This window comes from Haliotis cracherodii, unplaced genomic scaffold (genome assembly GCF_022045235.1).
Source record: "Haliotis cracherodii isolate W230 unplaced genomic scaffold, xgHalCrac1.p SCAF_1, whole genome shotgun sequence".
Taxonomy (NCBI): domain Eukaryota; kingdom Metazoa; phylum Mollusca; class Gastropoda; order Lepetellida; family Haliotidae; genus Haliotis; species Haliotis cracherodii.
The window spans coordinates 83,233,689-83,377,867 of NW_027266264.1; the positions used below are offsets into that span (position 1 = coordinate 83,233,689).

General features: G+C 41.3%; 4 protein-coding genes across 7 annotated transcripts; 1 reads left to right on the forward strand and 3 right to left on the reverse strand.

The window, feature by feature from the left end:
• Positions 1-10,546: 10,546 nt before the first annotated feature.
• Positions 10,547-12,547, reverse strand: LOC139469864 (E3 ubiquitin-protein ligase TRIM71-like). Its single transcript, XM_071252179.1, has one exon. The coding sequence runs from the start codon at positions 12,545-12,547 to the stop codon at positions 10,631-10,633; it is 1,917 nt and encodes a 638-aa protein (XP_071108280.1). The 3' UTR covers positions 10,547-10,630.
• A 1,934-nt stretch (positions 12,548-14,481) lies between these two features.
• Positions 14,482-33,706, reverse strand: LOC139448247 (galactose-1-phosphate uridylyltransferase-like). Its single transcript, XM_071229812.1, has 10 exons — positions 33,593-33,706; positions 32,104-32,273; positions 29,985-30,060; positions 27,312-27,490; positions 25,534-25,590; positions 24,327-24,449; positions 18,626-18,758; positions 17,733-17,816; positions 16,505-16,659; positions 14,482-15,853 (listed from the first exon to the last, which is right to left on the reverse strand). The coding sequence occupies exons 1-10, from the start codon at positions 33,612-33,614 to the stop codon at positions 15,794-15,796; spliced, it is 1,059 nt and encodes a 352-aa protein (XP_071085913.1). The 5' UTR covers positions 33,615-33,706; the 3' UTR covers positions 14,482-15,793.
• Positions 33,707-33,798: 92 nt separating this feature from the next.
• On the forward strand, positions 33,799-100,513 carry LOC139448021 (leucine-rich repeat-containing protein 49-like). 3 transcript variants are annotated; one of them, XM_071229628.1, is made up of 19 exons: positions 33,799-33,911; positions 42,031-42,108; positions 42,574-42,697; positions 43,749-43,790; positions 56,338-56,514; positions 58,387-58,492; positions 59,580-59,783; positions 61,485-61,551; positions 62,839-62,982; positions 64,272-64,333; positions 89,762-89,909; positions 90,299-90,382; positions 91,129-91,316; positions 91,793-91,939; positions 94,151-94,367; positions 95,057-95,242; positions 95,843-95,937; positions 96,455-96,584; positions 96,729-100,513. In XM_071229628.1, exons 1-19 carry the CDS (start codon positions 33,900-33,902, stop codon positions 96,924-96,926), a joined length of 2,409 nt encoding a protein of 802 aa, XP_071085729.1. In that variant the 5' UTR covers positions 33,799-33,899; the 3' UTR covers positions 96,927-100,513. The 3 variants fall into 3 exon arrangements, with proteins under 3 accessions (XP_071085729.1, XP_071085656.1, XP_071085803.1); XM_071229555.1 differs by lacking the exon at positions 33,799-33,911 and adding an exon at positions 33,957-34,173; XM_071229702.1 differs by lacking the exons at positions 33,799-33,911; positions 43,749-43,790 and adding an exon at positions 33,957-34,173.
• A 666-nt stretch (positions 100,514-101,179) lies between these two features.
• Positions 101,180-119,021, reverse strand: LOC139448338 (receptor expression-enhancing protein 5-like). 2 transcript variants are annotated; one of them, XM_071229915.1, is made up of 6 exons: positions 118,838-119,021; positions 111,448-111,541; positions 108,850-108,988; positions 108,360-108,504; positions 106,038-106,070; positions 101,180-103,313 (listed from the first exon to the last, which is right to left on the reverse strand). In XM_071229915.1, exons 1-6 carry the CDS (start codon positions 118,971-118,973, stop codon positions 103,240-103,242), a joined length of 621 nt encoding a protein of 206 aa, XP_071086016.1. In that variant the 5' UTR covers positions 118,974-119,021; the 3' UTR covers positions 101,180-103,239. The 2 variants fall into 2 exon arrangements, with proteins under 2 accessions (XP_071086016.1, XP_071086085.1); XM_071229984.1 differs by lacking the exon at positions 106,038-106,070 and having other exon boundaries at positions 118,838-119,020.
• Between the last annotated feature and the right edge of the window lie 25,158 nt (positions 119,022-144,179).

A 144,179-nucleotide genomic window follows, 5' to 3' on the forward strand; every position in this document is an offset into this window, starting at 1 on the left:
TTCCATTTGTCCATTGCTATTTCCCATCTATTACCTATCAGCGCTAATACCCCTGGCCTCCCGTTTGCCCATTGCCCATTGCCCATTACCAATCAGTGGTAATTTAAGTCCTGGCTTCCAGTTGTCAATCGCTAACAACTATCAGCGCACATTCACTGTTAAGTGTTGGCTTCCATGTGTACATTCCTTATCTCCTGTCAGCGTCAATTATCTGTTGGCTTCCCTTTTTAAGTTTCCAACTGTTATCTTTGTACTTTTTTTGTTTTGACATATTTTTTCTCTCTGTCTCATAGCATTTATGTACCTGATGAAGGAGTTAGTAAGAAACGTTGTGTTCCTCATAATAAAGAAGTTGACATCCATGGATGCTCTTCCTTATTTCTTTAGAGACCGATATACGTTGGCTGACTCGCGTCCATATTTTTTGTTGTGTATCTCCAACATTCATCGATCACAAAAAGGTACATTTTCTCAAACCGTCAATGATGTATTTTAGGCAAGTTATTTGAATATATTTCCTGGGGATGTATGACAAGAGGAAGGATTTCAACTTTCCCTTTATGTCGAGAGCCCCATCCTAAGGTTTCTAAATTTTAAAACTTTTGAGATACAATTGGGCGTGTCCGTTCTTGGAAAATTTCAATGATCTTCATACGACTCTTGCTTAAAAGTTGTTTGATCAGGGTTACAGCATCTTCGAGGGCTTAGTAACTTCCTTTCATGTCCAGCAATCTTGTAGGAGTTTCAGTCGTTGGTGTCTACGTTTCACAGATATTATTTGTTTGTTTGCAAGCATCAGTTCTTGGACAAAATAAATTCATGGCTAGAATCCAATATATGCATCAGCAGGATTGGCATGCTCTGCTATCTTAAGCTTAGAAACGTATTCTCCATTTAAACCGATATGTGTACCTATGTGTTGAAACATATATTTGTTGCATCACTGTAAATAAGATGGTTTGGCACAGTGTCGTCGTAGGTCGCATCGTCTAAATGCAGAAGCAGGTAGATTTGCAACTGTGCCAGGAAACCATCGATTTTTATGAAATGTGATCCTGCGAATAGGATGGATATGAATATACGTTCTTATTAATATGATCATCTGCCTAAAACAGTCCTGCTATGTCTTCCGAATAGTCCTGATGAATATTATAAACACCCTACTCTGTATAAGTTAAATAGTATAATATTTGGGAACAATTCTGAAACACTGGTATTGTAAGTGTTTCATGAAAGCAATGTAGGGAAAGAAATATTGTGAACTTTATATGTCTGTACTAAGGGACTATGGCTTCCATTCCATGAATAAAGAGCTTGATTTTTATATCTATATGTTAACATTGAAGCCCTCTAAAACATTATGACAAGTTTGGAATCACAACAAAATAAGGTGAATAGAAGCTGGTGTTGTAGTTGGTCGGGCACACATTTGTTTTTTTAAAAACATCAGAGTCAATGAATGAAAGAATTGGGAATCAGGCTGATTCTCATTTTGGCCCGTTCACAAAGACTCAATTATGTTTAGTTATCAGCAACTGACGGAGCCTTAACTCTATACATGTGCTCATCAGAAAGTCCACTACAAATCCCCAAGACATTTTTGGATTTGATTTTGTGCATTATCCGCGATTTTACGAGCTTTTTGTTTCCGGTGGCCATTCTGGCAAATATAAGAGTATTGCACTTCTGAGGGAAATATTACAGAAAGGTGATTGGTTTAAACATATTTTTATTCATCGAAATGAGTTGGGATTGGTGAACAAGCTTTAAAGCTTATGTTAACACCGCTCCCATACAACATATATCACATATTGAAATGAAGGATGTGACGTCATCGATATAGACATTATTTAAATAATATGTTTGTACATATTACATCAAATACAAATACAAAGTGAACATAAATAGAAAGTTACAGCTTGTATGTGTCTAACAAGTCGTTTGTAACAAAAGTAATAGTCAATCATGAGGTTATTGTCCGGTTCATTTAATTATCAATTTGTGAAGAGCTGAAACGTTTTGTCTTGATGATGAAATCGTGGACGGATTCAACTAATTTCTGGTTTTCAGAGTGAGCAAGTTCATTGTTTCCGTTCATAATAGTATCCAGGTTATAACCGGTAGTGTTAAAGTGCATATTAAGTCTTATCTGAGTAAAGTTACAGCAAGTAAAAAAATACGGTAGGGCGTTTTCACTCTGATATCCACAGGAGCAACACGGTCTGTCAATTAAATGTCTGTCATAATACTTATCGGCAATTAGGTCGCTACAACCGATTCAGACAATGGGTGTGTATGTGTGTGTGTGTGGGGGGGGGGGGGGGGGGGGTGCATGTTGTGCCAGACTCCTGACTACATATACATATATAGGATGCCCATCATGTCAGTGTCTGATGTACTTGTGAAGATTCGGGTTACAATAGGTCTTCAGCAACCCATGCTTGGCGTAAAAGCCGACTATGTTTGTCGTAAGTGGCGGCTAACGGGATCGGGTGGTCAGGCTCGCTGGCTTGGTTGATGCATGTCATCGTATCCTATAGCGTAGATCGATGTTCATGATGTCAATCACAGGACTGTCTGGTCCAGACACGATTATTTACAGACCTCCATCATATAGCTGGAATATTGCCGAGTACGGCGTTAAACAGCAAACAAATAGTGTCTGATGTCACGTAGTGGGCGTGGTATATGCGTAAGCGTGGCTGGGACACAGGGCCGAGAGCCGGGGTGGATTAGGCAAGATGTATCAAAAGCATCGCTGACGGTGCAGTTGCCGATGCTTGTTTGTTTGTTTTAAGTTACTCACGCCAAGGATTTAAAATTGGCGTGTCTTCAGCGGTTTCTTGGCACGGGTGAAATGTTTACATGGATTGCAATTAAAAATGGACTCCTGAAATGACTGACGGCTTTCTAGAAGAATGTTGATTGTGTATCATGTTCATATGTACGTATATGAAGGTATTGATGATTCATGCGTATTTTGGGGAGAGAGTATTTTTATATTACATCCATGTAAGCATATTCAAGATAACGAAAGATAGAGGTGAGTCAGTGTCAATGTTTCAAAATGTTGAATGCGGTCGTGATAAATATGGGAATTTTTTTGTTGGTTTGTTGTTTAACGCCGCACTCAGCAATATTCCAACTTCATTACGGCAGTCCGTAAATAAGCAAGTCTGGACCAGGAAATCCAGTGATTGACATCATGATGATCATCGATCTTCGTCATTGGTCGATTGGTCACTGGTCATCTAATCCCGTTAGTCGCCTCTTTCGACAAGTATTATCACCTCTTACGACAAGCATGGGTTTCTGAAGACCTATTCTAACCCAGATCTCCACGGGTCAAATATGGGAAATTATTGCATAGGTTGCTGGGGATGAACTCTAATCCGAAATCCCATAAGAGGTCAAGTCATTTTCGCCAAAAAACTCCCGTTAGAAACATATGACTGCTAGTAATATTCTGCTTCTCCGAACACCCAAACCCCCATTCTACATAACATACGTTTCAAATTTGAGGCCCAGTTAACCAGGTGGCCACAGTACATTAATCTGTGTTGTCATGGTTGTCATGACTATAAATTAAAATTGCAAAAGCAAAGTGTTTCCCAAATAAATTATTTGCATTCATTTAGCATATTGTATTTGTTTTATTTGTTTTAAGTGCACATACTTTTCAAAAAGCTGTTTTGTCACGGTACTCGAACTTGTTTAGTCACGGTCCTCTAGTCTGTATTGTCACTGTCCTCTAACCTGTTTAGTCACGGTATTCTAGTCTGTTTTGTCACGGTCCTCTAACCTGTTTAGTCACGGTATTCTAGTCTGTTTAGTCACGGTATTCTAGTCTGTGTTATCACATTCCTCGAGTCTGTTTAGTCACGGTCCTCTAGTCTGTTTAGTCACGGTCCTCTAACCTGTGTTATCACATTCCTCGAGTCTGTTTAGTCACGGTCCTCTAGTCTGTTTAGTCACGGTCCTCTAACCTGTGTTATCACATTCCTCGAGTCTGTTTAGTCACGGTCCTCTAGTCTGTTTAGTCACGGTCCTCTAACCTGTGTTATCACAGTACTCGAGTCTGTTTAGTCACGGTCCTCTAGTCTGTTTAGTCACGGTCCTCTAACCTGTGTTATCACAGTACTCGAGTCTGTTTTGTCACATTACACCATTCTTTCGCAAAGACTGAATGAGACAATGGTAACGTAAGCCTGCTGGGGTGCTGTAAATTACAAAACATATCCTGCTCTCTGTACCGCAAAATACGACTTATAACACCACTAAAATATGACGTAGATGTACTTTAGTGTCCTGTGTTTGAAACAGACAGCCATGCTGAGTCCTCCACACAACACACCTGGGTCCGACCGGACTCATCCCTGACAACAAACACTCAACCCTGTGGGTTACTGAATGTCAAGCATGCGGAGTGACCACCAAGCAAACGTCCAGTGGTGGCTTGTGACCACTACAGACGCGAGGAGTGGAGGAGTTTCACACTTGACCACAGCTGGGCCACATTGCCGCACAACAATTGACAATGGTCGCCATCTTTAGTCCTTGTTGACGTCAATATTGAATTATCAAATTCTACAAAGCGTCCATCTTGTTTCACATTGACACAACCTTGATACAAACACGTTTGCTTGTTAAAGCTCATGTCAGAATAAAGATGTGCTTGTCTTATTCCACATTCAGAATGGCTCATAGCCATTTCTAGATCGCCATATATTCTGTAATTCAAATTTTCTAGATTTTCAAATATTGATACAACAATGAAAAACTGCACCTGACCATATCCCCCTTTGGTTGTGTTGATGACACGGAAATGACGATATTATGTCGCTCATATTTCAATGTTGAACATTACATGTGTCGTCTACAGATTCTACAAGTCTTTAATGTAGGGTATGTCGGACCTCTATAAAGTAAACCTTATAATTTGGGAAAGTATTCGACATATTTCACTGAATCATCAACCACTTCACAATAATGAAGAAATTGATATTTCCATAATCTGTTTATTCAGTTATTTATTTAAAATTTACATTCATCGCAGTTTTATTTGTCAACTCTCTCAATCATAGATCTGTTACCTTAAGGCGACATTATATTCTTTGAACAGTATTCCAGTTACATCACGGCGTGTCAGCTTCATGTGGGAGGCAAGCCCGAAGTGAATGGTGTCTCAGATCTTTACCACTTCGGTGAAACCCACGAGCACGGGTATGGTGCTGACAAACCTACAAACAGTATCAGAGTATACGGGATTCGAACCCATGATCATCGGATTCGGGACTGTCCAAAGAACTGCAACGTGAATTGAGAGGCCTGAGATGACTGGGCCAACTTGTGACCCTATCAACAATAAAATTATGTTTTATGACATCAACAGACCAAAACGTCCACAGTGTTTGTTTTGCATGTGAGATGTCATGTAATCACACAATTAACAACACTGAATCAGAGGCCGTATACTCTCCTAATCAACTAAATAAACAAATTTCTTAAAAGTTATATAAACAGGATATAGATGATATAATCGAATGAAACGACCAACAGTCGCGGTGCTGTTTTTGTTTATATTCTATATTTATATGTATATGTATTATGTTGTTGGAATAATGTTGTACCTCTGATGTCGCTGATAGCGGCCTGAGCGTAAATAAAGTTCAGATCAGGTAATAGGAATGAAAGAGAGGCAATTGATATAGGGTGGTACACGTGATGAGAAAGTATGGCATCCTGGAGAAAGGTTATCATATGGTTCAAGATAGCAAGTTAATTAAGTTCATACGAAGCACTCGCGCTATAACGAATGTAGTCATGTTCAGTCAGTGACCGTGCACACGCGTTTACCAGATACGTCCGGGCCCCGTTCCACAAAGTGATCTTAGCGCTAAGTTGATGGTAACTCCCATTCTTTAACACTGACTTACGACAATCGTAGCGCTAAGATCGCTTTGTGAAACGGGGCCCAGGGCGCATGGGTGGCCCAGTCGTCTAAGGCGCCGCAGCTTGTTCGTGTCTGATCCTGTGGAATGGGTTCGAATCTCAGAACCGCCTGATGACGTATCTAGGTTCGTCGGCACCATACCTATGCCTGTTGATGTCAGGTGATAAACGGCTAAGATCTCCATCACTTTTGGCATTCCTCCCACACCAGCTGAAACACCGTTGAAAGCGGCGTTAAAACGCGCCCATAAAGGATCTGAAACTTTTATGGCAGTGTCTATCCTATAGGAATGACAGATATATATCATAATATATGTGCACGTGTGTTCTAATTCTAATCTTATATCATTTCACATCACCAATAATAGATAATGTGTGTAAACAGGAGGTATGTTTCCCAGCAACCTTCACTCCAGCATGCATCGATGGAGGGCAAATGTCAGCAACAAAGGCGGTGAAGGTTGGTGCAGCGGATGTGCAGGGAATGTGCATACACTATTGATACAATTTTTACACAACTCCCAAATGGTATTTGATTCGGAATGTTAATTTTGATCCTTTTTTAAATATTGTGTTGTGCTTCCTCCGAATGTGGATTTCTAAATCTATTTGTAAGTTGTGTATACAATGTAAACGATTCTTCTCGTATGAGCAATTACATTTGTGTTTGCACAATTTCTCACCCTACTATCCGAGCATTCAAACAATTCTAAAAAAGGTTTAATCCAAAGGATTAGCAATAGGACATACGATTTTCCCATGTCAAGAATTCTTCAAAGATTGCTAAATATTATCATAACATTCCGTGCCGAAAATAATTAAACTTGATTCAACACGGAGTCACACACAACGACCACTCCTACGGTAATATCATTTAAGTGAACGGGTATATGGGGTAGCGACAGTTTCGCTGTTACCAACAACAATAAACAACAACAAAAAACATTTATTTCGCTTCAATGTCACAGCTATGACATATTGAAAGTACAAGTGTAGATATATGATGTGGCAGGAGACAGGCGTGCGTCAGCTTTAAGTTTAACTGCAACACTTTCATAATTTAATTAAAGATCTTAAAGATTTTTTACAAGATGTGCTGATTTCCTTTGTTCTAATAATCTTTAAGTATTTAGTATTAAGTTATATCGCACTAGGTCTTGTAAAATACTCCTTTTGAATATATAACTTATGCAAGTTATGCAAAAGACATATAAGTAGATCGTGATATTCGTCAGATAAGTAATTTTTATTACAGTGACTACAAATTCTGTCTCCCCGTGGAATATATCCCCATCGCCCCTATTCTATTGGTAATCCATGATTTCTGGACCTTATTTTAGTAATCGGGGTACTGTGTCTTAAGCCTGCCGTAGTGTCACTCTGCTTTTGTCTATTGCCTTTAATCCAAATCAATCAACAAAATTGGTTATTTGTCAAACAACAGGTATAAACTAAGCCCTCCTAACTGCTAGCCCTCATCTAATTTATGTATGGCCCAGACGCAAACATAATATTTGTGTGTGAGCAACGGCGATGCAATGTTTGTTTACAAACCTACACATTCCTGAGCCTCAACTAATAACGTATTCCTGAAAGATTTAAGACAAATGACATGTGTTTGTGTAGTTTTGTTCAAAATGACAACATTAAATAATTATCATACATAATATTTGATTGTATGATATTCAAAATTAGAATATTGGCTGTGAGCAATGTCTGATGATCAGACTGAATGGTGACACAAATGAGAGAGATTAACGCCGCGTTATCTGTATGCCTGCTTCACCATCACGCGGACATCGGCATGGGCTTCATGCATTGTGGCAATGTGGAGAATTATACTATCATAATTTTTTGGTGGGCGTGTGCGTGTGCGCGTTGACCCCTCTGTGTGTCTCTCTCTGTGTGTGTCTCTCTCTGTGTCTCTCTTCATGTCTCTGTATCTCTCTCTGTCTCCCTCTCCCCCCCCCCCCCCCCCCCCCTCTCTCTCTCTCTCTCTCTCTCTTAAAATAAAAACAAAATGCTAAATGAATGCAAATAATTCATTCGGGAAAAAATTGTGTTTGGAAGCTAATTGCTGTTTGTTAAAAACCGATGAATTCAGTTTCAGATTCAGGGTTGGGTACCCCTGTCTTAATCTGTGTGTCCAAGAGTACTTTGACAACACAGAAAAGGGCTATCAGAAGTATGTAATGTAGAATGGTTTGGGCGTGTTTCGGAGGAAAAGTATATGGAAGCATTCATTTGTTTCTAAATAGAATTTATGGCGCAAATGATTTGACATCCTATGGAGGGACTGACATATGTTACAATCCCTTGGGGATTCCGGGGGGTATGGATTGCTTCCCAGCAGACTGTGCTGGTCGTAAGATGAGACTTGTGGGCTCACTGACCTGATTGATTGCGTGACAATGGATTCCGACGGCGTGGATCTTTGCTCGCAATATCAATCACAGGTTTGTCTTGTCCAGACTGTAGTGATTGCAGGTCGCCGTCATATATCTGGAATATTGCTGAGTGCGGTGTTAAACAACACGCACGCACGCACGCACGCACGCACGCACGCAGGCAGAAGTTTCTAAACCGGAAACTTATAACCATGATATATTTTACATAAGTGTAGTCACAAGTAATACAATATATACTGAATCGCAAAATAAACATCACCATGGATAGATACATGTATATGAGAAACCTTATTTGTCCAAACACTGTAGACATATTTAAAAGATGAAACTTGGCAAAACTGATCCTCAATGTTGAAATTAAAGTGCCAAGTGTTCTTAAAGTGAAACACAATACTCTGAGAAAATGGCATCACAAGTCAGTGTCCCGTGTGTCCGCCATATGCACTAATGACTTCCAAGTACAACGTCGATACATGGAATGGATGAGGCGGTTGATGAAGGCCATAGGCACTTGAGCCCACTCTCTGTGGAACGCCTGACGCAGTTCAGCTGCAGTTGTCGGCCTTGGTCGGACGTCATTCAGTCGTCTTTGAATCTCGTCCCACAGGTGGTCAATGGGATTTAAATCGGGAGGGCAGGCCACTGTATGGTTCTGATGCCATTCTGCTGGAGGAAGTCTCTTGTTGTTCTCGCAGTGTCGGCAGGGGCGTTATCATGCTGAAAATCGTGGTTGCGGCGACGTGCCAAATGAGGTATGGCGTGTGGTCTCAAGACTTGATCAATGTACCGAGCTGCTGTGACACCATTCTCTCCCCCTGGAACGATGTTCTGGAAGACCACAGGGCCCTCTGTGCAAGACCAATTCCACCCCACGCCATTATGCTCGGACCACCCCACGAGTCTCTTTCAACAACACATGCATCCGAACAACGTCCACCACGGCGTCGACAGACTGTCGAGCAGTTTCCGCAGCAGTAACAAACCGATCTTGAAGATGCTGTCGCACAGTCTGACGATCCTTATGTCGGGTAGTGACCCTTGGTCTTCCACTACGTGGTTTGCAATCGTCCAAGGGCTTGGTGTCGCTGATTTCTTGTTAATCTTAGCATGTGATAGCAATTCAATAACGAATGAATGTCGTGTATGTATGTGTAGGAGCACACGTTGCTGTAACAAAATGTCGTGCATGTAGGTGTAGGCACGCACAATGCCGTCACAGAATGTCGTGCATGTAGTTGTAGTCACACACAATGCCGTCACAGAATGTCGTGCATGTAGGAGTAGGCACGCACAACGCCGTCACAGAATGTCGTGCATGTAGATGTTGTCACACACAACGCCGTCACAGAATGTCGTGCATGTAGGTGTAGTCAGGCACAATGCCGTCACAGAATGTCGTGCATGTAGGTGTAGGCACCGATATTGCCGTCACAGAATGTCATGTATGTAGCTGTAGTCACACACAATGCCGTCACAGAATGTCGTGCATGTAGGTGTAGTCACGCACAATGCCGTCACAGAATGTCGTGCATGTAGGTGTAGGCACCGATATTGCCGTCACCGAATGTCGTGTATGTAGCTGTAGTCACACACAATGCCGTCACAGAATGTCGTGCATGTAACTGTAGTCACACACACTGCCTTCACAGAATGTCGTGCATGTAGGTGTAGTCACACACATTGCCGTCACAGAATGTCGTGCATGTAACCGTAGGCACAAATTGTGCATATAGCTGTAGTCACGCACAATGCCGTCACAGAATGTCATGCATGTAGGTGAAGTCACACACAACGGCGTCACAGAATGTCGTGCATGTAGCTGTAGTCACACACAATGCCGTCACAGAATGTCGTGCATGTAGGTGTAGTCAGGCACAATGCCGTCACAGAATGTCGTGCATGTAGGTGTAGGCACCGATATTGCCGTCACAGAATGTCGTGCATGTAGGTGTAGTCAGGCACAATGCCGTCACAGAATGTCGTGCATGTAGGTGTAGGCACACACATTGCCGTCACAGAATGTCGTGCATGTAGGTGAAGTCACACACAATGCCGTCACAGAATGTCGTGCATGTAGCTGTAGTCACACACAATGCCGTCACAGAATGTCGTGCATGTAGGTGTAGTCAGGCACAATGCCGTCACAGAATGTCGTGCATGTAGGTGTAGGCACCGATATTGCCATCACAGAATGTCGTGCATGTAGCTGTAGTCACACACAATGCCGTCACAGAATGTCGTGCATGTAGATGTAGTCACACACAATGCCGTCACAGAATGTCGTGCATGTAGGTGTAGGCACAGACATTGCCATTCCCGGTTCCAATCCACAGCCTCCCCCGATTATCGACGGTCACGGCAGTTGGTGACCCGATGTCTTGAAAATCCTCCTTGTTTAGCAGGTAGGACAAAAACCGCCCATCCTTACTGACAAGCTGAACATTACATCTCTTGCTGTCGGCAACGATGAGATGGCCCAGTTTGTCGTAACAGATGCTCCTGGGGTACAAGACGCCATCGGGTCCGTGGTAGTCACTCTTGTACTGGAACGACGGCGTCAGGATAACGACCATGTCACGTTTACCGATGCACATAGCGACCTCGCCGTCAGGTCCTACACTGAAGCTTGGGATGTCAAAGTCGCTGGCAAGCTGTGGGGGGAGGTCGACGTCCACGATGTCCTTGCCTTGATTACAAATGACCAGCAATCGGGGCGCTCCGTGGCACATCTGAGGCACCAGAATTCTTTGTCCATCTATGCTACTAGCTATCGAAGGCATGGGTCCTGGTACGGGGGCAAAGTTGGACCAATTGTCCTGATACAAAATCTTGTTGGTATTACCTTGTATGAACGCCACAAGGAGCCTCCCGTCTGGTCCTCCGGTAATGCTTGCTATGTCGGTTGTAAGATGGACACTGTTCTTACGTTCGCCGTTGACTCCAATGGTGAGAAGGGAACGAGGGGTCGCGACCCATACAACCCCATTGGGACCCTCAACAATCCCTCTGACCGACGGTTTAGTGCAATGCATCTCCCAAATATGAAACGCTACTTCTCTTTTAAGCCTGATTTCTCGTATGAATGCCCGTCTCTCTGGGGTATTGGTTACAGGGGGCCACATTAAAGAGAAGGCCACCCGACCCAGAATATTGTCGGCGGTATTGCAGGTGAACCGTGGGTTTTTCGCCAAGAAGAATTCGGCATGTCCCTTCTGGAAGTCGGCATGTTGACAGACAGGCGTTACAGATTGTTTCATCATGTCTAGCTTCAACATGACGTCAATTCCATCCTGGCTCGTCAGCACGTGGTCAGCCACAGCGGTGAAGTCAGACGCAGACAGCAACCGTTGTTGTAGGAACTCTTCAATCTGCTCCAGACGCTTTACTTCGTCCTCCTTGGTCGCTGCTATCATCTGCGTGAGTTCCTGGTAGGACCTCTCCACCCTCTGGAGCACCGCTGTATGGAGCTTGTCAATCACGTCGGACACCTTCCGGACTTTGTCCAGGAATTCAGCATGGTAGGTCCTCAGATCCCCCATTTCCCGCTCTGACCGAAGGACGCTGTTCTGAACCCTCATTAAAAGTCGCTCTGCTTCTTTTTTAGCATTGTCCACTTCATCTGTCAGGTCAACGGCCTGGTGGTCCTTGTGAGCTGTTAGGATACAGTCTCTACACACTGCTTGCTTACAAGTCTGGCAGTAAAACTTGAGTGGTTCGTTGTGCTTATGACAGTCCGTATTGGACCTGGTAGGGACCACAATCTCACTGGTGGCCCCCGGCTCGAACAGGAGGATATTATGAAGAGCCGTGACTCGGAGTCTTTCGTGATATTTAATACAGTTAGTACAGAGGTCTTCACAACAATTCATGCACCTGCCTTCCGCGTGGTGACCTTCCTCACACAACCCACAATACCTTGCCCGAACCACGCCCTCCTCGCCCGGGTGTCCCCCTTCTCCTTCCGCTCTCTGGTTCCCTTCATCCTCAACCTCATGAACGTGGTCAACATTGACACCACTCTCTCCACCATCATCTGCACCCGGCCGATCTCCGTCTTGACTATTCCGCTGACTTCGAGGAGTGTGTGCGTCACTTTGTCCGCCATCTTGACCTGCTAGTCCTATATCATCCTGCGCATCAACGCCACTGGTAATGTTTTGCACTGTTTCTGAAGAGGTGTCTGCCATTACGATTCTGGTGCAATAAAACGATGCCTTTCAGCTGGTGTAACATACAATTATGAAGAAACAATCACTTGTTGACTGTCTGTGGTAACCGCCGTGTATCATAGATCCTGACTTCATATAGATAACGACGGTGAAGGATGCACACCTTGATAACGTAAAGATAAAGATACGCCCAAGTCATGGTATCTATTTGTCGACATTGGGTGACATGTCCGTATCATCGAGTGCACACTTACGCATCGTCATTGTTATATTAACGTGATAAGTATTTCCTGATCTTGTTTGTTGTTTAACGCCACAATATTCTAGCTATACGACGCCATCTGTAAATAATTGTCTGGACCAGACAATCCGATGACTGATCGAACATCGATGTACGCAATTGGAATCGACGACCTGCTTCCGCCAAGTGTTTTAACAAACTTATCAACCGTCTAAATGCAAGAAATGAAGGAAATCATAAGAATCATCAGGATACCTTATAATGAAACAATACATTACTCGCGGTATAAAACGAATTTGATGACAGTGGGCGAGAGGAAACCACGTGCAGCAAGCAGATAACTGAAGTCATGACATGTAAGATTGAGCCTGCCCCGGTTTCACAGTGGGAAATCAGTGGGTTGCAAAACAAAACATGGTATGTGTGGTTACAGGCTCGATTCATGTCATGGAATTTTCATATGAAAAATATTTTAACTTTAACCCGTCAAAAATCACCATAGATGCATCTTTAAATGCTGTCTAATTTGAAAGCAACACCTCTAACAAGGTTGCTATGAGACAGCAAGATACCCACAACACATAGGTAAAATTGGCTGTAGGTTTGTAATTCGAAATAAGACCTTTACTGCTTCTATTATAACACATTGTCCAGTTTTGTTTTGTTGAAATTCAAAACATCAAATTTCATCACTAGAAATTATAATTTCGATATAGGTTTTCTTCAAACAACTTTTACTTCATCTGCTTTAAAATGTCTAATGTCCATAATTTTAGATCTGGATGCTTATAGGAACCCAAATACCACATGTAAACTCTGGCATCTTGTCCCCTTGCATTGCTGCAAGTCTTTGTTTTCCTGCAAGTCTAGAGAATAACGACCCGAGTTATCCCCTGCTTGTGTGTATCCGTGTCCTATTTCTGTTCGTCCTAACCTTGCAACCTCATGACCCAGTTAAACAGCGAATATCAGTACTGTCGTTGTTATCAGTGATATCATATTGCCTGTCTGGATATGACCAGACGTCAATCACATACTTCATATGTGGGCACATTGAACAGGTGGGCACAAGTCGCTTTGTAAGAGTTGCATCCCTTGTCTGCCTGATCCACTGATTCTAGGTTTGAATCCCAGATTGATGCTAGTTATGATCCCTTTGTCTGCCTGTTGTAGGTGTGTGGGGTAGCCTAGTGGTTAAAGTGTTCGCTCGTCACACCTAAGACACGGGTCTAATTCCCATCATGGCTACAATGTGTGAAGCCCTTTTCTGGTGTCCCCGGGAATATTGCTAAAAGCGGGGTAAAACCATACTCTGCCTGTTGTACTCTTCTTGTCCTTGAAAAATCCAGCAGACTAATCTGTTCGTATGGTGGGATGCCATACCATACCAATGCTTGCTTTCATAAAAAAAATTATAGCAGTATTCATTCCACATCTTGGTGGTCTATAAATAAACACATTTTGATTTTGGGCCTGGCAAACCAGTGGTGTCCGCAGGGGTCAAAGAAGGAAGGCACACAATCAGTCAGGTTACACATTAAGTTAGGCTAAGATAATTGGATGTATTGTTACACATTGTAACCATCCAATCCACATCTGAGTCTACTTCCCCCACAAGTGTATTGGCATCTAGTCCTACCATGAACCACCAAACAGTCCCTTACATAAAAGTATGTAGTGAACAACAAACCAACATATGCTAATATAGGCTTTATTAGGTGTAAAATACATAAATCTGTCTTAATAATTATTTGGCAATGTAGAATTCCCTGACTGAGGACACGTATGTTGTGGAGAACACTTTCATAAAACACATCGCCATTGTTCTGGTATTGCTCTGTGAGATTACATGGTCAAGTCGTCTTCAAGGAGATTCAAACCTCAGATTATGAACAAAACACATCTCAAGTATACAGCAGGCTGAACATAATAACAGCTACAAATAAGGAATATTCAGCTGTGAAAATTACGCTCCATTAACTCAGTAAGACCATGTCACAATGTGAGTCCACAAAATTGGTGAGTTTGGTTAAATGCTGATTAGAACAGTATTTCAGTTGTATGCAGGTACTAAATGTTTACCACTTTGTGAAACCAACAAGCTGGTATGTTGCTCACAAACCTAGACACATGATCAGATAAATTCTGGGATTCAAACCTGTGATCATAGGTTTCTGGCAGGCATAACTCTACTTGAGCACATCCTTCAGTAATATCTCCAATCTCAGTAAAATCAGACGATAGCGCTGCGCCCGCAACAGCTACACATAGATCTGAGGACTTCCTATTACAGAAGACATCCCACCCTGTCAGAACCACTTTCTTCCAACCAATCTGAGTGTAGAATGTGAAAGTGTGAGTGTATTATACAATCATGCAACACTAAGCATTCCGAACAACAGTTAACGGATACGACTGAATCCGTCAAAAAGGGATAAACATTTGAAATGGAAGACACTCTCCATGGCCTGTTGGAAGTATTGCCATATAATCTTTCCCATTTATTGACAATCAGAATTTTCTCTTGTTCAGTATTTAAATTTTAAAGTGAGAACTTCTTAAAACATGTTTAAAACAGTAGTACGGAATGGAAGTCGCCAGTTTGAAATTGTGTCATAAAGCTCGAGAAAGCTTCTTTCTGATTGGATAATGTTGACTTCCTGTTTGTCATTTCATGGATCAAAGTTCAAAAAAGATAGTTTTGTGTGACCTGTAAAAGCTTCTCCTCAGATCATTGTGGATTTGTGAAAGCCAGTATTATATTGTATGACGTTTGATTGGTGCCCGATTCCTGCCTTGCCAATAACCACACAGAATAAGTAGATTCACTTTCATCAAACACAACAACATTTCACACCAGTCAAGACAAAACATCTATGATTAGTTTGGCCAATATTAAACATCCCGTGGCAGTGCTTTCATGACTTAGGTACAAGCGATGAGTTCACACCACTAGAACACATCTGCACAAGGCACAGCACTTCCCTCCACCCACTGTCAACAATATCCTATACACTGTGTTGTCACGATTCTTCTGTCAGCTTATAGTGAACTTCAGATAAACCTCGTAGTTTTTCTGCAGCCTGTGAAAAAATATTTATTACACAATGAAGCTTGTACATCCTATATTGAGCTTTGAGGCATGATAATGTTCCATAGCTCACCTACATTTTACAATTTAGATCAAAACATTAAAAATATTAAATCTAAATTTTACAGGTCACAAAGGGCCTGAAGTTTACAAGAAACATGCTCACTGGATGTCACATTAAACAATGGCTAATGTATGAATGGAGGAAAAAACATCTGACAAAAGACTGCTGAGCAGCAATATCTAAAGTCACGATGAAATTTTGTAACCAATTTGGAATGAAAAGCTGGGATCATCATCAGGCTGTTGTGCAACTATGAAGGTCATACGTAACACCAACACACAACACACAACAGTCGGACCCACCCGTTCTGCCCAGAGATCCCCCTACTACATTCAAACTCACCTCTTCTGCCGTAACATCCCCTTCTACAGTCAGACCCACCTGTTCTGCCCAGAGATCCCCCTACTACTGTCAAACTCACCTCTTCTGCCGTAACATCCCCTTCTACAGTCAGACCCACCTGTTCTGCTGTGAGATCCGCCTACTACAGTCAAACCCACCTCTTCTGCCGTAACATCCCTTACTAAAGTCAGACCCACCCGTTCTGCCATAATATTCCCCTACTACAATCGAACCCACCTGTTCTGCCGTGAGATCTCTCTGAGACTGGGCCAGCATCTCATACCCAACCATGAACTTCTTCACTGTTGCTGACCTCAGCAAGGGCGGGTAATACAGCGCATGGAGCTGCCAGTGCTGGTTGTCTCCCTTTAGACGCTCTCCAGTGGGTGCCCCTAACATGGGACATGAGATATTAATCATTATCAAGCAATCAGTAGTCACAGCATCAGACTAGGTTCTGTCTACTCTTCCTGTCTAGATTGAAACAGATTTCCTGCTCATAGCATTGAAATATCCTTAACTTTTATTCCATTCAATATTTAGTATTTAAACATTATAATGACGTCATGCTATTGTTGTTGCATTTGATTCAAAGCCCGGAATTCACTGGCCAAACTGACGCAACTATATGTAATAATGCAAAATATTAGCGAAATTACATGTGGACGATAACCATGATAACATGGTCCTCAATGATTCTTTTCAAGAATCAACATAGTTGAGTGATTTCTCCATTACTGAATCCTCTGGATGTGCCATTATCCAATGATCTTGTTCAAATCACAGATGATATTTCAGCAGATGGCTGTACAAGTACTGGTAAATGACTAATATAAGATAGCTATGCAATATGTCACAAAGAACAATGACGAACGAAGCGTGGTTTCTTCACGATAAAACTTTGTTCTATCATGACATCATTTCTGGAGATTTAAACATGTGCTCGCAACTTGATGATGCTGAAATTGGACGATGTTATTTTTTAGAGGGAAGTGTCTGGTGAGTTGTTCGCTATAGATGTAGCCAGGCTATGCACATAAACTCAGTGGCCGAATGATCGCATCCAAAAGTGGGCGAGATGCGACAATTCGGATTTGAAGAAAAGGTGCAGATAATTAACATGAAACTTGTGAGAACACCAAACTTAAACCCCAAATACATTAAATGGACTTGTCCGACATTGCCGACGTCGGATGGTATTCAGGGAGTCATCAATATTTTCATGCAGGTTTTAAAGCTTCTACATTTTATCAACACCCTTAAAAAGGTTGTACAATATGTTGATATCTCATATAACAAATAAACAACTTGTTACCGTTTATCAAACAATAAAACACTGCAGGAAGAATAATTTCCCTGTTTTATTGTGCGACAAACAGCTCCCACTCGTCATTTATTTCTCAAGTAAAAACACTACTGAACTAATACCACAATATAATGGCCGACTATGTCCAGTACTACTCACCGTGCCAGCCCATGGAGTAGGGAAACGACACCTCGAACATGTTGTCATACTTAGACAGCAGTTTCTTCATGATCTCGGCTAGCGCTGTAAACCAAGACATAAGGGATGAGTGGGTTAACTGCTGTGGTTTTACACTGCAGTCAGCAATATTCCAGCTGTATCATGGCAGCCAAGAAATAATCGATTCCGGAACAGGGAAACCAGTGGTCGATAGCATGAACACAATATAGCTTATGATGAAACACAATGAACTATGTCACACATGGTGATAAGATGCTCTATAGTGGAGTAATCACTGGCAGTCGTGCAGTCCTAGGGACCAATTCTGCCATGGATTCCACACAGGAAACATGACACAGACAGTTCCATAGTGAGGTCTCGCAGGACATGCCATAAGAAGCTACAGGCCTACTTGAGCCATACTTTAGCTATACTCAAGAAAATACAGCAACAAAGAAAGAGTTTGACCTCAGTACCTCATTCAGGCATTAGAAGATTGAAGCCATGTTGTCTGAGGCAATGTTATCCACAGTATCAATGGCTGAAAGATTTACACCTGTTCAGAAGAGCCTGTTATAGAAATAGATTTGTTTTGTTTCATTGTTTAATGCCTGTCTCAGCAATATTCCAACTATATGATGGACCAAACAGTAATATTATGACTATATTGTAAGTCATTAAGTCTGCTCACTCAATCCATATTGTCACCTCTTACAACAAGCATAGGTTGCCGTTGAGCTACTGCCCCCCCGCCCCCCCCAAATCCCCATGGGGCTTGAAACATGTATCTGTGGCTACTGTACAGCAACAGGCTGCTTGATGTGATGTGGATTAGACAATATCATAAGTGCTTCACGTTACTGTCACACCAACGTTGTTCAGCCACAACTCACAGTCTCTCTCCGCATCTGTGAGGTCTTCAATTCGAAGGACGTGACGTTTGGGCAGCAGCATCGTCTCATACGGCCAGACAGCCCAGTAGGGGACCAGCCACACCCAGTAGTCATTCTCCAGCACCACACGCTCCTGAAACCACACAGACACTAGAAACAACATTCTATACCACAACACACTCTGAAACAACACAACCACTAGAAACAATGTTCTCCAGCACAACACACTCTTGAAGCAACACAACCACTAGAAACAACATTCTATACCACAACATGCTCCTGAAACAACACCAACACTGGAAACAACATTGTTCAGCACAACATGCTCCTGAAACAACACCAACACTGGAAACAACATTGTTCAGCACAACATGCTCCTGAAACAACAGGAACACTTGAAACAACATTCTCCAGTACAACATGTGGCGATATGACAAAGATGTCTTCGTTTGTTAAGTGTATTTATTCACTGGAAGTGTAGCTGTGTACAGGAGTGTGGCTGAAGCCATGTGCTTCCAGCCAGCAGCATACTCGTGAGAGTTATCTCCCCTCATGTCTTTGGTTGGGGCCCATTTAAGGATGGGGCCCACTTAGGGTTTAGCTAATACCACATCTCCCTTTGTTAAGCACAAAAGCAAGTTGAGAGTTCTCTAACATTAAAACTAGTAATAAAAGAATAACTGTTGATGCTGAACTATACATCACAAATAATAATGTCCTTTCCATTTTTTTTGGAGTAAACATACATTTGAACCTCAGTGTCTTTTACTGAAATCAAACACAATGTAGATTTAAATCTACTGAACTGTTAACGACTAACATGAAACAATAATGTTTCTTAACTGACTACTATTAATTTTTCTACAAATCAAGTCTGTCAGGTTTAACTGAAACCCTTCCGGATCTGGTCAGAGTCACATCAGGTGGAATGTCACGCTGCACACTTGATGGTACACCAGACGAGACATTCAAGGGCTGTGACCTGGCGTCTGTGTTTGTTGGCTGCTTTCCTGGTACAGGAGTGAGGTGTCTACGATTCCTGCGCAGAATGCTATCACCTGCCTTGATGTAGAATGATCTTGGAGTTTCAGCCTCCTTGTGGATTTGACCTTCTCTGATGAATCCACTGTCATTAACAAGCACTGTATCTCCCTCCTTCACCTGGGGAAGAATGCGTGATCTGTGACGAGAGTCATAGTTCGATTTTTGACGCTGTTGGATTTTGGTAAACGACGACTTCACTTCCTGTGAAGATGGTTGATTAGCCTGAAGTTGAGATGTATGAACTGGGAGAGTTGTCCGCAAGTTGCGTCCCATCAAGAGCTGAGAAGGGCTGAATCCATTTTGTAACGGTGTACTCCTATAGGTGAGGAGTGCCATGTAAGGATCAGATGATTTCTTCAAAAGTTGCTTCACAGTTTGAACTGCTCTCTCTGCCTCACCATTACTTTGTGGGTACCTCGGGCTACTTGTGATATGAGTGAAGCAATAGGTCTCAGAAAATTTCTGAAAAACATAGGACGAGTACTGTGGACCGTTGTCCGAAATCACAATGTCCGGAATACCGTGTCTTGTGAAAATAGATTTCAGATGGTTTATCACACTTGCAGAGGTAGTACTGTCAAGTTTTGCAATCTCAATATACTTTGAGTAGTAGTCCACTACAAGTAAGTATGGTATGGAATCCAGTTCAAATAGGTCTGTCCCCACTTTACTCCATGGGCGAGATGGAATTTCTGAAGATCTCAGAGGTTCAGGTGGGTTTGGTCGGAATCGCGCACATGTATGACAACCCCTAACTACATGTTCTATCTGTGTGCTGATGCCTGGCCACCAAACTGACTCATTTGCTCGCGCCCTGCACTTAGTAATACCTTGGTGAGAAGAATGCAAAATGTCAAGAATTTCAATTCTCATGCAAGCTGGAATTACCAGTCTTACTCCCATCATGAGTAGCCCATCTACTACAGTGAGATCCCCTTGATATGGCCAGTAGTTTCGTGCACAGTCCGGCAGAGATGTGTATTTTGGCCATCCATCAGTACAGTATTTCATTATGAGTTCACATAACGGGTCTTCACGTAGTTTGAGACGTATCTCATCCAGTCGTTGATCTGTTGCAGGTAATGTAGCAAGAACAGAATCAACATAGATATTTGTGTCCCTCAGAAGACAAGACTCTTGGCTTGAGAGTGGAATATCCGTCGGCGCTCTAGAGAGTGCATCCGCTGAACAAAGCTGTTTCCCTGGTACATGTGATATGGTATAGGAATAGGCCATGAGGCGCATCTTGAATCGCTGTATGCGAGGTGGCAATTGGTCCAAGCTCTTGTTTCCCAACAGAGAAAGAAGTGGTTTGTGGTCAGTGTTTATGTGAAACTGTTTACCTGGCAGGTAGTCACGAAAACGTTCACAAGCCCAGGTAATTGCCAACGCCTCTTTTTCCACTTGTGCGTAGCGCCTTTCTGTGTCCGTCATTGATCTAGAGCAGTAGGCTACTGCTTTATATACTCCACTGCAGTCTTTCTGACAGATCACTGCCCCCAATCCAAATGAGGAAGCATCGGCTGAAACACAAGTCTCCGCATTTGGATCATAATGTCCGAGTACTGGAGCAGATGTCAGTTGGTCCTTGATAGACTGAAACGCAGAACGCTGTGGTTCCTCCCAGACCCAAGCTCTGTCCTTGACAAGGAGTTCGCGAAGAGGTTGTGTTTTAGATGCAAGATTGGGTACAAACTTTGCCAGCTGATTAACCATACCGAGAAATGTCCTGATATCAGAGACTTTCTGTGGCTCGCTCATCCTGGTAATAGCATGAATTTTGTCTGGGTCTGCATAAATGCCAGTGCTGTCAATTATGTGTCCAAGTAACTTCACTTTATTCTTTGAAAACTGACACTTCTCCAGATTAAGTGTTATGCCTGCATCACGCAATCTGCTCAAGGCTGCCGCTACATGCTGATCATGTTCGCTTTCATCATGACCATGAATCAGGATATCGTCCATCTGGCACACAACTCCATCTAGACCTTCCAGAACCTGTTGCATTCTTTTCTGAAAATGTTCTGGTGCTGACGAGATGCCAAAAGGTAGGCGGTTAAAACAATACCGGCCAAAGGGTGTGATGAAACAGGTAAGTAGTGAGGAATCTGTGGATAATGGAATCTGGTGGAATCCAGAGTTTGCGTCTAGTTTTGTGAACACTTTAGCTCCACTCAACTGACTTAGTGTGTGATCCACAGCAGGAAGAGGGTGATATTCTCTCCTCACAGACTCGTTCAATTTAGTCAGATCAACACATATTCTGACCTTCTCTGAAGATTTTGGGACGACCACCATACCAGCACACCAGTCGGTAGGATAGTCCACTTTAGATATGACACCACTGCTTTCCATTGATTGGAGCTCCTGTTTCACTTTCTTCATGAGAGGTAGAGGCACACGTCTGGGTGTTGAGATAGAGAAAGGCTTAGCATCCTCTTTGAGCTTGATAGTATATTCACCTTCCATCTTTCCTAGCCCAGTGAACAGTTTGGGAAACATGTCTTTCCATTTGTCCCCAACAACGCTATCAATGCGGCTGACAAGGTTGAGAGCTTGAATTGCGGGTCTACCCAGCAGAGAACGAGTAAGACCTCTGGCGACATATATGTCCTGCTCAGTCACTACATCACCGTACACAGTTTTAAGTTTTGCTCTGAATTTTCCAACAACATACAAACTAGAGTTAGCTGGACCATACAGTCTCTTGCCACTTTGCTGAAGTTTTGGAAAAGGCTTAGACACATAAAGGTCATAGGGAATTACGGTGACGTCAGCACCCGTGTCAATCTTAAAGTCACGAACTAGTCGTGAGTTAACCTCAAGATTTACAAGCCAAGGCCGTGATAGATCGGAGCTTTCACTATCAGCACTAATGGAACCAAGGAACGCATATTCCTGCTCGTTGGTACACTCATTGTTAGACCCTTGTTCGAGACGAATCTCAGATAGACCCCACCGTTGACTCCTGCATACTACATCCCAGTGTCCAACTTTACGACATTTCCGACAGGTTGACCTGGTTGCAGGACATTCTGCTCTTGGGTGTGAATCTCTACCACAGTATGAACATGTGGGTTTAGGCTTTGCATTGTTAAAAAATGGACGAGGTGAAGTCTTGGGCTTAGTTTTGCCACGAGGTTTCTTGCCTTTGCCTTTAGGAGTGACAAGTTCTTCAACTCTTGAATTTCCACTTGCTGTATTCAAAGACACATTGCCTCGAATCACAGGTTGCTGCTTGTGGATAATTTCAGATTGTCTGGCACTTGTGACAGCTTTCTGTAATGTTAATTCAGAGTCGTGCTGAAGTTTTTCTGATAATTTGAGGTCACGGATTCCAACGACAATTCTGTCTCGAATCATCTCATCATGAAGTGCACCATAATTACAGTTTTCTGCAAGAGAATAGAGATCTGTGATGAAACTATCAACTGGTTCACCATCTCTCTGTACACGCTGGTTAAATTTAGCTCGCTCAAATATGACATTTCGACGAACAGAAAAGTACTGATCAAACTTAGCTTTGACAATAGTATAGCTCGTCTGTTCCTCTTCAGAGAGAGTGAAAGTCGGCAAAATGTCATCAGCTTCTGCTCCCATCAGGTATATGAGCTGATTTACTTGGGTTTCTTGGTCTTTTGTAGCAAGCTTGGAGGTGATGCGATACCGCTCGAATCGACGGATCCATCTTGTCCATCCCTCTGTGTTAGAGAAATCAAATTGCTCAGGAGGAGTTATTTGAAAGCTTGCCATGACAAAATCCTTCTTCTGACACCATGTGGCGATATGACAAAGATGTCTTCGTTTGTTAAGTGTATTTATTCACTGGAAGTGTAGCTGTGTACAGGAGTGTGGCTGAAGCCATGTGCTTCCAGCCAGCAGCATACTCGTGAGAGTTATCTCCCCTCATGTCTTTGGTTGGGGCCCATTTAAGGATGGGGCCCACTTAGGGTTTAGCTAATACCACACAACACACTCCTGAAAAAAACACAACCACTAGAAACAAAACACATCAAGCACAACTTCCTTCTGAAACAACAGAAGCACTGGAAACAACCTACTTCTGAAACTACAGAAAAACAACAAACAATATTCTCCAGAACACTCGACTTCTGAACAATAGAAGCATTAGAAACAAGTATCAAGCACAACCACTTCTGAAGCAACAGAAACAACATACTTTAGCTTATTATGCCAATGAATTAACAGAACAGAATATTCTCCATATGTACACACTCCTGAAACAACAGAGTCAACAATAGTCTCATCTGTAAGATTCAGCCAGCAGTGAATTGAGGGGAACAGCATACATAGGCGGATCCAGAGGGGGTCCAGGGGGTCCAGGTCCCCAGCCCACCTTTTGAAAACCTAATGTTGTAGGCAGTAACATTCTCTGAGACAGGATCTTGATATTTTTGACCCCTCCCTTCTAAAGATGCTGGTTCTGCCCTTGGCATAAACACAAGCACTGAGTCCACATTAAGGTCAGGTCAACCAGATCCAATGCAAACCACTCACAACTCATTGATGTATACAATTTTTATGCAACTGAATTCTGTCAAGTCTAAGTTTGCTGAGGCAAATTGGCTGCTTACAACATGAAAGTGGACCATCTACCATCTGGCAGCATGTTGGCCAGAGGTGACCATGACCTTACCTTCTTTTTGAGTTCCTTTTCTGTATAATCCACCAGCATGGGCTTGTTGTACTTGTCGTAGTATTCCTTCTGTGTCTTGTCCTTCACAAACAGCTCATTGGGCAGGAAGGAGCTGCACCACACCTGCATATACAACACCTGCATATACAACACCTGCATACTCAACACCTGCAACACACCTGCATACTCAACACCTGCATACTCAACACCTGCAACACACCTGCATACTCAACACCTGCAACACACCTGCATACTAAACACCTGCAACACACCTGCATACTAAACACCTGCAACACACCTGCATACTAAACACCTGCAACACACCTGTATTCTGAACATGCTTGTTTTGAAAGGTGTTTAATGCCACACCCAATATCAAAAAGAATGAAATAGTCATATCCCCCACCAATATGACAGCTCTGGTAGTGTGCAAGGCAAACAATAGTGTACGGTTTTCAAGTTCTGCTCTGGAAATGAGCACTACCACCATTTTCAGTCTAAGTCAAAGTCATTGCTATGGAACAACATAACAATAATTTTTAAAAAAATCCCAATCAATCAAAAGTCCCCAGTTTACCACTAGACCTATCTGCGCGACAAATATTGTACGGTTTTCAAGATCTGCTCCGGAAAGGAGTGAGTGCGTGAGTATGGGGTTCAGCAATATCCCAGCAGTATCACAGCACAGAACACTAGAAATGTGCTTCACACATTGTACCCATCTGTGGAATAGAACTCTGGTCTTCGGTATGACAAGCGAACGCTTTAACCAGTAGGCTACCTCAATTCCCCCGGAGTCATTGAACAGTAACACCTAGACTACACAGATCATGAACTACCAACCACATCAAAGTGAAAGAGCATTTGCTTTATTATATTTTTTAAGTCAGAAAGTGATGTTCTGAATTAGTTCATGATAGACATTGATTTTAGTCTCTACCAAAATAGCATTGTAAAATTATATGGATTAGGCAGCTATGTTACAAATAGGCTTTAGGATCTGGCTTAATAATAATATTGCCATAAATCTATAAACAACTGTTTCGAGATATCCCTTTCATATACATGTATGAGACAAATTCATCATTTCATCACACAATGACTAAATGAGCACAGATATCGCTCATGGTTTTTGAGTCCTGCTCCAGAAACAAAACATGATAACGTATATAATTATGGACTTCTAGTGTTAGTGTCATCTCTTCACCTGACAGTGAGGGTGGGGGTTCGAACAGCCCATCATTGCTCCCTTGTTCTCGAACAGCTGAAAGACAAATAAGATAAGTTTAGAGTTTTAGAAACTCCTTTCCCACTTAGTGAATGAATGTTGTTTGCTGGCACTCATCACTATGCATCCTACATTACAGCATTCTAGAATCATGGCCGATAGTTAATTCTAGGCAAGGCAGACCAGTGGTTGATAGCATGAGCAGCGGTCTATGATGTCAGGGAACAAGGAACAGGGAAAACATTGTAACCATCCACCTTGAATGTCAGTCTGCTCCCACTATTAACATGGGATGCTGGGATCTGCCCGAACTCCATGCTACCACTAACACCTTCATCACTCTCAAGTTGTCATCGTTGCTGTTGTCATCGAATAGAGAACATCTTTCCTACTGATTTACTTTCTTTTTTTATGTTCCAGATGTATTAAGACCAATGACTAGGGCTGGGACGATACACCAACTGTGCGATCCAATACCTTCCACAATGCCTTGCTCATGATCCGATAAGTACCACGATACCTGCTTTAGCTCTTTTCCATGGTGCATAAGCCATATTTATTACTTGCCCGTGAAGAGATCACCCGTTTAATAAACATACAGCTGTATTACACATTGTGTAATACCAAACGTGTGCTGATGTACTCTCCGAACACGTTTCTGGAACAAATATTGAAAGCTCTCAACATCCGTTGGCTTATTCAACGACATTGCATGTGGAGATGATAGATCACTGAGAGGAGCTTATGCACACTCGATGACCCCAGCAACCTTGTTGCTAGGCTGACGTCATATGGCATTGTTTCGCCGAAGGATCTTGCAACAAAATTCCACAAATTACGTCATCGGGTATTGTGACTTTATTGTAAACTTTGAGCTGCAAGGCCCCGTTCCACAAGGCGATCGTACTGCAGCATGACAGTCGTTAGTCTAAGTTAAAGTATGTGAGTTACGATAACCTTAACGCTACTATATTTTTGTGGAACGGACGCCTGAATTCTAAAGGTGGGCCGTTGTATAGTATTAAATTCAAACGTTTCAACTTTTGACGCGTTTGAAGTATTATTGTGTTAAACTCAATTGGATTATGCCGTGGATTGAGTAGGTGTCAGCCTATTCACACTCAACAGTATAATTCTAAAAACGTTATAAATGGCAAGTAAATAAATAAAATACTAAACTCGCTTCCGTGTAAAACCAATTTTATGAAACTCGTGAATAGTTGTGGTATCTGACTCGCTTTCGCTCGTCACATACCACAACTATTCACTCGTTTCATAAAATTGGTATTACACGGGAGCTCGTTTAGTATTCTATATTTCTCATACACAGGAGTATGGTGCAATTGATGAAAATATTTACGTTTTCACTACTAGTTTTCACTACTTATTAGTGTTTGGTGAAAAAGTTATTAAAGCTAACATTTAAGGTAGAATCTATACTTTTTACTTAGTGTGCGACTGTGATCGATACTTGTATCGAGAAGTAAAAAATCACAAATGCATCGGTGTATCATCCCACACCTAGCAGAAGTGTATTTTCGGTGTCATGACAGTAATTAGAACGGTCAAAGTTCAACTCCATGCATGGTTGTCTAGCACCAAGCACAGTGGGGAGCTGTGACTGGTGGCAGCAGTGGTACAGAGGCTTCTGTGTATGGACTTTCACAGTGAGGAGCTTGCTATTCAGCCCTGGAGGCAACATATAAGACAGATGTCCCTACAGCTACTTTAGTACAAACAAATATAGATGATGTCACCTGCACCCACAGGAACTTCTTTCCCAGGTCCACATTCAGCTCCGCCCACGCGTCAACGACCTTGCGCACCTCCTTGTGCGACATGATGGGGAGGGTGAGGTCGGACCATGGGTGGAAACACATCACCTTACATGTTCCATACGCTGGTGCTGCTTGGAACAGCGGGTCGTCGCTCGGTGCTGTGGAGAGAACACAGAGCAGAGTTCTCAAGAGATGACTTTTGAAAAACTGGTAAGGGGAGATGGTGTAAGTGTTACCATAGTTACCACTTGAATGAGTAGAAACAAAATGTTGTCATGCCTCGTCAACACCTTACTGATGCTGTCAATACAGGACAATAGGTAATGTATTCAAACCAATACACACAATGTCTGACTTGTGAAAATGCATCATGTATATTACATTATTAATTCTGATAAATATGAAACATATCTCCTATCTCCAGAAGGATAACAAAATACTGAATATGTATATGACATATACTTCATAGCACATGAGAAATATGTGACCAGCATAAAAACTCCATGGAGTGATGCAAGGGAGACAATCCATATTAGCATTTGAAAGAGAAGTTTGGAGCAAATAGGCCTTCTGTCGGCCCACGTCTCCTTGAACACCACAACCACCATCAAAGTGAAAACATCTTCTGTTGTCAGTTCAAGGTGTCATTGCAGTTCGAGGTGTCATCGGTTCGTAAAGATCCAGGGTAGAATAGGTCTTCAGCAAACCATGCTTGCTGTAAAAGGTGACTACTCTTGTCGTAAGAGGCGACTAATGGATCAGGTGGCCAGGCTCGCTGACTAGGTTGATGCATGTCATTGATCCCAAATGCGTGGATCGATGCTCATGATATCAATCACTGGATTTTCTGGTCCAGACTAGAGTATTTACAGACCGACGTCATAAAACTGGAATATTGCTGAGTGTGGCGTTAAACAACAAACAACAACAATCAAGGTGTCATCATGGCTTCACATTGCTCAACATATATGATAAGTATGTACTCTGAAACGTTGTGCACAGTTCCTCATAATAAAGCTGTTGACATCCATAAATTCTCTTCCTTCTGTGAATAACTTCTTAATGCCTTTCACAGACATGTTTGAACAAATTTTAAACATTTCTAAGTACTTATTCTCAGTACCAACACAGCTGCTTATAGTTTGTGTAATGTTTACAATAATAGAGAAAGTAATGACAAGTTCTCCCTTCAGCTGACATGGAGTGGCGGTCAGGTAGCCCAGTGGTTAAACCGTTCGCTCGTCACGCCGGCAGGGTGTGTCCTAAATAATATGACTGAATGGTACTACTGATACATGGGTAAACTGGTACAAACCTTCAGCATTATGCGTTGCGATACAATCTAAACATGCTAAATGGACTTGTGTATTGAGATCTTCTTGGGGTTTTAAAAATGATGAAATAAATTAAAATCTTCCTGGTACAGCTGATCTAAGACAAATAATATTTCTAGTACTCACTGCTATTTGTCACTGTGTTACTCCCCTTGATTGTGTTACTCCCCTTGAAGGGTTACTATGGTTACAAATTGTTTCCAAGTCTCAACTATGAGATTGTTCCCATCAAAGTGGGACAGGCCAATGTATGCCCTTAAAACAACAAAGGGCAGATTGAAAGTGGAAGAAGACGTAGCAGAATGTTAACAGCAATATATTGCAATATGTATCACCTAAGTATTGCAACATAGTGAGTGAGTGAGTATGGTTTTACGCCTCTTTTAGCAATATTCCAGCAATATCACTGCGGGGGACACCACAAATGGGCTTCACACATTGTACCCATGTCGGGAATCGAACCTGGGTCTTTGGCGTGACGAGCGAACGCTTTAACCACTAGGCTACCTGACCGCCCCTATTGCAACATAGGTGTGTGTTTGGTAATGTGGTGGATGGAGAAGAAAATCTAATAATTAATTTATTACAGACTTGGTCCAAGATAACCAGACAATGAACTGATGAAGATGTTCCTCACTGTTATCAAACACAATCTACATGACGTACAAGGGGTCTTCTGACATGAGAGTTACCTTCCCTTCATTATCCATAATTGTTATGAACTTTGACCTGTTATATGTTTTGAACAAGATAATTAACAAGACTAGTTTATTTTCTCCCGGTGAAAATGTAAAATGCGTTCCAGAAAATGATGCTAATTCATTAGCAAAGATGAAACGTAAGTATGTTTGCGTGACACATGCATCCTCACCTGTGTGGTTCCTGACTATTAAACACACAAATCCCATACATTTTATGACAGTTATTACTCCAATGATCAGCTACAGGTAGACGTGTCAAGACTCAACAATGTTTGATAGGATTTGTAGCAACTTCAAGAACTACCTTGACAATGCATTACTCCCACTACTGATTAGTGACATCCAGGTAGAACTAGGCAGCACAGCAGGGAGTATGTCTGTACAGTTTGAAATATAGGAGGGATCCTTGAGGCTGACTCCAACAGCATTTGAATCTAGGGACCACCTAAATACTCTGACAAGCAAATTCGGAGCTTTAGACGACTGTGCCACCTACGCCCCAAGATCTTGAAGAATCATCAGCTGTGAACCTGGCTTCTGTTAATTAATAATTAATAAGTTGATACGGATAAATCAGAACTTGTGCAGTGACACCAATATGGAGTCGGTCAACTTACGAGGCGGAGGACCCTCTTCAAGCATGGCAGGGAAGTCATTCTTGAACACGTAGGTACTTTCATAATCTTCATTCACCTACAATGAAGAGTGGGGGTGGGTATGGGTTAAATTATCAATATGAACAATATGCAGATGTATCATGATACCGATCACTGTTTCTCAGTGTGAAAACTGATGAACTCCATGTGAAGTAATGTTTATCCCTTTGGTGAAACATACAGAACAAACAGGGATTAAAACTCAAGACCAAGATATCCTGGAATGGCTAAGGGAGACAATACAGGAAGCTGTGGCATGCTAGAGTTAGTCTGCTGTGCCACCCATGCTGAAAATAGCAAAAGGTGAGGTGAGGTGAAATAGGTTTTAACGTCGCATCCAAGATTATTGCACTTATATAGCGACATGCATGCACGTGTGTGTGTCTGCTTGTACTAGTCTGGACTGATGCTAATTTATAGTGCTAGTCCACAAAGATACCATGGCACAGTTTAAGATGAATAACCGACTCAGACACAGTATACTGACTCCGGGCCGACCAAGTCCTTGTGCTAGCCCCTTACTGCCGAGCGCCAGACAGGGTAACAACCAGTACCATCCTTTAACGTCTTTTGGTATGACGTGGTCGGGGATCAAACCCCGGACCTTCCACTCTCCGGGTGGACGCTCTACCACTAGACCACGGATGCGGTTTACTCGATAAATTACAAAAGTGTTCACTGTACATGTACCATGTTTAGTCGTCATACATAACATAAGTAAACACAGACACACAGACACAAGAGTCACTTGCCTTCATTCAGGAAATCTGTGTTTACTTCGAACATTCGTTGAAAGACGGATTTGTTTGCGTGTTGTCACAATGTCATCACTCTAGTTATCACATTTTATACACAGAAGATATCCCCTTCAAAGGCTATAGCCTAATCACTGTGTTACTATGGTTAATTGAGGGTGTAATTTGAGACCACGGTTTCACTACTCATTGCCTTCTATTGTTGATTGCCGCCTGCATGTGCATGCCTCAGATGTTTTGATTGGCAGATTGGTGACCCGTAAGCAGCTCAGGTCAGGGATTAACAGTTTATCATAAACTTAAACATTATCGTTGACAGAGTACACACGGGACCACAAAGTGCGTTCGCTGTATCCATTATTTTGTTATAAGCATGTTCGTTATATTCCTCAATTTTATATGATAAAATATGCGGCAAATGGCGGGGATCAAACAAACAGTTTGTTGTATCCATCAATTCGTCATAAACGTGTTTGTTATAAACAGTTTCCTGTACCATCTTTTAACATCTTTTGGTATGACGTGGCTGGGGATCAAACCCGGGACCGTCTGCTCACCAGTCGGATACACTACCGCTAAACCAAGAAGTGAGTGAGTTGGGCTTAACGCCACTTTTAACAGTATTCCAGTCATATCTTGGCGTCTCAGCTTAATGTGGGAGGAAAGCCCAAAGTGATGCAGGTCGTAAAAGTTTACCACTTCGATGAAACCCACGAGCACAGGTATGGTGCTGACAAACCTAGAAACATAATCAGGACGAACTGGGATACCAACCCACTATCATAGGTTTCTGGCGTACCCAAGGGACGCAACTCTGCATAGCGAATTGCGGCCCCTTAGATGACTGGGCCATCACAATCACGAAAATTATACCAAACAGGGATACAAGGCACTTAGCAACTATCCTTGAAAACAGTGAAGTTAATAACCACTAGATACTAAAGAAATGCATGAAACAAACTGGCACTTATGAATTCTACATATCGTATTCGACATAATAAGCGCCCCGCTCTAATAAAACGCCCACAGCGCTATTTGCTGATATATTGGCAAGTGAACAATCCCAATTAGCACCCCTTCTGATTAATCAATGTGCACAAGACCTATTTATTCGTGTATAATACGCACTCGTGTGGGCAATTAAATTCTGGAAAAATATATCTGTCATATATAAACAGTCAGGCCATCAGCATAAACCACAAAATTTATCTTTCAACTCTGTTTTTTTTCCACCAAAATAATTTTATAATAAGAGACCCCTATTTCTAATTTTGAGAGCGCCCTGGGCGCTTATTACGTCGAATACGGTAATCTAATTAACCTACCTCTCCATTAGACCGAGTAGCTCCTGGGCACAGGGGATTCTTGGGGTCATGTCTTGGTACCTTCTCTGCTTCTAGTTTTTCAACCTGGCCTTTCCATGGTCTCTTCGCACGATGTGGGGACACCAGTACCCAGTCACCACGAAGAGGGTTGAACCGTATATGCTGATGTTCTAAAAGTTGACTTTTATGTTAGTTATTAGGACTCAAAGGTAATATAATATCAGCGATGACAAAACATGTTAATGTATATTAGAGACACTATTTAAGATTAAACCCTCACATATTCACTAATGTGGATAAATAATACTCTTGACAGACCCTCAAGAAGGATGCTACTCCATAGTTTATTATTCTTTTCCAGTCTAGGTCTATAGGTGTGCAAAACAAGGGCCAACACATCTTCCTGAGGCAAGGGAGTTAACTGACTGTAAAAGTCCAGTTTTCATTCTTGCCGAAATAGGCTGGAATTTCTGGGCTCGATTGTAGTGCCACCTGGGGCTATTACGACTTTTGTTCCTTCTATGTCACTCCCATTAACCAATCAGATTCCACCTCTCACATCGCATTTGCTTCAAACAAAATGGTAGCACCCAGTCACGATGATCTGATTGATCATCAAAATCTATATTGTAATAAGTGAGTCTTACTTTACAAAGTGCATCATATCATGTAAGCACCTTGATTCAAAACATGAAAAGATTTGGAAAGGAACTGTTCATGAAAAATTGACGGTAAAGATGCTTTGCAAATCCTCCAATCAACCGAAATCTGCACGACAGCTTACGAATGGAGTGTCGATTTCGTTATGCGATTTTGATTGGACTATGCATATAACTCTGGAATTCCAGCCTAGTTTGTCAAGGGTAAAAACTGACTTTTATGGTCAGTTAACTCCCTTGCCTCGTGAAAATGGTGCCATCAGTGAACCCCAGACATCATCTCTGTGTAATTGAGGTAATTATAATGTTGTCAATAACTGAATCCAATATATAAACTATACTTTTGGTAAATGCAACTTGATCACTGTCATACTAACTGCAAAATGCATCAGAATGTTGCATATCATTCCAAAATATGATGAAACTATGGCAGAGTCACCAATTCCCTGTGTCATGGAAAATAAACAGTATTTCATAACACTCACTACAAGAACTACATTAATGCTGACCAAAAGACACATCGGCGTACTTCAACTGTTAGCAATGCACTGCGGGTATCAAATTAATATCATTTGGACTTGAGTGAAGCCGATTACTATGTACACGTATGTTAATGATGCGATGACGTTTCGCTTATTTCTGTTACGTTTCTGTTTGTTGTCCCGCACTCAGCAATATTCCAGCTTTAGGACGGGGTCAGTAAAAAAACGAGTCTTATTTCTAGTCTATTTGGCCCTAGACCCCATATGTTTTAACACCTAGCAATATTAATAAAAGTACAAAGATACTATGTTTCATTCATTAGGCAGTTTTGTAAAGGTTAAACGAACCTATTGGATCAAATGTAGACATTGTCCACCAATATATATTCAGAATACACAGAAATTCTTCACTTGTCGTGTATATATTACATTTGCAAACGTGACAGCGGTGAGGGTGAGACCTCAAGGTCGGGTCAAAGTTAAATGTCAAGCACCTGTTCCGCTTCCGTTGCGCATGCCCAGTTAGAAAGCTTCCTAAGTTTCAAGATGGCGGCAATGTTTGTGGAATGTGTTTGATGGCATGGGTTTCTAACGCGTCGGTTCGCATCCATGGGATGAGACAACACAGCAAAACGTTTCTTCAGGTTTCCTTGAAATGAACAGAAAGGCATGTTTTGAAAAATGAAAATCACTACCAGTGCATGCTGTTTGATTACACACACGAGCGTTGAACTGCAAACAAGTTTGAGTCTGACAGATCAGTTGCTCTGATTGACAGGAGATTATCCAAGATAATGAAAACATGCATATCACGTCGAGTGACATTAGGCAGCCTTTTACTTGTAGTGTCAGCTTTCGTAGCGTAGTGCATTCATTGAAGTATGTACAACTACGGTAAACCCAGAAGCAGATTTACAGTTGCAAAAGAGGTATGCCATTAATAAATGTCATGTTATTTATTTGTTATGTTTCCATTCTGGGTCTGTCTGTATTGTTTTTATTTTCTTGAAGTTTTTTATTGAATGATCAATATTGATGTTATTCTATTTCTAAAGGTGAGAGAATGGCATTAATTAATAATAATCAATTATCAATCTGTCAAGTAATTGTCCTTTCAAAAATAACATTAATAAATTGGTAAATAATTGAAAGCTAAACCTACATACTTCAATTTTTTTTAGCACATTACTGAAGCTGTAGGCTATCATGCTAGCAGATGCTTGTGAGATGTAAATCATTTCTATTTCAGGCATCCAATGTAGTTTCATTTTCTTTGTAAATGTATCTATTTTATGAGACATGCATGTCTATTGCTTCATTTGTTGAAATTATCAAAAAACATGATCATCTGATAATGGTTGTGAAACCTGTGTAATTATCAATGATTATCATTTTTTAAAGATTTATGTGATTCTCATTAACACATGATACATCTTAAACATGGTAATCATTGATATTTACACAGATTTCATAACCATTATCAGCTGATCATGTTCACAAATCCACTTTAAGTTTGAAGTGATAATTTCCAGCTTTTGCACACAAATACTGTTATTGTGAAATATTATTGACAATATGTGAGAGCAACATGACAAATGAGCTAATTGACAGAATTTTAACTAATGTCACGTTAACTATTGACAGTTAAAGCTAGTCAACATGGGTACCTGTATTTGACAAATATCAAGTAATATCGCCATAATCACAATATTGCTGTTATATTTACTTATAATCAGGGTTCATTGGAGGCAGTAAAAATTTGTAAAGCATGTAAATAACTCTGGATGTGTCTTAGAATGTCATGGTTTTTTTTTAATCTACGCAATTGAATCAAGTCACTTTCATTCTCATAGTAAACAGTTTCTACCAATCGTGAATACAGCTTGGAGAATTAATCTAGCTGAACTGTGCAACAAATAAAAATATGAAGCATTTGTTAGGACATTCTAAATAAACGTTACTAGTCAATAAGGATAAGCATCAATAGTTTTGAAATCGCCCTGAATAATGTTTAGCTGTTTAAGACGACCTGACTAACATGAATCTCTGGGGCTGTGTTATGGAATGAAGGTGTATCATTTAAGACTTTATGAAAAAAAATATCCAGCAATATGAAATCCCTGATACAGTTGCATTGTCTTTGATGAGATCACATCACACAAAGCACTGTGAAAGTATATCATTTTCCCTTACTTTCATGTTCACCATGTGGAGGCGTATCAGGTAACCTGCTGTGTCCATGTCTGTTGTGATAGCATCACAGTTGATGGCAGATAATGTAACGTGAAATCTTTGTCATGTTTGTATTGGTGCTTTGATATGGATCTATATCTTGTACAACTGATATATATTCATCATAGGCATAAAACAATACAATAAGGTCACGATACGATATGTATCATGATACATAGGTCACGATACAGCTATACCCATATAATTACGTCAAGTCAAGTGGAAACGTCTTGACTCTTTATATATTACAGAGCAGGCTCTAAAGGAAAAGCTAGTTGCAGACACATGGCCGTTGCAGCTACCGTATTTTACAAAATAAGCGCCCACAGCAGTATTTGCTAATATATTGGCTAGTGAACAATCCCAATTAGCACGCCTTACGATTGATCAATGTTCACAAGACTTATTTATTCGCGTATAATACACACTCGTGTGTCATATGCACCCTTAATTATGGGCAATTAAATTCTAGAAAAGTATACCTGTCATTTCAGGCTGTCAGCATAAACCACAAAATCTATCTTTCAACTCTGTTTTTTTCCACCAAAATAATATTCAAATATGAGCCCTCTATTTTTAATTTTGAGAGCGCCCAGGGCGCTTATTACGTCGGATACAGTATTTGTAAAAGTAAACAAGAAACACTAAGTTCAACTCGTTTTGCAATATTTGACTGACAAGAGCGCTGGGAAGGTAGGGGGCATTAATCAATTTAATTAGTAAGTAATATATTTCAGCAAGTGTATTGTCTTGTATCGATACAGAAAAATACATATTGTGAAAACTCACGATGCACCGGTGTATCAATGAATCGTTTAGCCCTTAATTCATTATGGAGGGATGTCAGCATATACTGCAATATTGATGTATCGGTACATTTTTTATACCATTGCTGTATCGATACAGATTTATTAATATTGATACTGAATTAATAATTCACTGCCACCAAAGCTTGACATGTATTCAAAATACATAGATAAGATGGACAAAGAGAAGGCAGAATATTCAATTTGAAGCATTTTCATGGCTCTTCCTATTTAGCATTAAATCAATTAATTGCAGGTGTACTGGTACTTAGAAATTTGTATTTGTATCTATACACATACCTTGGTACATAATAATTAATTTTAGTATTAATCAATGTCTCAATATATATCATGATACTTAGTCGATATATCAATACTAAATATGTGGTAGAAACGGCGAAGGCATGATTTAATTGCCTTGTACATGTTATAAAAAAATATTGGTTTGATTTCAAACCTTTTCGAGGTTGTACTAAACATCAGTTTTATCATACATTTGAGTGTCCTCACTAGGTCAGGCTAGTACAATGTTCAGATCAATTTCTATCATGCTTTGAACATGTAAGTCAAGTAAGAATCTGTACTTAACAAAGAAAGTGTTTTCCCAAATATAATATTTTGTTATATCAATTATTTATTTCACATGTTTCAGGTAAATAATGACATTATTGTAACATGATTAATGTTATCTAATTTCCATGGAAACAGGTGATTTTGTCATGTTAAGACTTACATAGTCCATCACATCCTTCTGTAAGTCAAAGAAAGATATCAACAGGGGGTTTATGTTTTTATCGCACCGTATTAACAGTTTATGATTTTCAACTGCAGTCAATAGAACTGAGTTGTTGGGATTAAGTTCTGCATGAAATGACAGAATCCACCTCTTTGACAGGGTAATACACAATGTGAGCACCTGCTAGACGTGGCTGTTGTAAGCTGATATGTGAGTTACACTGTCACAAGTACACAGTAACATATAGCTTCACACCTCCCACTGGGACACACCGGGTAATCAAGTCAGGGTCTGCTGACCCCAGATTACCTACAGTAGGATTAGGATGTCACCTCGGTGCTGGGAGTTGGTTATCTACGGAACAGTTTCACAATCCTAGAATGTCAGGAATATGTTAATACACAGATATGTACAGTATCAATGTAAATTCTATATGAATGAAAGTTTCTACAATTTTCAAAATAATTTTCTTGTGGCCAAGGAATATATAGTATATATTCCTTGGACACAAGAAAATTATTTTGAAAATTTTGTCAATTTCTAACACTGGTCGGTGTCATCAAAATAATCAAAATAATTTTCTTATGGCATTTTCTTGATACAAGTAAATTATTTTGATTATTTTGATGACACCGACCAGTGTTAGAAATTGGCACTTGTCCCGTAGCCCTTGCCAAACTGTCCTATAGTTAAGGTATCCTAAGGTCAAAGTTTGTCCTTTTCACATGTTTTACTATATGTTATCATTATAAGGACTAGTGGACTAAAACTGTTAGTTTCTACCCCTGCCGACCATGTCAAGTGAGGTGATAAGTTGATACAGATGATAAGTTGATACAGATGTTACTCATTGTCAGTCATAGATGGCTGTGTACTTGGTGTACTGTGTACTTCAAATCACTCTGTAGAGTTACATGCCTTAGCACTACAAGGATCTCCTGAATGTAGGATGAGATCCAAGATGTCCCTCTATTATTATCCTTGGCTTGTCAGCTACCATATCAATGCTTGTGATAAATGTGTAAGATTACCACTTGAAGTTTCCTTAAAGCTGACCTGCAATTCTCAATATCAAGCCTAAACAGCGTAAGCCCAGCTTGTCGCTCAGTCCTTGTATCATGCCATCATCTGTACAAGTTCTGAATAAAATAGAAAACTCAGTCACCCTAATTCCTAAGTTTATTTAAACACTTCAACAAAATATAACAATTTGTCCAATATTCCACCTATGTCCACTACCTTGTTTCCACAAATAAAGGGTTAACTAAGTTGCCGCCATTAGTGTATAAATTAGTTTCCAAAGTTCCAATGTTGCCAGCCCTCATCATACTTAACTGTCCCAAAACATGTCCGATAAACTACAAAATGTAAACAAAACGAGAACAGACTTTGACATTAACTGAAGCCTTTACTGACTTGATGATAAGTCGATGTTAAGGGGGGGGGGGGCATTAGGGAGCCCTGCTTACTTTTTGTCTTGTTATTATTATTTTGTTATTAATTATTGTTATTGTCATACTATATCAGGTGTGTACTTGATTTGTACTTGTTTGTGTTTCAGTGGTAACGTCTGTGAAAGCCTCAGGTTAATGTTAATTTCTACTTTGTTCTATACCTAGTTATACACTTCAAGACTTGTATTATGCATGCATTCATTATGCTTGTTACGTTACATCCTTGTACGCCATATTCACACCCTAGACTGCTACTGCTCTCTTCTCTGATACAGCTGAATACACATGGCTACTCATTCACTCTGTGCCTTCAATCTGCTGGACGAAAATGTCATTCAAGCTGTAACTGACACTTTAGGGGCTCCCCAATGCCCAGTCTTTTAAGGTTCTGCAAGCTGCTGTGCAGAGTTGCATCCCTTTACAGGGATTTACCTTGACCTACAAAACTAAGGGTCAAGCGGACCCCAATTACTAATTTCAAGGGTCCTTACAGGAAATATGAGGTTCCTGTAAAGTAATGAAATCGTGGTGTTCTGTTCTGTACAATTTAATAATTACTTTAATTACAGAAGCTTTTTATTTCTTTGGCATTTGGCCGTCTCTCGGGACGCAATATATATTTTTTTCTGCATCCATTCTATACATTTCTGCATACTTGACATACATTTCTGCGTGGTGTTAAACCCTGTCTTAATGATGCCAGGCTACTATAGAAATTGGTTCCAGTCTCAGATTGTCCCAAACATGATAGTTGTGTATTCAGGACTGTGCCCTGTTTGTTGGTGTCACAAAAGTGGTAGACATTTATCATCTGCACCAGTTTGGATTTTCCTCCCTCAGTAGTATAATTAAGTTGACACGTGGTGTTAGAGCTGAAATGCTTCTGACAGCAACAATAATCCAGTTTCATTAAATACAACGCATGACCCACTCACTGACAAGTAAATACTGGAGCTGTCACTAGCAGGAGACCAATGATTATCAAAATGTTTTTATCGTCTATATTATTATAAATGTCTCATATATTTTAGTATGCCATCATGCCATTGATCAAACTGTGTCAAGTTAGCTGTATCTGTTAGATGTAAACTTGTGATAGCCTCCATGTCAAATAATGATCGCTTTGGTATGTAACCTTAGTGATTATCATTTTATTTGATAATGATTGAAAACCTATCAATATTCAACATTTTGTAGCTCTACAGAAAAAATTGAATTTAATCTGAGTCAGGTGTCAATAGTGATGAGATAATGAAAATGACAGTGACATTGTGATTAATTGGTGCTCAGTAATCACGGCTTTGTTTTGTGTCTATATGTAGTCTATACACTCAGTCTAGACCGACACTGGACCGCCTCCGTGGTCTTGTGGTAGAGGGTCCGCTCGGAGAGCGGAAGGTCTGGGGTTCGATCCCCAGCCGTGTCATACCAAAAGACGTTAAAAGATGGTACTTGTTGTTACCCTGTCTGGCGCACGGCATTTAGGGGCTAAAACAAGGACTGATCGACTCGAAAGTATACTGTGTCTGAGTGGGTTATTCATGTTAAAACTGCGGCATGGTATCTCAGTGTGCTAGCACTATAAATCGGCATCAGTCCGGACTAGTTTAAGCAGCCACACACACACACACACATACACGTGCATGCACGTCACTATATAAGTGCAATAATCTTGGACGCGACGTTAAACCCCATTTCACCTCACCTAGACCGACATTGCTTGTACTTATGAATAGGTAGTGACATTGAGATGAGATGATCAATAGTTGACCGTATTACATGGCTGTGGTATATGCTATATGTGTATCTGTAGGATAATTTATTAAATAAAATAATGTGATGTAAGGTATGCGATGGGAGCCGTAACTCATTGATCAACATTAATAGACAGCAGGTGCTATTTGTAACAATATGAAAAGTATGAAGTTTTTATGAAGTTAAAAGATTAGTATTGTCTCTGTTAGTATTGTCTAAGTTTTCCTCTGTTTTCTAAATGTTTCAATGAATTAGAGTTTAAAAAAAGACCAGTTTATGTTTTGCACGAGCCTCTCTTCAAATTAGAACTAAATACAGTGTGATAGAAAATTGGCATTGTGTTAAACATAATGTTAAACATCTGTTTTAGGAAATTAATCTCATATGATTTTGGCAACATTATTAATTTTGCCTGCTGCATGTCCTTGGACACTAGCATCTATGCAGAAATGAAATTGTTCATGCATTATTTATAAAAGTGATGCCAAGACCAATTTTAGATTTTGTTTTAATATTTTTTTAGACTAATATACATGCATTATGAAGAAAGTCAAACAAGTATTGTATGTTTGAAACTTAACTAAAAAAGTCAAAACTAAGCTTGCTTTGAACATGTTGAATAAAACACATTGTTATGAGTATTGTTTTCTTTTTCTTTAAAAGTTGACCTATCTAGACCCATGCAGACCCTACAGTGGACCCATGCAGATCCTACAGTAGACCAATGTAGACCCCACAGCAGACCCATGCAGACCCTACAGTAGACCCATGGAGACCCTACAGTAGACCCATGTAGAGCTTACGGTAGACTCATGCAGACCCTACAGTGGACCAATGCAGACCCTGCAGTAGACCCATGTAGACCTTACAGTAGACCCATGTAGACCCTTCAGTGAACCCATGCAGACCCTACACTAGACCCATGCAGACCCTTCAGTAGACCCATGTACACCCTACAGTAGACCCATGTGGACCCTACAATAGACCCATGTAGACCCTTCAGTGAACCCATGCAGACCCTACACTAGACACATGTACACCCTACAGTAGACCCATGTACACCCTACAGTAGACCCATGTGGACCCTACAGTAGACCCATGTATACCCTACAGTAGACTCATGTGGACCCTACAGTAGACCCATGTAGACACTACAGTAGACTCATGTGGACCCTACAGTAGACCCATGTAGACACTACAGTAGACCCATGTAGACAAATGTAGACCCTTTAGAAGACACATGTTTCAATCAACATTGTTGAATTTCAAATATGACATAAAGTGTCAGTATTTCTATTCCTCTTACTATTTCTGCATTGTATATATATATCAAAGGCAGACTGAATCATTGATTATGTTTTGTACTCTTGAAAGGCTGCTGTTTCAGAACTCTTGTCATCAACAACTGTCTCTCTGTCTTCATCCTACACCCGATCCTCTGTTAACCCTCTCCCTGCTCACTGTGCAGTACTAACTGTGTATAACATGCATGTGTTACAGATCCAGGAGATATCCTCTGTTAACCCTCTCCCTGCTCACTGTGCAGTACTAACTGTGTATAACATGCATGTGTTACAGATCCAGGAGATATCCTCTGTTAACCCTCTCCCTGCTCACTGTGCAGTACTATGTATAGTGAGTGAGTGAGTATGGTTTTACGCTGCTTTTAGCAATATTCCAGCAATATCACGGCGAAGTACTATGTATAACATGCATGTGTTATAGACCCAAGAGATATCCTCTGTTAACCCTCTCCCTGCTCACTGTGCAGTACTAACTATGTATAACATGCATGTGTTACAGACCCAGGTAATATCCTCTACTCTGTCTCTCCAAGTACTCCCTACTAGCACATCTTTCACCAGAGAACCCCGTCTCCAGGTGAGTCACACACCTGTCTTAATTACCTCACTCACCTGCACTTAGACTGGGAGAAGTCTTTCTTTCAAATTACTGTGATATAAATCCAAGATTACGTAATTATGCAGGGATCATGGTAGAATTAACCTGTTCTATTCTCCTTAGTATTAAGTCTAGATTAGTGGATTTGTAGACTGTTGATTTTGATGCAGTGATAATGTCTAAAGATGAGAAATAGGAATGGTGAGAATTTTTCAACAGTGGAGTATGTAGTGATTGATATTAGACTCAGACATGTAGCTATAACAGGAAAATAACATCCTCTGTCAATAGTTATTGTAGCAATACTTTCCTGATCATATTATTTTGAGTTAGTTATTTCCCTGAATGTCATAGTGGTCACTACTACAGTGCTTTAGGGTGATGTATAAGGGATGTGTTTCTGGGAGGTGCTGGTGCAGTAATCTGGTGTTGTGCTTGTTTCAGCACATCGCTGGACCAGTGGGTCACAGCGACCCCACCACCGTTGTGTTTCGCCAGACCCACTCCAACGACATCGCGATGAGACGCTACAACCAGCCTGCCGACTTCACCCTCAATAACTTTGCAGGTGAGACATACTGTCAGCTCCATAAGGAATTGAGAGATTGGTCTGGAATTCTGTCTTGTCAGCTGTTTGAAATATAAACAATAAAAGATGCTGAACAAGATTCTTGTTTCTTTTTAAAGAAGATGTTAAACAATGTATTTTTGGTGAAGTGGTTGTTGTATAGAGAATATTTTCCTGCCACAAGAAGTTGTGATTTCTTTACTCATCTGGGGAATGGTCGAGCTTAAATGGATAAAGTTTTTGCAGGCTTTTCTCCCAGGAAACCATTTATCTCCACCATCAGATCTGCCTGTTTTTTAACATTGCATCTGGGCCAGATATCATGTATAGAGGTAATCTAACTAGAATAACTTCGAGGATTGGATATAGAAATGTGATAGGCACTTGGGATTGAAATGTGTCATTAGGGCGTGAAATATATTAATTATTAGGTTCTCATCCATTTTGTTTTTTGAATGTGCGGTGGGAAGTATTTTCTTTTAACATTTTATTTTTAAACAAACTGATCAACCTGTTCTCATAACATATGTGCAAGTTTACTGTCAACAGATGTGATTCACATGAAACATAAATGTTTGTGTATATCAAGTAACCATGGTAATGAAAGAAGACAACACACAAGAGATTCTAACTGTCTGTTGGTATTGGGGGATAAATGAGTGAGTGAGTGAGTTTAGTTTAACGGTATTTCGGTTGTACAAGGTGTGTCAGCTTGATCTTAGAGGAGTCATACAGGTCTTCAGCTTGACCGTTTCCCCAAACATGGGTATGGAGCTGATAAGCCTTAAAATATAATTAGGGTGAATCTAGCAGTCAGGTAGGTCGAGACTAAAATAGTTAATTAGATACTATATCATCATGCACTGTGATGGAACACAGCTGTCAGTGATGTCTTCTGTGTACATGATGAATGTGAATTCTTCTGACACAAGAGTTATCTTCTCTTTATTATCCTTTATTGTTATGAACTTTGACCTGTTGTATGTTTTGAACAAGTTTATAAGGCAGACTTGTTTATTTTCTCCCTGTGAAAATGTAAAATGTGTTCCAGAAAATCAGAGAAATGATGCTAATTCATTAGCAAAGATGAAACGTAAGTATGTTTGAGTGACACATGCATCTTCACTTGTGTGGTTCCTGACTATTAAACACAAAAATCCCAATACATCTTATGACAGTTATTACTCCAATGATCAGCTACAGGTAGACGTGTCAAGACTCAACAATGTTTGATAGGATTTGTAGCAACTTCAAGAACTACCTTGACATTGCATTTCTCAACAAATGATGGCCGAGCTAACAGTGAAACAGGCAGAGTGTGTCTGCAAAGTGTTTGAAATTAAGGGAGCCCTGGGGTCCTTGAGATTTTCTGAAGCATGTGAACCTATAGGGATCACCCCAGTATTGCACTATTAACATTAGGGTTATGACCAGGTGAGGTGAGGTGAAATGGGGTTTAACGTCGCGTCCAAGATTATTGCACTTATATAGCAACGTGCGTGTGCATGTGCGTGTGCGTGCTCGTGTGCGTGCTCGTGTGCGTGCTCTTGTACTAGACCGGACTGATGTCGTTTTATAGTGCTAGCCCACTGAGATACCATGCCGCATTTTCAACATGAATACCCCACTCAGACACATTATACTGACTCCGAGCCGACCAGTCCTTGTTTTAGCCCCCTTAATGCCGAGTGCAGACAGGGTAACAACAAGTACCATCTTTTAACTTCTTTTGGTATGACGCGGTTTGGGATCGAACCCCGGATCTTCCTCTCTCTGGGAGGACGCTCTACCACTAGACCATGGAGGCGGTCCGGTTATGACAGGACCCTTTGACTTTCATGCTTGTTTCAAACATTGTCTGTACATGAGGCTGCATCACCAAGGGCAGATTCAACTTTTGTTGTCTATTGTTGCTTATTGAGTATTATGTATGCAATAATATTTTCAGTCAAAATACTGGCTGCTGATAGCTACAGTGTTTGCTAATAATGAACAATTCACTCGCTCACCCTGCTGGCGTGGTCCCTGGCTGGTGAATATTCTTCTCATTGGGTGAGTCCTGGACCATGCAGCATGTGTACTAATTGACTTCACAAATCAGGGTACCAGCAGGAATCTAGTAAACCCTCATATGTGAGGTGTTAGCTGATGGCTTGATATGGTGATATTAGCTAATGGCCAATGCTTTTGATAATAAAACACATGCGGTGCATGGTCATCAGATTCTGCTTTAGTCATATGCCTGCCTATTCTAGTGGATTTTCAAAACTTTTCGATTATATACACCAATACCATAACTACTTTACATTAAACATTAGCTGATATATATTTTTATCCTGTTCTTATTGCATTTATATTCTCTTTCGTTCAATATTCACTTTTCTTATACTAATATTTGACATATGTAATAACATCAACAGAAATGTATGCCAGCAGCCAAATATAGGGAGGTGATCAGCACCTGTCTGTGTTGGTGTCATGTTTCCAACTCCGTAAATAAATACCCAGAGCTATTGTATGTGTGACTACATGTGACAGCATAAGTAATGAGTGTTTTGAGGATGGGCTACCACCATGTAGACAGTATTCCCTCCTTCCCTTAGTTCCCTTTCACAGTAAACCTGGTACCAGTAGGTTGACCCGGTTTGCTGCATATTGTCATTGTGTGTTTTGGTTATTTGTCTGAATCTCAAACTTATCATGAAATTTACTGAGTATATTTGTACACGTGTAACTGTTTGAGTGCACCCATATGCATGTGTTCTGTCCAGGTTGAGCATGTCAAACGACCTAACACACCCAGACCTACCCCTAACACGCCCAAACCTACCCCTAATACACCAAACATACACCTAACACACCCAAACCTACCCTAACACACCCAAACCTGCCCTAACACACCCAAACCTGCCCTTAATACACCCAAACACACCTCTAACACCCTAACACACCCAAAAATACCCCTAACACACCCAAACATACCCATAATACACCAAACCTGCCCTAAATATACCCAAACATACCCCTAACACACCCAAACATACCCCTAACACGCCCAAACCTACCCCTAATACACCCAAACATACTCCTAATACACCTTAACATACACCTAACACACTCAAACCTACCCCTAATACATCCAAACCTACCCCTAATACACCCAAACCCTATCCTTAACACACCCAAACCCTACCCTTAACACATCCAAACCCTACCCTTAACATACCCAAACATACCCTTAATAATCCCAAATGTACCCATAACACACCAAAACATACCCATAATACACCAAACATACCCTTAATAAGCCCAAATGTACCCATAATACACCCAAACATACCCATGATACACCAAACCTGCCCTTAATAAACCCAAACATACCCCTAATACACCCAAACATTTCCCTAACACACCCAAACATACCCCTAACACACCCAAACCTTTCCTTAACTCTTTCAACACCAGTCAACCAGAAGCGTTTACTGCTGTGACACTGAGTTCTCAGAGGCTCTTGTATGATAGATGAAGCCAACATTCATCACAGAAAATATCTGCTTGTAAAACATCTTTGCTACTATATGTTACACACCATTTGAAAGGTCTAATCCTATTGTTTATACATATGAAAGTTATGTTTATAACATTACTTAAATAATGCATTTACAACTTTTCTTGTAAATATAAACATGTAAGCTAACACATTCGTAAGGTCCAGATTAAGGACCGAGGAAGCGAAAATTTGACGATTTTCGGCACATATAAGATCCACTTACCTATTTCCTTTTTATTTTCATTGTTTACGTAATTGGAACATTATTTTAAAAAGAATTATTAATAGTATCTGTCATCACCCATTTCCCGATAACAGCAGCTGTCCGCTCAGTAACATGAAGACATACCTCCATTTTCGAGGCTTTGTACGAATAACACGTTGGTCTAAGACTGACATATGACACATCACTAGAAAGCTTGTGTTTTGTCATCTACATGGGTAAACATCGCCTGGAGTCTTTGCATAGCTATAATGTGCGATTTTATTGGATAAAAATTGTTTTCTAATGACGCTTTCTTGTCAAAATCTGCTTCAAGATTCATAATTGGTCAAATTTGAGCACGTGACCTAAGGCAGCCAATCAAATTACAGTTATGGTACTGTCCTCGTATATGATGAATTTCATATTTTGACGAAAGATTTTTGTTAAATCGTGTTATTTTGAACATTTTAAGCAGGAAATCAAGACCTATATTATAAATATGGAGCTATATCTCCCTATATGTCATGTTTATCATGCTTGTGAGGAAACCATAATGCATGTTTATGTGAGGCCAAACAATTTCTTTCTTTTTGCTTTACGGATCTTGATAGAGAAAAATATGGTCAGTAGTCGCCATGTACAGAATTTTTTAATCATATTAAAGATTGATTTGGATCAGTAGGTGAAAAAAATATAATGATCATTTTTTGTGAGGAAAAAGTTTTTTGTCAAAGCGATTTTTACTCTTGTCATTCTGATTATTTTTTCATCTTGATTTACAATTTTTAAGTTTCGTGGATGTGTAAACCAAGCTAAATACTGTAAGGCCTGCAGCTGCCCACAATTCCAAGTGCATATTCTATTCTCATGTGAAATCTCTGGTAATCTCATAATCTGGACTTCCACACAACGTCCAACGTAGGTTCTATAAATATTTCACTTCCCATGTTTCAATTATGCTGAAGAAAGTGTTATTCTGAGCACTTCCTGTAACACTGATTAATGGTACCATGATGAAAGACAGGTTTACTTTAATTGTGATAGTGCTATAGACACTTATTTCTTCTATAATAAAGGAAATCCGAATCAGTTTGCAACAAGATGATAGTGCTTCATCCTCAAACTATCTGTATTACATCTCCATTCTGAAATAATACATACCTTGGATCCATTTATTCAATCTGCATTCGAAGGACATGCTGCTACATATAGCCTTCCTATCAGATCCAGATCCTGAGTGAGAGAAATTCCTCGTATCTTAGTGAGATGGGAATGGTCACATGACTTCCATCTTCCCGAGGCAAGAGAGTTAACTGACTTTAAAAGTCCAGATTCCACCCTGGTATTATTGGCTGGACTAACAAGTCTATGCATAGTCCAATCAAAATCATGCAACGAAATCGAAATCCGGTTCGTAAACTGTCATGCAGATTTCGGTCGATTGCAGGATTTGCAAAGCATGTGCACTGCTAACTCGTTGTCAACAGATATTTTCCAAACGTTTTCATGTATTTAATCAAAGTGCTCGCGTGATTTGATGCACTTAGCAATGTAAGACCCGTTTTATCACAATGTAGATAGATCTAGATGATCTTGACGGGGCCCCACCATTTTGTTTGAAACAAATGCAGGTGATGGAATCGGATTGGTCCAAAGGAGAGGCTTAGAAGGGACAAAACTCATAATAACCACTGGTGGCGCTACCATTGAGCCCAGGAATTCCAGTCTAGTTTGGCAAGGGTGGAAACTGGACTTTTATAGTCAAGTTAACTCTTTTGCCTCGGGAAGATGCATGGCTTCTGAAGTGAATCCATGTTGGTGAATGGGTCCAGGTGTTTATCCAAATAAATGGAGATATTATATACTGGGTAATTGAGGATGGTACTGCCTTATTTTATCCAGTAACCTTGGTAACCTTGGCTTTGACATGTCAGGCCACTGACTGCTGATTGATTGAATTCTTTGCTGAAATCTTTGTGCTACCATTTACCGTAAAACTGATTACAACAATTACAGGATTACCTTAATAAAATGACATCGACACTCAATTCTTGTCAAAGGAATTCTTAAACAAACTGCCATAAGATGGGAATGCCTTGTACACAGTAAGGGACTGGTCATTAATTATTTGGGAGAAAAGAATTGGTCTGAGAACTGTACCATATTTGGCTGATCCCCCCACCCTTTATGTAATATATTTTCATGGCCCCCTGCAAATACATGTAATATTTTATCATTTTTGGGTGCCCCCACCCCACCTCTTTCGCTGTCATTTAGCCCCACTCAACCCTCTCCTCTCCCCCCCCCCCCACCCCACCCCCCCAAACCCCTCCACACCCACACCCACACCCATACACACTCATACACTCCCTCCTCTCCTCCCCTTTAATAAATGACCAGTCCCTAACCTCTGTTTTTATATATGAAATCACTGACCTCAGGCTGATGCCAGTCCATCGACACATGCTGGGTAGAGCAACTTACTTGACATATAATTCAAGTGTTGATCAGTCGTAAAAATTACAGTTTATTGGCTCTAATATGGTTGTAATATTTTGTCTGCACTATGTACACAGGCAGGTTTCTATTTGCTGTAGTTACAAGCTGACCATACAGGCAGACTGGGTGTGTTGACTTTAGTAATGAGCATGGACAATTCAAGGTGTAGATCTTCCACTCATCCACACCTTGCACTGAGTGCATGCATGTCGCAGGGGATATATATTGCATGTCAGGGGTACTGACTGGCAACAAGTGGGGCGGTGGTGATATGGCATGTCGGGGGTACAGACTTGCAACAAGTGGGGCTGTGGTGATCATGCATCCTACCAACTGTTCCTACTATGAAGGAGTATTTAGAATGAAGCGGACGAAGCCTCCAAATGTTAAGAGAGCCAAGATAGTTGCCAAGCTGGTCCAACTGTTAGATGCTCAGGGTGAGTTGATACACCAATGTCGCAGTTGGTGCTGGACAGTTTTGAGTATTGGCTCTTGGCTCCATTTTCGGGAGATTTTAGGGTCATTAATTTGAGTTTTGTTACTGGAACTTATTAGACTGAACTGAATTTTACTAGACTCGGGCTTCAGACTAGACTGAACTGAATTTTACTAGACTAGGGCTTCAGACTAGACTGAACTGAATTTTACTAGACTCGGGCTTCGGACTAGTGGCCAAAGTTGTGTAGTGATCTAGTGGGTGAATACTTTCAGCAATGTTCAAAATATAGTCCATGTGTATCACAGTTAAAGGGGACAATGGGTGGTCTAGTGGTTCATGAGGTTGCTAGTCATGATCAGCACCTGGGTTTTAATCCAAAGAGGGGATAAAATGTATATGTCCTATAGTGGTGTGCTGATGATTGATTATAATGAATGACTGATTGGTTACCCAACACCGAAGCAATGCGTGTGAGTGTTGGTTATAAAAATAATCAAATTTGGAGAGGAAATGGGGTTTTTTCAAATCAATTTTGTTTTCAAATTTTCAAACATTCTTCTGTAAATTTATACTCATGAACACATTTTATCATCTGTAGACAATCAACAACCAGTGTTTTCATTCTTGGAATAACAACCTCAAAATCAAGTAAAATTTTTGACATGTAATGTCTTGAAACTACACACAGAAAAGGATATTTGACTATAATCTATGATTGATCTGATGGAACTAACTGATAATAACCACAATGATGAATGATAAAACCCCAATGGATTCCCAACACTGCTATACCATTCCTTATAATACATACAAGATGTTATTATCCATCAGACCTATTTATAGGAGGGGTATATTTTTACATGTGGGCTGACGTGCTGAGAGTTAGGCCCCTTAGTTGCAAGGAACCCCAGTCCTGGGTTTGAATCCCATGCTCATGGGTGATATTTCTAAAATACTTTCAGCATAAATCCCAATTCACTCATTTGTGTAGAAAGTAAGTAGCTGTTCTAACAACATGATCAGGCACCTGCATTGACATGAATGCTGAAATCTTTCATTTGTTTGAAGTATTCATGAACACACAATGTGACCCTTGAAGATCTGGCGTAGAATAGGTCTTCAGCAACCCATGCTTGCCGTAAAAGGTGACTATGCTTGTTAATATAAGAAGCGACTAACGGGATTGGGTGGTCAGGATCGCTGACTTGGTTGATGGAAGTCATTGATCCCAATTGAGTGGATGGATGTTCATGATGTCAATCACTGGATTGTCTGGTCCAGACTTGATTATTTATAGACAACCGTCATATAGCTGGAATATTGCTGAGTGCAGCGTTAAACAACAAACAAACAAACACACAAACAAACAATATTGATACTTTTCTTTGATCTCATCTGCTTTATGAAAATGATTTGATACAAAAGAATCTTTTCCATTTATCATTATTCCCCATAACTATTATCTTGAATCATTTCATTCTCGATTCGACATGTTTAAACCTGATTGACTCTTGTTGATATAACAGACTGTGGTCTCAATAACACTGATCACTGAGTAGTCATTATCACATCTGTAAAACAGATCAACACACATCTGTTGTAATCCTGACACTACAACATGACATGTAATACAGAGGCTGTGATGTGTGACGTCTCTGTGACACAGATTGTGTGTCACTTGTCCTCTTACCTCCATTGTCTATGTGCATCCCGCCGGCTGTGGCTGGTGAGTTGTAGCGAGATATTAATCACTCACACCACACTGGGGCCACCTGGAGACAGGTGCCCCTGAAATGGTACAGACCACATGTTGAGAAGTGAACGTCAGCTATGGATAAGAAGAAACTGTGTAAAGAATGCTATGTGCATGGAAAGTTGCACACGTTTTTGCAAGCTGTACTCAGTGTTAAAGAACACCAGGAACACGGTAAGTAAATTACATGTTTCTACATCTATGATCTGTGTTAAAGAACACCAGGAACACGGTAAGTAAATTACATGTTTCTACATCTATGATCTGTGTTAAAGAACACCAGGAACACGGTAAGTGAATTACATGTTTCTACATCTATGTTCAGTGTTAAAGAACACCAGGAACACGGTAAGTGAATTACATGTTTCTACATCTATGTTCTGTGTTAAAGAACACCAGGAACACGGTAAGTGAATTACATGTTTCTACATCTATGTTCAGTGTTAAAGAACACCAGGAACACGGTAAGTGAATTACATGTTTCTACATCTATGTTCTGTGTTAAAGAACACCAGGAACACGGTAAGTGAATTACATGTTTCTACATCTATGTTCAGTGTTAAAGAACAAGATAGAACATGGGGCATGAGGATTGGGAACTACCAAGGGTGTTACCTGTGAAGATCTGGACCAGATATGGTCTTCAGCAACCCGTGCTGTCATAAGAGGTGACTGATGGGATAGGGTGGTCAGGTTTGCTGACTCTCAATCACTAGGTGGTCTGGTCCGCCATCATAGAGCTGGAATATTTGCTGGGTTTAGCATTAAACAACAAACAAACTAAACCCTAGGACATGGGGATTGGGAACTACCGATCATATTACATGTTAGAACCACCTCGGACGTGAGGATTTAGATCTACCAATGAAGTTACATGTCAGAGCCACCTCGGACTTGGGGATTGGGAACTACCAATGATGTTACATGTCAGAGCCACCTCGGACTTGGGGATTGGGAACTACCAATGATGTTACATGTCAGAGCCACCTCGGACTTGGGGATTGGGAACTACCAATGATGTTACATGTCAGAGCCACCTCGGACTTGGGGATTGGGAACTACCAATGATGTTACATGTCAGAGCCACCTCGGACTTGGGGATTGGGAACTACCAGTGATGTTACATGTCAGAGCCACCTCGGACTTGGGGATTGGAAACTACCAATGATGTTACATGTCAGAGCCACCTCGGACTTGGGGATTGGGAACTACCAATGATGTTACATGTCAGAGCCACCTCGGACTTGGGGATTGGGAACTACCAATGATGTTACATGTCAGAGCCACCTCGGACTTGGGGATTGGGAACTACCAATGATGTTACATGTCAGAGCCACCTCGGACTTGGGGATTGGGAACTACCAATGATGTTACATGTCAGAGCCACCTCGGACTTCGGGATTGGGAACTACCAATGATGTTACATGTAAGAGCCACCTCGGACTTGGGGATTGGGAACTACCAATGATGTTACATGTCAGAGCCACCTCGGACATGGGGATCTGAAACTACCAATGATGTTACATGTCAGAACCACCTCAGACATGGGGATTGGGAACTACAATGATGTTACATGTCAGAACCACCTTGGACTTTGGGATTGGGAACTACCAATGATGTTACATGTCAGAGCCACCTCGGACTTGGGGATTGGGAACTACCAGTGATGTTACATGTCAGAACCACCTTAGACATGGGGATTGGGAACTACCAATGATGTTACATGTCAGAGCCACCTCGGACTTGGGGATTGGGAACTACCAATGATGTTACATGTCAGAGCCACCTCGGACTTGGGGATTGGGAACTACCAATGATGTTACATGTCAGAACCACCTCAGACATGGGGATTGGGAACTACCAATGATGTTACATGTCAGAACCACCTCAGACATGGGGATTGGGAACTACCAATGATGTTACATGTCAGAACCACCTTGGACATGGGGATTGGGAACTACTAAGGGTGTTGCATTTAAGAACCACCTTGGACGTGGTGATTGCAAATTACCAAGGTATTCAGGAGCCACTGTTAAAAGGACTTAAAATTTGATAAAATACCTTGAAAAAGAATTGAATTTTGCAACTATTGTTAACTCTGCAGTTCACTTTTTATTCTGTACATGAGGCCAGTGGCCCTTATACAAGAATGATATAATAGCAATGAGAGCTCAGGTTGGTAATCCTTAAAAATCATCAAAATGCTTTATGAAAGAATTGAATTTGGCAACCATTGTTAACTCTGCTGTTAAGTACCCCAAAATAAGTCCACAACCTATGACCAGTGAAAGTGTTGAATCACTTGTGTGGCCTGGAGTAGTGTAATGAGTATCTGGATATACATATGGAAACGTTCTGACAATGAAATAATGTGGGATTGTCCACATAAATATGTTTATAAGCACACATTTGTGTTAATTGTAGTTTTGAAGAATATGATCCCTAACTTGAAATGGCTCTTTGACCTACATGTATAAGAAAGAAGAGGCTTATGATTTGGTGGCCAAAGTACTGTGTGCACCATGGTTCTGTTGTAGCTTCAGAAATGCAGGGTATCTTTGACATTATTTTTGAAAAAAACTTACTTTTTAGGGAGGTGTCACAGCGCTCTGAGTTGTTTCAAGTCTCAGTACAGAGTGAAGTCCCATTGTATGCAGAATTTCTTGTTCTCCCAGATTTCACGTAGTTAGTATTGTTGGTTTCTCAGCAACATACCTGTGTTCTTGGATGCTGCCAAAGTGGTAAACATCTACCACATGCATCCCGTAGGTTTTAAAACAAAGAACAGACCAACACCACAGAACTAAGTCACATTCAAACGTGACTCACCTAAGTCACTCAGTCATTCATTGAACGGTAGCATCTGTAGTTGAGGTAGTCATCCGGACCAGGGTGCCGTTGTACAAAGCAATCTTAGCCCTAACATGATCGTAACTCCCATACCTAAACATAAACCTACGATAGTCGTAGCGCTATGGTTGTTTTGTACAACGGCACCCAGATGAAGGGTCAAGATCGATGAAAATCTGGGATTCAAACCCATTCCCTACTGATCCTTGGCCTAGAGACATTATACCACATGGCTAACTGAAGCATCTTGGTCCACAGGGTGGAGGGAGCAGGTTGTGCAGACACGCACCAGTGTACCTGCCGCAATGAAAGAAAGTCTACTTATCCAGCAGACATTTCTGTGATTTGGTTTTGAAATAAATCAACATGATCAAATGGCTGATTGCTATTAGATTGATATTGTTTCTTTCATTTCAACAGCCATGCATATCTAGTATCATGTTCATGAATTCCTTTCTTTGTACAGGATTTATGGAGATAAGTTTTGAATTGTACAAATTTGGTGTTGATCCAAGTTGTCAGGGATCTGATTACTTCCAGTATTAATGACCACCCCGGTGGAACACTATCAGCCTGGAATTCTCCCTGTCAATGACATCTTATCCCAAACCGGTTGAATGCTTACATTATCAGGCAGGTATCAGAGCTCTAGGAGACTTGATCTGTCGGTTGTTATTACAGCCCTACAAGATTAGGGAGCAGCATGGCTGAGGACCAGCTAGAGACTGTGCGCAGGACTTGAGACACACATTATCACGTGTAGTATACAGAACTAGACATTCCTGGGGGGAGTGGATCTTTATGTGGATATGAAGCTAATGGGAAGCCTGAATTGCGCGGATGTGTCGTTTGTGATCCTTCCTGATGGAAGTTCTGTGTTTGATACATGAGGTTGTGGGAGTACCATGTACCCAGTGGAAGTGGACATGGAACTAGTTTTGTTCCTAACATGATCAAGGATTGTCGTTGGAAATGTGTATCACCAGGCATTTACTAAACACAACTTAAAGGGAAGATAGGCTTGGACAAATTGGCAGGCCTGGGCTGTATCTTCTGGTACACTGAGGTTGTGAGAGTGGACCATGGAACTAGTGTTGTCCATCAGGGTTACTGGACGTGTGTATCCTCTGGTACACTGAGGTTGTGAGAGTGGACCATGGAACTAGTGTTGTCCATCAGGGTTACTGGACATGTGTATCCTCTGGTACACTGAGGTTGTGAGAGTGGACCATGGAACTAGTGTTGTCCATCAGGGTTACTGGACATGTGTATCCTCCCCATTTGTTGGCAAAGGTTTTACTGTACACAACTTGGCAGTTTGATAAAACTGTTTAGACACAGCTTTGCTTGTCTGCCAACTCAAATGTCGTAATGTATATCAGTATTACATTTCATGATAACTGTTTACACAGAGACACTGCCTAGTATCACAAAAGGCAGTAATTGGGGATTCCTAGACCTGGACAGCATACAGGCGCCAGACCGTGAAGACACATCTCAATTCTTGTAACATAAGTGTGATCAAACTGTTAGCGCACAGTGACGTTTATGGGCTTGACAACCTGGTGTATATATCAATCTCATTCGGCACGGTGATCTGAAGCATGAAAATCTCAGACATATTTCTGCTGAAGGGGGTGTCGCCTTCAACCCTGAGTGGGGGTAAGACTTTGGGTGGGAGCACTACCTCAAGTGTGGGGATGTTAGTTACAACACTGTGCATGCTGTGTATATCATGGAATTGTGGTTATGAAAGTTTGCTGTGGAATTCATTTCAAAGCACATGTGTGATTACTTTATATTGAAAATAATAGGTTATCATTTTCCCTCAAAATATTCCTGTCAAATACGTGTTTGATGGGTTCACAAGTACATAAAATCACCCAATATCAGCATGATCTGCATGCTATATGTTTTTAATATGCAGTATTTGAAATTAAACGTTATTCTCTAGGCATGCTAGGGGTGCAAGCTACAGGGATCCAGGACCCTTTATCTGAATGCATGGACGATGTATGTCAGCAGGAACAACATCATCAACAGGACTACACATGGCAAGAGCACTGACTAGTCAGTTAATCCAAGTGCATCTGAAGCCTAGATGGACTCTCCCCAAATCTAGTTATTTTGCATAAACCACTAGTCTGAAATAAGCTGTGGACTAGTTGGAAGTGACGAATCGTGTCTACTCATGATGGACATGTGGAGGATCATGTTGTTGTCAGTGATGTTGTCGTCAGTGATGTTGTCGTCGGTGCTGCTGTAGGTGCTGTATCAGTGGTTGTCAGTGATGCTGTTGTAGGTGCTGCTGTAGTTGCTGTTACAGTAGTTGTTGCTATTTCAGAGAAGATCCCGATACACTACCGTGGTGGCAAGAGACCAATAGTTCCAGCTGCAGCATGTGCACATGACCTGAGTCGGCCGGATGTGGTCAGCCCGGACGATGATGAAAGTGTGGGCTCCCACCCACACAGTGCTCAGTTTGCACCTAAAGCTCAGAAAGCAGCAGCATTCTTACCAGGTAACCTGCACTGGTGATCACATGATGTGGACAATTCTTAACAAATGTCTCTACTTGCAGTGATTTTATGTAATATTTGTTGTTTTGAAAGAAGTTTATTTATGATTAATGGTATTTTTGATGTGATAAACCAGACTAAAATACTAAGTATTAAATTGGATAAATAAGCAAATGGTTCACCTTGTAGGAACTGTTTTCAATAAGCTCCCTACATCAGTACTTGATCTATGAACTCCTGCGTTAAGTTCCAAACAAGTTAAGATTAGGGTCCTCATGTGTGGGCGTTTCTGTAAATAATACAAACTTCAAAAATTAGCATTGGTGATTTTTCTAGAATACAAAATCGTGAAGTCATATTCACTGCAGTTATTGATTTGGAAAGGAGAGATCATTCTTGTTACATAAAGGTGATATATGTCTTTGTGTTGGGGAAAAAACAATCAAACCCTTCAACCCTGTGTATAAGACGACCCCCTTTGAAAGCCCCCTAATTCTAGGTACGCAAAACTCGTCTTGTACACAGTGATATACGGTAGTAGACCACAAAATATGATTTACTGGCAAAAGTTCTCAATCTCACTGAAGTTCCAACAGCCACAGGACTTCGTAGAATACTAAGTTTTCAAGATCCAATGGAAATTGGTATGAATAAAACCGTAATCACTCGCTCAGGGACATCCTTCATGCTGAGAGAACAAAAGGATGTCTTCTATGTGATTTACACTTGTGTGTGGAAGATATTCAGGTTTAAGGCATAAAATTGAATTACTGGATAATAAACAAATCATACTTGATTCCATGGCATTTGATTGGCTAACAAAGAAATGTTTTGTGTTTATGCTTGCATGAAGCAAAGAATATGATTCCATGCCCCCCCAGCGGACTGCTGTTTCCTGATTGGCTGATTATAGATTCGAAAAGGTTGTATTTGTTGTATTATTGCGCTGAATGATGTCACAGATTTTGTGTTTTTGTCCACGGGTTTGTGTGTTAATGATTTAATGAGCAGTCAGACTGTTTGTCTTACATATATTTTAAAGAATTGACTTCAACATGTTTTTGCATTTATGGAGGTATAAACTTAGAAATTGGTGTGCACACTGTGTAAATCTCGTAGCTGTGAGGATTTACACAGTGTGCTCAGTGGTATTTACGTTTATACCTCCATAAATGCAAATATTTGAGTACAGTAAACTACTGTTATAACGAACTCAAAGGGACCTCTAATTTTAATTGTAATAGGCATATGTACAGCATATATACAGCAAATGGCCGTAACCAAAAAATGCAATTTGTTATATATCCTTTAGTTTGTTATAAGCATAAGAGGCGACTAACAGGATCATGTGGTCAGGCTCGCTGACTTGGCTTATGCATGTCATCATATCCCAATTGATCGGTGCTCATGATGTCAATCACTGGATTGTCTGGTCCATACTCAATTATTTACAGCCCGCCATCCTAAGCTGGAATATTGCCGAGTGCGGCGTTAAACAACGAACAAACAAACAAACAAATGTAATAAGCGAATTGTTATAAAAATAGTTTACTGTATTTCTCTTTGTTGTACACATCCCCTGACCGGCACACGTCTCTAGTTCCCCCGACAGTGGTGAGTGACTCTCAGGAGAGAACAGGTCCCCAGTAACATATGTTTATTGTATGAGAGGACTTAATGAAACGGGTGGTAAGGCTTGGTACCTGGGTTGATTGCATATCATCATACCCGACAACAGTGGACATTGCTCATAATATCAATCACTGGTTTGTCAGGTCCAGAATCTAGAATCTTGCTGAGTGCATCATTACAGCACACAGAACCTTCCTCCTTGTGCTCCTCTCTGAATCATTATGTCGCTCTATCACTGACAGGTGACCGGGTCATATTTGCTGAGAGTCCATCAGCGCCCGGCATCCCTGTGGTTTACAGGGCCCCGGAGGAACGGGCATCAAACCCAGACAGACTCAACTTGGACAGGTGAGTTAGGACATGAACCTGACATGAACACATGATGCTCAGGTTACAGGAGATTGTTGGTATAAGGTTGTACCAGTTGAGGAATTAGGTGTACCAGTTGAGGAATTGGGTGTAACAGTTGAGGAATTGGGTGTAACAGTTGAGGAATTAGGTGTACCAGTTGAGGAATTAGGTGTTACAGTTGAGGAATTAGGTGTACCAGTTGAGGAATTAGGTGTTACAGTTGAGGAATTGGTTGTAACAGTTGAGGAATTAGGTGTACCAGTTGAGGAATTGGGTGTTACAGTTGAGGAATTGGGTGTAACAGTTGAGGAATTGGGTGTAACAGTTGAGGAATTAGGTGTAACAGTTGAGGAATCGGTTGTAACAGTTGAGGAATCAGGTGTAACAGTTGAAGAATTGGGTGTACAGTTGAGGAATTGGGTGTAACAGTTGAGGAATCGGTTGTAACAGTTGAGGAATCAGGTGTAACAGTTGAGGAATCGGTTGTAACAGTCGAGGAATCGGTTGTAGCAGTTGAGGAATCGGTTGTAACAGTTGAGGAATCGGTTGTAACAGTTGAGGAAACGGTTGTAACAGTTGAGGAATCGGTTGTAACAGTTGAGGAAACGGTTGTAACAGTTGAGGAATCGGTTGTAACAGTTGAGGAATCGGTTGTAACAGTTGAGGAATCGGTTGTAACAGTTGAGGAAACGGTTGTAACAGTTGAGGAATCGGTTGTAACAGTTGAGGAAACGGTTGTAACAGTTGAGGAATCGGTTGTAACAGTTGAGGAATCGGTTGTAACAGTTGATGGACACTGTAAACATGAGTCTTGGTAGCAGTGGCAAGTATTGTGGCACTTCTACTGTGTAATTAAGTATATATATGTACTAGTATATAAGTATGTATGTATGTGAAATATAGCATTAAGATTGCTTTGGAGTACCGAGGCCCATGCCTGGAGTACATAAGTTAAGAGTGCAAGACTTATCTCCCTTTAACAATGTATGTGTGTCTTGGTTGTATATCTTACCTTCTAAGTTCTATTGTGGAGAATGTATTGGAAGTACAGGAAGGTGATGTATGTTTTCATGCCTACTTCCAGACGGAAACTCACGGTATGTCCGATCCTGGAGGGCGAGGAACAGCTCCGGCTACTCAACTACCAACACAACTTCATCACCAAGATTCAACACCTCAGCTCGCTCAAACGCCTCATTTTTCTAGATCTCTATGACAACCAGATAGAAGAGATAAACGGCCTCGGTGCACTCAAGTCCCTCAGGGTGCTCATGCTGGGGAAGAACAAGTAAGTCCTGTTCACTGAGTCCTTGTAGTTACGTTTTGGATTATGGTAGCATAGAGTGAAATCTTGGTGTTACAACTATTCTTAGCCTACTTTAACGTACAGGAGTTACAATCACATCGCTCTGTGGGACAGGCTCCTGGAGTTATGATCATATTAACTCTTAGATCACTCTGTGGAACAGGGCCCTGGAGTTACGATCATATTAGCACTTAGATCACTCTGTGGAACAGGGCCCTGGAGATACGATCATATTAGCACTACGATCACTCTGTGGAACAGGGCCCTGGAGTTACGATCATATTAGCGCTTAGATCACTCATCTGGAACAGGGCCCTGGAGATACGATCATATTAGCACTTAAATCACTCTGTGGAACAGGGCCCTGGAGTTACGATCATATTAGCGCTTAGATCACTCATCTGGAACAGGGCCCTGGAGATACGATCATATTAGCACTTAAATCACTCTGTGGAACAGGGCCCTGGAGTTATGATCATATTAGCGCTTAGATCACTCATCTGGAACAGGGCCCTGGAGATACGATCATATTAGCACTTAGATCACTCTGTGGAACAGGGCCCTGGAGTTACGATCATATTAGCGCTTAGATCACTCATCTGGAACAGGGCCCTGGAGATACGATCATATTAGCACTTAAATCACTCTGTGGAACAGGGCCCTGGAGTTACGATCATATTAGCACTTAGATCACTCTGTGGAACAGCCTCATGGAGTTATGATCATATTAACACTTAGGTCACACTGTGGAACAGGGCCCTGGAGTTACGATCATTTTAACACTTAGATCACTCTGTGGAACAGGCTCATGGAGTTATGATCATATCAACACTTAGGTCTCACTGTGGAACAGGGCCCTGGAGTTACGATCATATTAGCGCTTAGATCACTCTGTGGAACAGGGCCCTGGAGTTACGATCATATTAGCGCTTAGATCACTCTGAGGAACAGGCTCATGGAGTTATGATCATATTAACACTTAGGTCACACTGTCGAACAGGGCCCTGGAGTTACGATCATATTAGCACTTAGATCACTCTGTGGAACAGCCTCATGGAGTTATGATCATATTAACACTTAGGTCACACTGTGGAACAGGGCGCTGGAGTTACGATCATATTAGCGCTTAGATCGCTCTGTGGAATGGGGCCCTGGAGTGACAATCATATAAGCGCTTAGATCCCTCTGTGGAACAGGCTCCTGACGTTACGATGATATTAGCGCTTAGATCACTCTGTGGAACGGGGCCCTGGAGATACGGTCATATTAGCACTTAGATCACTCTATGGAACGGGGCCCTGGAGATACGGTCATATTAGCGCTTAGATCGCTCTGTGGAACGGGGCCCTGGAGTTACGATCATATTAGCGCTTAGATCGCTCTGTGGAACGGGGCCCTGGAGATACGGTCATATTAGCGCTTAGGTCACACTGTGGAACAGGCTCCTGGCGTTACTATCATATTAGCGCTTAGATCGTTCTGTGGAATGGGGCCCTGGACTAAAACGTTTGGTAATTATAACATGTATGCTAAGTCATCACCATGCCGTCTCATGAGGTGTTACTCAAGCAATGTGTTAATCCTTTATGATGGCTGTGGTATTTGTCTGGGTCAGTGGAATGTGATGTATGTGGAGGACTTGTAGACTGAGATCATGTGATTGATTATCACTTTCATTTGCAGGATTAAGAAAATAGAAAATCTGGATAATTTGGTCAAACTCGATGTCTTGGACTTACATGGCAATCAGGTATGTCCGTCTGTATTGTGTTAATTATGGCTGACTAAGATTGTAGTCTGATGTCAAGTGATGTCCTCTACACAGGCCAAGATAATTCCCTTGTGAGGATGGACTGGCTCTGTGACTTGGTCTGACTCCATGACTTAGTCTGGCTCCGTGACTTGGTCTGACTCTGTGACTTGGTCTGGCTCCGTGACTTGGTCTGGCTCTGTGACTTGGTCTGACTCCGTGACTTGGTCTGACTCTGTGACTTGGTATGGCTCCGTGACTTGGTCTGGCTCTGTGACTTGGTCTGACTCCGTGACTTGGTCTGACTCCGTGACTTGGTCTGGCTCTGTGACTTAGTCTGGCTCTGTGACTTGGTCTGACTCCGTGACTTGGTCTGGCTCCGTGACTTGGTCTGACTCCGTGATTTGGTCTGACTCTGTGACTTGGTCTGGCTCTGTGTCTTGGTCTGGCTCCGTGACTAGGTCTGACTCTGTGACTTGGTCTGGCTCTGTGACTTGGTCTGGCTCTGTGACTTGGTCTGACTCCGTGACTTGGTCTGACTCCGTGACTTAGTCTGACTCCGTGACTTGGTCTGACTCCGTGACTTAGTCTGGCTCCGTGACTTGGTCTGACTCTGTGATTTGGTCTGGCTCCGTGACTTGGTCTGGCTCTGTGACTTGGTCTGGCTCTGTGACTTAGTTTGACTCTGTGACTTGGTCCTTACCATAACACATAGGTAAACCCTTTAAAAGGGAAAATTTCTACAAGTCCTTATGGCACCTTAGCTATTGGGCAGTTTGGCAAGGACTATAGGACAAGTGCTAATTTCTAACGCTGACTAGCTTATCTGGTCCAGAACTTTATTAGTTACAGCCTGCCATGATATTGCTGAATATTTCTCATTGTGGTGTACAGACCCTGATACAAATATATATCAAATACAGCCCATGCAAGTCTATAATGTTTGGCAAGTCTAGATCACTGCAGTACCAGGAATGAAGAGAGTCATTGGGCTCCTTTTTATTATATTTTTATTAAGATAACTGAACAACTGTTTTTTGTTATGTAAGATGTGTTCATTTCAGAGACTAGATGTTAGTCTAATTCAGAATATATTAGATCATATATTGGAGTCAAATAGACCCCATCACTTTCATGTTGTTTGTGCCAGTTTTACTACTTTGCTATTCAAATGATAATATACCTACTAAGTTAAAATAACTAAATTTTCAAAACCGAGTTGATATGCATAACAGGAATGAAATGGTTACATGATCCATACAACATGATATCAATGCCCACCACCAGATCAAGGTCATAGAGAATCTCACCCACCTGGCAGAGTTACGGGTCCTTAACCTGGCCGGCAACCAGATCCGCCATGTTGACAACTTGATGGGGATGGATGCGTTAGCGGAACTCAACTTACGAAGAAACAGGATACTAACTATTGTGAGTTGGAAAATATTTTTACCCTGTTCCACTGTCTGTAGTCCCAGAGATTGTAAACCATGTGCCCTGTTCCACTGTCTGTAGTCCCAGTGATTGTAAACCATGTGCCCTGTTCCACTGTCTGTAGTCCCAGTGATTGTAAACCATGTGCCCTGTTCCACTGTCTGTAGTCCCAGAGATTGTAGACCATGTGTCCTGTTCCACTGTCTGTAGTCCCAGAGATTGTAAACCATGTGCCCTGTTCCACTGTCTGTAGCCCCATTGATTGTAGACCATGTGCCCTGTTCCACTGTCTGTAGTCCCAGTGATTGTAAACCATGTGCCCTGTTCCACTGTCTGTAGTCCCAGAGATTGTAGACCATGTGTCCTGTTCCACTGTCTGTAGTCCCAGAGATTGTAAACCACCTGTCCTGTTCCACTGTCTGTAGTCCCAGAGATTGTAAACCATGTGTCCTGTTCCACTGTCTGTAGTCCCAGAGATTGTAAACCATGTGTCCTGTTCCACTGTCTGTAGTCCCAGAGATTGTAGACCATGTGCCCTGTTCCACTGTCTGTAGTCCCAGAGATTGTAGACCATGTGTCCTGTTCCACTGTCTGTAGTCCCAGAGATTGTAAACCACCTGTCCTGTTCCACTGTCTGTAGTCCCAGAGATTATAAATCATGTGTCCTGTTCCACTGTCTGTAGTCCCAGAGATTGTAAACCATGTGTCCTGTTTCACTGTCTGTAGTCCCAGAGATTGTAAACCATGTGCCCTGTTTCACTGTCTGTAGTCCCAGAGATTGTAAACCATGTGTCCTGTTCCACTGTCTGTAGTCCCAGAGATTGTAAACCATGTGCCCTGTTCCACTGTCTGTAGTCCCAGAGATTGTAGACCATGTGTCCTGTTCCACTATCTGTAGTCCCAGAAATTGTAGACCATGTGTCCTATTGCACTCTCTGTAGTCCCAGAGATTGTAAACCATGTGTCCTGTTCCACTGTCTGTAGTCCCAGAGATTGTAAACCATGTGTCCTGTTCCACTGTCTGTAGTCCCAGAGATTGTAAACCATGTGTCCTGTTCCACTATCTGTAGTCCCAGAGATTGTAAACCATGTGTCCTATTGCACTGTCTGTAGTCCCAGAGATTGTAAACCATGTGTCCTGTTCCACTGTCTGTAGTCCCAGAGATTGTAAACCATGTGTCCTATTGCACTGTCCAATGGCAGGACAGAGCACACAGACTACATTCTCAGGTTGTGACAGAAAGTCAAAGGGTCACTATAACACTCATTGTTTCTCCTCTCCCCAGGTGGATGTAGACACTCTCCCCAACCTGCAAAGACTCTTCCTCAGCTTCAATGATATATGCAGGTAAGGAGCTAGCATTGTAGTGGAAGTGTACAGTGTTACTTTGTGTAGACATTGCCCAGTCAACTCTGGGCACTGCCAACGTCCCACCTATGTCCCAACTCCCAGGAACTGTTGCTGGGTTTGTTAATGGCAAAAATTGTGTGTGAGAGTTTTTATTGAGAATGATTCAGTTTGAAAACAAGCCCAGTTCCCCATATGCTGTGATTCTATCAATGTATTAGACAACCCAGATAGCTTCAGTAGTCTTGTCAAGGCTTCTGCCGATGTTAGTTATATCCAAACTAGTGTTCAACAGCATTGTCAATACTTAAATGAAATAAATTTTGGAATCTCTAGATACAAATATTTTACAACTAGTCTCAAGGACCATCCTTAATTTTGAACACTCAACACTGACCAGGCCTTACCCTGATTGACTGATACCCAGGAATGGTCCAATTACAGTTTTACAAGTAATAATTTTTAGGATGTCATTAATTGCACTGATATTGGAGTGGTGACATGTGGTCCTGTGCACAGCACACAGCACACAGGTCGCAAAACAAGTGGAATTAAGCAATGTCATTCCGTCAGTAGTTGCATGGGAGAGCACATTCAGCTTGACTCCTGAGAGTTTTTAGGGCTTCGGTCCTGCCCCACACTGAAGAACAAGAAGCACATGTGGTGTCTCCTTAGGCAGACTTTGTTTGAAATATACCTCTGTTCACCCAGCAGTAAATATGGGTATCCAGTAGGATGAGATGGTAATGTGACTGTTAACCTTCTAGCACCTGACAAGGCAGCTGGGGTTGTATACTCCCCAGGGAGCTAAGAATGAAAATCGAGTTCACACTAATCCATTGACCAGGGTAAAAATGTTACCACTTTGAGCATGTACTGAGTGTGTGGAGGCTAGTGCTGCTTAAGTTCACACATTATTATTGTGATTATATTATTATTTTAATCACTTGCTATACATGTTTTTAGAAATAGATTTGACTGTGTATCCGTCAAGTATTCAAATGCAGATTTTGTTTGTCAAATACTGTCCAGGGTGAGTGTCAGAACAATGTTTTTGTCACTGTGGCCAGGTCAGGTATGAGTGATCCCACACAACACACACATCCACACTGAGAAGCAGACCTAAAATATAAACATGGTTGCATTCCTCATTTTCTACATACTGCACAATACTCACAAGCAGATTGAGCCTGTAAGCTACAACTATAGTCAAATCTGGACCAGACGATCCAGTGACTGATATTTTGAGGAATGATCCACATCTTCAGTGTACGATGACACACAACCGAGCCTGACGACCCAATGGAGAAGGGGTGAAATTTTGACTAGCCAAACAGTCTATCTACTTTACATTTCAGCAAGCCCTTTGTAATTTTAACTGGCCACAGGCCAATGGGCCAGCAGTTAAATCGATCCCTGGTTGTTGAGGACCAGTTCTTCTAAACCAGAATCCCAACGTGAGCATGCAGGCTAAGACGTCCACACATGTCCACCCATGTTGTCCATGCACTCCTCACAATCACTTTTTTCAGGGGTTGATTTTTTTTGAAACTGTTGCTTGACCAAGGGCAAATTTAACCCCTGATTTATGGAACTTTTCTTTCCAGATTTTCAAATGTATGTGTTTTAATATTGTATTACTGGGGCTTAAAAACATAAAAGAATTGGTTCTCAGGCAGTGGCTTTTGGAAAAATAGTGCATTTTTTTTCTTTCTTCAAACAAACCCGATAGTATGTAACCAAATAAACAGTTGTGTACAATCAACCTGGGAAAGGGCCTTCCTACATAAATGTATTCCTTGATGAGTAAATACTGGAATACAGTATTTGACCATCATATGACTACCAGTGTGTGCATAATACACCACACAATAAGCTTCAATTTTATTTCACAACACAAAGATGTTATGATGAGCACACGACACCAGACGAAGCATATCTGTACTGAGGTACAGAAGTAAGTCCTGTTATTACACTATCTGGTTATGAAAGTGTTCATTGTGTATCGGGACTTACGTTGTAATCCATCATATTCCTTTTATCCGAGATCTCTTTCAATTTTGTTTACATTTTTTTCAGCATAATCATGTATAAACTGGTCGACAAATCACTTCAGCTCACCATGAACTCGCCTTGAAGCAAACATTAGTTGATAGAGATGCAAAGTCTTTGGTTTTCCTGTCACTGTATTGAAATTTCTTTTCAGTTATGATACTTGCCATGACATTAAGTATTTCTAAAACTAAATTACTTCAGGCTCTCCTCCCAAATCAAACTGACAGACAATAACATAACTGAACTACTGTTCAAATCTTTCGGCCATGGGAGCCGTGCCAATTAACACTTGTCAGAGGGTTCACAAAGTATGTGATCTAGACTACCAGTTGTCAGAAGATCTGGGGTAGAATTGGTCTTCAGCAACCCATGCTTGCCGTAAAAGGCGACCATGCTTTGTCGTAAGAGGCAACTAACGGGATAGGGTGGTCAGGCTCGCTGACTTGGTTGATGCATGTCATTGATCCCAATTGCGTGGATCGATGCTCATTGTGTCAATCACTGGATTGTCTGGTCCAGACTTGATTATTTACAGACCGCCGTCATATAGCTGGAATATTGCTGAGTGCGGCGTAAAACAACAAACAAACAAACAAACTTTGTGTGCTGACAATTAGGTGCCTCCCTAAATGGGGTTTAACGTCGCGTCCAAGATTATTGCACTTATATAGCGACGTGCATGCATGTGTATGTGTGAGGCTGCTTGTACTTGTCCGGACTGATGCCGATTTATAGTGCAAGCACACTGAGATACCATGCCGCAGTTAAACATGAATACCCCACTCAGACACAGTATACTGACTCCGAGCCGACCAGTCCTTGTTTTAGCCCCTTAATGCCGAGCGCCAGACAGGGTAACAACAAGTACCATCTTTTAACGTCTTTTGGTATGACGCGGCTGGGGATCGAACCCCGGACCTTCCGCTCTCTGGGTGGACGCTCTACCATTAGACCATGGAGTCGGTCGAATTATGAGGAACAGAATGTTTCGGAGTGTATACTTACTTCTTCATCAGGTGAATGAAGACTAAATATCGCAGACTAAATATCACATTGACAAATATATGACGTTTGTCAAACAAAAGATTTTTTCTTCGCAGTGGTGTTCTCTTGTCAATTGAACAGTTTGATGAAATAATAAAGATTTCATTTTAGAAATAATTAAACGCTCTTGCCACAGATATCCTTCAGTAATTTTTATTCCAAGCTGAAAATGAGGCATGGGTGGCCCAGTGGACTGAGGCACTGCAAGTTGATATGTGAAGTTTAAACCCTGACCCATGCAGGATTGGCTGGTCATGGGTTCGAGTCCCTGATTTGTCTGGTGATGGACCTCAGTCTGCCAGCACTATACCCAACCTGTGGATGCTTGTAAGCTTTAAGTGTCACTACATTCAGTGACTTCCTCAACGTTTAGCTGACATGCTGTGGTATGACTGACATTGTGACCCACACACTCTGTGCAGGGGAATAAGTCTTCAATTGACACAGAGCTCCAGATAACCTTTTGAGCAGTTGAGTTTTTACTCTAAGGTTTCTATTTTAATTGGGCTATTACATTTCTCATTTGGTAACCAATATTTTTTCACTCATCTATTCTTCCCCTCTATTTTTTCCCAAAATCAGTGAACATTTTAAGATTTAGAAAAAATGAAATAATGTTTTAGATGTATATAACTGTTCTTAATAGGCTTGACTCGGAAAGTAAATTAGCTCGTAATTGTGTTTCGGAAATTAGCTCCTTTGTACGGACAAAGCTTCATTGGGTAATTACGCAAGCAGTTTTTATACATTTGAGTTTTTCATTTAGTGTATGTGTTTTGGTACGCAAGTTAATTGAAAGTAATTGGGTTTTGAATAATTTTGGGGGGTATTTCATGCAAATGCTCTGCTTATCTGTAGCTCTGATTGACACATTATTTTGTACAAGTGAGCAGACAGACACCTCAGTGAATGGACAGATTTACAGTAGGACATGTTTGATAAAGGAAGCTTACTGACCCATGAGGCCATTTATTGAACAAAGAGATATCCCTTTCACCACTAGAAGTGCAACACCGCATTGTCAGGTCATGCTGCTTTGTAGTGGGTTAATATTGAACTCATTCCTCAATGTGTCGGAATCCAAGCCCTCCATAAGCCCACACAATGAGACCCCCACAGTTACTGTCTGGTGCAGACAGCTTGTCTTGCTTGTTGGAAGGAGTCGTCTGTGAACTTACTGCAGGAACAGGATTGTTATGATGGAGACATCTCTGACCCATTAGGTGAGTGTTTTAGTGCTCAAACTGTAAGAAAATAAGTGATGTTGGCATTTGTGTGGGCTTTGCCATAAAGGTGTTTCCTTATCCATGAATATCTCATCACATGAAACTGAAATGGTAAAACACTTGAGAAGACTGGATGTTGGTTGGTTGGTTTGTTGTTTAACGCCGCACTCAGCAATGTTCCAGCTATATGACGGCGGTCTGTAAATAATAGAGTCTGGACCAGACGATCCAGTGATTGACACCATGAGCATCGATCCACGCAATTGGGATCGATGACATGTATCAACCAAGTCAGCGAGCTTGACCACCCAATCCCGTTGGTCGCCTTTTACGACTAGCATAGTCGCCTTTTATGGCAAGTATGGGTTGCTGAAGACCTATTCTACCCTGGAATCTTCACGGGTCTGAGAAGACTGGATGTTACCCCTGATTCCAGGTTAGAAATGGGCCTCAGCTGGAACAGTGTTGGTCATTGTGGAGACAGTCACATGGAGAGTGATCAAGAACAAGGCACAGCTATTGCTGGACAGACAAGGGGGGAGATGGTTGTCAGTACTGTGATCTTTGACAACTTCCTCATTATCACAATATAGTAAACTACGGTTATAACGAACTATATAAAACATATATAACAATATAAAATTAGTGGTCCCTTTGAGTTTGTTATATCCTTAGTACGTTATAAGCATTTCGACTGGCAGACATCTTGGAACAAGTCATGTGACCTCACCATGTGACTCGATAAATAACAAACGTGTTCACTGTACATGTACCATGTTTAGTCGTCATACATAACATAAGTAACAGGTTTCATTGACACACAGACACAAGAGTCACATGCCTTCATTCAGGAGAGGGGGCACGGGTGGCCCAGTCGTCTAAGGCGCCGCAATTCGCTGTGCAGAGTTGCGTACCTTGGGCACGCCAGAAAACTATGATTGTGGGTTCGAATCCAAGTTCACCCTGATTATGTTTCTAGGTTTGTCAGCACCGTACCCGTGCTCGTGGGTTTCACCGAAGTGGTAAACGTCTGACACCTGCATCACTTGGGGCTTTCCTCCCACATAGAGCTGACATGCTGTGATATAACTGGAGTACTGTTAAAAGCGGCGTTAAACCCATCTCACTCACTCACTCATTCAGGAGATGTGTGAGTTTGGTTTGAACATTCATTGAAAGATAGAGATGTTTGAGTGTTGTCATCAATGGCATCAAATACTCTTGATGATATACCAGGGTGACTCTGAAAGAACCGACAAATGGCTTCTTGTTGCGTAGCTGTTTCAGATGGTGTGAGAGGTTCAGATTCCCTTGCTGTTCAGTCTCGAGTTCATCATCAGAGTCGAGAAGGCTGTGTTTTCAGTGTGTTTCACATTGTTGATGATGTCGTCTTCTGTGGGTTACTGTACGTAAACACCTGACTTTGAGACAGGGAGATTAATGAGCAGAGCTGACTCTGTGGTGGGTGGACCACAATGGCTTCACTGTTTCAGGAATTACCCTAATACTGAAACTGTTACTGCTCCTGGACATGCTGGTCACTTTGTTCTTTGAAACTGATAGAAGAGTTATAAAATATACCTTTCGTTGGTGCAAAATGTTTACAGCCTGTACCTACTTGGGGCCTTTGACAAATACAAATGTGAGACCTTTCTTCAAAAATGTGTATGTCTATTGTGTAGGACTGGTGTGGGTTAGCTTCATTCAAAATATACAACATGTTTATTTGTTAAACTTCATGAAAAGCTGTTTGGGTGGCATCATTTAAGAAATATTATGTTTTTGGTTTTTCTGCTGTAGCCTTGATCCTATTTTTGTCAATATTTAAGAGTCACCTTACCAATTATTCTGGGATTGTTCTGAAAAAAAAATTGTTGCAGAAAATACAGGAAAAAACACCTTGGGTGTCCTGAAACAAAGGTGTTTGTATTGGTAGCAGTGACAGAGAACTGGACCCAGGCCTCTGTGTGACAATGCTTAATCCACTAGCTATCCCACCACCCCTTAGTATCAAGACTACAAGAAGGGTCTAACATATATTTTGTATTATGGATATGAAACATGTTGAGGCCATGTTGTTGCATGGTATGATAAATCAAAGCTATCTACTGTAGCTAGGACAGAGACCCTGTCAGTATTACTGAACTTGAAGTCAATGGGTATTTCCTCATGAAGGGTTGATTTGGCATGTTCATGATTTAAATCCATTCACTGATCCCTAAGTTGACATTGTACTGTGTGATTAATGACCCACACCTATTGGCAGTGTAAATGTATTGACTGTTTGATATCATTTCCTCAGGGCATGTTATGCATGTACAGATAGTATTTATTACTAATATAACAGGTATCAATAATACATGCAAGGAGGCCGGTGGGGTAGCCTAGTGGTTAAAGCATTTACTCGTCACGATGAAGACCAGGGTTGGATTCCCCACATGGGCACAATGTGTGAAGCCAATTTCTGGTGCCCCCCACTGTAATATCACTCACTCACTCACTCACTACATGCAAGGAAGGTTTGTTCTGTTGTTACTTTTTCTTTAACTTAGCAGACTAACTCATAACCTGATAACAGAACATTAAAGGGGCTGTGTAGAACTGCATTGTAGGTAGGTGGCCCAAGGGAGCTGTGTAGAGCTGCATTGTAAGTAGGTGGCCCCAGGGAGCAGTGTAGAGCTGCATTGTAAGTAGGTGGCCCCAGGGAGCAGTGTAGAGCTACATTGTAAGTAGGTGGCCCCAGGGAGCAGTGTAGAGCTGCATTGAAAGTAGGTGGCTCCAGGGAGCAGTGTAGAGCTGCATTGTAAGTAGGTGGCCCCAGGGAGCAGTGTAGAGCTGCATTGTAAGTAGGTGGCCCTTGGGAGCAGTGTAGAGCTGCATTGTAAGTAGGTGGCCCCAGGGAGCAGTGTAGAGCTACATTGTAAGTAGGTGGCCCCAGGGAGCAGTGTAGAGCTGCATTGAAAGTAGGTGGCTCCAGGGAGCAGTGTAGACCTGCATTGTAAGTAGGTGGCCCCAGGGAGCAGTGTAGAGCTGCATTGTAGGTAGGTGGCTCCAGGGAGCAGTGTAGACCTGCATTGTAAGTAGGTGCCTCCAGGGAGCTGTGTAGAGCTGTATTGTAAGAAGGTGGCCCCAGGGAGCAGCGTAGAGCTGCATTGTAAGTAGGTGGCCCCAGGGAGCAGTGTAGAGCTGCATTGTAAGTAGGTGGCCCCAGGGAGCAGTGTAGAGCTGTATTGTAAGTAGGTGGCCCCATGGAGCAGTGTAGAGCTGCATTGTAAGTAGGTGGTCCAAGGGAGCAGTGTAGAGCTGTATTGTAAGTAGGTGGCCCCATGGAGCAGTGTAGAGCTGCATTGTAAGTAGGTGGCTCCTGCGGCTGTGTAGAGCTGCATTGTAAGTAGGTGGTCCCAGGGAGCAGTGTAGAGCTGCATTGTAAGTAGGTGGCTCCAGGGAGCAGTGTAGAGCTGCATTGTAAGTAGGTGGCCCCAGGGAGCAGTGTAGAGCTGTATTGTAAGTAGGTGGCCCCATGGAGCTGTGTAGAGCTGCATTGTAAGTAGGTGGTCCCAGGGAGCAGTGTAGAGCTGCATTGTAAGAAGGTGGCCCTTGGGAGCAGTGTAGACCTGCATTGTAAGTAGGTGGCCCCAGGGAGCAGTGTAGACCTGCATTGTAAGTAGGTGGCCCTTGGGAGCAGTGTAGACCTGCATTGTAAGTAGGTGGCCCCAGGGAGCAGTGTAGAGCTGCATTGTAAGTAGGTGGTCCAAGGGAGCAGTGTAGACCTGCATTGTAAGTAGGTGGCCCTTGGGAGCAGTGTAGACCTGCATTGTAAGTAGGTGGCCCCAGGGAGCAGTGTAGACCTGCATTGTAAGTAGGTGGCCCTTGGGAGCAGTGTAGACCTGCATTGTAAGTAGGTGGCCCCATGGAGCTGTGTAGAGCTGCATTGTAAGTAGGTGGTCCAAGGGAGCAGTGTAGAGCTACATTGTAAGTAGGTGGCCCCAGGGAGCAGTGTAGAGCTGCATTGAAAGTAGGTGGCTCCAGGGAGCAGTGTAGACCTGCATTGTAAGTAGGTGGCCCCAGGGAGCAGTGTAGAGCTGCATTGTAGGTAGGTGGCTCCAGGGAGCAGTGTAGACCTGCATTGTAAGTAGGTGCCTCCAGGGAGCTGTGTAGAGCTGTATTGTAAGAAGGTGGCCCCAGGGAGCAGCGTAGAGCTGCATTGTAAGTAGGTGGCCCCAGGGAGCAGTGTAGAGCTGCATTGTAAGTAGGTGGCCCCAGGGAGCAGTGTAGAGCTGTATTGTAAGTAGGTGGCCCCATGGAGCAGTGTAGAGCTGCATTGTAAGTAGGTGGTCCAAGGGAGCAGTGTAGAGCTGTATTGTAAGTAGGTGGCCCCATGGAGCAGTGTAGAGCTGCATTGTAAGTAGGTGGCTCCTGTGGCTGTGTAGAGCTGCATTGTAAGTAGGTGGTCCCAGGGAGCAGTGTAGAGCTGCATTGTAAGTAGGTGGCTCCAGGGAGCAGTGTAGAGCTGCATTGTAAGTAGGTGGCCCCAGGGAGCAGTGTAGAGCTGTATTGTAAGTAGGTGGCCCCATGGAGCTGTGTAGAGCTGCATTGTAAGTAGGTGGTCCCAGGGAGCAGTGTAGAGCTGCATTGTAAGTAGGTGGCCCTTGGGAGCAGTGTAGAGCTGCATTGTAAGTAGGTGGCCCCAGGGAGCAGTGTAGAGCTGCATTGTAAGTAGGTGGCCCTTGGGAGCAGTGTAGACCTGCATTGTAAGTAGGTGGCCCCAGGGAGCAGTGTAGAGCTGCATTGTAAGTAGGTGGTCCAAGGGAGCAGTGTAGACCTGCATTGTAAGTAGGTGGCCCTTGGGAGCAGTGTAGACCTGCATTGTAAGTAGGTGGCCCCAGGGAGCAGTGTAGACCTGCATTGTAAGTAGGTGGCCCTTGGGAGCAGTGTAGACCTGCATTGTAAGTAGGTGGCCCCATGGAGCTGTGTAGAGCTGCATTGTAAGTAGGTGGTCCAAGGGAGCAGTGTAGAGCTGCATTGTAAGTAGGTGGCTCCTGGGGCTGTGTAGAGCTGCATTGTAAGTAGGTGGCCCTAGGAGCTGTGTAGAGCTGCATTGTAGGTAGGTGGCCCCAGGGAGCAGTGTAGACCTGCATTGTAAGTAGGTGGTCCCAGGGAGCAGTGTAGAGCTGCATTGTAAGAAGGTGGCCCCAGGGAGCAGTGTAGAGCTGCATTGTAAGTAGGTGGCTCCAGGAGCAGTGTAGACCTGCATTGTAGGTAGGTGGCCCCAGGGAGCAGTGTAGAGCTGCATTGTAAGTAGGTGGTCCCAGGGAACACTGTAGAGCTGCATTATAAGTAGGTGGCTCCAGGGAGCAGTGTAGAGCTGCATTGTAAGTAGGTGGCTCCAGGAGCTGTGTAGAGCTGCATTGTAAGTAGATGGCTCAAGGGAGCAGTGTAGACCTGCATTGTAAGTTTTTGGTTCAGGTTGGAGAGTTCTTGCGCAATCTTGTGTATATGTTTAAATTATAGTGCATTTGTACCCTCACAGAAAGAGATAACAGTAAAACCTCATAATTGCTCTAAACCTATTCGCTTGTGACAACTTGATTGCCACTGATTTCTCTACCTCGGAGCTGCAAGCAACACAATGTATCAGTAGATGAATGACAGATATGTCTTCCTGTTAAGGCTGGGACGGGTAACTCGGGTACTCGGGTACTCAGGTCGGGTGGGTCCTGAGTAGGACCCGGGTGCCCACAGGACTACCCGGACCCATGGTTAGTCATGCAATATATTGTTTAATGACAAAAATTATCTAAAACTCTATGGTTACACTATAAGTCACTAATGTTCCCATTTCTTTCTGACAATGCTCCCATTCCTTCTGGCTTTTATATGTTTGAATAAAGATAAAACTTCATGCAGTAAATTTCAGTGTATGCATGACCAGATCGTTTTACAAGTGTGTCTTAACACAATTTGCCTGAGCTAAAGTCAAACTTTTCCAAATCGGACAGTTTGTATCTATCTCTAAATATCTACAGCGGGTACCCGGGTTGGGTCGGGTAATAGGGTGGTGGGTACCCAGGTATTACGTTTTGACTCGTCCCAGCCCTACTTCCTGTGTTATGCTTTTTACAGGGTCTCTTGCAGACAAAGCTTCAGACAGCTTATTACTGTCTTCACTCCTAAGCGGCGTCAAAAATATCAAAATCCTCTCTCAGTCAATTTTACTGCATACATCATATTACATTTGGTTTTCAAAAGCGGTTTTCGGAAAGAAGGTCCGGACCACCTGGACCCCACCCTCTGGACCCCACCCTCTGGATCCACCCATGAACAGTGGGCTTCAAACATTTCACCCTTACTGGGAACCAAACCTTTCAGTGCAATCAGTTGTAAACTCAATATGGAGGGACTTGTGAGGCAATCCAGTCATAGCTCAGACTGCAGATATATCAACCACGCACACAGTGAGCAGGGCATGACACAGACACAGGTAAACATGTTATGGTGATATGGCAGTTGAAGAGTGTGGCACTTGACTTCTGACTCTGATTTAGTCAGAAACAAGAGCATTCTGAATGAGCAAGCACAAGCAAATGGATTTGAAGTGACTGGTCCAAATGGATTTTGAAGTACCTTCCACACCTGGCAATACTGCACAATACTGTGCTGATTGCTGACTTAGTGTGGGAACATTGACATACAGGACTGCTTCAGGAGGAAGACTAGTCTGGCTCCCGGGCCCTGGAGGAAACAATTCAAAAGTAGTCCAACTCAAGTCTAGAATGATTTGGCATTAGTCGAGATTGCCTCAGTTCTGAAATTAAGGATTGTTCTGGGCTCCATTTGGATTCTATTCTTTTTATTTTGTAGATATACATTTTTAAATAAGATGACTTTTTTTCTGGGACTAAATGTCAGTCTTGAGAAGACTGCTGACATTGACTGACAATTTTAAGTGCACTTGCGTTCACTACTGCTGGATCTCGGACATGAAATTTTACTCATTGTGCATAGTTTTATTATGGCAAATATGGTAACTGAACTACCGTGAACCCCCTGGCTGCTGCAGGCACATATATGTTCTTGTTCTTCTTCATCCCACTCTTTGCAGTGGAATAAACTCAAACTACACACAAGTAAATACACCTCACATTTTGGGATCCAGTAGAGAATTCTGTTCTGTAATATAATCCACAGACACAGTAGACAAAGCAAAACAACAGGATATGACGTCTGTAAATTAAGTACACCCCCAGTATTACTTTTTATGAAATCCTCATTCACAAGGTTATGTTTTGAAATCGAAATATCAGATATTTACTCAGTCACTAAACTATCACAGAGGTGATCATGTCTGTCTGTTATTTATCAAATCACTAATGATAATTTTTAAACGTTGCCAATAACCCTAGATTCGGTTAGTATGTTTACACAAATGCAAATTGTCAAGGCGTAATAAAGTAAAAATATCAAGGTGTGAAAATGAACTCTGTGTTCTGAAAAAAGTACTTTTTTTGCAAATATTAACAAAGCATACATCAGAATTTACATCGTGTAGCATTTTCTCCTGTTTTGGGAGATCCATTCATCTGTTTATTGCATACATGGGCTAACATTAATGACAAAGTGCATGGGAGGATTATCATAGCAAGAATTAATGAATTATGGAATTCAAAGTTACAGTTCCGTGTGATGCAACGCGTGATGCCAACTCACACACACGGTTAACTGTATCTCCATTTTCATTCCAGTCTCTTGGTTAAAATGGAAACCATAACAAGAAATAGAAATACACAGATTATCAGATTGTTTCCGATTACTTCCATGACTTAATTATGAATTTAGGAAATTCCTCTTCTTAACATCCCCAATACGGATGTCAGTAAACAGGAGATTTTGTGAAAGGACATCTCCAGTAGTGATGTCTTACGTAAATGTTGTACATATTTGGTATTTTCTTTGAGGTGAAGGTCAGGTGAATCCTACTCACAGTTTCAATCATGATGTAGAATTTGTGTATCTTTTAAATAGTTTTTCACACAATGATTTGCACTATGGATTTATGGTCAATATCATATCATACATAGAGCTAGGCCACAAAATATATGAGACCCTGATAACCTACTATTGCTGATATGTACCCTCTGTTGGGCGAGTCTATCGCAATTTATCCAGATCATTTTAAACGAAAGATGACACAAATGTGTTATTCTGAGACAAGATGAACGGAAACAACCCCATTATAATGACACATGCATGTCCAATATTACAAATACCTTTGTTTTCAAACATCTTTTTAAGTATAAGATTTTTGAAAAATTGCCCAACAGGCGTGCATCTTTCAAATGAAGATAAACAAACAACATAACTCATTTAATGAAATTGACAACAATCCATTTTATGTTTCGTTATGTCGCTCTGGTTTTTGTTCCCTTAAAGTTTACATAAAGCTGTCAAATATAAAGTTTTATCACAAGATACTTTACTACTTTTATCAGTGTATGAAATAAAATTTGCTTTTTTTTCTTACACAATGTTCACTTTTCACAAGCTTGATAACAGTGTCAGAACCTACACCGAAACATTGCTCCTAATAATGATTGTGATAAAGAAGTTGTCATCTGTATATCTTATCCTTACTTAGTACTCCAACTTCTAAATGCCTCACAAGGAGGTCATGCTCGCTCACTCACTCACTCACTCACCTACACACCCACTCACTCACTCACTCACTCCAACCATCATGAAGCTGGAATATTGCTGAGTGCAGTGATAAACAACAAAACACTCACTCACTCACTCACTCACTCACTCACTCACTCACTCACTCACTCATAACAATTCAGTTAAAGCATTACAGACACATGGGGTAATATAAATCTGATCATGTTTGGGTCACTGAAGTTCCAGGCAGTGTTCTGGATGATTTGATTTGATGACTGGGGAGTTTATTTCTCATTTAAACTTTGTGTCCGTTTTAGACCGGTTACAGATTTATGTATTTATTATACATAGATCTGAAACAGTGCTGACAGTCCGCCTGTCTCCATCGGATCCTGGTGTACCTTGCATGGGTTCCGCTTGGCGCCTTTGATCTGATAAAGGTTGTATTGACAAGCTGTTATTGATACTCTGTACCAGTAGGACTAGTGGATCTCAGGACGTCCCATCATTGTTGTTGTAGGAATGTAATGTAATCAAAATTGTGTTCTGTTAAGATTTGCAGTGTTGTTTAAGAACACTCAGTTATGTGGTGCGAATTGTTTGTAAAGTTAGTTGTGTCTGAGAACACACAGAAAATATTATAAATTTTGGTTCTGTTATGGTGTTTTTTAAGAATATGACATAATGTAGAAAAAAGCATTCTAAAGAACAGTAATAATGTTATCAGAGAACAACACATGTGATCAAAATAGTTTATAACTAGCTACACTGTAAGCAGGTTGCTAAGGTAGTTATTCCAATATTGTGAAAGAAGACCTCTAAATGGAGGGTTTACAGAAGTGGATTAAGGCACATGTTGCTGACATGATTGTGGTTACTGATTGTGATACAACAGCCTAGTATATATATTTTGAATGCAGACCTCTAAATGGAGGGTTTACGGTAGTAAAGTTCAGTACATGTTTCTCACATGATTAAGTTGCTCACACCTCACTGATTGTGATTAAGACAGCCTGCTAAATGTCTCCCACACAGACAATCAACACTGGACTCCGTGAGGAGCCTCGGAGTTAATACAATTACATTGTGCCTCAGGTAGAGCGGCCATGTACCTGGGAGAATTGACTACTGTCAGAGTGGGGGTTTGTTTGGTAGTGTATCACACAAGCATGTGTTAAAACTTCCAATCTTGATATATGCTGGGATTACAGTGGTGGATTAGGAGTTCTATACCATCAAGGTTCTACGGCTTTTATAGACTTCTTGTAGTCATCTCAATGGCTCGATGTCCTGTTTACATTTCTATTGTACAAACAGAGATTTTATTTATAAGTTCATTTATCAACTGATCTGATTTTCACTCCTAGCTAAATTTCTTTGATGTTTTGTCGATTATTTTTTATAATGCCCTTTGCTTGAATTTTAAAAACGCATGGATAAGAAGCTATCTGCTAAACAGGTGTCCCTGGGTATTGATTTCAAAATTCTTTTTCGACAGGATTGCATTATCTGTTTCTGTAACCTTTGACAAGTTGTGCAAGCACATTTCAATTTTTTATTTTTGCATCTGGTTCTAATTGATTCTCTGATTGTATCCTGCAAGGAAACTATCTGACTCAGTATGTGATCTAGATCAAAGGGATTAACAGACCTACGCAGTTGCTCACTGTTGATGTCATGTTAATATTGCACAATATTCTTAAATAGCAACTGGGAACAAAAATGGATTTTAATTCATATTAACTTATACACTAAGTTTAAACATCTGTAAGTCTTTGAAATTAGTTTCTGTCCTCCCTTTTCTTGAACTTACAGAGATACGAAGGTATTTAACATTACAGTCAAATGTATAATTATTATTGTGATATTTATTGAGGTTGAGAATGAGATTTGCTTGATTGTGACCAAAGTATTTTGTCAAGCTGGAGGAGTCACTACCCTCACCATTGCCTTGTTACAAGTAATCTTGTGTTTTATCTTCCATATACATGTCACATGTGTTTGTTGTGGACACTAGTGTGAAGGAGGAACACTTATCACTGCATGGTTGACGGGTGCAGGTAGAGCGGTAGTAGCAGGTGGAGTGTGGAGTTGCCACCACCGTTGTCACCACGTGTCTTATCTCCACAAGGCGACGTGCCACCGCCGGCACCGTTACAACTACAACTAGTAGACTGGGTGTAGCGTGTGCTGGTCTGGCTGTGCTGAGGAACATAGCGTTGAACTGAGAGGACTGGGTAGGGGCTGTCAGTTATTGTGTTAGCCTGTGTGTTGGGGGAAGGCTTGTTCATGACAAGTTGGGTGGAAGCCGTGTCCTGTTCCTGAGTGGATGAATGGCAGACCCTGTTGCAGGTGTATGGAGAGTAATGAAGAGGCTATTACCTCTATGGCTTGGAACTCTGTCTTGTTGATTGTCAGTGTTTGCTGTTGAATATGAACAGGTGGTTGTGTGTATAACCTGGTATCATGTGGTGCTTGCATGGCTTGGAAGAATCATACAGTGTGTTGCTGTCAGATGGGTGGTGTTCAATAGCTGTTGGACTCAACTGTCACAGAATTCGTGTCACCTGAGCGAGTGGTCACACCTGTAATTAATGTCATGTGATATGGCCATGTTCATTCAGACCATTTTACCGGTTTTGGACAGGGACTGTTTCTGTATTGTGTGCATTGTGTGTAGGCTGTTATATAGAACACAGAAGTAACATGGGAGGCTTCGTCTTGAACTTACCTGGGGATCTGTCAGGTAGAGAACTGAGGATCTGTCAGGTAGACAACTGGGAATCCATCAGGTTGTTAACTTGGGATGTGTCAGGCTGTTAACTTGGGTTCTGTCAAGAAAGCACCCGGGGATCTATCAGGTATTTAACTTTAGATGTACCAGATAGCCAACTTTGGATCTGTCAGGCAGGCAACTAGGGATCTGTCAGGAGGGCAACTGAGAATCTGTCAGGTAGGTAACTGAGAATCTGTCAGGTAGGCAACAGGAGATCTGTCAGGTAGGTAACTGAGAATCTGTCAGGTAGGCAACAGGAGATCTGTCAGGTAGGTAACTGAGAATCTGTCAGGTAGGCACCTGGGATCTGTCAGATAGGCAACTGAGAACCAGTCAGTTAGGCAACAGGAGATCTGTGAGGTAGGTAACTGGGATCTGTCAGGTAGAGAACTGCGGGTCTGTCAGGTGGTTAACTTGGGATATATCAGATAGGCAAATCGGGATCTGTCAGGTAGGCAACTGGGTATCTGTCAGGTAGGTAAATGAGGATCTGTGAGGTAGGCACCTGGGGATCTGTCAGGTAGTTAACTTGGGATCTGTCAGGTAGGTAACTGGGTATCTGTCAGGTAGGTAACTGGGATCTTTCAGGTAGGTAAATGAAGATCTGTGAGGTAGGCACCTGGGGATCTGTCAGGTAGGCAAGCTGTCTTATGTCTCTGGCCTTGTAAGATATACTGAATCCTCCACATTGATGATTGATACTTGGTATCAGAGGATGGCTATCTGAAGGCAGTCCATGTGGATCTGCAGTCGGTATAATGGAGATTGTCTCATATCAGTTTGGGTGATTTGTGAATGAAGGATTTAGGGACAAGCCAGGTGTAAGTAGATGACTCAGTTGTTGGGCTACCCAGTGAGAGAGTTTACGGTGCGTATCGGGGAATGATTTCTGTGTACAGCTGTCTGTGTCGTAACACAAGGACCTTTAGAAGCTGTGGTGTATGTTGTGATGTGCTGTACTAGGAGGATGTTTTCTTCTGCTCTGGGAACAACCCTCTGATAAATCATGTTGGCTGTCAAAAGTAGGAAAATTTGTTTTACATCAAATATGCAACTTGCTTAAAATGTGATTTGTTATAAAACTCATTTGAAGTCATTTTAGCATATCAAATGTCTGCTATTTAATACAGAAGTTATTACATGTAAGAAGTGGCTGCTTCTTTGAAGGCAGTTCATTTGAATTATTCGAAAGGGAATTTTGACATCAGGACTCATTCTGATGGCTGTAATTAAGCAAGGGGCTATACTGCCACAGTGGGGGGTTAGAACCTCTAGATCATCGCTGATTCTTATTGAACAGTGATCTTTATCTGAAATATATTAAATTTGGTTTACTGTCACTTGAGGCTGAGAAGTTTTATTAAACAGAATTGTTGACATTAAGCAGGCATATAGTTACACTCACAAGATTTGGCTCCCTGGTGTTTACAGTAGACTTGATAGGGGACATGTCACCAAGCGGTTGTATTGATTGTAGGAATCTTGGGTATTGATTAACTCTTTATAGGATTAGTATGGTCTTGGAATTTCAATCAAATGTTGTTCATTTTGGCCTCTTTATGGTGTTGCGAGAGTAGCAGGAATCTACAGGATATGATTGATTGGGCTGACAGTGTTTCTGTGGGGAAGATGTGACATTAGCTCTGGTGTATTGATGTTACTGGGGCTAATGGCTTAATCATTATTTCAGATTGAAATCAGGAATTATATGGATAGGAAAACTGAAAAAGAACTGAATGTTTAGTTCCACTGTGGGAAGACTTGAGTGGAGAGTGGGTGATGTCATGCTCACGTCAACTAGCATATTGGATTTGACTCAACGAGATTTGACGTTTCTGAATGTAGTCCTCAACATACGTACAGTTGCTGTAAGTTTTGTTTACTGATGCGGTCAGTGATGTGACCTGGGATGGAATTTATACTGCATTCTGCCGAGAGCATCTTTAGTATTAAAGGACCTTTAGTGACAGACAGTGTGAATGTCTGGTAGCACTGGGAGGAGTGTCTTCAGTGGACTGTGCCAGAGTATAAACAGTGTGTGTGCCTGGAGGTGGTCCTGTAGCTGAGAGAGTGTCTGGTGGATAGCACCTGCATGTGGGGTGACAATTACTGTGTATGTGTCCTGTGATCGGTCCTGTAGCTCTGGGAGAGTGTATAGTGGACAGTGGACAGGATTACTGTGTATGTGTCCTGGGGTCGGTCCTGTAGCTCTGGGAGAGTGTATAGTGGACAGTGGACAGGATTACTGTGCGTGTGTCCTGAGGTCGGTCCTCTAGCACTGGGAGAGAGGAAAGTGCATAGTTCCTGCATGTGGGGTGAGGATTACTGTGCATGTGTCCCGGGCTCGCGATGACAATCATGTGGAGGTACAAGGAGCAGAGAGTGTGGAAGCGTGTGACCAGCCTCCCGTCCATGAAGCCAACGGCATCCAGACAGTAAGTTAGCCAGGGACCAACCCTGTCCCATTTGCCACACTATCTGTTAGTGAGTATCAGAGTTTGACCTTGGCTTACAAAACCAGGGGTCCAGAGGAACCCCTATCATGTATTTAAAGGGTCCTGTATAATAATGAAATGATGAAGTGTACTGTACTGGAAAATTTGATAATGACATTATTTACAGGACCTTTATGTTTCATGTCAAGAATTTGGCACAATGAATATCATTGTGCATCGCTTGGGAAGCAATATGTTTTTTCTCTGCGTCCATTCTTTACATTTGTGCATACTGGATGCCCATTTCTGTGTTGAGTGAAACCCAGGAGTACATTAGTTAGGTAAACTGTGTTCAAAATTATGAAGGGGCTGTAGGGTAGCCTAGTGGTTAAAGCATTGGCTCGTAACGTCGAAGACCCTGGTTTGATTCCCCACATAGGTACAATGTGTGAAGCCTATTTTCCACTGTCCCCCGTAAAAGCAGCGTAAAACCATACTCACTCACTCACTCACTCAAAATTATGAGCGAAGATGAAGGGCAGTCAGTTTGTCTAGTGTAAAGGTAGCGTGAGGCCAAGTAGAACTTCAGACTTTTGAGGGAGGGAGGGAGGTGATGCCATGACCACAGTTTTGGCCATCATTGTCCTCGTGTATAAAAAAGTAGGTTTAATAGGTTGCTAGATTCAAATACTGCAGAAGAAAATTCTACCATGACATTTTTGAGTCCTTCATTCTGATTGGTCCATCAGAGGTATCAAATCTATGTGAGCCCATGATTTTGCTGATGACCGCATTACCTTTAATGAAAATGCATAGACCTATAGACCTTCATGACATCATAATAATGCTGTTTAATCTGGAACCAAACATTGCAAGGGTTGCTTCATGTTCTGTAGGGATGTCAGTTTGAATACTGCTTATAGGATATCTGCCTACTTGATGTTGTTGTGTCTCAATGTAGTGGTTCACATAACATGGGGAATGCAGATTAACACCGATCTTCACTGATACCTGAATTTGCCCTTTCAACCTACTGAAAATATTAAGCTCAACCGATGCCATGTTACTGATTATTGCTGCTGTAACCAAAGTGTTCACATTTGTTTTGTCGTTGTGTCATGGTAGAATGGAGATAAGCGTAGTATCTAGGGCTGGGACGAGTCCTTATTTACTACACGAGTACCCACACCCCATTTACCCAACCCTACCCGGGTACCTGCTGTTGATGTCAAGAGATAGGTACAAAATGTCTGATTGGGAATAGTTTGACAGTAGCCGTGGCAGAATGTTTTTAGATACACGTATAATGTGGTCATGCATACACTGAAGTTGACTGAAGTTTTAGCTATGTTCAAATATTTTTAAGTCAGAAGGAACGTGTTCATAGTCATGAAGAAATGCAAACATTAGAGACTTAATTGTTGTGTAACCATGTAGTCATATGGTGAATTTTTGTCATGAAACAATATATCAGGTGACTAACCACGGGTCGGGGTAGTCCTGCGGGTACCCTGGTCCTACTCAGTTCCCACCCGACCCGGGTACCCGAGTTACACGTCCCAGCCCTACTAGTATCTTTACAATGTAGAGGGGCGGTCGGGTAGCCTAGAGGTTCCCTCGTCGTGCCAAAGACCTGGCTTCGATTCCCGACATGGGTACAATGTGTGAAGCCCATTTCTGGTGTCCCCCGCCGTGATATTGCTGGACTATTGCTAAAAGAGGCGTAAAACCACACTCACTAACTGCAATGTAGAGATTTCCCACTTCCGCTGCAGAAATGTGACCATAAAGAAGCCCTTAGTCAGCATAATACATCCATGTCACAATGAGAGATGAACTGTTGTCATATGAAAAAAATTAGGATCATCTTTAACTTCTTTTGAGTGGTATATGTTATGCCTGCATTCAATCAGTTATGAAGGAACAATACAGAAATACAAGTCAGGGTTAGAAATCGACACTAGTCCTGTAGTCCTTGCAAAACTATCCAGCCATTTATAATGTTTTTTCTATATGTTATCATTATAGGGACTAGTGGACAAAAATGTTTAGTTTCTACGCAACCTAAGAAAGCAACATTGGGTAATTATGCACGGTTATATGGCATTGGGTTTTTGAAAGTTTTCATGCATATTTTTATGTCAAAATTAATTGGATAATGGTGATTGTATTTGAAAGTTTTAATCAGATTCACAGCATATCTGTGTCCCTGGTGTCACGCTCTGTATATGACAGCAACTTGTACATGCCAGGCCCCGACCTACTCAACAGGAGGAAGACCATCTCGGGAACATCTTCATTACCTGTTCTGAAATATTAAAGGGTGTGTCTAAAGTAATAAGCCACAGACCTTGCATATTTCAGGACAGGTAATTAATCAATGTCCTAATTTCCCAGTCCACTTAATGTGTTGTCATGCTGGTAAACTAGAATATAGATGTGTGAAACATTAATGAGTGATTAGATGCGAGGCAAGTTGGATGTAAAACCAACTTAGGTTGTCTTCTCCTGTTTCATTATGGACACGATACAGTAAACTATGTTTATAACGAACACGCTTATAATGAACTGACCGATATAACAAACTTATTTTTTAGTCCTGGCCATTTGTTGTATGTGTGCTTACAAGGAATTATGGTTATTACAAACTAAAATTAGTGGTCCCATAGAGTTTGTTATAACCGTAGTTGACTGTATTTCAAAAGCTGGTGATAACACTAAACAAGTTAAACAAAGACAATTTCGCACTAATCATGGGACCAAGATTGGATTAGGCACCAGACCATGGAACATCATCTTCCCGAGGCAAGAGAGTTAAAGGGGCACTGATCTAACGCAATTCCCCGGGACTGGTTGTTGCCTTTGTTATTGTTTTTTCCCAGTGAGTACCCGGATGTAGAGCAGAAATCTAGACCAGCTCGCGACCTCTGTTGCGCCATTCGTAAGCGCATTAGTCACTTTTATGGATACCGGTAGTAATAAGAGCGTATGGTCACATTGATCAACAAAATGAAATACAGTTTTCGAGATAATAAGGAAATGTAGGCATCTTTGTGGGTAGCATCGGTAATGGTGACGAAGTTTTGATAAGTCACTTGCTTGGTAATTTTGCGATTTTCATTTACGCTATTTTGACTTGCAACACAAAGTAAATATTTCACCTGAGCATTGCTTTTTTTATAGTGTATATATTATTTTACTGTCAAAATGTGTAACATATTTATTAAACGTCTAAATATTAAGTTATTTTACAAAGTGACTGAAAAACATTTCCATCTGTATTATTATGATAACGAATTCCAAACATTTTGATGTTTAATGTCATCACCAAGAGACTGAAAATGTTACGTTGAAAAGTACATGTCTATGTTGTTTGGCTTCTAATCCTACATAATAATCTGTTGTGATGTTTGTAGGCCCCTTTGATCGTCTTAATCAATCTGGACAGATTTTTAGTCAAAATGACTGAAATATTTACACATTTTAAAAATTGCCTGAGAGAATCACATTTTACAAATTGACGGTAATCTATACACGCTTACAAAGGAAATGACCTGTGAAAACAACGTCTATCGCGCATTGAAGAATTTCCCAACCAAGACGTAGAAAAACAAGAACGAATCGGTTCAAATGAAGGAAAACAAAATGCAAATACCATAATTACAACTTACCAAATGTATGTGTATAAATAGGCAGCTTCCTTATTCGAGGAATGTATCCGTGAATATCCACACAAAGGAATAATATCCCACTCGTCTGCAGCTATACAAAATAACTTATTCGATGTCACGTGTCTCTGTAACTATCAAATATTCTAAAAGATATATATCGTTTCGGGTGTCAAGTCTCAAGGGTCGGCTGAGAAAGGCCACGTGACAACTATTTTCATTAAGTCGACGGTTCCTAAAAAATCCATTGAGTTTGATAACAATGAGCAACCAATCAACGTATTATCAGTTAACCCTTTGAACAAATTGTATGTTGTTTTTACATCGGCACTTCACGCCATGATATGAGTGTATTCCCTTTGTTTTAGTAAACCTAGACATGTAAACACTCACTTTTGACATATCCACTGTGCAAGATAACAGTGATTAATCAATCAACGTATTTTCTGTTAATCCTTTGATGACTAGGAACGATCCGTTGATTTACCAAAAAAAGTAAATCAACTGATCATTCATCTCTTGCTGGGCTGCCACGTGCATATTACATAACCTCACTTCAAACCTGGATTTAGATTGAATAATTACCCCCGACACAATAAATGCCAAATGAGAACCTTTGTCAGGTAATCTAAGTGGTGCTACCACTAATTGTACCTGTAATAAATTCATTAACTGAGCATCAAGTGAATGACGACAAATACACAAGTGTAGGGTTATACGAGAAAACGTGTATGACATCAAGGGAGTAGTAATCGCCTTTGTCTGTTTGTTTAGGCTGAAGAAATTATTTAACATGCGCCCTTTGTCGAATCTTTATAGATCACAGTTAACCAATCAGTGTTTATGCAAAAATGCGTAAAACAAATATTGCCTCCAGCCGCCAAGTTTATTTAGCTGTCCTTGCAGACGGTAGCCCAGTCTCTGGTCACGCTCAGTTGCGTTGCGTATCATCCGGGTACTCACGGTGGAAAAAACAATAACAAAGGCAACAACCAGTCCCGGGAATGGCGTTAGATCAGTGCCCCTTTAACTGACTATAAAAGTTCAATTTCCACCCTTGCCGAACTAGGCTGGTATTATGGAGTTTCATTTTGCCTGGACTAACGAGTCTATGCATAGTCCAATCAAAATCTTGGAATGAAATTGAAATCCTGTTCATAAACTTTGATGCAGATTTTGGTCGATTGTAGGATTTGCAAAGCATGTGCACTTGTCGCCAAGTTGTTGTCAACACATATTTTTCAAATCTTTTTCATGTTTTTAATGAAGGTGCTCACGTGATTTGATGAACGATGTAAGTCCCGTTTTATCACAATATAGATATTGATTATCGATCAGATCATCTTGACTGGGTGCCGCCATTTTCTGTGGAGCAAATGCAAGTGATAAGGAAGGAATCTGATTGGTCCATAGGAGAGGCATAGAAAGGGACATAACTCATGGCGCTATGATCGAGCCCAGGAATTCCAGCATAGTTTGACAAGGGTGGAGACTGGACTTTTAAAGTTAGTTAACTCCCTTGCCTCGGGAAGATGATGGAACATGTACCAGTAGTCCTTCTCAATATCTGCATAGTTTGATGTTGAACCACTGGTTAATTGATGAGGATTTACAGGTTTCATTGTCCATCTTGGACCTGACATCATATGACAGTGGGCTTGTACATTTAGTAAGAAAGAGAAAACCTGCTCCAGATGGGTCCTACATTTCATAGGGACTTTTTGTAAAACACCAAACTTCTCTACAAACTCTCTAACCTTAGAGCATTTTTGAAGGGAGAACTGTCTCTTTCTCCCTATTGCAATGGGCCTCCAAGTCACAGAACACTACAGATATTATGCAGCTCTACATATCCTACTGTATTGCAGTGAATCATCTATCACACAAGAGCTGTGTTCCCTCTGTGTGAATAATTCATGGAGTTCCAGTGTTGACTACTGAGACCGGGTAATGTGGTACTGTCAGGCACACACAGGGAGAATGCTAGCCACAGTCATAGGGATTTAAACTGATTGGAGGGGACTAGATGTTTTGATGTGTGAAGTGAAGTAATTACTAGTTAGCACGAAAACATGGAGTAACCTCTTTGGGCTTGAAGTAAGTTTGTCTCAGCCTCTATCTCCAGTGAAATTGAACATAGATTTTGACGACCATACTATATGACCAGAGGGCCCCAACTTACTAGTTTAAAGGGTTCTTACAGGAAATATGAGAGTCCTGTAAAGTAATGAAATGGTGTTGTGTACTGTACTCTCAAATGTAAACATTATTTGAATTACAGAAACGTTAATATATTCTTGTTAAGAATTTGGTAAAATGAATATTATTGTGCACCCTCGGTACGCAATATATTATTTTTTGCAGCATCTATATATTTTTGCATACTGGAGGCACATTCTGCATCGTATAAAACCCTGTGTCATTGTCACACATGTGACTACAAGATCACACATCTACATATCCTCTGTCTGACACGATTGATTATCACACATCTCCCAATGTCACACAACTAACATCAGTCTCAATGGTCCCCACGTCACCTCTTTGCATTTTATCTGAGCAGTTTTCCTGTAGACTTCTACTGTTCCATTTCCAGACAACATGTCTTGTCTGCCTTACCTGTGGTTTATGTATGGCAGGGTTAAGGGTTTCCAAACTGAAAGCTAGGGCTCTGCTGAAGACAGTAGCGTGTTTGTTTGTGTCATTAATCACATCCCTGTACTGACCTGCAGGCCCACAGTGACAGTTGCGCAGTGTCGTAGGATAATATTCCGAATATATCCTAGGGCACTGTCCTTTACTGCTAGCATTGTCTGTTTCTGTATTCATAGTTGGAGATACATACATGCTTTTGCTGTACTACAGAAATGTATAGAGCTATAATAATAATAATAATAATAATAATAATAATAATAATAATTTATTAATGAATTATTATTATTATTAATAATAATAATAATAATAATAATAATAATAATAATAATTAATGATAATAAGTGCATTTATTTGAGGCCATATTTCCACATTTAACACATGTTATATTTGGGATATCACTTTCTCAGTAAATGGCATTGTGTTTTCTTATATTTCCACACCTCACAGGGACATGCTCAAAGCAGTACAATATTACCCTGGTCAATGGATCGAGTGACGTAAATTTCATTCTCAGCTCCATGGGGAGTATACAATCCAAGCTGTCAGTGGGGTGCTAGAAGGTTAACATTCACATTTCCATCTGGTCCTACTGGGCATCAAAACACTGCCAGGTGAACAGAGGCATTCTTCGACCAGAGTCATGTCACTTGCCGACGGAGACACCACATGTGATACACATGGTTCAGTGTGGGGCAGTACCAAACCCACAGAAACTCAGGAGTCAAGCAGCCGAACATGGTAAACCCATCTGCCTACTCTCCGTGACCAGCGTTGCGACACTTGGCTGTGGCATCCCGGGATGAATGTATTGCAGTAAAGAAGCAAATATTTCTTGAGTTTTGTTGTTATCTATTGCACTGGTTCGTCAGACAGGAGGCAAAGTACAGTACTGTACAGGAAGTGGTGTGTTTCAGCTTTGAGGACATATCATGTCTGGGAGAGTCCACCAGTCTGTCGGAGATCTCCCTGGATGGGAACCCCATTGCCCAGGATCAGTACTACAAACAGGTCGTCCTCCGACACATGCAGCAGATCAAACAGCTAGACATGAAGAGAGTCAGTGTAAGTATAGAGTCAGTGACTTCACAGTTGAAGTCACATCGGCAATATGTCAGCCATATTGTTACAGTAAGTATGGACTGGTTGGTTTTACAACACACATAGCACCTTGGACATGTACTTCCCAGTATTGCATATATCCCAGTATTGCATATGTCCCAGTATTGCATATGTCCCAGTATTGCATATATCCCAGTATTGCATATGTCCCAGTATTGCATATGTCCCAGTATTGCATATATCCCAGTATTGCATATGTCCCAGTATTGCATATATCCCAGTATTGCATATATCCCAGTATTGCATACGTCCCAGTATTGTATATGGCCCAGTATTGCATATGGCCCAGTATTGCATACGTCCCAGTATTGTATATGTGTCTGTATCCCCAGGAGGAGGAGCGGCGGATCGCCCTGGTGATGGCAAGGAAGGAGGAGGATAAGAAGAGGGAGAACAACAAGATATCAGTCATGAAGGTCAGTTGGTGGTCAGGGGAGACCGTATCATGCTAGAATCCCCACAGGGAGACTAGCATGAGTTGTTGGGGACAAGATATCAGTCATGAAGGTCAGTAGGTGGTCAGGGGAGACAGTATCATGCTAGAATCCCCACAGGGAGACTAGCATGGGTTGTTGGGGACAAGATATCAGTCATGAGGGTCAGTAGGTGGTCAGGGGAGACAGTATCATGCTCGCATCCCCACAGCGAGACTAGCATGGGTTGTTGGGGACAAGATATCAGTCATGAAGGTCAGTAGGTGGTCAGGGGAGACAGTATCATGCTAGAATCCCCACAGGGAGACTAGCATGGGTTGTTGGGGACAAGATATCAGTCATGAGGGTCAGTAGGTGGTCAGGGGAGACAGTATCATGCTCGCATCCCCACAGCGAGACTAGCATGGGTTGTTGGGGACAAGATATCAGTCATGAAGGTCAGTAGGTGGTCAGGGGAGACAGTATCATGCTAGAATCCCCACAGGGAGACTAGCATGGGTTGTTGGGGACCAACTGTAACTAATACTAAACTAAAACATCAACCGTCAGCCATGACCGGGGTAGTAATATGGTGTCATCATATTCCAATGACATAGATTATTTCTGACCATTTGTCCTGGTAGAGGTTCAATTATTTTAAGCACAGATGTTCTACATCTGTAGTATTCCTGGCTATGACATTAAAGTCTTCAGTCTGAACCCAGTTCCCTTACTGCTATGTTGAGCAGGAGAAGCGGCGGATCGCCATCAACAACGCCAAGCGCCAATGGGAGACCATGCAGGGGTCGTTACTGTCGCGGACGGGGAGGCTGGTGTCGGGGCAGCGAGAACTCTACGCCAACCACATCGGCACCATCAACAACTCCGACTTCATGTCTCACAGTCCTGATGGAGACGATAATGACTCCATCACGAGGTGAGCAGTGCAGACAATAGGAACAGACATTCTTCTTGGGTATTAAAACTGTGGAGAGTTATATCGATGGTATGTGGGTGGAGGTTTTCCTTCGACATCTCAAATAGGCTCTGCTTCAAAGCTGACTACCATGAAACAAACATATGTATGGCAGTTTAACACTAGAAGTGTGTTTTTAGACTTTATATACCGTAAATCACGAAGTTAATGAGTCAAGAAATGATGGAAATGCAGATCTGGAGTCTATGCATGCAGTCAATTGATTGAATAGCATTTACTTTTCTCACAAATTAAACTTCCCCGTTTGACATGATCTCTCCATAGCAATGTTGGAATGTTCAAGTAGGTCCACAGAGAATGACTGTTCCACAAATGTAAATGGTCAATCTTACATATTCATCGATGTTGTGGCTGGACATTTTCACAAGGAGCATGAGATAACTTGACAAGTCATCACGTCATCTCATTGTTGTCAGTGACAAGAGGATGACCAGTCGGCCTGGCAGTGCAAGAAGTAACATGACCACGGAGATCTCCGGTGACGGGCCGCGTGAACGCCCTCGCACTAGCAGCAGAAGGGGAGACAAGACACAGGCAGTCCACAAGGAAACTATGCTCTTTGGGTGAGTGGAGTATTCCTCAAAGTTGACCCAATAGATCCAATGGTCGATGACGCCACAATTTACTGAGTTGCGTCATTTAGCCATAACAAGATTTGGTCATGTATCCTTGAATCGTCCTGGTCTGTTAGCTGTATAGTTTTAAATATATATATCACATTGAGACATGGATAGACTGAGATACTGTTCGAAGCATTGTTAAACCCAAATCACTTGCTCACATTCCCAATCACTACTTTTTGCCCCGTGTCATTCAGCTTACAGACCACCCTGATAGTGGTGTAGAGCTGTAGCTGTGACAGCTCATCCCGCACTGACATCCCACACTGACATCCCGCACTGACATCGCGCACTGACATCCCGCACTGACATCCCGCACTGACATCATCCCGCACTGACATCCCTCACTGACATCCCTCACTGACATCCCGCACTGACTTCCCGCACTGACATCCCACACTGACATCCCACACTGTCATCCCGCACTGACATCCCACACTGACATCCCACACTGACATCCCTCACTGACATTCCACACTGACATCCCGCACTGACATCCCACACTGACATCCCACATTGACATCCCACACTGACATCCCGCACTGACATCCCACACTGACATCCCACACTGACATCCCTCACTGACATTCCACACTGACATCCCGCACTGACATCCCACACTGACATCCCGCACTGACATCCCACACTAACATCCCTCACTGACATCCCACACTGACATCCCCCACTGACATCCCGCACTGACATCCCACACTGTCATCCCACACTGACATCCCATCCCACACTGACATCCCGCACTGACATCCCACACTGACATCCCTCACTGACATCCCACACTGACATCCCGCACTGACATCCCACACTGACATCCCTCACTGACATCCCACACTGACATCCCACACTGACATCCAACACTGACATCCCTCACTGACATCCCACACTGACATCCCATCCCGCACTGACATCCCGCACTGACATCCCGCACTGACATCCCTCACTGACATCCCACACTGACATCCCACACTGACATCCAACACTGACATCCCTCACTGACATCCCACACTGACATCCCATCCCGCACTGACATCCCACACTGACATCCCGCACTGACATCCTGCACTGACATCCCACACTAACATCCCTCACTGACATCCCACACTGACATCCCACACTGACATCCCTCACTGACATCCCACACTGACATCCCACACTGACATCCCACACTGTCATCCCACACTGACATCCCATCCCACACTGACATCCCGCACTGACATCCCACACTGACATCCCTCACTGACATCCCACACTGACATCCCGCACTGACATCCCACACTGACATCCCTCACTGACATCCCACACTGACATCCCACACTGACATCCAACACTGACATCCCTCACTGACATCCCACACTGACATCCCATCCCGCACTGACATCCCGCACTGACATCCCGCACTGACATCCCTCACTGACATCCCACACTGACATCCCACACTGACATCCCACACTGACATCCCCCACTGACATCCCGCACTGACATCCCACACTGACATCCCTCACTGACATCCCTCACTGACATCCCTCACTGACATCCCTCACTGACATCCCGCGCTGACATCCCGCACTGACATCCCACACTGACATCCCTCACTGACATCCCACACTGACATCCCATCCCGCACTGACATCCCGCACTGACATCCCGCACTGACATCCCTCACTGACATCCCACACTGACATCCCTCACTGACATCCCTCACTGACATCCCACACTGACATCCCTCACTGACATCCCGCACTGACATCCCGCACTGACATCCTGCAAGGAGCACAACAGAATAGGCCTTGAATTTGTCAGTGTGACCTTCAAAAGGCGTTAAAATTAAAAGTGCATTGTAGAGGTCTTGGATTTGGCATCCATTGTTATTCTGCTGTTAAAATAGATCTAGTACAATTATTTTTCTGTCTGATAATGCCTGATCACATCTTGTAGCCAATGATTAATCCATAACTTGATTGGTAAACAACTAATATTGAAACATTGGTGCAGGAACTGCAATATTTAATGGTGTATTTGGATGTACACTGGGAACCAATCTGACAGTTTCACGAAGTAACAACATCTTAAAAAGTTGTTCTTTCTTAACTTAACGTGTTAAGTATGTAAACTACAGTATGTATGGGTCGTGTGTTTCAGGAAGTCCAACACAAACAATGGCAAGGAGCTGAGTAACCTGGCTGACCTCGAGGGCGACACGCTCACGTTGTACGGCCCACAGTCTCTGGAGGCACTGGACAAGAACTGGGGTATCCAGGCGGCCGGCACCGTCACATCCATGGTCTTTAAGTTTGTCGACTTTGAGGAAATTACCAAGCACCTGCACAAAGTTCGGACACGGTTTCCAAGTGTACAGGTAATTTGTTGGAGAGACTATGAGCATTGAAGGTTTATGATAGTCCATTGAGATACTATTGCAGTAGTAGTTTCACTACAGCATTGATATCACATGTTCCCCTGGCTTTGTCCATGTTCTCACAGCCTGCGAGATTCAGGAGCCGGGTGGGGGGCCTAGTGGTTAAAGTGTTCGCCAATCATGCCAAATGCCCCAGTTTCAATTTCCAACATGATTAAATTGTGTGAAGCCTATTTTTGGTGTGCCTCATGATATTGCTGGAATATTGCTGAAAGCAGTGTAAATACTCACTCACTCATAGATTTAGTGAATTGTCCTCACAAAAATGATAAATTGCGAAGTATTGGTCTTATTTTATCATTTTATTCCATCAATGAAACTATTCTGGTATCAATGTCAATTATTTTTAAATTTTTCATTTAGATTTTTAATCAGGACATGAACAATTGCTATACATCACTAGTTGGATGATTTATGTTAAGGATGAAACACGACTCCGAATTCAAAATTTAGAATTAAACAATATATCATGATACGTATCGCAAAACGACCTTGTGCATCACAAAATATTGTCATAGACTTTAAACTTCCAATACCCATCCTTACAAAAGACCAATACTATGGAATCATGTAAATATGAGGCATGACAGTGACACCTGTAGATATAGTCCCTCACCTGTACTTCCCAGACCCTGGTCTTCAGCTCCACCAACATCAACAGCCTGCAGCAGATCAACGCCCTCTCCAACATCCGGCGCATCGACAACCTCACCATCGACCTTGACGGCAACCCCGTCACCAAGTTCACACTGTGGAGAATGTACACCATCTTCCGCCTGGCTCACTTCTCCCTCAAGAAGATCAATGATGTCGAGGTAGGTGTGAATATGACTGATGTTTCAGAGTTGCACACCATTCCACTTTATGATCTATTGGGGGCACTGTTGGCAGTGTATGAAGATGCTGTTAGTGCAGTGTAGAGTTCCTTAGCCAGGAAGCTCCACTGAGAAATGTTTAAGAGCATTCATGTCTTCAAATAGACACTGAAGAGGGCTCTCAACTTCAGTGGCAGTGGGGAAGCCTAGTGGTTAAAGCGTTAGCCCGTCATGCCAAAGACCCGGGTTCAATTCCTCACGTGGGTACAATGTGTGAAGCCCATTTCTCGTGTCTCCCACCGTGATATTGCTGGAAGATTGCTAAAAGCGGCGTAAAAACCTTACTCACTCACTCACTTATCCGAACTTATACTTTCCACTTTTTATTTTGATGATGGTGTTAGTTGGCAGCTGTGATGATATGATTATCACCCTTGTACTGCTTCTAAGACAACAGAAAGTGAAATAATGTCATGGTCCTCCACTTGAAAACAAGATGTGTGTCTGTACATGTCTCACAATATCTGTAGACTGGAAGAGCATTAATGAACGCACAGAGCCGCTGTTGTATCATTTACAAGACTTTACATTTAATTCCAGGTCTCACCAACAGACATAGTAAATGCAGAGAAGCTGTTTGGTCCACTGTCCTTTATCATCGGGTACAAGACCCCCCAGCTAAGGTCAGAATTGAGGTAAGGAAATGGTATTGTGCGGGCAGATGGGGTGCAGTGAGGGAGTGATGGACGGACAGATGGGGTGCTGGTCAGTCAGGGAGTGATGGAGGGGGCAGATGGGGTGCTGGTCAGTCAGGGAGTGATGGAGGGGCAGATGGGGTGCTGGTCAGTCAGGGAGTGATGGACGGGCAGATGGGGGGGGGCTGGTCAGTCAGGGAGTGATGGAGGGGGCAGATGGGGTGCTGGTCAGTCAGGGAGTGATGGAGGGGCAGATGGGGTGCTGGTCAGTCAGGGAGTGATGGAGGGGCAGATGGGGTGCTAGTCAGTCAGGGAGTAATGGAGGGGGCAGATGGGGTGCTGGTCAGTTAGGGAGTGATGGAGGGGGCAGATGGGGTGCTGGTCAGTCAGGAAGTATTGGAGGGGCAGATGGGGTGCTGGTCAGTTAGGGAGTGATGGAGGGTGACAACTGTGCTGACCCCAGACAGTCTTTGTGTCTTTCTTTACTTCCCTGATAGTTGTGTTCTTGTTGAATCAGGAAAAAGGGGAGTATGTCCTATGAGGACAAGCCTCGCAAGTCTGGGGACAGCAAGCAGGCTCAGATAGAACTGGAGGGACGATCTCGCCTGGTGTACCTGGCACCTGGGGAGGTGACAACGGCCAATAAGGTAGGACACTCTGACAGGAATGTTTTCAAGTGGTCGTAATATGCACAAAAAACTTCACTGGTAATAGTGTAGGCCTTTTCTTTTAGTGAAAATGTTCTCATTGGTTTAAGTTGCCATTTGATTGTGCAATATTTCTATTTTCAGGATAGTTCCAAGACACAGTTTGCCCGTAGTTATATCAATGAACTTACAAAAGAAGCAATATTTGCGGACAAGAAGCGAGCAGAGTTGCAGCGTCTGTGGCCCCAGATGTTCTACGAGATGGTCCAGAGCACGCTGTCCGACATGCAGGATATGAAGACCTACATGAAGAAGTGCACTGAAGAACTCGACAAGTCATAGCACCAGCCAGGGGCACGGCCTATCACCACCCAGACCATGGTCTTTTGCCACCTAGATCAGTCTTTCGCCACCCAGGAGCATGGTCTACCTGGGAACACAGGTTTATCACCACCCAGGGGCAGAGTCTATCACTACTTTGAAGGGCAATAATCGGAGAACAAGCCAAAAATGACCGTGAAACATATTGACATCCAACTATACTGTCCCCCTCTCCGCCCCCCTGGTCTGTCCCCATCCTCTCTCCTCCCTTCCCCTCCAGTCGTCGCCTTTTTTCAATGTACCCCTTTTTCCATATCCCCCTTCTGTTTCATTCTATGCTGACCCCATCCTCCCTACCTACCCTTGTCCCTATTCTCCCCAACTGAGCTGTAATACTATAACATAGCAGCAGTGATGATAAGTCATGATAAGTCTTCATCACCTTCTACTGAACCCCCTTCTCTCTACTCTCCCCTTCCATACCTCCCACCTGTACTGCCCCCTCCAGGTGAGAGAGCATCCCCCTCTGCTCCCTATAGTCATGCCTTGATCTCATCCCCGCAGCTGTATCCACGACTCCAGCTCTCTGTGTACCTAGCACTGTCAACTTGTGACATGGTGTGATGGCAGGAACTGTTTGCTTGCCTCTCAGGTGATCTCTGCAACTCTGTACATTTGTAAGTTTGAACCTAACATAAGTCTTTCTCCTTGTCTAAGGCAAGATATTTAAATGGAAGTGTGTGTGTGTACATAGTGTTCACATATTGTTATGGTTTATGAAAGAAGACATGTATTCAATCGTTTGTTACTGAGTGGGAGTTTTAGTAACCAGGAACTGAAAGATGCCAACCACCCCATTACCTGTAGTGAGAACTGTAGATAGACATTCCAACAGTGCAACTGACAGAACAAAGCGTGCCATGTTCCCAGTTTACCATGACTGTAATAGTTGGTTTTGTTTTTATATCAAATGTAGGCACGTCATCCAATTGCAAAGCTCTTTTTACTGTTATGGTACTTGTGAAATGCTTCATCTTGGCAGTCTAGCCCAGTGGTAGGAGTATTTGTTCATCTGGCATGGAGTCCTAGATGTACCACATTCTCTTCTGATTTCCAGCCACATGGTTTTCTCCCCTTCCAGGATTCCTGGATTCCAGGGTAGAGTAGTCCCCAGTACCCAATTATTGTCTCCCCTTGTAGGATTCCAGGGTAGAGTAGTCCCCAGTACCCAATGATTGTCTCCCCTTGTAGGATTCCAGGGTAGAGTAGTCCCCAGTACCCAATTATTGTCTCCCCGTGTGGGATTCCAGGGTAGAGTAGTCCCCAGTACCCCATGATTATCTCACCTTGTGGGATTCCAGGGTAGAGTAGTCACCAGTACCCGATGATTGTCTCCCCTTGTGGGATTCCCGGATAGAGTAGTCCCCAGTACCCCATGATTATCTCACCTTGTGGGATTCCAGGGTAGAGTAGTCACCAGTACCCGATGATTGTCTCCCCTTGTGGGATTCCCGGATAGAGTAGTCCCCAGTACCCCATGATTATCTCCCCTTGTTGGATTCCAGGGTAGAGTAGTCCCAAGTACCCGATGATTGTCACCCCTTATGGGATTCCAGGGTAGAGTACATCCCCAGGACCCCAAGCCTACCAAATTTGTGATGGAGAATTTAGGACTGAAGACTGGGTTTGTTGCCATCACCCACAGACCCAGACTGGACATGTGCTGACTCTAATATCTGGGCCTCTAGACATAAGCCAGTGGTAAACCAGGCCTAACATGAGGCGATGTATAACAGCTGTCTGCAGAGAAGAATAGGTCCCCATCATACCATGGAAGTTCACAGCCAAAGTATGATTCAGAGACTTGGCCGATTGTGTGTCTTTGAGCCTGTTAACGTGGATCGTTGCTTGTGCTTTCAGTCCGTCTGATCCTGACTCAGTAAAAGGCTACAGTATTGCTGAATGGGGCTTCACACACTCTTAAGGGGATGCCATTTTCTGCCTCCTGCTAAACATTGTAATTAACACTATGAGAGCAATTTGTCTGTCTAATAAGGGCAATCATTAACTGCTACATTGATAAACCTCAGATTTGATCAAAGTGGTGTTTTAGGGACTTGAACCGTATTTGCTGGGACTGCCAAATAAACAGAAACTAGTCTCCCTTTTAAAGGTTCATCAATAGAAGTATTTCTGTTGTCATGTGCCTGATCGGCCAGTCGACACAGTGCAAGGGCGGTGGGTGAGTGGTATCACTGCACTATGTGAATGTGCACTTCTTTATGCAAAATGTCTGTACAGATTGTGTATGTTGTAAATACAAGGAATTTATAATTTATTTGAAAAGAACATTCCCCGTTTCTTGTGCATGTATGTGTATTCACAAGTCATGAAAATGTTGTTACTGATTGTTTGAAAAATTCACAAGATTGTTTTTGTATTTTTAAAGGTTCGCCTTTAAGAACATGATTTGTTTTTGTTGCATCATCATGGCTATATACAATGGATAGGATCTCATTCTGCATCCTTTCATCGGTTTGCAGCAAGATCAACACTCTGAAGATCAGTTCCAGACTAAATAATACCCCTTACAGTATTACCTTACAACTGAATGATGCATTTCCTTCTCATTCAGTGGAGAACCCCAAGCTGTTAATCACTGCTTAAATTGCCTTTCAGGAAATCAGATCTTATACCATCAACAGATTCTAATAAAATTTGGTTTAGGTGGTTTTATTGCCAGTATTTTGTCACAGTGGCATCGTTGGAACAGGGATGTGGTTAAAACATTCTTGAGAATTATTTACTTAACTTCCATGTTCATGCTGAAGAAATTAAGACCAAGCTCAGTAAACCAAGTCATGTATAGCCTGCTTGGGCACAATTAAACCTGGATAGGTGGTTACCAAACCAGAACATATGGTTACTAAACCAGAATTTGTTTTTCGCAATGGGCAATGTTTGTGTTTTACTTGGTTTTTTAATTCTAAGGAATTTGATATAATGTTTTTAGAACTTGAGTTGGCCTGACCCTAACTCCTGCTGGGGACAAGCTGTCCCGACTTAGAGTGAGATGTAATCACCTGTATTTACATCAGGTGTGGATATCAGAAGTTGGCCCGTCTCTCTAAGCACTTAGCAATTAGTTTCTACAAGCTGGAACAAAACAGTGTTTTTTAAGTATCGGTAGTTTCCAGTGAACCCATTTTGTTTTTATATAATGCATGTTAAGAATCAAAATCAATCTGAATGCATTTGTTATGCTTGTATAATAAATATACTACTAAAAAAAGTGAAAGAACACCCAATTCTTTCATATTATTACAGTTAATCATGACAAGCCGTGTGTTCTTTCACTTCTTTTGTGTAGGACATCTGTAACACATAGTGAGAAGACTTTGATGGACCACAGACAAAGTAAACAAGTCTCACTCACCAAGAAAGCAAACATGGAATATACTTTAGCCTTCACATAATTCTTGGTTGAGTATGTTAAAGTTTTAAGTTGCATTTGTTCTGTGTACTGGTTCTTCTAATCAAACGAAGCAGATTACACATTCATGAAAAGCATCCTTTGTACTGCTGAATTTATGAAGTAATGTACTACTGAGAAATAAAACATTTCACACATTTCTTTTTACCATTATTTCCTGCTTAATTATTCACGCCTTAGCAAGATATAGTGTGCAAAATGTCACTGCACCAACTAACAAATGTGGGAGGGTGTGAATGAGTGAGTTGGGTTTTAACGCCACTTTTAACAGCATTCCAGTTATATCACGGCGTGTCAGCTTAATGTGGGAGGAAAGCCCAAAGTGATGCAGGTCTCCTGACAAACCTAGAAACATAATCGGGGCGAACCGGGATTCGAACCCACAATCATGTTTCTGGCATGCCCAAGGGACGCAACTCTGCACAGCGAATCGCGGCGCCTTAGATGACTGGGCCACCCGTGCCCCCAAATGTGGGAGGGATGCGACACAGGTATGACTTGATGAAACCCATGAGCGCAGGTACAGTGCTCAGATCTGAGACACCAAGAATTATAACCCTCATCAAGCATATCCTGGCTGCCAGGGGATGTAACTCTTCTCACCGGGTATCACCCCTGCTTTGGGATTCTTGTGGGATTTGGCGATCAAGAATATTTTATATGCTCTCAGATCTTGATAAATATTAATCTTTTACCCAATGACAAAGCACTCTGAGGGAGTTGTGAACTGGCAGCAGTATCACCAAAACGTGTGCCAAAAAAAAAAAAAACTACATTCTCAGATCAAAATTTATTCGGAAGATCAAAAATCTATTACAGCCCTTTTTTCCAAAACATGATGAAAAAACATCCATACAGACCAATGACGATGTTAGTATTTACAGACTTTCTATGCAACACCGACCCGAGGCAGCAGAGGGCGCCACTCGGCCATGGAGGAGGCGGCACACAGGACAGAAATTGTACAACTTAAGAAAGTAAATCGTGAAAATATATAAATACAGTATCATGATTATGATTCAGCTTGTTCAAATGTTAGGATGCAATTACTCTAGCAATTATTTTAATTTACAATAAATTTATCGTATCCTATAAGAAATTTTAACAATAATTCTTTTGAAGTAGAATTTTCTTTAACGAATCAACATAATGACAGAAGTCCCTACACGTTAGTACGAGTTATTCCGGTACACGTTCTACCTACATAACAGTATAAGAATAGACTGTGCAGGAGTATAAACAACGCTGATAACAAGGAGTTGATCCCAGCAATGGAGGGAAAGCATCATGTACACAATGAATGGTTATACAAATCCAACATGCACAATAAATAACAGTCCATAATCAACACTGCCCTACTAAAACATTACCAACGCAAACAATGACATTGGGGAAAGCTTTCTCACATTACACTACACTTGTACTATTCAGGGTTTGAAATTAACAATTCCGCTTGTCCGAGACAGTTCCATTCAGAAAGGATGAGTGACACTTCCTTGAGGACTATTAATAGGTAGATTGCAATCTGTTGCGCACAAGAGAAAACAGTTACTTCTAACCCTGCTCTTCTATGTCTTACAGAGAGTAGTATCTTGTAAAGTTCGGATCCTTTGTCTACATCTCATAATCATTTCCCCCAAATCGTTTTCAACTTAATCATTTTCCAAGAGTACAATAGCTAATATCTGTTAATTGAAATACTCAATAAAACTTCTGTATGAATATCATTATCTCTTACTGACAATATCACTTAATTGAAGATATGAACAATTACACATCACTTCTACCAGAAATCCTGTTGATATTCCACATCATGGCAAATTCATCCTAAAATGTTAATCAGGATATGCAAATTATCACACTACACACACAATTGTGCTGTTACCACGGTTACCTAACATTGCAGCGAGTAGACAGCAATTGCACAAACATCCCTGACAAATATTCGACTACAGCTACTACAAATGACTACACATGTCATGCATATCAATGTAACTTCAAATGTTGATAAAAATTACAATGCAGGAAGGTTTTAAATATAGCAGCTTCATTATTTGTCATAATGTTCAAATTATGCATGCAATCTTAAATATGGATAAGATATGACTGGTAAATGTTCCAAAATAATAAATCTGGTTCAACAAAAAATAAATAGAAATATACCTTCACAAGAACTGCCAATAAAACCCAGAAAATACTGAATTAGAGTCGACAAGCAATGGGTTTGCAAAATCAACTTGGAGGAATTTATTTGAAGTATAATTTTACCAATGTTATGTAACAACCTCACAAAAAATTAAAAATGTCTTGAAAATATGAAATGTGTAGAATTGACTTTCTTGCAACGAAATAATACCAACATCAACATGAAGGCATTGTACCACTGAAACTGAAAATAAGGTTACTACACTGCCAACCCTACGAAATCCTCAACCAACCAGTTGCTGCAGCTAGCACAACCAACATCCCTACCAGCTATTCAACATCCTCAATGTCTACCACTTTCTTCAAATTTATCAGAACATTTTCAAAAACATCAGCTTGAACATATTATTTAATTAACATGATTAGGGAAATATTCATATATCTACTCCACTTCATTTTCACTTCCAAATTTGCAATTTCAAAAACAGTCAAATACAAAGAGCGATTTTGTACAAATACTTTACATATCAATACAGCAGGTTCTGCCCAATAAGGAGACCAGAACAGAGTGTTGAGCAAACAAAGACATGTTGGTCCGGAACTGTGGGTACAACTAACATGGCGGCAGCAGCGGCGGCGGCGGCGGCAGCAGGACTCTCCCGACACGGAGTTGGGTGTGTTAGTCATGGTGGATACTTAATCCAGCTTTGCTGAGTCCACCACACGGCGGACAGCTTCATCCTGCAAGGCATCTTCAGCCACGTCCTTTGCTGGAAGACACACAGAGAGAGAGGATTAATTACACAACACAACACTGGAGGCACAAGGCTTACAATTCATTCACTTGATTCATGGAAAACTGAAATAAAAGAACTTGACAACCAGTGATCAATTCACACAGCAATTAGGATTCTTTCTATCTATTCCACAATAATAGGGTTTTTTTTTTTTGTGTGTGTGTGTGTGTGTGTGTGTGTGTTCGACTTGGGGAACAGTTACTAGAATTACATGAATCAGGTTACTTTGTGCGTTTGTTTGTTGTTTAACGCTGCACTCCATAATATTCCTGCTGTATGACAGACGTTTGTAAATAGTCAAGCCTGGACCAGACAATCCAGTAATTGACATCATGAGCATCCACGCAATTGGGATATGATGATATGCATCAACCAAGTCAGCAAGTTTGACCACCCAATCACGTAAGTCGCCACTTACGACAAGAATAGTCGCCTCTTACGGTAAGACTGGGTTGCTGAAGACCTCTTCTACCCCGGATCTTCACAGATCTCTGTCTATCTGAGACTTGGTGATCAGCTGAAGACTTTCACGAATCAGGTATCTTTGTGTGTATTTGGGACCAGGGGATTGGTTACAAAACATGTTGTGTAAACTCAGGAAGCATGATGAAGTGGCTGCATTCTTTATCATAGACTGTCTCATGGTGTATATTGTACATGATTGGCTTTAAACAGGCAACAGATGTTTGCCAAAAGACTCCAGAATGATGGCAATGTTGTTACTTTTCACTTTTCTTAAATGCTGATGCCCTTTTGTTGCAGATGTAGGTAAAATCATGTGATATCTGCAGTGTCTGACTGGTTATATGTGACCAAAAGATGTTTGACAACCATTAATACAGCAAAACTTTGTTTGAAAACACCAAAATGCTGGCCAAATACTAGCGAAAATATAGACTGATTTTATTTCTCGCCAAAAGTTTGTTAAATGTAGAAAAAACCTGATTGCTAACTATTTTTGCAATATTCAAACAAACAAACTCATATCTGTAAACATAAACGAAAAGAAAATTGCTCAGGGAAGCCACCTTCAGGATATCCTAAAGACTATGCTGGTATGACCTGACTTAACCTGAGTGGGTAGATATTTTATTTCATGCTAGGTAATGGCCTTTCAAACAATTGAAAATGTTACCATACCAGTAGTTCACATGTGTCAAAGATGCTGAGATGCATTGTGAAAAGTGGGGGCCACTCTAAGGACAATTCCAGCATTTTCACAGGTAGAATTCATGTAGGGCATGTGGACTATATACACAGCTGGCAGCCATATGCAAGATACTGCACAGCACTGCTTCACCCCTGCAAATATTGGACTGGTCCACTTAATATTCATAGGGGTCACAATGCGTCTCGTCATGTATTCTGTGTGTACCAGTAAAGATGGCAAGTCCGACAAAGAAGAACAAATAGCTTTATCTACACCATGACATATATACACCATTTCATTTTGGGACAGCATGAACAAATTACTTTACATATTAATGCAATTTTTTAGGTTAAGTTACACTTTACAATGAAGAAAGAAAGTCCTGCTGTATACACACATACAGTAGAACCATTAAAAAAATAAGTAAGAAAAAGAGAAAAAGCAAAAGTGTGCAAACAAACGAGTGAAACACAGCAAGCTTGTGAAAACTAAAAAATCCTTTAACATCACAAAAACAAAATTCTCCTGAAACAAAATTCCAATTTCATGCAGAAACCTTAGTAACAATCTGCATTCTGAGCAAACTACATTTACTAAAGACAGATGAGTTTAATCATCTATCCTAATGCCTTAAAGATATTGTACTGTTATTAAGTGAACCGTATTCCATGAGCTCCTAAACATGCATGAAGTGCACTACCACTGCCAGCTGTCGCCATGGTAACCCCTAGTCTCACTGCTGCATACAAGGCACGCAAGCAAGACAGTTCCGCAGTCAAAGTCAAGTTTATTCCAGCGCCTGTGAGGAACACCACCAAAGGCTTCACAGATGGTGTCTAGTGAATCGTCTGTGCAATGAGTGAATTCACTAGGTTACCCAGCTAAGCAAGACAGTATGTCATGTAAAAGATAGACGACAGCAAGGAACATGCTGCTGTAGTGACCCCCCCCCATCCCCCAACCCCCAGGGGGATGCTGCACTGTCACTGCATCCAACATAACCATCCCTTGTTACATGTGGTTCCTCACAACTACAAAAGTACATTTATATACATTTATAAAAGTACAGTTATTTGAAAAATTTATTGTAATCCCAAAATTAAACGACCAACATGACACTGGAAACTAAATTAAAAAAAACAATGAAAGGTGAAAAATTGTCAATTCGATTAATCATGTTAATATGTCACTTTTTCATCAGCTGTTCATCTATTGCTATGGCAATTATTTTCAAGGAAATATTAAAATAATATAAGCTGACTAAGTCTTTAGAAACAATTATTAGTTAACCAAAAGTGTAACCTCAACTAATAACTTGTGACAGAATCAAAGTGCCCCAAATGAAATCCACTTACGTTAGTTAATTTTCTTGTAGCCAAATCTAGAGACTGTAAAACCACATGGATATAGACATAGTGTGGGAGAGAGTGATCATGACTGAGAACACAAGATATGGGGGTGGAGGCGAGAGGGGTACCTGATCCTGCCACCAGCTGGGACCCCACACCATCTGGGACGGAATGCCAAGGGGTGGTGAGGCAACTTACCTTTCTTAGCAGACTCTTTGGCAAGTCCAAACACTATTGTTAATGAAATAAGTGATGTTAATGCGACACCGTCAACCTCAAGCTTTAGTCTTATTACAGCCAGGACAAGCCAATCATCCTATTGTCAGGGCAGCATCACACACAGCAGGTAGAAGATCCTACAGTCTCATTCCTGGGAATACTATCATTACTTATACTGTCATCAAAGTTCCATATGGATTGAGCATTTGTGTGAAATTCCCACAATAAATCCTTATAACCCAATTAATTTTGAGTTGCTTGCAAACACAAACACATAAAAAGATATATTTTTTTTAAATAACGATAGTGAGTAATTACCCATATGACCGCAGATAAGCCAACCTCATAGTTAAACTGAAGTATTAACTTGGTCCTTGAAATTTGTATACAAATGTTATGTGCTGTACATACGCCGGACCACCTACCAAAATCTGTAGTGAATTACAGAAGTTAGTCCTGTTGTTACACTATGTGGTATATCATTGTATAACGTGTATATCTGAACTTTTGTAGTCTCTATATAATTTTCTTCAAAATTTCATTCAATAATGTGTACATTTATTTGAGAGAAATCAATTGTCCCTCTGTTACATATGATGTAGTTTTCTTTACCAACAGAAAAGCAGTGTGATGAAACTGTAACCTTCACAGAGGGCTACCCTTTCTACAGAATCTTTTTTCTGGTCCTCAAAATTCGACTTATCTACGGATCATATATGGCAGACGTTTCAGGCAGTATATCTGTATGTTTTTTCTAAAGATCTTTATCTACTATTCTATTACAGGCATCATATATTCATGAACTCTACTTAAGTGAATATTGCAAAAGAGTGCTACGTCTCACTAATAGTAACTTAGACATGTATCGTGGTGGTAACTCATGAAATATGTGACCCACTTGGCATGTCATAAGAAGAACTAAGTTTAGAAAAGGTTCACTTATTGGTTTAAAAATACTCAGAATATTGGCCCCAAGGGAGCAAAAAGATAGTGAATACCCAAAGAAACCTATCTCTCCTAAAGTGAATTATATATGAATAAACATTCAGTGGTTCAAAATACTATCTGGACCCTGTCTCGCAGGAACACACATGCAGACTCAACACATCCACAATCTGTCCTTCAACTTTCCCTGTTCGTCCCACAGCAGGAACAAAGCTGCCCACCCGGGGCGTGTCAAGGATCCGTGACTCGTGGGAACATTAGGGAAATACAATTTTTGTTCAAATTTGGGAATTCACATTCTATAATTTTTACGTTAAATTTGAACACTGCATCAATAATATCAAGTCACATACATAAAGCTGTGAAATATCAAGTCAATTTCTGATGACTTGAATGCACGTAATAAGCCTAGCTTTCATCAAGATTAATTCCTACACAGGAATGTGTACCAACATTTCTGAAGACATGAGGCTGAATACCATGATAGATCTGCGTCCTCAGCACGATCCGAATGCTCATGATGGTTGTCATATTGATAAGAGATGCCGATATGGGAATGTTCTCCCATTGTCATAAGGTGTAGTGACTTCATTGAGAACTTGCACACTACATGCATAACACATGGTTGGAACACATGCGTAACATGATACAAGTCATCTCACAGAAGTGTGAGTGCATGCACACAATGCACGTAGTACATCATCTACACTGACATCAGAGATATACATACTAGGGGTACAATATGATACGTATCACTATACATAGGTCACGATATGATACATATTGCTATACATAGGTCACGATACGATACCTTTCGCGTTACCCATATTTATGTCAAATGACTTTTAATATTTCAGAGCAGGTTCAAGAGCAGGGGAACAAGCAGGGATAGGGACTTGTGTTATTCAGTGATCGCCCAAATAATGTTGACTGTACACAAACTATTAAAAAGGACATTTCACTGGCCCAAAAAGAAACCTATAAGAAGACAGATTGCTTCAGGGAAGTGGACAACATTTTGGCTGACAAAAGATCTGTAAGGCTCCATCCTCTCTTACTGCACACTCCACAAGTCTACACCAGACTCATTCTTAGGATTTACATGTCCGTTTGGCAGAGCCAATCAAAAGCTGCTTTTCTTCTATTTTACCAAACTACCAGACATTTTTATCCCTTTATTGTTGAATCTAAATATCTTTTCAGGAAAAGAAAATCTCAAGTAAAAGAAATACTGAAATTATTTATCAGAAATAATCACAAAGAGGTAAGAGGAACAGGTCTACATAACTATACATGGATAGAGAATACAACATGGAGGACAAAGCAGCAGCAGGCCAAGATGTCCGTCCTACCCACCTTCGTTGAGTGTGTCCTTGGCTTCGGCAAGAGCTGTATCTATCCTGTCCTGGTGGCGCAGGATGAATGGTCGGATGAACTTGTAGTACAGCATGGTGGAGCCATTGCTCTGAGTCGGGATGAAGCACCAGACCAGGAAGATGCACTGAAACAACAGCCAATACCATCGCCACATCATCATAACATCAGGAATGACACAATCCAGCCGAATAGATCGGTAGACTATGATAAAGTATGCGAGTTGCAGTCACCTTTGCGCTATGATTGCTCTATGGAACAGAACCCAGACTATCTTTTATATTTAATCCATTTTGTGTTTTAAGATGCTGGTATCATCCACAAACAGATACACGGTCATCAGTCTGTGCAACACCATCATCTCGGTTCAGGTGAGCTGCAATATGTTGCTTCGCAAATTACCCCCAATCTATAATGCTCGATACCCAATGGATGCGATACATTCTCCACTTCACTTGACGTGGACTCTTACCTTCAGCAGCCAGTAGAACGGGATCCAGAAGAGGAAGATGTCAGCGAAAAACTCCACGAGACTAAAGACACTGTACACCACCCAGTAGGTCAGCCACTTGGTGTCATCGTCCTTCTCACGACTCTCGATTGCCTTGATCCTGCAGTCACACACATTCACACATTACTACTACTGCACAGTGAAGTAAGTTTGTTGTCGTTGAACGCTGCACTCAGCAATATACCAGCTATATGACAGCATTGCATGAAAAAGAAACATTGCCATGTCTTACAATTTCTATGTTTTATCAACATTGACTGAGTATGGTTTTATGCTGCTTTTAGCAATATTCCAGTAATATCACAGAGGGGGACACCAGAAATGGGTACACATTGTACCCATGTGGGGAATCGAAAACAGGGTCTTCAACATTACGAGCGAACACTTTAACCACTAGGCTACCCGACCGCCCCATTTTATCAACAGACATTAGTATATTACATTTCTCTAAGTAGGGAATAATGACATTATCAATAATAGATTTGTTTGTTGCATAAGGCTGCACTCAGCACTATTCCAACTATATGACAGCGGTCTGTAAACAATAGAGTCTCGACCAGATGATCCAGTGATTATGATCATGAGCATCAATCCACGCAATTGGTATACAATAACATGCATCAACCAAGTCAACGAGCCAGACCACACGAACCTGTTGGTCGCCTCTTACAAGGAGCATAGTCACCTTTTACAGAAAGCATGGGTTGCTGAAGACATATTCTACCCCGGATCTTCACAGGTCGGTTAAATATGTGTACATGTTCATAGATTACTTTTAATCTTTATTAGAAATTTTTATGACTTTTTCCATAAAATTACAATGTTTGTCATCTTATATTATCTTATCTGCAAGTACAGATAGTCTTCCAGGCCGACTTTGTGGTGTATTGTTGCCTTTCACTCTGAGATCAGGCTTATCTACGGGTCATATCATGTTCTTAAATATTACAAGAGTCAAGTTAATACCTCAGCTTATCTACAGGGTCGGCTTATCTGTGGTCATATACGGTACACTTTTACAGGTGCACATTGTACGCAGGTGTTCAGAGGCTTATACCCTGCAGTACATTGTGACGTACAAATTAATCATTGAATTCAAGAGTGCAATTGCTTTCTCCATTGTCGTATTTGCCAACTCGGCTACAAATGAGCTATCAATATACAGTATAAATCAATGAATACATTGAGTAAGTGATAAATTATGTGTTGTATGAACATAAGACTAAGGGAAGAGTTCTGGTGGTTATTGGGTTTCCCATTCATCAGTTCACCGTAGGGAAGAACGACACATGAAGGTCACAATACCACATGTATCGTGATACGCATATTTTAGTCAAACCTCGTGGAAACGTCTTGACTGTAAATATTTCAAAGCAGGTTCAAAGGGAAAGGCTAGCTGTAGACACATGTTCGTAGTGGCTATTCTTAGTACTGAACTTGAAACACTAATTACAACACATTTTGCAGTATTTGACAGACAAAAACATTTGGGGTCATTAAATGAGTAAATAGTTTAGTTTAGCAAGTGTATCGTCTTGTATCGATAAAATTGTATCATCTTGTATCATGTAACGCATCGTCGCATGAAAACTCGCGATGTACCGGTACACCGATGTATCATTTCACCCCCAGTTCACCCCTAGTTCACCCGGACACAGTACCAGGTAAAACTTCATGGATATAGGTATGCTTGGTTTCTCACGGCTAGCAGAATGTGGACAAAAAGAAGCAAAGAAAATGCTTTTGGTCATATCATAATCGATCTGAGCATATTGAAGTCAACAATGCTGCCATTGCTTGATACCATATAGTTTTCTGAATACAACTGCAAAATATCAATTAGTTACACCTTGGTATGTACCAAGATACGGACCAGGAAAATTTGACACAATTTAACAATTTAAATTAGCAATGCTTTTCAATGTTAAACCAAGCCGACTGCGCCAAGCGCATATATATTGTATTCACAAAACATGGCTGGTTCTGTAACACTTTGGACTCGGTCAATAATGTTGGTTGATTGACAGAATGACCATGCGCTGATGTTCCAGGTGGAAAAGAAGTTGTGTCTTTAATATGGAGGAACAAGGTGTCAGCAATGTGAGACTATGTTGTCAGAACTGTCTTGATGTCATTAAACATTACATAAGAGGCGACAAACGTGATTGGATGGTCAGACTCGCTGACTTGGTTGATGCATGTCATCATATCCTAATGGCGCAGATCAATGCCCAGGATGTCAATCACTGGATTGTTTGGTCCAGATTAGATTATTTTCCGACCGCTGCATCACTGTGCATATAGCTTAAATATTGCTGAGTGAAACGTTAAACAACAAACAAACAAACATATTAAACTATGATGTCTTCATTACAACAACAATGCTTTAGGTCGTATGACGAAAGGATGATATCATTACTTTGTATGGATTCTTATTAACTTACGCATCTTGATAACAAACAATATCAGCTTCAAAAACATCGGTGAAGAAATGTATCTGTACTCTATTAAATCATTGTAGCAGATTGCTGCACACATCTGACTCACAACAAGACTTACGAGGCGTAAGCTGGGTAGAGAAATCCAATGAAGTTGCACAGGAACTGGGCCCCGTATCCCACCATCAGATACAGGGCAACCAAGGCAACGACGCCTGCAACAACAAACATACACTCAATCATTACTACATATATATATACAGGTTACATCTTAAACCATCATCACAGCAACAAGGATGGTTCAATGTTCACAGCTAATACTTTGGACACGGCTTGGTTCACAGCTGGTCTGGTTCTACTGGAGACACAGATACAGCATCAGCAACCTGAGCCATATTCATATCCTTCATCAATAACCTGGGTGATTTAGGGAATATTCAACATCCTAGTGGTTTGTATGGTACATATTACTCAAGTTTAATGAGACAAGGTTAGGTATATCAACCTTTGGGGAGTCTAGGTAGAAAGGTCCCCTGCCACCTATGCCTGTTGCTAGAGGTGACTAAATGGATCAGGTGGTTGGTCTTAGTAACTTGGTTTATTACGCGTCATTCAGAGCTCCAGATAACTTGTTGAGCAATTGAGTTTTTACTTCTATTTCATAGGTGTCTATTTCAGTTGGGTGTCTATTTCAGTTGGGTTATTACCTTTTTCATTGAGAAACCAATATTTTTTTACTCATCTATTCATCACTCTATTGGGGTTTTCCCAAAATGAGTAAACATTTTGAGATTTCAAATTAATGAAATAATGTTTTACAGGTATATAACAGTTCTAAATATATGCTTGACTCGGAAAGAAAATTAGCTTGTAATTTTGTTTCGGAAATTGATTCAGTTGTAGGCATGCTGAAAAAGTTTCACTGGGTTTTTATGCATGCTGTTTTTTATACATTTGAGTTTTTCATTTAATGCCTGCACTTCTGTAAGCAAGTTAATTGAAAGTGATTGGGTTTTGATTGAATATTTTGGTGGGGTATATTACACAAATATGCAACTTATCTGTAGCTCTGTCATTGTAACTCAATTGCGGGGATTAATGTTCATGATGTCAATCTCTGGTTTATCTGGGAGTGAGTGAGTTTCATTTTACGCAGCATTTAGCAATATTCCAGCAATATCACGGTGGGGGACACCAGAAATGGGCTTCACACATTGTACCCATGTCGGGAATCGAACCCAGGTCTTTGGCGTGACGAGTGAACGCTTTAACCACTAGGCTACCCGACCGCCCCGGTTTATCTCTCCCAACTCGATTATTTACAGACCACCATCACACAGCTGCCATATTGGTGAATGCCAGGTTAAACAACAAAAACCTACAAGATATTTCATATCTAAACAAGGACAAGCCTAACTGTAATATTAAAATAAAGCAATAATTCATACATATACATTATTATTTTCATTAATTACAAATTTATTACACCTCCATAGCAAAATGATAGAGTAATTTGGATTGATTTTGATTTGATACATCTTTCCACACAGTCAAAAAGACTTCAAAGTTAATCACTGATCAGTCACTCATATTACAAACATGCTACCCATGTGAGAATGTTGTTGCGACACACCCCATCTCCACATGACTGGACAGCATCACAATGCCCAGCTAGGTATCCCAGTAACAAAACTATGATGGACTTTGTACCAGCCACTAACATAATGCTGAACAACACTGTGTCAACGTGGTGAACGTCATGTGGACACAACAGGATGCCAGCCGCTCACACTGTTTGAAGCACCTGTTGATGTCTTGTCACATCACATAAATATTCATAATGTCAGCATCCACGATGTTACAGATGCAGGGATTTTGCTAATGGCATCTGGACACCTTCATTTTTTGGTGACCTTATCAGCTTTAGATATGAAATTCCTTTCTATCATTAACAAATTTGAACAGCTGATCTAATAGATAAGTCGAGGTATTAACTTGTCCTTGAAATCAGTTTCAAAATGTTATATACGGTAGATAAGCTGGACCCCTAACCTAAAACTATGTCTCGTCATAATCTGTCATCGGAAATAGAATATCAACAGGTCCGTATTGAATTACGCAAGTTACGCCATCGGTAATAAAAAGTGTTTAATTGTATATCTGGACTCATGCTTGTAATCTACGTAATGTATTTAATAAATTTAATCAAACTTTCATTTAACAATATTTACATTAACTTTGGCTTCCATTCGGTACTAACAACTTCCATTTGCCCCGTTCCATAAGTTCGCTTTACCAACTGACTGTTATTTACAGCAACCACGATCATATTACCACTATTGACACCTTGAAACGAACCTTAGTCGACAGAATAAGGATGCAAATCGTAACTGACATACTTTGACTCGTTAAACGTAATACTTGTTGTAGTTTGATGATTAAATGTCAACATATTGTTTCAGTGATGGAAATAACTAGATCGCACAAAACCTTAATGGTGATATGTCAAATTGTTCCACGCAAAAAGGTACCCGATAATATACACAAAAGTGCTACCGCATAACTCAGACTATGGTTATCATTGTTTCGAGGACAAAGTAAAACCTGCAATTTAAATAACCCGATATCAGAATTTATCATATAATGGGTAGGTTTTTCGGCAGGATAAAGCCAACAGATCAAAACGATATCCGTTGGGGTCATATGCGGATAGAGATGCATATATCAAAGGTCAAGTAGGACTACTTTCACTGTTTATAAACAAACATGGCGTCGCCCTCGTCATTCAGCGATCGAGTCAGAATTAACAATCGGGAATCTGGATAAACTACAGGGATAATTGCTATCATTATCAAAAGAACAGTCTAATATACTGAAAATCAGTGTCTAACTGTGACGTAGCTTAAGCATTTTATAAGTTTCTGCAACTTTGGAGATATAAATTTCAAAACAACTTTGCGAGGGCACTAGGCCTAGCCAAGCGGGATCAGTAGCCATATCTGTGCTTGTAGACCTCTGTGGCTTGAAACCTTTTCCACAAATTAAAATAGTTGGATTTGGCCGAAATATGTTTGAATTGTTACCTTGTTTCGTTTTGTCGCTGTGTGTACATCTGATTGCACTTAACGTTATGACAGGACAGGCCGAGTGTCAACAACGTCTGCAGGTGGCCGTGACGTTTCATAGACTAGGGTTAGAGTAGCTTCCCTTTGACAAAGGGCAGTTACTCTTGCAGACAGACCGGTGGATTGCCTCGAAATGCAAGTAAAAGCAATTGTTGTTTTGCGTATAAGTTGATTCGCCACTGTATAAGAAATATATTTCAGTTGGAACTAAATTGGATACTGTCACTGTCCGACTGACACATCACTTACCCTGTGACGTAATAAATATTAATGTGCGAATTCCAGGAAAACTCGCAATGTTTAGTTAATGTTTGTGAGAGAGGGAAAGCGATTTTAAAGCACAGAATTAAAGAATGACATTATATGATAAAGAGGTTATCACGCTTGTGCGTTTGGGGATGATAAATATCCTGTATTAGGAATAAACACTATGTATTTAGCTCGCCATGGCTCGCTAAATACAATGTTTTTCCTAATGCAGGATATTTACCATACCCAAACACACTTGCGTGATAACCTCTATATATTTTTCGTCAAAATAAAAATTACTTATTTTTTTTCCTTATCATTTCATCAAACTTTTTTTCTGTCATATTATTGGGTATGTTTTAACAGAATCACCAGTAGATTGGGAGAACACTTGTGTACAGCGGATTGCTATTTTCCAAGAGTAATACCAACAAGCATTATCAGGATTATAATGTTGCAGGATTATGTAGCATGATTATGTAGCATGATTATAATAGCAAGATTATGTTGTTGGCTGGTACATGACATACCAATATGACACTGTCCATAGTGTCCTTCATTGTTCAACAGCTGTAAACATACATGTAGTATGCATACACAGTGCAGCTATATAAGAGTACCTACCCGGTAAACTAGTGATTTTGCTAGAGACGAATGCCATTAGGACATTTTCAAAATGGCAACATATTTTGATTGGAAAATCAACTAAACATTTCCAAATAATTATCTATCATTGCCAACTAAAAAAAACAAAACAAAAACATCTGAATGGCACAGTCAAAGTTTGAAAAGGAACCAAACTGACGCTGATAGTGTTACAGTCAGCGAAAAAACAAACAAACGATAAACACAGAAATGAACATGAACACAGAGTAATGACGACCATAGAACTTCCAAAACTCCATTATCATAAATGAAAAAGTCAGACGATAGTGAGCAGGATGGTACCTGTCGTAGACTGCAACCATGTCCACTAGTCCTTATAATAATAACACACATTGAAACCCTTAAAAAAGGTGAATTTCCACTAGTCCTCGTGATGTCTCAACTAGTGGGCAGTAAGGCAAGGACTCTAGGACTAGTGCTGGTTTCTAACACTGGCGAGAATACTGATAATGCCACCAGCTGCTACATGATAAACATACAGGCTGCAGGATAGCATCAATAGTTCCTGTATCCTGGTAGTGGCTGAATCTAGCAGCCAGCAGTTGCAGCCAGCCACATGATCATCATGATGACTAAAAGCACCACAAATCAATGCACCGATATACTCGGCATACACGACCTGATAGAGCCTGGGTGATGTCTGACATACACACTTATAATCTCAATAACTGACTGAACTATCAAGTGTGTGTTTGAACAATTCTAATGAATTTTACATAACACTTTCTCAAAACACCTGTAACCCTGTTCCTGAAGTCCAATGCCGTAAATATGCCACCCACATTATTTTCAAACCACACATGGAATAATGATGTTTATGTTCATCTATATTTGTTAAAGGATATTGTAGGCCTTGAATACAGCTTGAGGTCAGTGCAGCCAACATGCAGTCTTTGAGTTACACTTGGACATTCATGTTTCCTTATTGTATTGCATGAAATACAAACATTGCCAAGTCTAACAATATCAATGTTTTGTCATCAAACATTAGAATATTACATTTCTGTAAGTAGGGAATAATGATCTTGCCAATCGTAGATTTGTTTGTTTGTTGCTTAACGCCGCACTCGGCAACATTCCAGCTACATGACGGTGGTCTGTAAATAATCAAGTCTGGACCAGACAATCCAGTGATAAGACATGTATCAACCAAGTCAACGAGCCTGACCACCTGATCCTGTTAGTCGCCTCTTACGACAAGCATAAACACAGGCACACAATTATAAATGTGAAGTAACTCCAGACCTACAACTGTTTATTCAACACTAAATTTCAAGTGTGAATAACAAACAATGACTCAACTGACAATGCGGAGAAACAATGGTCACATTAGTCTCTGATGACTTCACCAGCATGTTCCCATGAAACACCAGCTGTTGCTTTCAGTGAAGTGTGACCTGTCCATCTATGCATTATTACATGCAACAGAATGTTCATTATCACTCAGTGCCCTCAACATCATAGGCGGGCTGCAGCAATAAATGCCATTGGCAATGGACAAGTTTAGGGGTGCAAGAGTACATGAGGTCATGCCACCTTGACATGCTTTATATATGAGTGCAGTGTGTTATGGCAATATCTCTATTATATTATGATAAATACCTGGACTTCTTTGCCACCAAACCAGTTTGAATGAAACAACACTAAAAATTACACTGTTCAATAAATGAGCTGTGAAATGATCACATGTGCTGGATTCATTTTGCTGTGCAATAGCAACAAGTAACATACAGAATATTTAATAATTTTTTATAACTTTATTTACCGTATTTGACGTAATGAGCACCCAGGGCGCTCTCAAAATTAGAAATAGATATATTTCGTGGTTTATTCTGACGGCCTGAACTGTTTATATACGACAGATATATTTTTCCAGAATTTAATTGCCCATAATTAAGGGCGTATATAACACACGAGTGCCTATTATACATGAATAAATAGGTCTTGTGTACATTGATCAATCGGAAGGGGTGCTAATTGGGATTGTTCACTTGCCAATGTATCAGCAAATATCGCCGTGGGCGCTTATTAGAGCGGGGCGCTTATTACGTCGAATACGGTAGTTGTGTTTAATAAAGGTACGATCATATAAAGTGTATATGACACTTGGTTCACTGCAACTTGTTGACAATGAGAGAACAAAATTGTGATAAAAAAATGAATGGTTGAAATACTGACTACCAATTAGTCGCTTCATACTGCTCTGCTGTATGTACTACAGTGATAGAAATTGGCCTAGTCCTTGCCCAACTGCCCAAAAGCTTTAACGAGGACTAGCAGAATTTTTTAAGGGTTTGCTTATGTTATCATTAAAAGACTAGAGGACTAAAAATGTTAGTTTCCATCACTGATACTGTTATGTTAATTGTAGCTAGCTACAATGCCTGTTTAATAAATGCATCTGTTTAAATTTTTGGTTGGAATAGGTCCTGATTATCAATGTTTGTCATTAGGGGCTATTAAATGGCCGATGATTTGGTGTCATTATACCCCATATTGCGAGTTGTAGCTTTTGATATCAATCGCGGGTCGTCTAATCAAGGCTTGATTGTTACGGGCCGCCGTGATAAGTAGAAATACGGACTGACTGCATTACAAGTCATTTGCGACAGTCAAGTTGCGTGGAAGTATGCAACTGTTAGTTGGTGTTTAGGGTTTTTTAAACATTGGCAGAAGAAACACCAATTGGGCTTATTCTACACCCTGGTTTGGTATGAAAATATTATGAAAACATTACATCCAACATGTCCAATTGTTTAAAACATGTTTCCAAAACATTTCTCGAACCATAACAATATGTGAATAAAATGTTTTCCAAAACATTTCCCAAAAAACATCACAACCATTGCTTAAAGAAAATTATACAAAATTCTTAAACATTTCTGGAACCACACAAATTCACATGAACAAAACTTCTACAAAAACGCCTCTGGAACATGCCACAAAATATTTTATGCAGCTTGTTTTCAGATGATTGTGTCAGCTGGGAGTACTTACTCTCAATGTCAACACGGTGAACAACATGTTAAATGTGGGACGTGCAAAAAACGAGTCACTGAAAATATAATATCATTCCATTGATCCTTAACCTTTGGCATATAAACAAAAATTGCATATTAAGAATTATGAGCCAGCTTTGGGTCAGGTCTTTGCATGACCATTTTTGGATTGAGCTTTCATGTGATCAGTGCTTTCATCAACCGGTGATCCAATCAACAGCTGTGTGCAGTGTTGCAGTTTTAATTTCCGTCTCGTGCAAATCATCTAGCCAGCTAAACCACGCTACTGTCAAATACAACTAGCAAATACGCAGCAGCATCACATGCATGTTCCAAAAGAAATTATAGCGTGCAAATATGGAACATTTCAACTAATTATTAACGTTGGAAGAGCGAGAACGGTGTAGTTTCAAGGGGGATGTGTTTCCACCATTGTCAATAACTGGCCTTTAATACCGAACTACAGACACACCTAGAGCGACGTAAAGTCGCCGGACGCCCGTCTTCGTTTCAATCTTCTCCAAAAGGTCCGTGAAGCCATTCTTCTCGTGGAGAATCTTGTCGAGTCTGGCTTTCCACGTCTCAACGTTCTGCTTAACAGCCGCCATTTCGGTTTCAGTGAAGTCCGCACTTCCGCTAAACTGTCAGGGTGAGGTCAGGTGGCGCTGCTATCAAAGAATGACGACAACAGGTGCGCGCGCGTTTTAAATGGATATTTTCGCGGTGTTTTTCTAACAAAGACTGGGTTGCCATTTAATATTGCTTAACTTGCGCGCGACAGACCAGTGATTACGACAGCTGTCTGTTGTGAAAACTGACACGACTTGTTCTCCAAACATAAACAACAGTGATATGTACATTCACAGCAAAGAGATAGATCTGTGTCAACCTGGTAAATGGACTGGCCAGATATGCTTGATACGTTATAGTAGTATATCTTTTACTTGAAAGATTACATAGTTTATTTGCTTTGTCTGATTTTATGTATACAGCAGTGATTGATAAAAAGATAAAGATCTTCAATTTCTGTGGTCTCTGGAATTAGAATCTTGCAATAAATATGTTACTTTTTACAGTCTAGATGTAGATCTATGTGTAAAATCAGTCTAACTGAAATCTTTGCCCGAACCCCGCAGATACCACAGCGTTAAAAGGGAGACAAAAGGCTTGGTCTTTTTGGGTACAATGTGTGAATCCCATTTCACATGTTTCAGCTAGGCGTCTCCCGCCGAAATACTACTAGAATGTTGCTGCGGCGTTAAGTCGAACTCACTCGCTGTGACAGTATATTTTATTCATTTCATTCCAAGATTAATTTGTCAGCTTACTCATATTGTAAGTTGCTCAAATCAATCATTTTGCAGTTATATATAATGCTGATCCAAAATAAACAGGAAATAGTGTCACATGACACAAAACTAAAACACACCTAGAAATAGAGAGTAAATTGGCATCAGCGTATGAATCTGGTTCCCCTGTAATGCCCCCCGCCTCTTACTGGCAGAATGACCTTCCCAATGTAGGAGAATCCGTGTAGGTCGATGCTCATGATGTCAATCACTGGATTAAGTAAGGATAAGATGTATGGATGAACAACTTCTTTATTACATTTGGGCGCTGAACAACTTCTTTATTACAATTGTTCATTCATATATCTTATCCTTCCTTAGAACATATACTTCTAAATGCCTCTCAAAGAAATCACTGGATTGTCTGGCCCAGTCTCGACTATTTACAGACCGCCGCCATACAGCTGTAATATCGCTGAGTGCGGCGTTAAACAACAAACAAACACAATACAGGAGATGATGGGCATTGGATACCTATAATGACATGCAGGTAGGTTAAGTTTGGAGAAAATATAACAAATATAAACACTGACACTTTCAGCTTTTGTGCAAATCTCCAATTTCTTTTGACATAGTCCATTTTTGATACACGCACAGGTATACAATGTATTTAATGTAAGATCTCTGGCCCTTTCACAATACACATTTCACAGAGATCTCAAACACATGCATATTTATAACTAAATATCAAACTGTTGACGTCAATAAATGTATGATAGCAATAATATTTTTCATATTGAATCGAAATAGTGACAGCAATATTTTGTGATATCAATTGATGACTTAAATTATAGATACAATAAACTAAATTAACTATGGAATATATAGTAAAATCTACCCCGAATCTCCGGGTAACATAGGACTACAGATTGAAAACAGTATATCTCCGGAATGTATATATAATATGTTTTATTTATTCAGAATGTGAGAATATTCAGATGAGTGAGCTATATTGGTAAGATAATGACAATGTACACATTTTTATAAGAATACAATTTGTTTGTCTTCTGTCAAAGTTATAACAACAAAGTAGAAAATCTTCCGTCACCTTTATAAACAAAATATACATATTGCCTATATACATCTTTACACTGTACATTCCCACCATAAATACTATCTTACAAGAGACATATACATGTAAAACACAATAAATGATAAAATTTGCGCAAGCTCGGAAGACATTCTGTCACGTGACGATCAAGTGACAGGACACAACTAGTCTATTTCTAACTTTAGTTTGTGACGACATATTATTTTGTCATTATTTCAACGTATGAATTTGATACACTTTCCTCTTGACCATGACCCTACTCTAGCCTTAACGTCAAGCAAGTGATTGTAAATACAATAAACTACGTTTATAATGAACACGCTTATAACGAACTGACCGATATAACGAACTTATTTTTTAGTCCCGACCATTCGTTGTATAAATGCTGTATATATGCTTATACATAACTACGATTATTAGGAACTTAAATTTAGTGGTCCATTCGAGTTCGTTATAACCGTAGTTTACTGTAATGGAGTATACGGTACAAATCAAAACACATTTACGTATCTGGGCGTTAATATATAGACCCAGTCGAGCTTGAATTACATGTCCGAATACCGACATCTGCTGTGACCCATTCATAAAATGGCGCACCAAATGCTCCCTTAGAAAGATATTTCTTTATTGTCTTCGATATATCGGAGTAAAGCTTGCCTACTTTGGTTAACCCCCAGTCTGTCAACACCTGGTAATTCAACCACTGCAGTTCGTATATGGTAACAAGTTATATGTATGCCGCCATGCAGTGATCGACTGGATGTATATTTTCTACCCTATATATGCTGGATCAATTAAACAATTTACTACAATTTACTGTAAAGTACGTACTTGCAGTTTGTGCAAAGACTACAGTTTATGTGTTGTTTCACGACGCCCAATATTCGAGCTGTATGTGATCGGCCTTTAAGTCCTGGACCAGACAATCCAGTGATCATTGATATAGCGAGCAGCGTCCCACACGGTCTGGGTATAAGATGACGCCTTCAACCGAGCCTGACCACCCGATCCATTAAGTCGCCTCGGCCTCCATACAACCAGTATAATGTTGACGGAAGCTGTTCTACCCCGGACACCCCCCAGGGACACAGACGTATGCACCAGGTGTGGTTGCAGACATCTTCCCGAGGCAAGTGAGTTAACTGACTATAAAAGTCCAGTTTCGACCCTTGCCGAACTAGGCTGGTATTATGGAGTTAGATTTTGACTAACGAGTCTATGCATAGTCCAATCACAATCGCGCAACGAAATCGAATCCGGTTCGTAAACTCTCGTGCAGGATTTGCAAAACATGTGCACCGCCAACCCGTTGTCAACAGATATTTTCCAAATCTTTTCATGTTTTTAATCAAGGTGCCCACGAGATTTGGTGTACTTGGCGATGCAAGACCCGTTTTATCACAATATAGATCTTGATTATCGATCAGATCGTCTTGACCGGGCGCCGCCATTTTGTTTGAAGCAAATGCAAGTGATACGAGAGGTGGAATCTTATTGGTCCATAGGAGAGGCATAGAAGGGACATAACTCGTAATAGCCACTGGTGGCGCTACGATCGAGCCCAGGAATTCCAGCCAAGTTCGGCAAGGGTGGACGGGTTACAGACAGCTATGTAAGTATTTGGCTTATGCATAATAAACTGCTGGAAAATATACCCTTTAAAATTGGATTTTACCAAAATATACAAACTCTATCAAAACGTTACTATAGGCTGAAAACTGTCGTCGAACACTGCAAACTTGAGGTCAAATACATCACCATCGAATAACCATTTCTCATTTGTTTCCCTTTTAGCCACCTTCAAACATTTGTGTACACTAGTACTCGGATGGGATCGTGTATACCGTTATTATACATCCATCCCATATGGAGTCCAAGCGCGCCATAACATCCCAGCACAATATGCCATCTGACGAGTAGAACTCATTATAATACACTTTCATCAGACAACACGACTGTACCAAGTATACATATCTGCATCGCTCGGCTTTAATTAACAGAAGCTCACGTATAATGCCTTCTATACACGTCAGACTGTACAGGTCAACCAGGTGCTCGTAGTGACATCTCCGTACCCAGCACAGCTTCAAGCGACACGCACACCCACACCCTCTTTGGATCAGCCTCGTATGAGAGTATTGGTGTAATAAGCACTTGTTGGCGAGTGGTCGTGTGCACAGCGCACAGGTCACAAATCAGGTGAAGTTAAGTAAAGTCGGTCGCGTAGAGTCCTTGGATGGGTGACCACGTTTCAGCAGCTTGACTCCTGAGAGTTACTAGCCAGCATTCGGTCCTGCCCCGCCCACACCGAGTGAGCTTTTAGCAATACTCTGGTAATATCACGGCGGGTTACACCAGAAAACATGCAGGCTCCAGACATAGTACCCGTGGGGGGGATCGGCGTTAACCACCAGGCTACCGCCCCCGCCCCACACTGAAACAAGTGACATTGTTCGAAATTTGCCTCTGTTCACCCAGGAGTGAATGGGTACACTCAGAGACCATATACCGGTATATGGTCTCTGGTACACTGTCGGTATATGGTCTCTGGTACACTGTAGGATGAGATGACAAGCTTCAGTCGCCTAACAGGCAGCTTGGGTTGTATACTCCCCAGGGAGCTGGTAATGATTCTTGAGAGCACACTGATTCAGTGACCCGGGTTACAATAGCGCTTTGAGCATGCCCCCAGTGGTGTGGAAATATGCGCAATATAAATGGCTCATTAATATTATGTTTATATTAATAATGAGCCACACCCGAAGGCATGTTCAAAGCGCTACATTATTACCCCGTGGTCAATGGATCGTATGCACTCGATATACATCCGCAGCCTGGGTACAATGTGTGAAGCCCATTAGACAACCAAAGGTGCTAGAAGGTTAATAGGCCAACATGATCCTACCGGGTACCAATTCACTGCTGGGTGATGAATATTTCAATCACAGTAGAGGAAGCACCACATGTAACATGTGCGTCAGTGTGGGGAGGGACCGAAGCCCAACAGAAACTCTCAGGAGTCAAGCTGCCGACACGGTCACCAATTCACCTTCTCTACGCGACCAGCGTTGTTCAGCTTCGCCTCATTTGTGTCCTCCCCTCTCTCTCTCTCTCTCTCTCTCTCTCTCTCTCTCTCTCTCTCCCCCCTCTCTCTCCCCCCCTCTCTCTCTCTCTCTCTCTCTCTCTCTGCGACTGTGCTTGTCGTAAGAAGCCTTTAACGGGAGCGGGCGGTCAGGCTCACCGATATGCATGTCATCGTATCCCAATTGCCTGTATAGATGCTCATGATGTCAATCACTGGATTGTCTGGTCCAGACTCGAATAGTTACAGACCGTCGTCATAAAGCTGGAATATTGCTGAGTGCGGCGTTAGGTAACAAACAGACAGAGAGACTGACACCCTGTAGTCCGGAATCTCCTCTATCCGGACGCGAGGAACATATGCATGCTTATAGATAAAGGACAAGACACAGTAACACCGACTCGTTAATCTGGACATGCGTAAACCCGGATGATATCCCCAGGATTAACAGGATTGTTCAGAATCCTGCCTTTTCTGGTTGTACTGGTGTCATTTCGGTGACTTTTACACATGTGTCCTCCTTGCACGAATCTCAATATTGACTCAGAGAAATATAAACATGGCGATTCCACGACATAGTTAAATACAGCAGAAACTACGCCTGCTCAGTGATATGTATTTGCTATGCATGTATGTTCTGGTGATGTTTATTTGCGTCGCTACACTACAGGCTTATAGATTCCGTCGATTGCAGCGCTTTCTCTTGTTATTAATATGCTCTAGCATAAGAGTTGGCCAATACTGATGTGTATCTATCGCGATAACTACTAGGAATTACTTCAAAGGGTAATTGGTTGCATGTTTGCTATACGCGACCGATGTCAGATCCCACACGACCCGCTGGCGAGGGATATGACGACGTGAATGGGTATGGCAACGTTCAAACGGAACACTCGGTTGCCCCGACCACTGTGCGCCAACATTCCTTGTAACGACAACATTGACGACTGTTGCAGCCTCGTCTGCGGTAACGTAACCACATATCTGTACATATCGACCAACAGATTGGCTGCACTGTAGGCTACGTATAGCAAGCTTGTTCAGACAGCCGGCAAATGTGGAGTTGGTTATTGGAGATGAATAAATAGTCATTTATTGACAGACAATCCTCACGAGATACACACGGCTAATTTCAGCAAAGCCTATCTTCTCGTCACTATCAGTGTTACTTCCATTACGCCAGGGACTCGGGCAGACGTGACCATGTATTGAACATTTACTGATGATTGTCATCCCCAGTGTGTTGCTGCATCCTGGATCCCTGACCAGCTTGTTCATACAGAGATGCAGTTACAGCACTGGTCTTGATGTAGATGACAGACTACATTGTCCAACTTGTACATACAGCGCTAGGTGTGTTTAAAGCAACGGTGATTGGCTTGAATGAATTTCAGCAACTTTGAAACTTTACCTGTACTTTACATCATCTTTCCAAATGTTTTTCGTAAAACCTTTATTCAATCCTTGTGGGAAACTTTTACTCGTCACATTATGTGCATAGTCATCCAATGGCCGCTTATCTCCAATGTCAAGACGTGGGTAGAATAGATCTTCAGCAACCCATGCTTGCTGTGAAGCGACTATGCTTGTCGTAAGAGGCGACTTACGGGATCGGGTGGTTAGGCTCGCTAACTTATTTGATGCATGTCATCGTATCCCAATTGTATGGATCGATGCTCATGATGTCAATCACGGGATTATCTGGCCCAGACTCGAATATTTACAGACCACCGTCATTTAGCTGGGATATTGCTGAGTGCGACGTTAAACAACAAACAAACAAACAAACAAATCCAATGTCAGGGTAGGTCGCAGTTTATCATTGGTAGCCTCAGGTTTGAGATGAACATGTTTCCTTGTATTTAAATACGTTATTACATACATATGTATATCGATATTAGTATCATGAACGTTCTTCCGTAGAAGACCGCCTCCGTGGTCTAGAGGTAGAGCGTCCGCCCGGACAGTGGAAGGTCCGGGGTTCGATCCCCGGCCGCGTCATACCAAAGGACGTTAAAAGATGGTACTTGTTGTTACCCTGTCTGGCGCTCGGCATAAAGGGGCTAAAACAAGGACTGGTCGGCTCGGAGTCAGTATACTGTGTCTGAGTGGGGTATTCATGTTAAACTGCGGCATGGTATCTCAGTGGGCTAGCACTATAAATCGGCATCAGTCCGGACTAGTACAAGCAGCCACACACACACACACACACACACAGGTGCATGCACGTCGCTATATAAGTGCAATAATCTTGGACGCAACGTTAAACCCAATTTCACCTCACCTCACCTCTTCCGTAGAAACAACAGGTCTTGTACACGGACAGCTATTCCGTATGTCTGTGTCTGCAGAGGATACCATCAACACACGACTCTCTCTATGGGCAGCCATTCGGTCGTAACAGAGACCATATATATCGGTATATGGTCTCTGGTCGTAATTACATACGAATAATACTCCAAACACGAAACAATACCAATGAACAAATCGCAAGCAAAGACGTTATATGTGAAAAAAGGACTATGTATACGAAAGAACGCCAGCGCACAAAAGAGATACTAAACTGCAAAACCAAAAAAAGGAATTACGTAATACATTGAGCACTTCGGCGTGCTTTATCAAAAACACGGCGTTATAAGCCGATGAAACTCGGAATGTTTTACAAATTGCAGCGCAATCTTGCGTTCTTTATTGTAAACGTTGGCCTTTTTGTGCACTGACGTTCTTTTGTACACATTGGTTGTTTTTTACGTCTTTGTTTGCGAGTTGTTCATTGGTATTGTTTTGTATTTTCAGTTCACCATTCGTATGTAAATAATGACCTGTAACATTCATTCTTTATTTGTAACATTTGACTATTATTACCAAATTATGTCCTTTTTTCAACTTTGTATTTTTGGACCGAATTGCTGCCCAAAGCTCTCAGGAGCGCCGAATAATATAATTATTGTGAACATATTGCTAGATTAAGAGGTCAAAAACTATATTATAGTATTTTTAAAACAAACAATCTAAATGGAAAAAAAGACCTGATCATGAATATTAGATCATGGATTCAAGACTACCTGAACGAAACCACCAGAAGTGGAATTATTCCAGTACGACAACAAAACCTATCTCGGATCGATATACGACGAGGGCATAGCTCTAAGTTAGGGACACAATTTCGCAGATTTACACCTGGCGAACACGGGATGTTTTTTTCTTATAATAATCAAAATGTGCTGCTGTCTAGGTATAATATGTGTTTACAGACAGACAGATCTTGTAATTAAGTCATCCTTCCTTGCATTGCTGCCACTCCGTCCTGCCTGCATACCACGAAGCAGAGTCCGTCTGTGTGTCACTCGGCAACAGGAGCTCAAGTGCAGCAATTATGTCTGCTCAGAGGATCGTGAGGGACAACAATCACCGCCGCTGTTGGTTAATCAAGGACAACAAATGCCTAAGCATGCTCATGTTGTTATTCCTGCTCCACTATAGCAGTCCCAGATCACTGCTGGCGATAAGATGTGCCCACCTTCCTCGAATCCATATATAACACGCGTGTTTTAACGAAGTACTTAAAGGCGGCGATTTGTGCACGAGTTTTAAAAATATTTGTCGCGATCTACTTTGTAGATAAGTAGAGACAGTGATTGAGTGGTCTTGTAGATAGCGAACAACGAACCACAGCGCCATCTGTCACAGCAGGCCGAGGATTGTGGAGATCGCTGGCAACATGGATATCGAAGTGCAGTATACTTTCACCATTGTAATTCAATCTTTATTCCATCAACATTCGCTGCAATTTAATGGATCAATAAATGAATATTTACCTTTGTATATATACTCACCGCTAAAAGAAACGCGAATACCTTACGTGTTGGTTAATATGGGAAGAATTACTCATATTAAAGAGATATTAGATTGGTTCAATGAACAAACGATCATAATGTTACGTTGCGAGCCGACGCTCATGAACACATCTCATGTGACGTCATAGATCCATGACTCTAGATACACAATTTGTCTCGTTCAGGATTAGCGTGGAACGTTTTGCAACCTCGTGCAAGAATACAGACACGCTGCAGTCATACTTAATTGATTGATAGTTTTGTCATTAAGTGGTACACATTGGAAACAGATTTTCTTAACTTACATACTCGTCTGTATGTTTCTATGGTTTGCGTTTCTTTTGGCGGCCAGTATATTACCTTTACAACATAGCGATAAGCACCAAGCAGTTATGTCCCTTTGTTAGTAGATGAGCATGGACCGTGACATGTGTGACTAATGGCTGACGTCAGTGTGAACACACATTCACATGTCGCTATGCAGGTGAAGGTCATTCAGATGTACAAAGGTCACATGGCTGGAGCACCAGTACTGACAACCACATGTGTGTAGAGTGACTACCTCGATCATGTCTTTGGGTCATCTGTGTCGAGTCCACTCTGTCCGCCCGCCCACCTCACGAAGGTAATACTCACACCATCCTCGATTATCAGGTGTTCTTTATCGCCGTTTTATTATGATAAATACTCTGGACCTTTTCGCCATCGTGGCTTCGTTTTCGAATGGTATGACATTATTAATAGACATCCAATGAAATTACACTGAAGGAGAGATGGTATGTGCTGAGTTAGTGATATATGTTTGTTTGTTTATTTGTCTGTTCTTTAACGCAACACTCAGCAATATCCCAGCTACATGACGGTGGTCTCTAAATAATCGAGTCTAGACCAAACAATCCAGTGATTGACGTCATGAGCATCGATCCATGCATTTGGGATACGATGACATGCATCAACCAAGTCAGCGGGTCTGACCACCCGATCCCGTTAGTCGGCAAGCATGGTTTGCTGTAGACCTATTCTTACCGGGATCTTCACGGGTCGAGAGAGAGATAAGACAGATGGAATGGTGGCTTCAATTCCAGATTAATGCTATGATCTTTACGAGCACGGTTCATACATCGACCAGCTTGATCAAACCTTCTGGTGACATGACACTGACGTGGTGTTGTAGCTTGTCTTGTCACTGTGCTCCCGGGTACCATGTGAAGGGTTTACAAGCTCCTCTTGCATAACCGCTTCCTTGAAGTCTCCTACAGGGTGTGATCCTCAGTGCCAACTAAGCCTTACACTATGTAATCTCAACTCAGCTGTAACCGAGGCCACGAGACCTGATTGCTGGTCGATGGTTTTATGTTCGTTGTGGTTCATTATGGCCAACAAATACGATTTCATAGATATGACATCGACTATAGAATACATCGAGATGTATTTTCTATTAGCTTTCGTGCTCCCATTCCGTGAGGGCAGGAGGTGTGACATCTTGAGTTTATTGCTGCACTATCAATTGTCTAGAACGTGTACAGTGTTTCACACAGCTACTGATGATGGCAACAGCTGCTTAGTTTTAGATGGGTGACACCGGTGGGACATGGTACGCTATTGTCTCCTGTATAGAGACTAAATATATTTTTAGCTACATCACCAATACCACATATTGTTTTTAATAAAATCTATGAGCCTAAATATTCTTTTCATTAAAAAAGCCTTGCAACAATGTAATTTTTGTGGCTAACAATTTCTATATTTTCAACATTCTGAAGCATAATTATTATTTTCAAGCTTTTTCTTTACGAATTTACCTTATTCGGCGTGAAGAGTCCATGCTTTAACCACTCTACGACCATATCGCCACTAAGTCCATGTTTTAACCACTCTACGACCATATTGCCACCACGTCCATCCTTTGAGCACTCTACGACCATATCGCCACCTAGTCCATGCTTTAAGCACTATATACAACCATATTACCACCATTCCATGCTTTAAGCACTATATACGACCATATCGCCACCTAGTCCATGCTTTAAGCACTATATACAACCATATTACCACCATGTCCATGCTTTAAGCACTATATACGACCATATCGCCACTAAGTCCATGCTTTAAGCACTATATACGACCATATCGCCACTAAGTCCATGCTTTAAGCACTATATACGGCCATATTACCACCAAGTCCATGCTTTAAGCACTATATACGACCATATCGCCACCTAGTCCATGCTTTAAGCACTATATACGACCATATTATCACCAAGTCCATGCTTTAAGCACTATATACGGCCATATCGCCACCAAGTCCATGCTTTAAGCACTATATACGACCATATTACCACCAAGTCCATGCTTTAAGCACTATATACGACCATATTACCACCAAGTCCATGCTTTAAGCACTATATACGACCATATTACCACCAAGTCCATGCTTTAAGCACTATATACGACCATATTACCACCAAGTCCATGCTTTAAGCACTATATACGGCCATATCGCCACCAAGTCCATGCTTTAAGAACTATATACGACCATATTACCACCAAGTCCATGCTTTAAGCACTATATACGGCCATATTGCCACCAAGTCCATGTTTTAACCACTCTACGACCATATTACCACCAAGTCCATGCTTTAAGCACTATATACGACCATATTACCACCAAGTCCATGCTTTAAGAACTATATACGACCATATTACCACCAAGTCCATGCTTTAAGCACTATAAACGGCCATATTGCCACCAAGTCCATGTTTTAACCACTCTACGACCATATTGCCACCAAGTCCATGCTTTGAGCACTCTGAGACCATATCGCCACCAAGTCCATGGTCAGCGCTCAGACCTTGCATAACTGAAACATTTCATAACCTCTGTGGAAAGACACAACACAACTAGAAAAAAAGGGGCAAGTATAAACAAATATTATTGTTAGATTCTTTCATGAAAATGTTGAACCGCACTTCTACGACACTGTATTTAGGGCAGGGGGATCAGGGAAAGCACTCATTGTGGAAAGATATATAACTATTGACAAAGAGTTTATGTCCGTAGGTATAACATTACTTACTGTTTAACGACTGGAAGTGAAGAACTAGTCTAATGTGTGGGATCTAAACTCTTCTAGTTATTTACATTTAAGTTCGAGGTTCGTGGATTTCCGTGCGCCACAGAAAGCTGCAGGGCTTAAGACGAATACGATGCGACTTTAATACTAGTATTAAAGTTTGGCATTAGCGGTTCGAGGCACAGCTCAGTATCCATTGTTAGTGATCCATAAGTTACTAAGTAGTTTGTTTATGTTGTTTATATTCCGTTCGACTTGCAATAAGTGACTGGTTTTATATGTCAAGCTATGCAATAAGTGGCCAGTTTCATGTGTCAGGCTATGCAATAAGTGGCCAGTTTCATGTCAGGCTATGCAATAAGTGGCCGGTTTCATGTGTCAGGCTATGCAATAAGTGGCCGGTTTCATGTGTCAGGTTGTGCAATAAGTGGCCGGTTTCATATGTCAATTTATGCAATACGTGGCCAGTTTCTTTTGCCAAGTTATGTTATAAGTGGCCAGTTTCATGTGTCAGGTTATGCAATAAGTGGCCGGTTTCATATGTCAATTTATGCAATACGTGGCCAGTTTCTATTGCCAAGTTATGCAATAAGTGGCCGGTTTCATTTGTCAAACTATGCAATAAGTGGCAAGTTTCATGTCAGGCTATGCAATAAGTGGCCGGTTTCATATGTCAATTTATGCAATACGTGGCCAGTTTCTTTTGCCAAGTTATGTTATAAGTGGCCTGTTTCATATGTCAGGTTGTGCAATAAGTGTCCGGTTTCATATATCAAGCTAGGCAATAAGTGGCCATATTTATATTTTAAGCTATGCAATAAATGACCAGTTTCAAATGTCCGTGTTGCTTCTGAGTGTTTTGTTTCCTATGTTCGTCCCAAGCCGCCAAGCCTATTGCGGAGAATTGTGCTGGTTCAATTTACACCGAGCGAATTTCTCCCCCGTGCCTTTTTCCTAAACAATAGGTAAAACAATCACTATAGGCTCTGTACTTTATGACGCTAGTGCCTACCGTATGTATGATGGTTTGTTTCATGTATAAGGGTGTGGTAGAAATAGTTATATGTGGTTTCCGGGGTCTGTGGAGCGAATCCCATATGTTACACTCACATAGAGGTGCGTCCCATTTCCTACTGTATTGGGAGACTGGAAGATTTATGTGTGACCATTCCTGTGGGACATGTACGAGGTGCCAGAATGGACTATTGTGATATGTTGTATAGCATTGATAGTTGTGACAATTGCTTAATACTATACACAAGCTGCATCTTCCATGTGACCATCTTCATATGCAAACGTCTGCATGAGATTAAAAGGTCGTTCTCAAGAGTAGTGGTTGTCTAGGGGTACATTTCATATGTAAGAACCCAAATAGCCATATAGAAAAGTAATCATGTCATGTGCAAGAACCCGCTTGACATAGAGTGACCATTTCACATGTAAGAACGTGCTTGACATAAAGTGATCATTTCATGTGTAAGAACGTGCTGGACATAAAGTGATCAGTTCATGTTTAAGAACGTGCTTGACATTAAGTGGTCATTTCATGTGTAAGAACATGCGCTTGGCATAAAGTGATCTTTTCATGTGTAAGAACGTGCTTGACATAAAGTGATTATTTCATGTGTAAGAACGTGCTGGACATAAAGTGATCATTTCATTTGTAAGAACGTGCTGGACATAAAGTGATCAGCTCATGTTTAAGAACGTGCTTGACATTAAGTGATCATTTTATGTGTATGAACATGCGCTTGGCATAAAGTGATCTTTTCATGTGTAAGAACCTGCTTGACCTAAAGTGATCATTTCATGTGTAAGAATGTGCTGGACATAAAGTGATCATTTCATGTGTAAGAACGTGCTTGACATAAAGTGATTATTACACATGAAAGAACATGCTTGACAAAAGTGATTATTTCATGTGTAAGAACGTGCTGGACATAAAGTGATCATTTCATGTGTAAGAACATGCGCTGGACATAAAGTGATTATTTCATGTGTAAGAACGTGCTGGACATAAAGTGATCATTTCATGTGTAAGAACATGCTTGACATAGAGTGATAATTTCATGTGTAACAGCATGCTTGGCATAAGTGATCATGTCATATGTAAGAACTTGACACAATGTGGTCACTTCATGTGCAAGAACATGTGTGCCTCGAGTGTTCATTTAATAATTCATGTAAGAATCTGCATATACTCTTCACCCTGTCACCCCGTGGCTTCATCAAAGCTGGATCTTATTTCTCAAAGCCTGAACCATTTGACATTCACAAATGTGTATCGTCTTCGCTACGTTCTAATATAAGATCCTACGCATCAGCTAACTTTTTGTAGAGTGCATCCTTCTGTGGGAGAGAAGATTACCTACACAGGTTAACACGACCTTCTGGGTTCCCCGCCTCCAGACGTTCGGTTGTAGGAGGAGGCTATTACATCGGGAGAGTCACGTTGGTTCTAAAATAGGCCTTTCTCTGTCGGTAAATACTTGTTCTTGTTAAAAACATCCTCGTGTAAATGTTAACATTTCCGGATAAGGTCAGGAGAATAGTGCCTTGGCTAACGACTACGAACGCCGTCCCTACGCTTCATATGTCAGGGTCTTTGGGTGACGTCGTTCCTAATGCGTCTTCCATGGACACGGGGTCCGGACTAATATCTATGAGATATGAAGAGAACATCAAAGAGACGGTGATTACCCCCGCGTCACGGGCTGTACAGATGAAGCAAACAATCTGTCATATTGCATGTACCCCTCTCAAGCTGGCAGTTAATGCCAGGATGAACCGAACCGAACATAGGTTTCTTCAGTAGAAGACATGGGCAGAGCCCCTCGTCTTATAATAGGGAGTGAGTGAGTATGGTTTTACGCCGCTTTTAGCAATATTCCAGCAATATCAGGCCGGGGTCACCAAAAATTGGCTTCACACATTGTCCCATATCGGGTCTTCAGCGTGACGAGAGAACGCTTTAACCACTAGGCTACCCCAGTCTTATTATACAAGGTAAAGAGAGTATGGAGTTTGAACACAATTTCATTTCCTACTTTCCTTTATAAACATAGCAATGTTCATAGCTTGTAAATGAAAGTTGCACTTTAGTAAGTGAAACTATTTGCCTTCATTTGGAGTCAGTCCTATTTATTTATGCACTTAATTCTACTAAGACTGTATTTTGGACACACGAACATAAAATGATATCAATCTTCGATAGCATCTACATTTGGCGATGGCAGTAATCAGTGTATCTAAAAGTTCTGGCAATTTGTTGTAAAGACCGGTTTCAATTTTTACCAAATGAGAAGACATTCTAATCCTTGTTATATACATCCTTAACTCATGGGGGAAAATATCTAAATACATTACATAGTCAAAATTAACTTTCAATTAACAATACAAGTTTCTTATTCTGACATACATTTTCTCCCCATTTCTGGATGTAGGTATTAAGTAAACAATGTTTAAAACATACACGAAAAGCATCAGGGCTTACAGTGGAAGTGTCTGACCATACCCATAGATTTTTGTTTGTTTGTTTGTTTGTTTGTTTGTTTGTTGTTTGCCGCACTCAGCAATATTCCAGCTACATGACGGCGGTCTGTAAACAATCGAGTTTGCATCAGACAATCCAGTGATTGACATAATGAGCATCGATCTACGTAGTTGGGAAACGATGATATGCATGAACCAAGTCAGCGAGCCTGACCACCCGATCCCGTTAGTCGCCTTTAACGGCAAGCATTGGTTGCTGAAGACGTATTCTTTCCCAGATCTTCGCGGGTTCATACCCATAGAAAATCGTTTGTACTGAGAACATTCTTGACATGGAAAACACAGTTTTTAACACCCATTTCACAGTACAGCAAGGATATGTTGTAGGCTAATGTCAACAGATAGTTATTAGCATTTAGCAATTTAAACTAATAGTTTATTATAAATGATACCGATCCAGTTTTCCCTATACTGCTGCATTAGATGATTTAGCGTGTACTTTTAAAAATCTTTTACAAAATTCAAGTGAACATTTCAATAACAAGTGTATTATTGGCACCCCAAAGTTCACATCCATGACGCATTGTTGAAGTTACAAAAGAGTCAAACAGATGACAACGTGATTACGGACTTATTGGTCTTAATTTGTGATAATAACACATGTATTGACTTTAAACCCTTACCTCCAGAGTTTTATGACACAAAGAGACATAAACATTATAGGTTAGTGTGTTCCCTAGATAGTTGAACTTTTCAACTATATCTAGTTGTCCTCCCTCAAAGAACCACTTTTCCGTTTCCAGTAGGTTTCAACTCTTACAGAATACATTATCTATGTTTTATCGACCCTGATCTGCAGACCCAATTGCTCACAAAGGTGTTGACACTGTCAAGTATATTCTGCAGGCCTGTCGTGGATAGTATAACCATGTCATCGCAAACAGTGTCATAAAAAGATGTGTAAAGTCTGTTATCAATCCATCATCAATATTTCCTAGAGCATCATTTCAAGATCTTCCGAAAGGTGACATAAGCTATCCCTGCGCCAATTGATATATAATTCGAAAGAGATGATTTGGATAGCACGTTTGAATACATTGGTCTAATAGTTGTCCACATTCTCCCGCATATTCCAACGAAAATCTTCCCGATGCAAGGGAGTTAACTGACTTTAGAAGGCCAGTTTCCACTCTTGCCGAAGTAGGTTGAAATTTCTGGGCTCGATCGTAGCGCCACGAGTGGCTATTATGAGTTATGTCCCTTCTATGTCTATCCAATAGACCAATCAGATACCACCTCTCGCATCACTTGCATTTGCTTCAAACAAAATGGCGGCTCCCTGTCAAGACCTCTGATCTGATCGATAAACTAAGATCTATCTTACATCGCGAAGTGCATCAAATCATGTGAGCACCTTGATTAAAAACATGAAAAGACGGTGCTCATGCTTTGCTAATCCTGTAGTTAATTCCTCTGGGAAGATGCCAACGAATAGGAAGAGCTGACTCTTCTGATCACAACTCGCAGAAATGCTGCATGTTTAAGAAAATGTCTTGCATGATACACGTGCAGGTTTACAAATGTTCATGACAGAGATGCGAACCCAACACGTGAACTTGACATAGATGTGAACGCCACACGTGAACTTGACATAGATGTAAACACCAGCCATGCTCTTGAAATAAGATGTGAACACCAGCCATGCACTTGACATATATGTGAACACCAGCCATGCACTTGACAAAGATGTGAACGCCACACGTCAACTTACCATAGATGTAAACTCCAGCCATGCTCTTGAAATAAGATGTGAACACCAGCCATGCTCTTGAAATAAGATGTGAACACCACATATGCACTTGACACATATGTGAACACCACACATGCACTTGACTAATGTGAACGGTAGTTCAGGGCATGGTCGTCCGTTTCAAGGACACCTGGTGTCATTACTGCATTGCGTCACGAGTTGGGGTCTTGTATGTGTAGGTTACATTTGGTTTGGCCTGTATGTCCCTTGTTTTGAATTGTTTCATGATTTCCAAACACATCGCAATATCCCTTATCACAGCTGGGGTCACTAAAATATGGGCTTTACATATTGTTCCCATGTGGGAATTGAGTCAAAGACTTTGGCGTGACGAGCGAACGCTTTAACCTCAAGGCTACGCCACCGTCCCAAATATGAGCCAACGTGAGTATAAATCTGTCATTTTCATATTTATCTAATTGACACAAAACAGTATTATTAAAAACAGTAAGTAAATGTTATATCGTAGAAAAAAATATGAAGTAAAAAAATACACACTCCTCACATCGTTCTTAGGAAGGTTTTATCGACATGGCAGTATTGTGTCGTGCTGCTACAGTCAGAGTGTAAGCAACATATAGTGTCACGGAGCTGTGCTCCAATGATCAGGTGTGTCATACAATAAGAATAAAGTAATAAGGAAAACGTGGTAATTGGTTCCCAATTGTATTAATAACGGCTAAGTGCACTAATAGATCACAATAAAATATCAGATAAACCTAATCAGCACTAACAATTATCACTGATTAATTACATCAGCGCAAATATACAACCGCTTTAGCTGTGCAACGGTATTACAATAATAAAATGAATAGCTAAAACAACACTGTGACAAGATACCGACCAGATGCGTAGACAGACACTTAAAATGGACTGAGGCCAATTAACACGCGAGACAAACAACTCCACACTCAAATGAGTGAATAACCTCGGCTGGGTTAAATAACGGGAAACAAACACATAGGGCCTATCCCTAAAGACTACAAAATAGACGATTACGTCTGAATATCAGTTGGTCTCAACGGACTAAAGTTTCAGTCAAATTGACTGAACAAGGAAATACTAAAATTCCCAAATAACTAGACAATCATGGAAAGGTAGGTTATCCATGGATTACTAGAAGAACGGAATATTGAAAATCAGTAGTTACTAAGTGCCTAGACTATCACGGAAAAAGTTGGTTATCCACGGATTACAAGAAAAAACGGATTATTACATACCCTAGTAACTAAGTTTAGTTCAGTACAACCAGACTAAGTCAATACTTGATCGATAAGCGAAACCATTTACTGATGAAACCTGAACTTTTCCACTCCAGTAGCGAGACAATCGAGAACCTGGAGGGTGGAAATCTAGAAAGGCTTTTAATATAAAGCACGCGGACGTCGGAGGAAACAATCTCTCCTGGGCCGCCAGCGAATACAACGGACAGGAGAGCCTATCCAGCGTGTGTTCCTAAACACGGGGAAAACACGAATACCAAACTAAACACGAATAGCAAACTAACTACTATATCGATACTGAAGATGTAAGTATCAAAATAAAGCGCTGAACATAAGCTACTCAATGGAATCATTAAAGATGTACAACAAGCTATGTACAATTATTGATGAGGCAAAAATTACGTTAAATACGTGTGAAATATCTGAATGTTGATATAAATTCCCCTTATGTTTGCAAATCATAATTACAAAAAAACTAAACATTTTCAATACAAGAATTAGGTAGCGAACAGACAAGAGATAACATACATCCGGACTTTGCCGAGCGGTGCCGGAAATAAAGCCGGGGAACCGAGCGGCACTTGACCGTGACATGAGCAAATTTGATCTCCGGGGACAGTAGTTAAACTGTTATTGTGAAAAGGCTTCGTGTACATGCTACTGGATGGCGATGTATGTACAATCTGTACCCGTTACATCACTGAGTATTAGCTGAAACGTGTGCATCACCTGGCATTCGATTTCATATACACCTTATTTTTTAAGATATGTTCTTTGATATATTAGAAGTGATGCTTCTTTTGAAACGTGTAGGATGCCATTTTTACTTAAAGAGTCACGTGGCAATGAGGATGTTCTCTCCGTACCAGTCATCTTTTGTCCGTTTTTTAAAGGAAATATGTGGCAATCATGAATTTCTAGGTACATTGGAATGCCAGAGAATAACCAGTCTTGACTATCTGCCGGAACAGATTCCACTGGGCGTGAAAGGTAAATGAACCGGTAACATTATATGAATGGATCACTGAGATTCACTGATGAGTGAGTGAGTGAGTATGGTTCTACGCCGCTTTTAGCAATATTCCAGCGATATCACTGCGGGGGACACCTTAAATGGGCTTCACACATTGTACCCATGTCGGGAATCGAACCCGGGTCTTCGGCGTGACGAGCGAACGCTTTAACCACTAGGCTACCCGACCGCCCCTCACTGATGACACCAGGTGTTAGCGATAAGGGAAAGCATGTCTCGCCCCCAATCCATTGCAGCTTTATACAATATTCCGACACTTATTCTCATGGAAAGACACATTTTGCTTGCAACTAAGCTTTTCACTCAAGGTTTCATTATGAAATACCCGGTTAAATCATACCAGACATTTGAGGGTGGACATGCAGATTAATGTAGTAAATATGACACGTCGATTGTCAACATGATGCGCGATGCTACCCCATGACCTTAAGCTGTCACACCATCTTACTCCCTGGCACTAACTTTTTAAATGAGTGAGTGAGTGTGAGTGAGTTTTGGTTTAACGCCGCTTTTAACAGCATTCCAGTTATATCACGGCGTGTCAACTTAATGTGGGAGGAAAGCCTGAATTGATGCTGGTCTCAGACGTTTACCACTTCGGTGAAACCCACGAGCACGGGTATGGTGCTGACAAACCTAGAAACATAATCGGGGCGAACCTGGATTCGAACCCACAATCATAGGTTTCTGGCGTGCCCAAGGGACGCAACTCTGCACAGCGAATCTCGGCGCCTCTTTTTAAATGAAACTTGAATGACTGGCGGGTGATCCATTCAAATAGTTTCCATCCCTATATGTCCTTCTACCATTAAGACTTTTTCGATATATATTTATACCGATAGTTTTCTGGCGTTGACTCTTTGAATTTGTCATCACAGTAGACAGCTACTGATAATTATGCGAAATTTTGTGCTGAAGAAACGTAAAATTTAATATTCAAGTTTTGATTAAATACCAGCTAATTAATACATATTCATCGTAAAACAGATATATTAAAACCAATGTCTACCACGTACACAGACTGGATGGGGAACGCGATAAAATAGCATCTTCATTTCTTGACGTGTGGGTGCTATATAACCCTGTTACGTATCATCAGTGTATGACAGTAGTCATTAGGATCGGACAAACGTAAGTTTGCAGTAAACGAGGCATCGTGGCTAACATCTAAAGAAACCAGCTGATTGTTCCACATTTCATTAACCTAGTTTTATCAAAACTGTAAATAGAGATCTGGAAAAAAAACCTTCATAATCAAAAGGCTGACACATGAGGCGCCGCAATTACCGGTGGAGAGTTGCGTCCCTTAGTTTTGTCAGGATCTGGTGGTCATAGGTTCTAATCGCCACTATCTCGATCGTTGACTTTCAATATCTAACTGGTGCATGTTTGTAAACATCAAGAACGACGTTCGTCCCTTTATCTTCCTACCACATTTAACTGACTCGCCATAGATAGCTGAAATCCTGTTTAAGCGGCATTATACCAACTCACTCCTTCACACAGAGAACGCCTTGCAATCAGCATCTCGCCTGCACTCACTTCCCTCACTCGACAACCACCACAAACAACCGCTAACAGCGGTACTTCCCCACAATTACATTTGCATTTCAGTAGTGACTTTAGGTGTTGGTGAAAGAGCTATTCACACACTTTGAGGATGGGGCGCCTAAGCGGGGCAAATTATCATTAGTAATATCTAGACCCCCAAGTACAGTTATTGATCCGAGCTAACAAGTTGTGAACGAAATAATAACGGACAAGACTTCTGTTTCTCGGGGCAGTAGCGGTCGGGGGATTTGGCCTCTTTTCTCGCAGTTGATTGCCAAATATTGCGGCCAATCCAATGAATTTATGTGAGTTGTTACCCAGGGCAATGTGACGAACGATTGTGGACCGAACCAATTGATAGTAGACTTGCTCCGGGCTCTTGTTCTGGGTGCTACTCGGTGAGAACGTTCTCATCGTTATGCATATAGTGATGTCAATTATGAATGTGAACGCAGACATATTGTAGTGGTTAATTAAAGGCTATTAGCCACTACACGACGTCAGAAACAGATGGTTTTGTTAGCATCACTACTCGAATCACATGAGGCAATTTATCACTGACCACGCAGGCTACAATGTGCATCTAGCGGGAAGGTATTCACAACTTGGATTATCGTTTTGATTTCTGTATACACTTCAGACAGAGGAACTCGTTATTGGTCTGTGTATAAAAATATATACCCCTTACCTATATATAGGTGGTATATATTTTTATTTACTGACCAATAACGAGTTCCTGTGATTTAAAGACTGAACAAAGGTCTATATAATATTAAGTGGGCTTTTTTAAGATTCATATAAGTGTAACACCAGATTATGATTGATTGTTTGTGGTTTAACGCTGCACTCAGCAACATTCCAGCTATAGGACGGCGGTCTGTAAATAATCGAGTCTGGACCAGACAATCCAGGGATTGACATAATGAGCATCGATCCACGCAATTGGGATACGATGACATGCATCAGTCATGTCAGCGAGCCTGACCACCCGTCCCGTTAGTCGCTTCTTACGACAAGCATAGTCGCTTTTTAGGGCAAGCACGGGTTGCTGAAGATCTATTCTACCTCGGATCTTATGACAACAGAAGATGATATTACCCATTACATTTTCCGCTGCAGTAGTCAACACACTGAGACACCCTGTTCCTAGACTAACATTTAGTCTCTGAAATCTTATATTACACAATATCCTTCTTGACTCTAAAAATAAAAAAAATTCCCTATGCTGCTGATGGAATAGAGCTAGCTTGAGCTGGCTAGACTTGCTTTTGTATGCATTTCTAGATTATTATTTTTTCATAAAATAAATATATTCCACGGTCATGGTGCAGGACTACCCTGTTCCCTGCGGACGGACATACATACATGTGTTTGCAGGATCTTTGATTTGTCCGAGACATCGCATAGAGCTGAATTGATGAACCGATGACCGTTCTTGCTATTCCCCGATTCCTGAGCCTAAGTAGAGAATAACGAATTAAGGTGGCTTACTGGTTATCTGCCCTGATGGAAGAGAAATGGAGCTCCTTCGCATTTTCAATGTTCTGATAACGCCCATTTGACTCATTTGTATACAACATGCAGATGACGTTATACCGCTTCGATTAACCAATCATCTAATAGCTGAAATGTATTTGCATATAAACGTTTTGCCACACTCGATATTTCAACCCTTATTGGTAATAAATGTATTACTTTTAGAACTTAGCTCGACGTTTATTATCCAAGTGCTTCCACCGTATTCTACAAATCCGATCGGTCCATTTACAAAGCATTCTTTTAGTAAGTTGTTTGTTTGTTGTGTTTAAGGCCGTACTCAACAATATCCAAGCTATATGACGTCGGTCTGTAAATAACCGAGACCAGACAATCCAATGATTGACATCACGAGCATCGATCCAAGCAATTAGGATATGATTACATGCATCAACCAAGTCAACCAACCTGACCACCCAATCCCGTTAGTCGCCTCTTACGACAAGCATAGTCGCCTTTTACGGCAAGCATGGGTTACTGAAGACCCATTCTACCCCGGATCTTCACGGGTATCATTTAGTAAGTGGCCGTGGTATATAGATTGTTTCATGAGATAAATTTTAATATCCCTCGCTGTCATTTCAAAGTACCAAAGTGTCATTTTCCCACATTTCAATAATTTCCGTTTACAGTATAACAGCAAAACCAAGAACTCAACATTACATGGCGTGATCTGTACAGGAGCAGTACTTCAGGGCAGACTTGTTGGTCAAATACCACAGACAATCCTCTTACTTTAATATCAATGTTTGTTCGTCTTGATTTCAGGAATTGGTTATACGACACCCGACCACCTAAATGCTTACGATAGTTCCCGTGTACACACATGCAAGTCGACTTGCATCTCGAATACTAACAATTCCCTTAGCTATAATAAACCTTTGATGTCTCTGGCTGCCCTGACTGTGTCATCCTGATTGAGTTTATTACTCCAGACTAATGATAAACCGAGCATTTCGACAAAACGAACTGTTTTTGCAAACCGGAATGGTAATGGAACCCAATGTACAATCCGGAATTGGTGTTGTGTTCCGCAAGTCATGAATACCATTAGGTGGAACCCCGAGTTGATTATTCCGTGATGTTCTGGATTATATGAGAATAGCATCCGTCAGTGATTCCCAAGATCCGTGTGTATCGATCAGGGATCTGTGAGTGATATTGCGGGATGTGTCCGTGGCTATTGCGTGGAGTCTTTCCCGTCGCTCGCTGTCTGTAAACGAGGAAAATAGAAAGACGGTTTAAGCCACCCATTCCTTGAGCTCTCATTTCATTTCATGAATAGCTATTATCGATGATCATTTTTTAACGGGTTACATAACACGCTAGTCTGAATGACATTATCTATGGTCTGTCAATCACATGTACAATTAACGGCCGTTGCTACGACGTGAGAAGTGGCTCGATCACGTGGTCAATTTGTTGCGTGATTCTTAAACGATATATGATCTTAAAACTTCCGAAAAGGCCCCACTGCGTTTATTGATCTTATCAAACTTCTCATAAAACATTTATCAAGAAAAAATATTTGCGAATTAATTTTGGTAATTGCGATAAAACACATGCAATCATGAACGAAATGCTTGGTTTATTTTCAACGTCCTATTCAGTTGCCCTATGCATGACTAACATGCATACAACGTTTACCTACGAGAGTCAGGGCCCATCTGCAAGAACGATCTTAGCGCTATGACTATTGTAAGTCCTATGTTAAAGTATAAATGAATGACAATAGTTGATGTGCTACGATCGTTTTGTGCAAGTGGGCCCAGCTAATAGCTGGTCTTCGTTCCACATAACGATCTTAGGGCTATGACTTGAAGTCCCGCACTCCAGCATATACACACACGAAAGACGGAAAATTTAGATCGCGTTGGGAATCGAGGACTTGGGCCGTGAATCTCGAAACACGTCCAACGTAAGAGCCTTGTTTGACTCCCGTTTTAAGAAAAACACACATTTGAAAACATGCATTCCTTTTAACATCCTATTTCATATCCAACTATAACAGATGACATCACAGTAACTACCCAATTTGCACTAGTTTCTTGTTTTATGCTTTTGTAAGCACTATTCTAGCTATATAGCGACGACCGGACAAACCAGTGGCTGATATTATGAGCAACGATCCACGCCGTCGATCAATCAAGTTACCTCGTATATGACACTCATAGGTAGCTGGGGACCAATTCTTACCTGGAATCCCCACGAAGCTTGTATATGACTTTGTGTGTGTGTGTGTGTGTGTGTGTGTGTGTGTGTGTGTGTGTGTGTGTGTGGTTTTTTTTTTGTTTAACCCCTCTCTCAGCAATATTTCAGCTATCTGACGGCGGTCTGTTAAAAATCGAGTCTGGACAAGATAATCCAGTGATTGGCATTATGAACATCGATCCCCGCAATTGGGATACAATGACATACATCAACCAAGTCAACAAGCCTGACCACCTGATCCCGTTAGTTGCCTCTTACGACAAGCATAGTCGCCTTTTACGGCAAGCATACGTTGCTGAAAACCTATTCTTCCCCGGATCTTCACAGGTCAGCTAGTATGTAATGAAGATTGAGTATAAAGCCTTGGAGTTGATAATCATCATCCATCTGACGCTCAATGACTAAGTGAAAAATACATTCATACGAAGACTAGATGGGTTTATCCTGTGAGAGGATTAGTCACACAGACGTTAGGATTTGATGGTTCTACCAGCTACATGGGCTTGATGTACGCCGAGTGACCTTGCTTCTGGTCAAGGAAGACATACAAGCTTCAAGAACAAATT

What these genes read in the sequence shown, in the direction of transcription:
- LOC139448338 (XM_071229915.1), bottom strand. Translation starts at nt 118,973, where the DNA reads ATGGCGGCTGTTAAGCAGAACGTTGAGACGTGGAAAGCCAGACTCGAC. An exon ending in GCGACTTTACGTCGCTCTAG is followed by an intron (nt 111,542 to 118,837) that starts GTGTGTCTGTAG and finishes TTGTTGTTGCAG; the next exon opens with GCGTCGTTGCCTTGGTTGCC. An exon ending in CAAGGACACACTCAACGAAG is followed by an intron (nt 106,071 to 108,359) that starts GTGGGTAGGACG and finishes CATTAACAATAG; the next exon opens with TGTTTGGACTTGCCAAAGAG.
- LOC139448021 (XM_071229555.1), top strand. Translation starts at nt 34,126, where the DNA reads ATGTACAACTACGGTAAACCCAGAAGCAGATTTACAGTTGCAAAAGAG. An exon ending in CTCATGCTGGGGAAGAACAA is followed by an intron (nt 59,784 to 61,484) that starts GTAAGTCCTGTT and finishes TTTCATTTGCAG; the next exon opens with GATTAAGAAAATAGAAAATC. An exon ending in CACGGTTTCCAAGTGTACAG is followed by an intron (nt 94,368 to 95,056) that starts GTAATTTGTTGG and finishes TGTACTTCCCAG; the next exon opens with ACCCTGGTCTTCAGCTCCAC.
- LOC139448247 (XM_071229812.1), bottom strand. Translation starts at nt 33,614, where the DNA reads ATGTCTACATTTGATCCAATAG. An exon ending in AGAAGTTCCTGTGGGTGCAG is followed by an intron (nt 25,591 to 27,311) that starts GTGACATCATCT and finishes TTTGTCTTTCAG; the next exon opens with CTGTTCGAGAACAAGGGAGC. An exon ending in CTACTCCATGGGCTGGCACG is followed by an intron (nt 16,660 to 17,732) that starts GTGAGTAGTACT and finishes GTCCCATGTTAG; the next exon opens with GGGCACCCACTGGAGAGCGT.
- LOC139469864 (XM_071252179.1), bottom strand. Translation starts at nt 12,547, where the DNA reads ATGGCAGACACCTCTTCAGAAACAGTGCAAAACATTACCAGTGGCGTT.